The 144,179-nt window shown below is 40.4% G+C and overlaps 7 protein-coding genes, 2 long non-coding RNA genes and 2 pseudogenes across 10 annotated transcripts; 8 read left to right on the plus strand and 3 right to left on the minus strand.

Moving 5' to 3' along the window:
- Window positions 1-5,846: 5,846 nt before the first annotated feature.
- LOC134220075 (sorting nexin-32) lies at window positions 5,847-33,084 on the minus strand. The gene is made up of 6 exons (XM_062699034.1): window positions 32,794-33,084; window positions 32,538-32,720; window positions 7,586-8,323; window positions 7,311-7,493; window positions 6,805-6,914; window positions 5,847-6,710 (listed from the first exon to the last, which is right to left on the minus strand). Exons 1-6 carry the CDS (start codon window positions 32,797-32,799, stop codon window positions 6,617-6,619), a joined length of 1,314 nt encoding a protein of 437 aa, XP_062555018.1. The 5' UTR covers window positions 32,800-33,084; the 3' UTR covers window positions 5,847-6,616.
- LOC134212100 (uncharacterized) lies at window positions 19,089-31,118 on the plus strand. The gene is made up of 2 exons (XM_062689644.1): window positions 19,089-19,584; window positions 30,817-31,118. The coding sequence occupies exons 1-2, from the start codon at window positions 19,377-19,379 to the stop codon at window positions 31,116-31,118; spliced, it is 510 nt and encodes a 169-aa protein (XP_062545628.1). The 5' UTR covers window positions 19,089-19,376.
- Window positions 33,085-37,141: 4,057 nt separating the features above from the next.
- LOC134205931 (ER membrane protein complex subunit 3-like) lies at window positions 37,142-37,862 on the plus strand (annotated as a pseudogene).
- A 2,888-nt stretch (window positions 37,863-40,750) lies between these two features.
- Window positions 40,751-41,696, plus strand: LOC134205932 (putative nuclease HARBI1; annotated as a pseudogene).
- A 3,467-nt stretch (window positions 41,697-45,163) lies between these two features.
- Window positions 45,164-47,268, plus strand: LOC134208032 (uncharacterized). Its single transcript, XR_009978465.1, has 3 exons — window positions 45,164-45,300; window positions 45,361-45,733; window positions 46,321-47,268. It is a non-coding gene; the product is annotated as an uncharacterized LOC134208032 (long non-coding RNA).
- Window positions 47,269-47,833: 565 nt separating this feature from the next.
- On the plus strand, window positions 47,834-83,650 carry LOC134220083 (cell division cycle protein 16 homolog). Its single transcript, XM_062699047.1, has 3 exons — window positions 47,834-48,227; window positions 48,932-50,001; window positions 82,485-83,650. Exons 1-3 carry the CDS (start codon window positions 48,042-48,044, stop codon window positions 83,548-83,550), a joined length of 2,322 nt encoding a protein of 773 aa, XP_062555031.1. The 5' UTR covers window positions 47,834-48,041; the 3' UTR covers window positions 83,551-83,650.
- On the plus strand, window positions 58,956-59,869 carry LOC134208033 (uncharacterized). The gene is made up of 3 exons (XR_009978466.1): window positions 58,956-59,166; window positions 59,445-59,506; window positions 59,568-59,869. It is a non-coding gene; the product is annotated as an uncharacterized LOC134208033 (long non-coding RNA).
- LOC134208034 (angiopoietin-4-like) lies at window positions 68,346-69,808 on the minus strand. The gene is made up of 2 exons (XM_062684135.1): window positions 68,948-69,808; window positions 68,346-68,882 (listed from the first exon to the last, which is right to left on the minus strand). The coding sequence occupies exons 1-2, from the start codon at window positions 69,676-69,678 to the stop codon at window positions 68,756-68,758; spliced, it is 858 nt and encodes a 285-aa protein (XP_062540119.1). The 5' UTR covers window positions 69,679-69,808; the 3' UTR covers window positions 68,346-68,755.
- A 36-nt stretch (window positions 83,651-83,686) lies between the features above and the next one.
- On the minus strand, window positions 83,687-85,515 carry LOC134220090 (glutamate dehydrogenase, mitochondrial). The gene has a single exon (XM_062699059.1). The coding sequence runs from the start codon at window positions 85,421-85,423 to the stop codon at window positions 83,837-83,839; it is 1,587 nt and encodes a 528-aa protein (XP_062555043.1). The 5' UTR covers window positions 85,424-85,515; the 3' UTR covers window positions 83,687-83,836.
- A 20,067-nt stretch (window positions 85,516-105,582) lies between these two features.
- On the plus strand, window positions 105,583-132,045 carry LOC134220094 (zinc metalloproteinase nas-4). Of its 2 annotated transcripts, none has more exons than XM_062699073.1 (3): window positions 105,583-106,011; window positions 130,707-131,143; window positions 131,624-132,045. In XM_062699073.1, exons 1-3 carry the CDS (start codon window positions 105,675-105,677, stop codon window positions 131,909-131,911), a joined length of 1,062 nt encoding a protein of 353 aa, XP_062555057.1. In that variant the 5' UTR covers window positions 105,583-105,674; the 3' UTR covers window positions 131,912-132,045. The 2 variants fall into 2 exon arrangements, with proteins under 2 accessions (XP_062555057.1, XP_062555065.1); XM_062699081.1 differs by lacking the exon at window positions 131,624-132,045 and adding an exon at window positions 131,259-131,596.
- Window positions 132,046-132,970: 925 nt separating this feature from the next.
- On the plus strand, window positions 132,971-135,756 carry LOC134212139 (uncharacterized). Its single transcript, XM_062689734.1, has 2 exons — window positions 132,971-134,875; window positions 134,956-135,756. The coding sequence occupies exons 1-2, from the start codon at window positions 133,373-133,375 to the stop codon at window positions 135,361-135,363; spliced, it is 1,911 nt and encodes a 636-aa protein (XP_062545718.1). The 5' UTR covers window positions 132,971-133,372; the 3' UTR covers window positions 135,364-135,756.
- Window positions 135,757-144,179: the final 8,423 nt, after the last annotated feature.

Below are 144,179 nucleotides of genomic sequence, written 5' to 3' on the forward strand. Positions count from 1 at the left end.
AAACGAACTAATGATAAAACTCGCGTGCGGCGTAAGGGGCTGTTGGCCCATAATAGTGACGACGACAACAGAGGGCAGTACGTCCACTCATTTAGTGGAAACTACCGAAAGTGAGGAATACTTACAAGTGCCAATGGAACAATTTAACATCAATGAAAACGTTATGTACTTAGCAATAATCGCCACGTTAGCGATAGCGGTGATAGTGCTTACAATCATCATTGCGCTATACAAACACAAACAACAAAAGAAGAAAAGTGAACAAGCAAAACTGATCAAAATAATCATAGCGACAGCGCAAGCCAGCGCGGTGAAGGATAGTGAAATGCAATAAGTCAGCCGTAGTTAGCAACATCCAATCATCACAACAAGGCGAACGGTCGAAGCCAGACCACCCTACGAGACGCTACAACGAGTGCGGAGACATCACACATTGTCAGGGGCGAACGGTCAAACCTGACCACCCTGAAGACTGCCGGTGCCAGCAACCGTGGTAGCAGTAATACCGTTATACGAAGTAGTGAAAAAACATACAGGTATGAAAAAAAAAAAGTGCTAGAATATATTTATAATTCATATGATAAGCAATGATGGACTAGTGTGATGTGGAAAAACAATACTAAAATTCTTTCAACGACAATTAAAAAATTTGTTATAAATGTAAAATCCTTTTATTTGAAACTAAATGAATAGACTGAGAACGATCGATGAGTACGTTAGAAGGGAACATACAAATTTGTTGAAGAATATAAAACGTCCTCGGTCTCTACAGGGAATACTAGAAAAGGGCGAAATACTCAAAGATTTTTAAATGAATATAAATCGGTCTTAAACAAAAACAGGCGTTGTCTTTCGGATACACAGTGGAACGACGAAGTGAAAATTTACCAAGCGTTAAAGGCTCGATACATGGAATGTACTAAAATCTTAGAAAATACACAAATTTTGAAAAATACGCAAATTTCCACCCGTCCAAACCTACTCTAAAGTCTGTAGCAAACTCGATAATTTTTGTAAAGGTTATGGAAACTTCAGAACGTGGGAAAATTCCCCACCGTTTCCATCACGTCTAATCCAACCCCAATTAGCAAGCAGAACCCTACCACCATTTCAATCATGCTCTTCCGAGACACCTAACGAAATCTTTTGACATCAAAACTGCTACAGCACTCGTGCAGCCGTACGACGACTCTGCCGAGGGCTGGACGCATTTTGGATGCCACTAGCTTGTTAGAGGAGATAACAGCAAACAATATGGTACCCAGGGCCATAAAATTCTTGAAAACACGTCTTACTGGCAAAGCCAGGCTGGGATTACCAGAAAACCTCAACACAATTGACGAACTAGCGCAAAACGTCAAACAACGATGCGCTAGCAAAATCACACCAGACAATGTGGTGGCAAAACTGAGAGCGGTTAAGCAGAAAGGATCTGTAGAAAATTTTTGCGACGAAGTAGACACGCTTACAAACAAACTGAAGGCGGTCTACATCGAGCAGGGTATTCCCGTGCAATTAGCAAACAGCATGGTAACAAAACGGGCGTTGAAACCCTAATTAATGGTACCAACTCCCAGGATAATAAAATTATATTGAAAGCAGGGACTTTCAATGACATAAAAGATGCGACACAAAAAATGTTGGAAAATTCAAACAATAACAACCAACATGCTCAGGTACTCTCGTTCAACACACGCGATGCCAATACACATAGTAATCAAGGACAACACTCTAGGAACTACTGCGGAAACTACAGAAACCAAAGTTCCAGCAATAGAGATTCAAATTACTACCCTAGAAATTATTCGAACAACCGTTTCAGAGGCGGTCGGCCGCAACAACACCGCTCACAATTTAATCAATCACAATTCAATCAACCGCCACAACGACGGTATTACGGGTATAATAATAACCGTTTCCAGCGCGGAAGATCAAATTTCAATACGAGAAACATTTTCACAGCGAGCGCGCAGGAGCAAGCAATGCAAGTGCCAATGCCATTCAATACTCCGATGGCAGTGGTAGGAAACCAACAACAAGGAATGTTGACGATGCCACCGGGAGGCCCGGTTATGCAACCAGGTGGCTCGATGCAAAATAACGCTTTTTAGGGCACCTGGGTCAGTTCATGACCCCACAAAATTAGTATACACAATCAACACCAGTGCAGCCAATTTTGTGACACTGTATGTCCAATCGTCCAAATGTACATTTATAGTAGACTCAGGGCAGAAATTTCCATCATTAAACAAAGAAAATTAAGCCCCACGCAACCATTTGATTTTTGCAAAATATTTAAAGTGACAGGCATTACAGAAGGTTTTACCAATACAGTGGGCGAGGCTCAAACCTGTATAACCTTCGCTAATGGTTTAACGTTAGAACATACACTTCAGATAGTCGGGAACGACTTTCCGATATTAACCGACGGTATATTAGGTCGGGATTTTTCGTTAAATATAGATGCACCCTAGACTACGAGAACTGGTTGCTCAACTTTAGTTTCAATAATTGTTTGGTATCAGTACCAATCGAAGATAAATTTAACAACAGCATCATCATTCCAGCGAGATGCGAAGTGGTCAGAAAATTTCCAAATCTTAATGTTACAGCCGAATCAGTAGTATTATCACAGGAAATCCTCCTGGAGTGTTCTGTGCAAACACTATTGTTTCACAAAGTGCTCCATATGTAAAAAATTGTAAATACCACCTTCAAACAAGTGGCTATTACACACTTTGAACCAAAATCGACTTGTTAGATGATTACATTAAACCTAAAAACGGGAGCAATGTTCCTCAGAAGGACCGGGACACACGATTGAGTAAAATCTTTTCAGAAATTAACATGGACCAAGTCTTACCCAGCGTAAAACCAAAACTTAAAAACTTAATTAATGAATTCTCTGATGTATTTTGCTTACCTGGAGAAAAGTTGACGACCAACAATTTTTATTCACAGCATATCCCATTACAGGATACTTCACCCGTGTACATACCAAATTATAAATCCATACATTCGCAACAAGAAGAAATTCAAAGTCAGGTGAAAAACTTCTGGATGAAGACATTATTGAACCTTCAGTGTCTTCTTACAATTCCCCAATTCTCCTAGTACCGAAAAAAGTCTGATGATAGTTCAAAAAATGGAGACTTGTAGTGGACTTCAGGCAATTAAACAAAAGGTATTAGCAGATAAATTTCCACTACCACGCATAGACACAATTTTGGACCAATTGGGAAGAGCAAAGTACTTCAGTACTCTTGATCTTATGTCAGGATTCCATCAAATCCCACTAGACCAAGAATCCAGGAAGTACACCGCATTCTCTACTTCCTCGGGTCATTTCCAGTTTAAACGATTACCTTTTGGTTTAAATATCAGTCCCAACAGTTTTCAGAGAATGATGAACATAGCAATGGCTGGACTTACTCCAGAATGTGCGTTCATCTACATTGATGATATTGTAGTTACAGGATGTTCTGCTGATCATCACCTTGATAACTTACGAAAAACATTTGAGCGTTTAAGGCATTACAATTTAAAACTTAATGCCAGCAAATGTAAATTTTTCGGACTGAGGTTACCTATCTCGGTCATAAAATTACCGATAAAGGAATACTTCCAGATGACTCCAAATTCGATGTATTGAAAAATTTTCCTAGACCCACGAATGCTGAAGAGGCACGCAGATTTGTAGCATTCTGCAATTACTACAGGAAGTTTGTGCCAAACTTCGCGCACATTGCCAAACCATTAAACGAATTACAAAAGAAAGGTTCAACATTTCAATGGACCAAGGCCCATGAAGAAGGTTTCCAGAAACTCAAACAATATCTAATGTCACCCCAAATTTTACGCTACCCAGATTTTTCAAAGAAATTTATTGTCACTACAGACGCGTCAGATATAGCATGTGGTGCAGTACTCTCCCAAATGTACGAAGATGGAGATTTCCCAGTTGCTTTTGCAAGCAAAAGTTTCACACCCAGTGAACGTAATAAACCAATAATCGAAAAAGAGTTAACAGCAATCCATTGGGCAGTTAACTATTTCACACCATATTTGTACGGAAGAAGGTTCTTGGTTAGAACAGACCATAGGCCTCTGGTATACCTATTCAATATGAAAAATCCTACGTCAAAACTCACTAGGATGAGAGTTGATTTAGAAGATTTTAATTTCGATATCGAGTTCGTAGCGGGAAAAGCAAACGTTTGTGCGGACGCGCTCTCACGTATTGTAATTCCTACTACTTCAGAACAACTTAAAAGTCTAAGTGTTCTTGTGGTTAACACAAGAGCCATGACAAAGAAGAAAGAAACATTAAAATACCCACGGATTCACAGGAAGCTAACAGTGAGACTGATCACCTCACAGCTTGGCAAACTGAGAACCCTTCTCAGACTAATAAACTCCTTAAACTCGATGGTAGCGTGCACAACAATCGGTTAAGGATGTCCATTTTAATCATAATTATAGAAAGATGCTAGGAACAGTTAACGTAACATTCACGCGCGAAAATGGAAGTCAAGCTTTAGAGTTTGCTCTTCTAGAAATATCGAAATATATGAAGCATTACAAGAGAGATAAGCTAGCACTCTCAACGGAAAACGAAATATTTAATTTTATCTCGCTCCATACACTCAAGGAAATCGCAAACAATGCCATTTCCACGTACGAGATAATACTTTATAAACCCCAGACGTTTATAGAAAATGAAGAGGATATCAATGAAATACTAACACATTATCACATGACACCTACGGGAGGTCATATAGGCCAACATCGGCTATATTTAAAATTGAGAGAAATATATAAGTTCAAAAACATGAAAAATTTAATATCAAACTTTGTCAGAAATTGTGAAAATGTAAGGTGAATAAAGTAACCAGACATACTAAGCAGCCAGAAGTAGTCACTACGACTCCTTCTAGACCATTTGAAGTCCTTTCAGTAGACACTGCAGGTCCACTGACAAGAACTGATAAAGGGAACAGGTATATTTTGACAATACAATGTAATTTAACTAAATATGTGGTACTTGTACCAGTACCTACAAAGGAAGCTGCAATATTAGCCAGAGCACTAGTATACAATTTTATCCTGATCTATGGATCATTCTTGGAAATTAGAACTGACCAAGGATCAGAGTATAATAATGAGGTTATGGAACGAATTTGTAAACTATTGGAAATAAAACAAAATTTTTCGACAGCATACCACCCACAGTCAATTGGAGCACTGGAGAGAAATCACAGATGTTTAAACGAATATCTGAGATGTTTCACCAATGCTCATCAAACAGATTGGGATGATTGGGTAAAATTTTATGAATTCACATTCAATACTACACCACACACCGAACATGGCTACACTCCTTATGAGTTAGTATTCGGCAAGAAAGCTAGGCTACCGCAAGATTCTAAAAATTTAAACTCAACAATTGAACCAATTTATAATCTTGATCAGTATGATGCCGAACTAAAATTTAGACTCCAAAACTCCAACCAAATAGCTAGAGATAGCTTGATTCAGAGTAAACAAAACCGACAAATTGCAGCAAATACAAATACAAACCCTATTTTATTAAGCGTAGGAGATAAAGTTTATATCACAAACGAAAATAGGAAGAAATTAGACCCTTTTTACATCGGCCCATACGTAATAATTAAATCAGAAGAACCAAACTGTACAATCAAACATACGGTCACAAATAAACAGTCCAAAGTTCACAAAATAGATTGATTAAAGCGTAAAAAGTTAGGAGCGTACATCACTTCATATTGAAATTATATATATTTTTTATTCTTTTCGAATGGTTACACCATTCTCCTAAAGGGGAGGTGTAGCATACTAGCATATCATGTCAGGAAAATCCAACAATCAGCAATAAGGATAAACCCATTAGCATAAATTATCGAATACCTAATTAGCTACCATTATCTTGTCATTGTCATTTGTCTACGAAAAGTACTCTTTACGGTTTTACCTAAAACAAACCCACTAACGGGTTTTGCCCAAAACATCACATTATAAACATCAACAATAAACGCCTTAACCTTAAGCACACTTCCAATGTCAGACACCACACCGTTATATTATTATTTTACCTACTCACGTGTTTGGGTCACGTACCTGAACGCAAGAAGACAATTGTAAACTAGTATTTAAGAAAGATACAATAAAGATACGACGTTCATTCTTACTCAAGTCAAATCCAGACGGACATGCTGTCCGATGTGTTGTGAATCTGTTCAAGTTATCACCACCCGTGCAGGAGCACGCCTAAAAGCCACTGATTGTTGTCCTTACTTAATCGAATCGCCCTTCTTTTCAGTTTCAAGTTATTGTTATCACCGGACGATTATGGTTCTTTTCATTCACTACGCGGAATCTGGGCACATGCAGTAAATATATGTTTGCGTGTGTCTGTGGTTTTGCACCAAAAGGTTCGCACGCGCACACACATACGAATTTTAAATTCTAACCGACCATGTGAAAGTAATGCATTTTTACTCACGCTCATTAGGGCCCACCATGTATTGTTTCTGGTTTAAAGTGCCGCATCATGTTGTTAACACATTATCATTATACCATTCCGGCTGATGCAGGTTTAGGCAATCTCTTGCAGAGCAAGTAAAGACTGCCGTAGGTATTCATACTGCGTTTTGGCATGTTTCATCTCCAGTTCGGCCAGTTCGATAAGGCTGTGAATAGAAGTGATAATGAGAAGAAAAGCATGATAGGTAACAGTTTTGTGCAGGCAAACGTTTCTACTTCATATCAGATATTGTCACTCACCTCTTCTTAAATGCAGCAACCCGGCGTAGTCGGAAACTGACCAATTCCTCTTTGCCACGTGCAGACATTGATTCGAATTTCTCGCATGCTTGCGTCTGTGCAGCTTCCGCCTGTGAAAAATAATGAAGAACAAAATTACACTCTATTCGTGGTGTGGAACGCAGAGCAAGGCTGCACTTAAACCAAACGCGTAAAATAATAGTAGAATCTACTTGAACAAAGGAGCTATATAAATCAAGCTTTTGAACATAAATAGCCAACTAGAATTTGGAACTGTATGCCGAAGGCGAGACATTATTCAACGCAGTACCTCTTGCACCTCCAATGGCTGCAGACATGGATATGGATGGAAACGATGAAGAAAGAGAGACAGGAGTGAGTTCGATTTGCAAGTGTGACCATCATACGAACGATGACTTTGTATCCTGACACATTCAGTGCAACACGTATTTGGTAAAAATTAAAACCAAAGAGCGGCATTAAGTAAATCTTAAAACAATACCCACCGCGTGGACATCCTTGTTCTTGGCTCGGGCCTTTTCGAGATTCCGATTGGCGGCTTCGTACGCCGTCAAACAGCGAAGGCGTCGGATTAGCAAGGCCTTGGCTGCGTTGCTGTCCCGCTGGTAGTACCGCAAAGTGTCGCCCAATTTTAGGTCCTGGTCACTAGACACGCGACCCTCCATGTTCTGCAAAACAAAATTTGAGATTGATAAACGACAGTCGAGTCAAATTCAGACAATTTCACATCATTTTTGAACACTTTAACTTCTTAACTCACCCTGATCTTTTCGAAAATATCGGCCGACTTGGCCAGAAACCGCTCCATTGAACCGTGATCCGCCGTCGAAAGAGCCATAAGTGCTCCTGAGATTCGAATATGTGAATCGGCTACTTCCTTGTGTTTGTGGGTCATCTTCTCCGTTCGGGTAGCGGCCTCCTTCAGGTGCGCATGATATTCTCCCAGAAACTGCAGTTCGTGTTCGAAGAAATCATTCACATCCTTCACCGTCGCACCCATGTAGATTTCCTCCGTGGTTTTGCCTATGCTTCGCATCAGCCCACCGAAGACGTCAATCTTTTTCTTCAGTTTTGCGCACAGATCTTGGTCAAACTCGAGAAACACTTTCAGATGGGCATCATTCCGAAAAACCGGATGCGATGCCAAGCGGGTAAGAAATACTTCATGCATGGCCACCGTCTTTTTGAAGGTGGCCAAGTATTCCGCCTCTAGTTCTTGTTTCATTTTCTTGAATTCCTCCTTTGTCATGTTTCCCTCCCCTTCCCCTAGGCGCTGTAGCTTTTCCCTGGAAGCGTCAAAATCCGGTCGCGGTGGACACGGCGGAATGATGTACCCGGCATATTCTTCGTTCTCCTCGAACCGATCGTGCAGCCAGACGAATTCCTCATGCTGTCGCACCACCAGAAAGTCAGATTTGGCGAATCCAGGCAGGTTAGTCCGCGTGTGGACGGTGAATTTGACGCGCTCTTTCTCGCTCAAGGCGTCCGATATGTCCACCTGGAAAAAGTAGAAGGTTGTAGAAGTAAGTATGAGCATATTTGTTTATTACGACAGCCTATCAGTTTTTTACTACCGTGAAGTCTTCAATGAACTAAGGAGCCCAGCCCAGTCCGTAAGTGGCACGATTTTGATGTCTGTGCTTGCGATGAACTTACGGGAGGCTAACTGATTTTTAACAGAGCCTGGCGAAATTTTTGTTTTCAATAGTTTAGTATGTTTAATCCATTGTTTTTATGAGTTAAGCAAAATCTTAAAGAGTTCTTCGATCCATTGATATCAAAATCTCCAAAATCGGATGAGCTCATACTTCCTGACCGCTTTTCGTGACGGTCTCAAATTTGGATTCTCCCTCTTTTCCTGAAGGACGTAATCCTACGTCAGAGTGTACTATTCTTGTTGAAAACCTCACTTTCGACTAGAAATTGTAGAATAAAAGATCGGGGAAGACGCCACCGAACCTCCGCCAATCTCTGGTTATAGAGTAGCTACTTTTGACGTGATTGCCACCAGTTAAAACAGCTGATGCGCCAGGAAAAGAAAAGTGATCATCCCCCGAAAGGTAGTGAGGAAAGCGAACCCAAGGCCAAACAAACTACCGAGTCTGATGTTACCGTTTGCTTCGTGGCAACCAAAACAACAGAGGTTGGCTTGTTGACATTGGATGTCCAACCTACATGACAAACAGAAGGGCTGTCTTCAGCAAGGTGAACAAAGACGTTAAGATCAAAGTCAAGAGTGCTGTCCAATGAGAGCTTGAAGTAGCTCGAAGTTTCTTCTTGTCCTACTCATGCCCATTTGTTGACAAAGAAGAACGAGCAGGACGAGAACAACTTCGAGCTACTTCGAGCTGCTCATTGGACAGCACTAAGATGAACATTGAACACACTACTACGTGTTCCAATCTGCCAAATTTATGAAAGAGGAGAAGGCGGGGGTGAAAAATTCATTTTCAATGCAAAACGTAAACAAACCCGCTGGCTTTCTCATTAGAGTTCTCCTACAGACAAGGGAGAGGTTTGTAAGTACCTTTAGGATGAAGACTTGTGAGGGGGAGAAGGAGAGCGTGTGTGAAATCGGGAAGTGTGGAAATAAACGTGTGTAATTAAATCGGTGATAATAAATACGAAGAGTCTTAATCAATGAGTAACCTGAACAACCTATTACACAATACAAGATGACAGTGTCATAAGATAAGAGATAAGAGATATGAAAAACGGCTCTCCATGAAGTTGGATAAAATTTTCAGCATTCCGTGAAAAATTCCAATTCAAAGTAAATCATCATTATACATCAAGCTTGCGGGCAGCAGGGACTATGTCCAAGGGCTTGACGATCCCTCCCCAGGCCATCTGCGAGTTGTGGGGCTTGCCTAGGATGTGGTGGGGTTTGACAGTGGGCCCTGTTATATTCCTATAAAAAGCTGCATGTATCCGCAAGTAGGCTCCACCAAAGCGACCGTGTGCCGCTCAAAGCGCACAAGCCCAAGTCCTGGTGTTAGGTGGGACGCTAAACAGCCCTGACACGACGGCCCTCCGACGAGACAGGAGGTTTGCGCAGGCCCAATAAGCCGCCTGTAAAACCAATAATTACGAACAATATAAGAGATAATGCGACTCGATATAATCGGCAAAGACCTAGGCGACGAATAAAGGATCACGATTGGAAGCTTGGAACATGGAACTGCAAGTCGCTAGGTTTCGCAGGTTGCGACAGGATGATCTACGATGAATTACATCCCCGCAACTTCGACGTCGTGGCGCTGCAGGAGATTTGCTGGACAGGACAGAAAGTGTGGAAAGCGGGCATCGAGCGGCTACCTTCTACCAAAGCTGTGGCACCACCAACGAGCTGGGAACCGGCTTCATAGTGCTGGGTAAGATGCGCCAACGTGTGATTGGGTGGCAGCCAAACATCGCAAGGATGTGCAGGCTGAGGATAAAAGGCCGTTTCTTCAACTATAGCATCTTCAACGTGCACTGCCCACACAAAGGGAGACCCGACGACGAGAAAGAAGCGTTCTACGCACAGCTGGAGCAGACATACGATGGATGCCCACTGCGGGACGTCAAAATCGTCATCGGCGCAATGAACGCACAGGTAGGAAGGGAGGAAGTGTATAGACCGGTCATCGGACCGGATAGTCTGCACACCGTATCGAATGACAACGGCCAACGATGCATAAACTTCGCAGCCTCCTGTAGAATAGTACATAGTCCGAAACACCTTCTTTCCCCGCAAAATATCCAAAAATAGCCACATGGAGATCAACCAAACCAAGGAATGGAAAACCAATCGACCACGTTCTAATCGACGGCAAATTCTTCTCCGACATCACGAACGTCCGCAATTACTGCAGTGCGAATATTGAATCCGACCACTACCTCGTTGCAGTATGCCTGCGCTCAAAACTATCGACGGTGTACAACACGCGTCGAAGTCGGACGCCGCGGCTTAATATTGGGCGGCTACAAGACGGTAGACTAGCCCAAGAATACGCGCAGCAGCTGGAAGTGGCACTCCCAACGGAAGAGCAGCTAGGCGCAGCGACTCTTAAAGATGGCTGGAGAGATATTCGATCCGGCATTGGTAGCACCGCAACCGCTGCACTTGGCACGGTGCCCCCGGATCAGAGAAACGACTGGTATGACGGCGAATGTGAGCAGTTAGTAGAAGAGAAGAATGCAGCATGGGCGAGATTGCTGCAACACCGCACGAGGGCAAACGAGGCACGATATGAACGGGCGCGGAACAGAAAAACTCGATTTTCCGAATGAAAAAGCGTCAGCAGGAAGATCGAGACCGTGAAAAGATGGAGCAACTGTACCGCGCTAATAACACACGAAAGTTCTATGAGAAGTTGAACCGTTCACGTAAGGGTCACGTGCCACAGTCTGATATGTGTAAGGACATAAACGGGAACCTTCTTACGAACGAGTGTGAGGTGATCCAAAGGTGGCGGCAGCACTATTCAGGTGCTCGAATGGCGATGTGGCAGACGAAGATGGCGGTATGGTGATGGACCTGGGAGAACGCGCGCAGGACATAATTTTACCGGCTCCGGATCTCCAGGAAATACAGGAGGAGATTGGCCGGCTGAAGAACAACAAAGCCCCTGGGGTTGACTAGGAGATCTATTTAAACACGGTGGTGAGGCACTGGCTAGAGCGCTGCACTGAATCATTACCAAGATTTGGGAGGAGCAAGTTTTGCCGCAGGAGTGGATGGAAGGTGTCGTGTGTCCCATCTACAAAAAGGGCGATAAGCTGGATTGTAGCAACTATCGCGCAATCACACGCCGCCTACAAGGTACTCTCCAATGGTACTCTCTACAATGTGAGCCACCCACCGCGAGTCTGTATCGGTGCTGACGAAATCGAGGTGGTAGAAGAATTTGTGTACTTGGGCTCACTGGTGACTGCCGAAAATGATACCAGCAGAGAAATTCGGAGACGCATAGTGGCTGGAAATCGTACATGCTTTGGACTCCGCAAGACGCTCCGATCGAATAGAGTTCGCCGCCGTACCAAACTGACAATCTACAAAACGCTCATTAGACCGGTAGTCCTCTACGGACACGAGACCTGGACGATGCTCGTGGAGGACCAACGCGCACTTGGAGTTTTCGAAAGGAAAGTGCTGCGTACCATCTATGGTGGGGTGCAGATGGCGGACGGTACGTGGAGGAGGCGAATGAACCACGAATTGCATCAGCTGTTGGGAGAACCATCCATCGTTCACACCGCGAAAATCGGACGACTGCGATGGGCCGGGCACGTAGCCAGAATGTCGGACAGTAACCCGGTGAAAATGGTTCTCGACAACGATCCGACGGGCACAAGAAGGCGAGGTGCGCAGCGGGCAAGGTGGATCGATCAGGTGGAAGATGACTTGCGGACCCTTCGTAGACTGCGTGGTTGGCGACGTGTAGCCATGGACCGAGCCGAATGGAGAAGACTCTTATATACCGCACAGGCCACTTCGGCCTTAGTCTGAATAAATGAAAATGAACATCAAGCTTCCTACAGAACTGTTTTGACTATTAGAGGCTTTTGAGCCTCTTGAAAGAAACTTGCCAAGCCTATTATTGGGAGGCTTTTTTTGAAGGGAGGCTTCCAAGCCTATCAAAAGACTGCTTTTGAGTCACTTTAAAGGAGGCTTCTGAGTTTTTTGAAAGTATGCTTCCAAGCCTCTTGAAAGAAGAATTCCGAGCTTCTGCAAGTAAAACTTCCAGGCCTCTTGAAAGGCAGCTTTCGAGCCCTTGAAAGGAAGCTTCAGAGACATTTGATAGGAGGTTTCCGATCCTCTTGAAAGGAGGCTTTCGAGTATCTTGAAGGGAGGCTTCAGAGCCCCATGATGCTTTGATGCAACTTAAAAAGAGCGCTCTGAGCCTCTTGAAAGTACGCCTCCAAGCCTTTTAAAAAAAGAACTTCGGGTCTCTTGAAAGGAGGCTTCCGACCCTCTTGAAAGGAGACTTACGAGCCTTTTCAAAGGAGACTTCCATATCCAGAAAAAAACCCTGATTGATCCACCTAGCGGTGTTTGTGCCTTTCTCATACATAAGATATACTAAAAAAAATGAGTGAGAATTTCTTAGCGTGTTTTTTTTTTTGTATATAAATCGTATTTTGGCCATAAGTTTTGATTCCATAGTTCGATCTGGCCAATTTTCAATAGGAAACAATGAGAATGCATTTCCCGTCGTATGCAAACGCAAACAAATCGGATCAAGATAAGTACCTAAGATGAATGAGTTTTGTTTTGCGCACATACATACACACACGCACACACATACACACAGACATACATCATCTCAATCCGTCGAGCTGAGTCGATTGGTATATAACACTATGGGTCTCCGGATCTTCTATCACAAAATCATCTTGGAAGTGAATATATAGCCTTTTCGTTACACCTTGGTGTACGAGAAAGGCGAAAAAGGGGAAGTTCCATGGCTCTTGAAGAGAGGCTTCCGGGCCTCTTTGGGAGGCTTCAGTGCCTCTTGAATGCGGCTTTCGAGTCACTTAAAAGGAGGCTTCTGAACATCCTGAAAGTACGCTTCAAAGAAGGCTTCCAAACCTCTTGAAGGAGGCCTCCGAGCCTCTTGAAAGGAGGCTTCTAGCACTCTAGCAGCTTGGATGAAGGCTTCCGAGAAGATTAGAAGGATGCTTCCAATTTTCTTGCAACGAACCAACTTGTCTCTCAAATGGAGGCTTTCGTACCTTCAGCCTCTAGATTTTCGAATCTTTCGATAGGTGTGTTTGCGGGAATGAAGCTGAATTGAAATGCGGATGCCACTTTCTGATAATGTTGTTGATGATTGATCTGTGAGCAGAGTTCTCGTTGCTTCCTGCCCACACCTTTGAAGTTTGGTGGCGACTGGTGACAGGCGTTTGGTGACAGACCAAGGCGACTGGTTTACCACGGTGCGCAACGAACCGTTTCGATGCAGCACTGAAGGTGTCAGCGCTGAGGTCACATACAAGCTGACAGATGCACGGCCTTGGAGTCCATGCAGACGAAAGCAGAGACGTATGCTCGAACCGGTGAAGCTCTTCGTACTGGAAACCAAACAGGGCTGCAGAAATCGACACCGGTGTTAAGGAAGGCCCATCAAGTGATTTTCCGACTGGGACCGGACTCGATAGCAGTGCAACCAAGAGTTGACATTCCTCCGTGCCAGGTTACGGAGGTGTAAAAGCCAGAACTGCTCACGAATGAGTGCGATTATCGCACGAGGACCAGCATGGAGGAGTTGTTTGTACACCGCGTCGATGAGTAGTGTCGTCAATGGATGCACTTCAGGTAGAAGTATCGGATGCTTGCGGGTGAACGAGTAGGAGGAATGGTTCAACCGCCCACCGACACGGAGTAGTCCATCGGGCATGACCGGATACAAAGTTTTCATGGATGATTTTCTTAGATCTGCTTCAGTTCCAACCTGGACTATAGCAATTTCGTAGCTGAAGCAATCTTCTTGTACGACCTTCGCGAGGCCGATCAACGCCTGTTGCAATTCATCTGCGGTGAGAAACGGTGTAACTTGTAGACCTTTTCCAGCGATCTTGGAACGACGATGCCATACAAAACGGCGGCAATAGGCGGCGATGCGAATAAGTCTCGCCAGCGACGAGTAGATACTTAACAGAGTGCGATTGGGTGTCTCGACCGAACGTGCGACTGCTACAAGCGTAGTTGGCTTTACTTCGATCAATGCATCGTGAGATGAGATCTGCCGGATTTTCCAATTCGGCGACGTGATTCCAGGTGCCTCCTTCAGTCATTCGTTGAACTTCCGCAACTCGATTAGTCACGAACGTGTTGTAGTTTGCCGGTCAGACCAAAAGTAGGCCTCAGGTGTCATGTTGAGACTGCACACTACGTTTTGGTACAACTGGGACATGAGTACCTGTTTTGACAGGGTTTAAATAGGAGCTAAGTGGGATTTGGCGGTTATTAGACGGCAAGCGATAGCACCATCCATGCATGCTGAGACGCATCGTAGAATCCGTGCAATTGTAGCTTGCTTCTGCGCCTGGAGCTTTTACCAAGCGAGGGCGTGGGCTTCGTGGCCGTGCGGTTAGCGACGTCAGTCGTCTAGACGCATGTACTTGTACTATGGAGCGTGGGTTCGATTCCCGCCCCGGTAAGGAGGAAGCTTTTCGTGATCGAAAAATTCTCCACCGGTCAACTGAGTGTTATGTGTTCTGTCCAATGTCTAGGTGTTAAGTGTTCAGTTGTTCGTCGAAAACTTTTGCCCGGATTACCACTGGACCAAGAATCACCAATGGATCGAACAGCTTGGACATCTCGGAGACCACGGTCCGCTTGGTGATTGGTGGATTCCTGGATAACTCAGGAACTTTAAATCGGAACGTGTCTGACTTAGGATGCCACAGAACTCCGAGTGTGCTGACAGAACCCTAGATGGCGTCCACTTCCACAATCGACCGTTTGTCCTGCAATTCATCCGGAATGTTGGACAGCACTTCATAGGAATGGGAGGACCTTTTTCTGAGCTCGAATCCTGCGGACCCAAAAATATTATGAACCCCGGAGCAAACTGTATTGCACCCTCTACTGTGTCGGAGCCGCAGAGGAAATCGTCCAGGAGGAATCAACGGAACCAGGGACATACCAAGCAGACGACTGTCAGCCCATGCTTTTATCATTTTCTCTCCGTACAATTATTGTTTTCGTACAATAATTTCACAACGTATAACCGTTTTTTGGTGGCTGACAGCACAGCACCGACGGCACAAGACTCTCACGCAGCAGCAAGAAACAGTTTTCCGATGAAGAAAAAAAGTAAAAACTTTCGCGTACATTATTTTGGCAAACTGTTTTGGTTTATTCGGTGCATGAAATTTGACTGGATAACTGACGTTTTACTGTGAATTTCCCAATACTGAACGGAACAGAATGTTGCAACGTTACATTGGTGACTATTCACAGTGGATCTATCCATTCCGGCGATAACTGCAATTTGATTCTGCCGCTGTAGACCCAGAAGCTGAATGATTCTTTCGGTGATAAAATTTGACTCGGAATCCAGCAGGATTCTAACAAATGTGGACTTTCCGGAGGGGCCAAGGACCCTGTCACCATGGTAGAGCAGTAGAGCCGGTATCACGAACTCGTCATCAGTACTGGAGGTGTATTGCTGGGTCCGAATTGGTGGTTCTGCTTGGGGTTTGGTGGCACGATCGATGGGGGAGGCCGGGTGCAACAGAATGTTGTGCTTCTCGTTGCAACTCCGGCAGGATTTTGAGAAACACTCACGACTAAGGTGGTTGGAAGACAAACAATTCCAGCAAAGCTTCGGCTTCCGCACTATATCTTGCTTTTGGTCAAGTTGCATCCGTTTGAACACTTCGCAGTCGTAAATACGATGGGATTGATTGCACACAATGCAACTGGTGGATTTAGGTGGAGACGGTTTAGAAACGGATGATATGTGGGCAACAGAGAAACTAGGTTTGTCCCTGGCCGGGGAAGGAGTCACTGTTCAGTGAAAGCAGGATCCGTGCTTGATCTTTCAGAAAGATAATCAACTCGCTATACTTCGGGATTTCTTGCCTATCGTTGCTTGTCAACCTCTCCCATTCCCTCAACATGCTCTGACCTCTGACCATTTCTCACGGGCTCAAAATGAAAGAGCGAGCTGATATTTTTGATCAACAGGCGCTTGTTGTCGGGCTGACTAACCAGAAGATCCCACGCAATCTTATAGTTGCCCCCGGTTATGCTCGAGGTATTTAGCAGACGCTTGACTGGATCCTTAAGCGCCGCCAGCAAATAGTGGAACTTGTTAACAGCTGCCAAATCCTTATTATTATGGATCAAACTACAATAGGCGTCGTGAATGGGAATCCAATTATCCATATTACAATCGAATGTGGGCAGATCTATCTTCGGTAGTCGAACGATAGAGGAAGAAACGTGAGAGGCTTGGGCAGAAGGCGTACTATTCTGCTTATTCATCGTGAAGAAATCCCGGAGCTTGTAATACAACTCCTCCATTTAACTGCGCTTCTTAACAAACGTTGCTTTCGTTTCAGCCTTCTTCTCCATAAGCAATTCCACTTCAATCGACACATTTACAAAACGATAATTGATCCAACCTCATTAATCATGAGTCGATCTTATTCTGATCGACCTTGGCATCATAATCCTTGACGGATGTTTTCGATAGTTTTGATGGCGTCCACAGTGACACTCATCAATTTTGCTTCCTCAGAACGCTACGAACTATCTATACCATACCACTATTGCTATTGTGTGTCTTTTGTAGGCTACTTGTGCAGCGTGAGAATGGTAAAAAGCTGAGAGTAAAAAGTGCGCTATGGAATGACGATTTAGTTTACTTCAACAATTTCCTAATTCAGTTGCGGTAGACGCAACAAAATCCTTAAGGACGAATAATTCCACAAAAATCCATCGTGAATTCCGCCTGGAAGAATATAGGGTTTCTTACCCCATTCCCGGCCTAACATGCGTACGACTGCATTATTCAATTGATATTTATGACAGGAAGCAACTTTTCCTGAATTTTGTGGGCTGTATAATACTGCATTGGGGTTCACTTCTGCTTAAAAAATAGCTATTCGTGCTAAATATCGTTCAAAAAAGCTTTTATTTGATTTAAATTAACGAGGTGCAGCACTCATTTCAGTCATAGCGATTTCCATTCGGCATATCATAAAACCAGTTCCCGGCCTAAGCAAAATTTCACTCAATCTCTCAACATTTCTCTCTCATTCTCTCTCGGGACGGTAGAAAATGCGACGTAAACAAAAATATGCACGTTCCACGACAACAAGATGCCAGATGGTATCATTCATAATCATTTTTATTTGGTTGAGAAGATATATTTACTCATCCAATTTTTTTCCAAATACTTAAAAACAATATTTTTTCACCTTTTGAAATCGAGAAAATTATAAATAACATGATAGCGTCAACATATTAAACAGTTTTCCTATCAACGATGAAGGATCATTTTCATTCTCCTGGCCTTTTGGCAGCACGGTGCGGCTAGAAATTTTTGGGCCGAGGTGATTTTTTGTTCGGTTTGAGAATACATTTTAAATGTATTCTAATTATGTTTATATAAGTTCTAGTGATACGTTCTAGTGATTAGATTGAAGTGCGTGTGTGGAGCATTATGGTGTGGTGATTAAAAGCTTGAAGCAATGATTGTAACGAGCACTAGGACGATTTTCAGGTAGGTGTTTATTTGATGATACCGTTTTGTAAAAGTGGAAAGAATCACTCCGGCTCAGTGGTGTGGCATCGGAGAGTGAGATTTTTAAATCTACATTTTTATTTTCTACAATTGGATCAATTAGGAGTAAAACAAGTGATTGAAAGATATTGAATATTGTGAAAAATAAATGGGAGACTTTTTAAAAATTATCAATAATAAACCTACGGCTTCCAAACAGTATAAATCATTAGTTTCCTGTGTAGTGAGCCGGGAACCGGGTCCATAGGCCCAAGTAGTGATTTACCCTACCGGAGCAGTTTCTGGAGGATTTTTCGGAGTATACCTTAAGGAAGTTCTGGAAAATTAAAAAAAAAAACGATGTAATTTATTGGAGAACCTATATAGGAAATTCTACCACAAATACTCCTGCTTTCTCTTCATCGAGTTTCTTCACGAGTTTTCGTAGAAATATTTAAAGAATGCTTCTATAAATCCTGGGGAACTTCCGGACGATTTCCTGGAGGATCTTCCGGAAGAATTCCTGGAGATACTTCCGAAGTAATATCAGGAGGAATGTCCAGAAGAATTTCTTGATGAACTTCCCATCGAACTCGTGGAAAAAAAACATTTACAAATTCTCAAACTCAATGGCGGTTTAACCCGCCCGCTGCTCCTTATATGGGGAGTTGCTGGGAAATAGACCAGTGCATGATGACGTAGGTTGACAGTTCACAGAGCTTTTTCACCGGGACTTAGCCTCTGGCGAAGCTTCCGATTAAATTGTTTCGTCATTTTATTCGCATGTAGATGTCCTTTGCAATTGATTTCATGCTGAATGCAAAGAATATCATTGAAATATTTGGATCACAGCAATTTTAAACTAAAAATATGAATTTTAATTTTCTCATAATTGATTTTTCTTCTAACACCTTGTAAACAAGCTCTGTGAACTGTCAAAATAAGTGAGGTTAAGTTAGAGTTTGCATTGGTCTATAATTGTCCGCGCAGTGAAGTCGGCACTGGGTGTGGGAGATGACGACGTTCGACGTAGCATTCCATGAAAATTTGAAATTTGTTATTTAGTTACCATGACTACGTACAGTAATGCGTATAGCAATTAGTTTATTGAAATATACTTTTTCCTTTTCCCGTTGTAGTTCATAGAAAACACACGTGTTTTATTCTTCTGTCCGATCTACGACCATACCAACAGGTTATGGGCCTTCCGGAAAAATAATTTCGTTTTTTTTTTGTTCGGTAACTGTCGCGAGTGAAGTACCGGAAACAGAAGTTTTTTTTTGTTCGACGACGCGCAGCAATTGGATTTGCCGCTAATCAACAAAAATGGAAAAGTTCAGCATGGAACGGTTAGGCAGTGATAACTACGAAAGCTGGAGCTTTCAGCTGAAAAGTTTGCTTATGCGGGAGGAATTGTGGAAGTACGTCACCAGCATCGCGCCAGAACCTGTAACCGATGCCTGGACGAACGGAGACACCAAGACTCAAGGAACGATTTCGTTGTTCGTCGGTGTCACTCAGCAGTCTTTGATTCGTAAGTGTAAAACATCCAAGCAGATTTGGGATACGCTTAAGGACCACCATCACAAGACATCCCTGACATCGAAAGTGTCAATCTTGAAGCGCATCTGTAACCTGACATATTCGGATGGCGAGGACATTCACCGTCATTTGCACGAAATGGAGGAATTATTTCAACGCTGACCACACCCTGACGGTTGTGCTCATTCTGCGAAGCCTGCCGGCATGATTCGAAGCGCTAACCACCGCATTGGAAAGTCGTCCCGAAGCCGAATTAACGATGGAGATGGTGAAAAGAAAATTACTGGATGAAGCTCTGAAACGAAGTGAGAGAACTGGTCGGGGTGAATCCATTTTGCGCGTCGAAGCCGTTTCCAAAATTATCATTTGTCACCAAGCAGCCAGGGCACATCAAGAAAAATTGCCCATTTTCCAGAAGAAGCGACGCGAAGCAGCAAAAGGACGTTGCCAAGCAACCAAAACCGAAAGCGCGGGTTGCTAAGGGAAACGGCGTGGTGTCAGTGTCGGTATCGCCTTTTGCGTTCGCAGTTCATCCAAAGCCTACTACATCGAAGCCTTTCAAAAATTGGATCATCGATTCTGGAGCATCGAGTCACATGTGCAGTGACGAAGCTTTCTTCAATCAATTGAAGCCAATCACGGGAATGTCCGTCATCTTGCCGACGGTCGCGTTACCGATGTCGCTGGAAAAGGATCCGGCATTCTGTTCTGCAAAGACGACAAAGGTAAGAAACAGGAGTTAATCTTATCAGATGTTCTACTCGTTCCAGAGCTCGCTGCAAATCTCGTCTCTGTGGGACAATTGACTGACAAAGGCGCGTTAGTCAAGTTCGACACTAGCAAATGCGTAATCAAGTACGACATCCGAGTTGCTGCAATCGCAGCCAAGAGTGGTGGTATATATCACCTAAACGTATGCAGCCATGATTCAAGAAACGTAGCAGCATCCCACACAAAAAATTGCTTGCACGAATGGCACCGCAAGCTTGGACACCGAGACACTGAATCAATTCAACGGCTGGTACGCGAGGGACTCGCGGGAGGCGTTTGCGTACGTGATTGTGGAAACAACGTCACTTGCGAATGTTATTTGGAAGGAAAAATGGCAAGGCTTCCGTTTCCAAAGCAATCTGGTCCACAGTCAATGAAGGTGCTTGATTTATGATGGTGCTTGATGAATTCACACCGACATTTGCGGTCCGATGAACACCGTGACGCCAGGAGGAGCTCGCTACTTTATGACGCTGATTGATGACCACAGTCGGTATACGACTGTGTATTTTCTTAACCGCAAGTCGGAAGCTGCCGATAGATTCGAAGAATATGTTGAAATGGTGCACACCCGTTTCGGCAAGTATCCAACTGCTATTAGGTCAGATCAAGGAGGGGAGTATAAGTCAAAACGACTCGGTCGATTCTATCGATCAAAAGGGATAACTCCTCAATTCACGGCCGCCTATACGCCACAGCAAAATGGCGTGGCGGAAAGGAAAAATCGAAGCTTGGTAGAAATGGGACGTTGCATGCTGTTGGACAGTGGCATGGGGTATCGATACTGGGCTGAAGCGATTAACACCGCTGCATATTTGCAGAATCTTCTGCCAACAAGGTCAACTAAGAGGACACCATGGGAAGCGTGGTATGGTAAGAAACCCAATCTCAATCACCTCAAGATGTTCGGCACTCCAGCATATGCGCACATTCCATCCGAAAAAAGGACAAAACTGGAGCCGAAGGCTGTGAAGATGACGTTTGTGGGATACTCTAATTACCATAAAGCATATCGTTTCATTGATCTGGTCAGTGACAAAGTTGTATACAGCAGAGATGCGCGTTTTTTGGAAAACGAGAAGCCAATCAAACTGTAGGAGTAGTATACATTGATAGCTCTTCATTAGTATGTAAATTTGCCTACGCTCACGGTAAACATCATTATTACTGTAGTTGATAACGGGTTAACGGGAGAGAGTTGTATTATCTATTCTAGAGATCAATATGTGTGGGTTGTGACTGTTCAGAAGAGTCATCTATCGTGTTGCTGTACAAGTCGAATTTAGTATGGTTTGTTCTATCGAAAGGCAATAAAGACAACAACTCGAGCGCGTTGTTGAAGCAATCTTCCGTATAAACTCCGTGTTATCTCTAACTACACTTTGTGACCAAATGTGCCATCACTATCCGCTTTTGAATACCACACAGTGGCCAAGAAACCTCCTTCAATACCGATAATATTACGGCTACGGCCTCAACATTTAATGGTCCTCCGAACCGAATTGAAGGACACTCCGATCAAGAGCAAGTTAGTGTGGTGGTAATCCAGATCGACATTCTGTGCGGGAAAAGATAAGTTCGCCATCATAGAGTTACCCGTTTTGTTTGCCAGTGCTATAATCGCCATCTCTGTGATACCGATTCTGTTGGGCGCCGAAAAAGAAAGAAGAAGTGTGATAGATTGGCTTGGTGGTGAATATTTTTCGCAAATTTGAGCGCAAAACGATGCAGAAGAGTTTGTGTAGCTTTGGTGGTTCTAGTTTCTAGTACCTCTTAACATTTGAGGAAATTTGTACTAAGAAAGCTCTTGTGTGGTTGTGGACAGTGACGATCAGTTTCGCACCGATTCGCGCGTTCCGGGAAGTATTTCGTCCGCGTCGGGAAGGATTTTCACGTTTGCGTCCGCGACGGGAAGGAGAACCTCGTATTCGTTTTTTCGCGTTCGTTCACTAAATCGGTTGCAAAATGCCACTAGAGAAAAAGGCAGAAAAGAAACTGTTGGAGCTGTTGGTGGCAAGAAAAGCTCTGTTTGTGCACCGTGATTCCGCAGAGCGATTTGTCGGTCAATTCGATGAAGAACGAGATCAGTGCCAAATTCCCATTCGAATTGAGTCGTTGGATAGGACATACCAGGAATTTTTGGATGTACAGGGCGATATTGAGAAGCTGGATGATCCTGAAAACTTAGACAATCATTTGAAAGTGAGAGCTGATTTCGAGTCCAGATTCTGTGCTACTAAAGGCTTTTTGCTGTCACGACGAGCAACAGATCCAAACCAAAACGTACTCAACACTTCGCTGAACGCCACGCAATATCACCCGAGCCATAATTTCCATTTAAGATTGCCCAAAATCGATCTGCCAAAGTTTAATGGCGAGTTTTCCAAATGGCTGTCTTTTCGCGATACATTCCAGTCGATGGTTCATTCGAATGGAGATATCCCAATTGTAGCTAAGCTCCAGTATCTCGTCCAATCACTTGAAGGTGAGGCTCGAAAACCTTTCGAGAGTGTGAACATGGAGGCAGACAACTATGCTACGGTTTGGGATGCGCTGCTCAAGCGCTATGATAACCGGAGATTACTGAAGAAGCAGCTGTTTCGCCCAATCTATGACCTGCCAGGGATTAAGAAAGAGTCGGCACAAGAACTACACGAGCTTGTTGATGAGTTCCAACGACATGTAAGAGCATTAGGTAAATTGGATGAACCCATCGAGTACTGGGATACCCCACTCGTCAACTTACTGTCCTATAAGCTTGACTCACTGACTCTACGTGCCTGGGAAGAAAAGGTCAGCCATAAAGAGGAAGTCAAATATGAAGAATTGACTGAGTTCCTGTTTCAACGTGTGCGTATACTGAAGTCAGTGGCGTCCGATGTCCATCAACCCCAATCGACCCTATCAAAGGTGACCAGCATAAGCTCAAAGAAGCAGTTTCCACTGAGATTAGCAGTCAATGCAGCTGTATCCGAAAGCAATTCCAGCAAGCCGTCCTGTTATGCGTGCTCCGAGAAACATTTCCTGTTCCAGTGTGAAACATTTTCCAATATGCCAGTTAACCAACGCCGTGAACTGGTATCTCGAAAGAGATTGTGCTGGAACTGTTTTCGCAACGGTCACAATGCTCGCCGTTGTAATTCTAAATTCAGCTGCCGGACGTGCCATAGCCGTCACCATACGTTGTTGCACGATCCATCCCAATCAACGCCAAGTTCGTCAACTCAAGCCATCGCATCGAATTTCCAAGAACCGCCGTCAAGACCACCTGCGGTGACGACCGCAGTTCCCCATGGGCCATCAACGTCTTCCCACCTGGTTAGTTTGTCGGCCCAAACGCAAGTAAGCACGGTGCTTCTCGAGACAGTAGCTCTTAATGTCGTCGATGATGATGGAAAGGTTTTCCAGGCTCGGGCCTTGTTAGACTCAGGGTCCATGACAAATTTTATGTCCACGAATTTTGCCAAGCTCCTCGCCAATCCTCAAGCCAAAGTGAACGTTGATGTTGCTGGTATCGGTCAGCCCCTCAAGAAGTTGAGGCGAACCGTCACTGCTACCCTTCGGTCCAGAACGCGATCGAACTCCACGAAACTCCAGTTCATGATCATCGATAATCTCACAGTCGATTTGTCTATCACGAGGACAAGCTTGGCCCCATCGTTATTACTAGACATTCCGTTGGCTGATCCGCAGTTTCTAGAACCCATGAAAATTTATTTGGTGATCGGAGCCGACACGTTTTGGGAATTCTATACGGGAAATAAGATGTCACTCGGTGAAGGTTAGCCACAATTCGTCGAAACGTGTTTCGGTTGGACAGTTACCGGTCCGACACCCCACGATCTTGCCTCCACTCCCAGAACTTGTTTGATATCCACCGCCGATGACCGCTTAGAAGCTTCACTTCAAAGGTTTTGGGAAATGGAGACTAACCCAAACGAAATCGTCATGTCTGACACCGAAAAGCGTTGCGAAGAAGTCTACAACACTACTACTGAACGGAACAATACTGGACGTTATGTGGTTCGTCTTCCCAGAACAAACGATCCAGATGTTGTGCTCGGAGAATCCCGATCCATAGCTGAGCGCCGATTTTTCAGTCTTGAACGCAGACTGGAACGGAATCCGGAGACAAAGGCAGCCTACCACCAGTTCATGACCGACTACGAACGGCTTGGGCACATGAAGCGTCTCAGTGAACCTGTAGACAATACGAAGACCCACTGTTTCCTTCCACATCATCCCGTCTTTAAGCTTTCCAGCACCACGACAAGTACGAGGGTGGTATTCGACGCGTCCTGCAAGACGACATCAGGCTACTCCTTAAATGACGCCCTTTTGGTGGGTCCGGTCGTCCAATCAGATTTGTTGTCGCTTGTCATACGTTTTCGCAGCCACCCAATCGCCTTGGTGGCTGACATTGAGAAAATGTACAGGCAAATAGAGCTCCATCCAGACGACCGTCCACTTCAGCGGATCTTATGGCGTTTTCATCCATCACAACCCGTGGTAACATACGAGCTTCAGACGGTAACATACGGTACGGCATCCGCGCCCTATTTGGCCACTAAAACCCTACAACAGTTGGCCAAAGATGCTGCTCATATCTATCCCGCCGCCACAAACCCTGTGGCCAATAATTTTTACGTGGATGATTTGTTGTCTGGAGCCCCTGACGTCGAAAAAGCCAAACGAATCCGCAGATAAGTCTCGGCCATGCTTCATTCGGCCGGCTTTGCATTAAGAAAATGGGCCTCAAATGCATCCGAAGTTATAGCTGATGTTTCAGTAGAAGACCGAGCAATTCAACCGTGGTTTGATCTTCAGGATGGGCAGGCGGTCAGCACCCTTGGATTGATATGCCAACCATCATCCGACCCTCTCTCACTCACAGTTCAGTTACCGTTGCCTGCCGCCCATCTCACCCCGCGGATTATAATGTCCTACATTGCCCGAATCTATGATCCACTAGAAATTGTGTGTCCAGCCGTCACGAAAGCTAAAATGTTCATGCAGTTCCTTTGGACGCTGAAATCCATTACTGGAAAATCTTATGCATGGGACGATCCTCTGCCACCAAAACTGCAGTCCGAATGGAAGGAATTCCACAGAACCATTGACCGCCTCTGTCAAATCAAGATTCCACGCTTTCAATTACTCGTTAATCCAATCAATATTCAGCTGTACTACTTAGCTGTTGCCTCCGAAAAGGCGTATGGTATATGCTGTTTCGGTCGTACTCACTCCAAAAAATATGTATCCAACCATTTGCTGGCATCAAATTCAAAGGTGACTCCGCTCGCTCCTCGGCACACCATTGCGCGCCTGGAGCTATGTGCTGCACGACTTGCTGTAGTTTTGCACAAAAAGGTGAATTTTGCTCTCAAACTATCCGCTGCGGTATATTTTTGGTCCGACTCCACGACAGTTCTCCAATGGCTACAATCGCAACCCGGCCGCTGGAAGACCTTTGTCGCCAACCGTGTTTCCCGAATCCAAGAAGATGCTCCGAAAGGTATTTGGAAGCATATCGCTGGCGTCGACAATCCGGCGGATGATATATCAAGAGGATTAACATCACTAGAACTTTTAAACTGTCAGAGATGGTGGACTGGACCTGCTTGGCTGCAATTTGAACCTGAAACGTGGCCTATCGGGGCACTTCCCGAAGAAGATACACCAGAAGCATCACAAGAAGTTCGGAAGCTTCCTCTAGTAGCCATGACATCCACACAACTTACGTTCCACGATCATTTGTTTTCGAGCTGCTCGCAATTCTCCAAATTTCGACGTTACATCGCATTCTGGTTGCGGTATCTCCAAAGGTTGCGAGATCTTTCAATAAATCGACGCGTCAATCCGTCAACTACAAGGCATGTGGAATTAAGGTCCACCGTAGAGAATGTTCCTCCACTAAGCACCGATGAACTTCAATCAGCCGATCAAATATTGTGTCGATTGGCTCAACGTGAAAGTTTTCCTCAAGAATACAACGATCTTGTATGCGGTGAACCGGTTTTCAAATCAAATACATTGAAGTATTTGACACCACACCTAGACGAATTTGGACTAATTCGCGTCGGAGGGCGTCTGAATAACGCCGATCTCACTGATTCAATGAAGCACCCCATCGTTCTCAGTGCGAAACATCCGTTTTCTAGTATGCTAGCAAACCACTACCACCGTACATTGCTGCATGCTGGTCCGCAATTAATGCTTGCTACCCTCCGTCAAAAATATTGGATCATTGGTGGAAGAAACTTGCTCAGGCGAACGTACCATCAATGCATCACATGTTTCCGCAGCAAGCCATCCTTGATTCATCAAATTACCGCCGACTTGCCAACATCGAGAGTTACACCGACGCGTCCATTCTCTGTATGCGGAATTGATTATTGTGGACCTTTTTTGCTAAATCACCCGTTCGGAGTCGCGGCCCAACAAAAGTTTACGTGGCTATTTTTGTGTGTTTTTCAACACGTGCGGTGCACATCGATTTGGTGAGTGACCTTTCGACCGCTGCATTTCTTACCACCCTTCGGCGCATGGTTGCTCGCCGAGGAAAGCCACAAGAAATCCATTCAGATAACGCAACTGCGTTCAAGGGTGCATCACATGTACTTCATCGTGTGTTCCAGATGCTGAAGGTAGAAGAAACAGAACGTAACAAAATCTTCAACTGGTGCGCCAACAACAACATACGTTGGAAGTTCATCCCACCTCGCGCACCGCATTTCGGCGGGCTATGGGAGGCGGCGGTGAAGTCTGCCAAACTGCACCTACTGAAGGAAATTGGTGGCACCAACCTACCATACGAGGACATGCTCACTTTGTTAGTTGAGGTAGAAATGTGCCTCAATTCTCGTCCACTAGTACCGATGTCATCCGACCCGTCTGATCTAGAGGCGCTAACTCCCGGCCACTTTTTGGTCGGAACCAATATGCAAGCTGTTCCTGCGTTGCCGTTGAATGAAGTTCCAGACAATCGGCTTAAGCCACTGGGAGCAAACACAGAAACACTTCCAACGGCTTACGGATCTGGGCTCGTTGGTATCCAGAATGTCTACAACGACTACAACCGCGTGCCAACAAAAACTGCAAGCCATCAACCAACATGAAACCCGGACGACTTGTTAAAGATGACGCCCTTCCGCCGGCGAAATGGCCTCTGGCCAGAATCACGAATACCCATCCCGGAAAAGACGGTATCGTTCGAGTCGTGATGCTGAAGACAGCCTTTGTCGAAAACGTAGTCAGACCAGTAGCAAGAACCGTCTTGTTGCCGATACCCGATGATGACCCAGAACAACCTGTCGCGGCACCCCACACTCATTAGAGAAGTGCAATATTTGCTCGAGGCGTAGTTTGTCATTGAAAAGGTAATTATCTTTCCAATATCACCTTTTGTCTCGAGTGATCACTTTGGTTTTTGTTTTGCATGCGCGGCTGACGACGGGGACTCTACTCTGCACTGCTCAAACTAGTTGCGTGCATCTGCACTTACTAATCTTCTTTTGACTGCCACAACTTAGCTGATCGATTTTTTTTTTTTTTTTTTTTTAATCTTTATTTCTGTGTTTTTTTAATCTACAGATTAAGTTCAACACCAATTAGCTGATCGATGTTTACCAAATGCAACAATCAATCGAAACAACGAGATGCTATCCAGAATCACACAAGCAACGATCGAGTTCACAATACACCGACTCATCGAACGAAGGAAGTGTAGAACAGTTTAAAAACAAATCGAATACAAAGTACCTAGTAAATTTGAGAATCTATAAATTGTAAATAATAGCTATACGTTGAAATCCTACTATTTCAAAGGTGGCCGGTATGTAGGAGTAGTATACATTGATAGCTCTTCATTAGTATGTAAATTTGCCTACGCTCACGGTAAACATCATTATTACTGTAGTTGATAACGGGTTAACGGGAGAGAGTTGTATTATCTATTCTAGAGATCAATATGTGTGGGTTGTGACTGTTCAGAAGAGTCATCTATCGTGTTGCTGTACAAGTCGAATTTAGTATGGTTTGTTCTATCGAAAGGCAATAAAGACAACAACTCGAGCGCGTTGTTGAAGCAATCTTCCGTATAAACTGCGTGTTATCTCTAACTACACTTTGTGACCAAATGTACCATCACTATCCGCTTTTGAATACCACACAGTGGCCAAGAAACCTCCTTCAATACCGATAATATTACGGCTACGGCCTCAATACAAACTTTCGACCAGTCCAGCTGATGTTATTGAGATCAAGTCACATCTACCGCGTGACATTCATGCCGATGTCAATCAAATCGATCCACGAAGGGAATCCTACCAGATCGTTACCGAGAGACAAGCAGCCTGGTCCACAATCTTCCATCTGAGCCGAGAACATACAATGAAGCCATCAACGGTCCGGAAAGTGTACAGTGGAAAGCTGCCATTGAGGAGGAGCTTGATTCGCTCCGTACAAACGGCACGTGGGAGCTTACTGATCTTCCAGCTGATCGAAAAGCCATTGGGTCAAAATGGATATTCAAGCGCAAGCAGGATGAGTATGGTAATGTCGTTCGCTATAAAGCTCGGTTGGTGGCGCAGGGGTTCACCCAAAAGTATGGAACCGACTTCGACGAAGTGTTTGCTCCGGTGGTCAAGCAGGTCACATTCCGTGTTCTGCTGTCGGTCGCCAATCAGAAAAAGATGATAGTCAAACACGCAGATGTGAAGACTGCATACCTGCACGGGGTGCTTGATGAAACTGTGTATATGCGTATGCCAACTGGTTCAACCACGACAATGGCAAGGTGTGCCTATTAAAACAAGGACAATGGCAATGTGTGCCCGAAAAAGCCTGTATGGTCTCAAACAATCCGCACGCGTTTGGAACCAAACATTTGATGCTGTTTTGAAGAAGATGATGTTCGTGCAGTCCAAAAATGACTCGTGCCTATACGTTCGCCGCACTGGTCAAAATTGAACATACTTGGTCGTGTACGTGGATGACTTGTTGATCGCCTGTGAAGAAGAAGAAAAGTCGAGTCAAGTACAAGACACTGAAGACGGCCTTACTGTTGAGGTCGAAATACGTATCTGTCAGGATACAATTAAGTGGTGGAATTCAATGGGATTGTTTAAACTCGTCTTATGACAGGTGAAGAAGAATAATTTGAGCAGATCATCCGAGAGCTAAATCAACATTTTGAAGTAACATCGCTGGAAGATATCAAGTACTTTCTTGGTATCGAGGTGAACCGATCTCCAGATGGTGTCAGCTTGAATCAAACGACGTACATTCAGAAATTATTGGATCGGTTCGGAATGACAGACGCCAAACCTTCAAAATTTCCAATCAGTCCAGGCCACACAGAATCAAAGGAAGAGACTGATGATAATAAATTGGCAAATAATAAACAATTTGCAAGCCTTATTGGCGGTTTATTGTACGTGGCCGTGAATACTCGTCCCGATATTGCAGCCGCTGTATCCATACTGGGAAGGAAGACCAGTTGTCCGACCCAAGCTGATTGGCTGGAAGCGAAACGAATATTGCGATACCTGATTGAAGCACACGATGCGCGACGAGTTGCTACTTGGCGTCGATCAATCTGCTCTGCAAATATACGTCGACGCCGATTGGGTTGGTGACACCAATGACCGGAAATCAACGTCTGGATTCCTATTCCGTTTCCTAGGAGGTTCGATCAGTTGGAGTTCCAAGAAGCAAAACTATGTCACACTGAGCAGCACTGAAGCAGAGTACGTGGCGTTTGCTGAGTGCCTCCAAGAATTTCGTTGGGTTTATCGCATTCTAGGCGATTTTGATGTGAAACTGTCTTGCCCAGTAGATGTGTTCGAAGACAACCAAGGAGTCATCAAGCAAACCAATTCCCCTACCATAAGTCGCCGTTCGAAGCACATCGAGACAAAATACCACTTTGTTCGTGACTTGCTACATAATGGAGAAATCAACCTACGCTACTGCCCGACTGATTCTATGGTTGCCGACATGATGACAAAGCCGTTGAAGTCCGGCAAATTAGAGGGTTTCCATAAAGCAGCTGGTGTTCTTCCGTCGAGGAGGAGTGTGGGAGATGACGACGTTCGACGTAGCATTCCATGAAAATTTGAAATTTGTTGGGAAAAATATATTAAGCTCGTTTAGTGGAATGTATTAAACCGTCTAAGACGAATTAAGTACTGTCCATTTAATTCCACCAGTTAATTTTCGTTATCTTTGCAGATACGACTCGAGTCAAGTACAAGACACTGAAGACGACCACACAGTTGTGGTCGAAATACGTATCTGCAAAGATAACGAAAATTAACTGGTGGAATTAAATGGACAGTACTTAATTCGTCTTAGACGGTTTGAAATTTGTTATTTAGTTACCATGACTACGTACAGTAATGCGTATAGCAATTAGTTTATTGAAATATACTTTTTCCTTTTCCCGTTGTAGTTCATAGAACACACACGTGTTTTATTCTTCTGTCCGATCTACGACCATACCAACACTGGGGTCTATTCCGGAAAGAGCGAAAATTATGTGACGAGTCGTTAGCAACGGTACTAGCAGAGAAACAAAGCATGGTCAACTCTTGGCCGCTGGCCTTCATTCCAGTAGGAACAGCCAGTCAGGAATCTTTGACACCTAACCACTTTTTGTTTTTGTTTGTTCTAATGGCGTGCATGAATCGGAGAAGCTATCGACGGAACGGCGTTGAGGTGCAGTTGGATTGGAACATGGTCAAACATAAATAAGACAATTTTGGCGTTGGGTGTTGGAATATCTACCAACCATTATTAGACGGACAAAGTGGTTCCGAGATGTGCAGCCGGTCAAAGAGGAATCGTTGGATACGTCGACGAATGGTTCAAACGATTCCTGGATAGGTTGGTGTACCTCGTCGAGCGGAAGCGATGACAATAGGAGGGACTATGAAGAGGCCTGTTACCAAGTTGGCTGTGCAGGCCGTGGTAGAATCTGATGACGATCAATAAAAAGTTAAGGCGACACGGGGGGAAGATGTTCGCTGCAATAGCCCTGTGGTGAACAGCCCTACGCCCAATAATGCGTTTGACATCGGTCATGTATCAAGACTTAATGACGGAAAGCAAATGAACGACAGCAAAAATTATATAAAGTATATTATTGAATTAATCAATTAATTAAATTAAACCTTAATAACTATTTAAAAGCTAAAATTTGAGCCTAGAATTTTGAATGTTGTGGTAGTAGAAAAGTTTTAAGGAGACTGAATATCGAATTTTTGAGGTTTGTCATGTCTTGCAATAAAAATGCTCCTTTTCTAGCTTCAAGCTGATCAAACTAACAATTATGTTCACTGGTCATCGCTGAAAGAACTCCTACGTATTTCTAACGCAACAGCCGGCGACTACGACAAGGTGATGGACTTTTGAGCCTGTTCAATATTGTGCTAAAAGGTGTTATGCCCGGTGCAACAGCCGGGATACGATTTCTAATTTGTTTGTTTCGTGGACGAAATGAACATATTTTCGGCAGAACATTTGAGAATGTGTTATTCGCGAAATCCAAAGGCGCATTACGGTTCTGAAGAGTTTTCGAAGATGAAGGAACAAAACCCAATATTTAGGTACAATCAAAGAGAGGGAGTCTTACAACCGCATTCAAAACGATGTGGAAAACAGGACAACATGAACTATGAAACCAAAATCATATTATTTCCAAGGTCAGACTATTCCATCTTATGTTAACTATTCGTGATGACATTTTCTTTTACAAGTTACAATTTAACCCTCATATTAAAAGCATACTTTAAAAAATCAAATAAAAAGTCAAATCCAAAACTATTTCCAGAAAAATATATTAAGCTCTTTTAGTGGAATGTATTAAACCGTCTAAGACGAATTAAGTACTGTCCATTTAATTCCACCAGTTAATTTTCGTTATCTTTGCAGATACGTATTTCGACCACAACTGTGTGGTCGTCTTCAGTGTCTTGTACTTGACTCGACTTACAAGTACAAGACACTAAAGACGACCACACAGTTGTGGTCGAAATACGTATCTGCAAAGATAACGAAAATTAACTGGTGGAATTGAATGGACAGTACTTAATTCGTCTTAGACGGTTTTATAAAACTATTTGTTACTTTTCCTATGCCCCAAGTAAGTACGAAACTAATTGGATGACTCACCAGCAGCGAATTGGGTGGGAGTGCCGCGGCATCTGGTTTATTGTTGTTGCCCTGCGACTGTTGCGTCGTAGTCGTCGTCGTTTGTTCCGTAGGACCATTCTTCTGCGGGGGCGGTGTCGTCAACGCATCGTCCGGGCTTCCGGTCAGCGGAGTTCCGTTCCCGTTTTCTTCAATCGTACCGTCCTGAACAACGAATACAAAAGACAAATCGTCCCTTATCAGCGTTTTCCGCTTTTATCAACAATAATTGACTCACCATCATGTTGCTGCGTTTTCCGTGCGGAGGTTCAAGCTCTCGGGATTTTTTTTGTTTTGAGACCAGTCCTTCAACTGCACTAACTATAAAACAAAACAACTGGGGGGATGTTATTCCGATTTTTGTTGCAATAAAAATTTCACTTCCAATACGGAGAATCACTTCACAAAGAAGGGAAAAAAACGTCTTCGTCAGCAGAAATTATCGGTCCAGAATAATGCACAAAACAGAAAAGAGGCTGCTGCTTTTACTTCGGTCTGTAATCACTCTCTTTTGATTAGTGCTGAGGGAAACTTCGTTTTATTCTTGATGTTGTTTCTTGTTTACGTCGCGACGCCATCAGTTGACGTTTTCATCCATGTGTGGAACCTGTGTGGAACATATGTTGTGGAACCCTAACGTCAGTTTGTCCGAACCCCTCTATTTAAGGTGAAACATGAACCACAGAGAACAGACGTTCATCTTATGTCGCGAAGTTTGCGTGGTGTTATTGCGAGAAAAGAGAAAAATTCATATTTTGCGGAGCAAAGAAGAAGAAGCAGACTGAGTGTCGGAAACTTCAAAATGGCATGCACTGTACGAAAAGTGTTGATATTTCTTGATATTAAGAATATTCGAGAAATCTAAAATGTTTCTAAATCACATAAATATTACACTCACAAAAAACTGAGTTCACACATGAATTTTTGCAATGGGGGTAGCGAAATGGATTCCATATTTTCGACACATATATTCCATGCGCCCACATGCATTTCATGAGTGTTCACACATACTATCCATGTGGGTCATAGTATTCATATGTGAATTTGTATGCAAATAAGTATGTGCCGACCCATGATATGCATATTTCAAAATACATGGATTTTTGCCATAAAGTATGTGTCGATTTTCCTGAGTGTATCAATTTCCACCTTATCGAACGCGACGATTTGAAATCGTCGCAAAACAAATCATCGCCAGCAAAAATGGCCATAAGATCTGTCAGATCAACTGTGAACAAAATTGTTTGATTTCAATAATCACATTATTTCCCAAAATTTAGTACTATTTTTCATGCATATTTTCATAATTTGGCTTTGAACTACCACAGATTGAAAATAATGATATTGGCGACGATTTAAAAGGTACTTAAAAAGTGATCGGCGCGTTTTGTTACTAGCGAAACTGACAATATATTACAAAATACCTTCAAAGTATCATAAAACTTGTTTAAAAAATATAGCGGCATGTAACACTCGTTTAAAGTTGCATATTCCCGTTGATTTTAATAATCAACATTCACACCGAAAAAAGAAACCAAAAATTTTTACCGTGCAACAAGTGATTTGACGTTTGCGGAACAGCTTTCCGACAGTCGACCGTCGGAACCCGGTACGAATTTTTCAATCTTCTCGCAATAATGTGCTAAGAATGTCGGTGAAAATGTGCCGTATTTTACTTTTAGCACTAGTGTTCATTCACAATGAATCGCCTGCTTTGAGCGTAATTACAGCGGCACACTAGGAGTTAATTTTCTGAAATCAGTATGGCGAAAAGCATCTAAGGTTCGATTACTCAAAATTAAGCACCTTCATCGAAAAAATATTTGGTAGGAGTAGTAGCGGACACCTTTCTACATAACCGGTACCAAATAGTTTTTCATGAAAAGTTCCTAATTTTGAGAAAACCCGCGTTAGATGTCTTTCGCCATACAAATTTCTGGCGGTTAACTCATGCTGGCTATTTGCGCATATACGATAGCGCCTGGATGTGGAAGCGGCGAGTAGAAAATCAGCCACTGCCAATAATTCATTGTAACTAGATGGCAGTATCACCTTTTTTACGTAGTGTAAGCCAACGCCATCACTTGGTGATAGTGAGTTTGTATGTCGGGCAGTCTGCGTTAATGGCGCTGAGGAGCTTTACACATGTTTTTAACATAATTTAGTATGAGCCTCCATGTCTGTTTTCTGTGCTTGAACTCGACATTGTTGTCGCATACACACTTAATTTTTTTCGCCGAGGCCGGCAAAATAAATTGCCGAGAATCCAACAGCTGATATATCGGTAAAAATCTCGGTAAAAGTTTAAAAAGCCGAATGGTCGTAAAATCATCCATACCACCCAGCTGTCAAAATTTACCATACCGTTCGGTAATGCATTGCCGACTTGATCGGTAAAGTGCTTTACCGAGATTCAGTGAAGGACTATTTTTATTTATTTTCGAATGAATCAAAATAGAAAATTAAAAGCGTAAATCAACATAAATATAGAATATATTTGTATTGTAGGCGTTTATTATTGCATAATCAACACCTAAAACAAAAACATATGTGCTAACACGCCTATGCCTACGAAAACGATTATTATTATACAAATCGGCAGCCATATTCCACGATTCCAGATACATATTTGTGAGCCTATTCCCATACGATTTCATCATCGATATTTAGTTTGGCCCCTTCGCACGGCCGCACGGGGAATGCTGTTTCCATCGACAATGCTTTGCCTGAAAAAAATATCAAATCCGCTGCAATTAAAAATGTTTAATAAATAGTTTAAATACTTTCTATGATCATCAGCATAAAATGTAGTAATTTAGAACAGATTAAGCGAAACAAATGGTATAGAATACTTACAAAAAAGTAGAGGTAAAGTTTTTTTTTAATTTTTTTGGTGCTCACGTGTTTGTTTCGACAGCGATATATCACGACAGAAGTTATCACGTTTGACAGATGGGTTTGCCGAAATTCGGGTAAATTCCAAACTACCGATAACGGTGGCAAACTTAATCGCCGAGTTTCAGTAACATGTATAAACGTCATATTTATTAACGAGATATCAGTTAAAATATACTTTAACGATTAACGATCATGTTCGTCAATTAATTTAACCGGGAAGAAAATTGTCGATTAAGTGTGTAAGGCTATTCGACGTTTATCATCTTTCTCTTGCACGCGCACAGACGGGATAGGGTTTGTTTTCATACGGAAACGCTTCCGAAGCGTTCTTATACTGTGTACTGTGTATTAAGTCAAGACAAAATTTTCAAAACGACTTATCTGCTTTTGTAAACAAAGATTCAAACGACGATTTGACGAATCTGGTAGCTCTCCCACGCAAACCAATACCATCAACAGGTAGCGGAAACCTTCACCTACCTATTGGTGGTGTTGGTTTGCGTGGGAGAGCTATCAGATTCGATTTTTCTCGATTTTTTCGATTATCATTTATCTGCTTCTTTTTCTTCATGCAAAATCAAAGTGCCAATAGCTTCATGGTTACTTGGGCTCTAAATATTATCACAAATAACAGACATTCAGGCTAGAACAAATTTTACTCAAAAAGGAGAATATTTGAAATATCATGAATATTTGAAATATCATGAATATTTGAAATATCATGAATATTTGAAATATCATGAATATATTTGCACACCAAAATCTGAATTCTAGTTACAGCAACATGAATTGCTGAAGTATACGTCCAGCAATCTAATAGTTTACTGTGATTTCTGTATCAGCTTTTTTCTCCTGGTTGATTGCAATTTCTATGAGACGTAAAATATTTTCTATCGATGTCATTAGTAGCAATGAAAAAGTAGAAAATTAATTGTGAAGCTGCTTTTAATGAAATTTCAATGCTGTCTGATTTCCAGCGAAATAAACTTAAAGTGTGAGCACAAATTATGGCCTGTTCATCCTTTTAGTGCTTCGCTGCTGGCTGTGATGATGCCTGTGGCTAATGTAAAGGGAAAAGATATTTTAGTTACAAGATAAAGATTGTCGCTTCGGTTTCCTTTGTTCTGTTGTCCGAAACATGTGTGGAACCAAACTGTCAAATCGTATGTATTTTTCCTTCATTGACATTTAGCACCTTATCCTCGCCAGCAAAAGATGTTCCAGACAGCGACGACAGCGACAATCTTTATCTTGTAACTAAAATATCTTTTGGAAAGGGTCACAAAACAAACCATGCGCTCCATGATGGCAGAGAAATCGCTTGCGTTAGTGTGAGAAAGAAACATCACATATGGAATCAAAACCAGAGTGAGGAGGACCCACACAGCTACTTTATTTTACCGGAGTCGGTAAAATTTTACTGAGTTTTTGGACTACGGATAACCCAGTAATTTCAACAGCAATATTTAACATTACCGAGTTGTCAGCATAAACGAGAAATGTCAAATAAACATTAAAGTCGGTAATAAAAATAGTTTGTTTATGTGAACATAACTGAGTTAGTCAGTAAATGAGAATTTATGTTTTGGAAAATATTTTACTGATTGTACAGTATATCTAATCAATGCGATTTCGCATGAATAATAATTAAGTACTATGAAGAAATTTCAGGGGTTTTGTGATAAATTATGCTAGATTTTGTAAGTGGAATTGTATAATCTTGATCCAAAATTATACATGATGTAAAAAAAATATGGCAGAGTTGGTTGTTTCTGCAGATTCTGGTAATCACCTTTCTGGTCGGAATCATCCGCCAATACTTTTCAATGTTGATTTCATGCTACAAAAAACGAATTGACACACATTGAAGGTTTCTCCGTGAAAACGGCAAATACCTCACCCCGCAATCGTTCACATTACTTCAACAATGAGGAAACGAGTTATTTCACGACAAGGATACTGGCTCCATCCAGTCCCATTTAATCCGCAATGTTGTCCGATATGGTCAAGGGTTACTTCATCAACGTTTTACCGTTGATAGTAATCGATGGCTGCATCAATTGGATGTTCTCCGCGTTCTTGACGATGAATGTTCCATTGCCGTTGACGTTGCGCTTCAAGCCGATGCTGCAGCGGGGTATCGAATTGGTCTCGTGTTCGGTCTGAGAAGCATCTACATACCTACTGGTTCTGGGAGAAAACAATGCCGCTGATCAGACGCAAACCATGCAAGACCAAATGTCCGGAACAGCGGTAGCCATAGGATCCCAAAGCCGCATTCAAAGCAAAGTGAGAAGCGCTCGAAAGTACCAGAATGCTCTGACGAACATTGTAACAGAGATGCTGATGGCGGCCAGTGGCGTATCTCCGTCGGATGCTGTCTACCACAGCCGAGGAGGCTGCTCTTAAAAACTAGAATCGAGCCTGAATATGGCAATTAGTTGTTGTTTTTAATTTGTTGTCGATTATTTTGCATAAATTGTAAATGCAAACTTGAGACTTTAGAGACTTGTGTCCGACAAAATAATTTTCAAATTGGTAAATAACTAAGTAAACAACAGCAAAGGGCTCTACAATTGCGTTCAGTATTTTTCTAATAACTAGGTAGTCGGTAAATTTTCGTTTTTCATCGGTTGATATGTACCGACTTTTTGGGCAGTTCAGCAATTTACGAATTTAATGATTTGTTCAGTAAAAATAAGTAAACGTCAGAGCGATAAACATATTTTTTTACCGAAACTCGGGAATTTATTACTGACAATCATTGGAGGTCTATTAAAAAACTTGAATTTCAGTAAAAAGAAATTTTACAGTTGAAACTCAGCAAACAAAATACCGAACATTGAAATGCTAGTTAAGTGTGCAAGTACCATCAATCATTACATTATTGCACATAAATGAATCACTAATCGGCATACTAAATGCAAATTGCATTAGATCAGTTTAACGATTTGTAGCTGCATTTATTCATCAACACTGTCAAACAACGATACAGTGAACGTTCGCTAATTGGGGGTTTTCTAGTTGGGGCGCTTTTTAGTTGGGGGTTCGCTAATTGGGGCGAAACCCAATTAAAAAGCAGATAAACGTCAGAATGTGATGTCAAAAAAGAGTTGACGTTTTGTTTCCGTGTTTGACGGGATCGATATTTTCTGGCGCGTAAAATTTTCCTTTGCTTAATGCAAAAAGTAAACAACATTGATGCTTGTCAGAACGCCCCAATTAACGAACGGCATTCGCTAGTTGGGGTGAGGTTGTGCCCCAATTAGCGAACGATCACTGTACTCTAAATCAGCATTACGAATGCACCGATGCATTACTGATGCTTTATTTCAACATGTCATAGTAATGAACCATTAATTCGGTCTTATAATTGCCCTTTTCCACTTTAAGTCAACTTTTAGGGCTGTGTTTTTTACAAGCATATATAGCTTCATGGTTACTTGGGAGGATCTGTTTTTTATGTTTGGTGGCGCCTTAAATTTTGACAGCTTCTTGATGAGAGAAATTATGCGATGCCAATGCCTCCACGAGATTGCCACTTGTGTTGCGTTTCAAAACATCCGTTAAATTCCTTACACACGATTGAAAACGGACTTGTATGTCTGTTCACTGTGCTATTTTTAAAATCGAAAATGTTATAGTTGTTACTACGAACATATATCAATTACAAATCGGCATACTAAATGCTAATTACTTTAGATCAGTTTTAACGATGTGAAGTTGCATTTATTTATGAAATGTCAGACAACGATACTCTAAATCTGGGTGGCGCGAAAAGAATCGAATTGGTTGTCAAACTGAAACCAAACTTTTCTATTGTGCCGGAGCCAAACATTGAAGATTGTGGTTATATTCGTTTCAGATCTTATATTGAGAAGTATTGTTATTATTTGGGAAAAAATAAAAATAAACTTCGTTTGATTTTTGTATTCTTTGTAACACATATTTTCACATCATATTTCGAGTGGAAAATTATTGTGCTTTTTGCACTTTTTGCACAAGAGTTTTGCTAGAATTTTTTTCTCACGGTCATCTTTTTCTCACACTCAATACACTCAAAAAAGTTGGATTTTCCGTGCATAATATTTGTGTGTGAGTGCTAAATCTGAAAACAAATAGACGTCAAATCATGGCGGGAATCAATTTAGTGTACACGCTTACATGTGACTAATGAGTAATGGGTTATAATTGGGTAAATTTCAGTAACAAAAATCGATCAACTCGAAATGAGAGTGAGTGTGAGAAAAAGAAGCGGGCAAATCACAATCTACACATAACTCTTCAAATTGGTGAAATCGGCAATAGTAGGAATGCAATTAAAAAGCACTCGTTGCAAAATTTCACGAGATTCATGTAAATCATCGTAAAGTCGTGTAGAGTCTAGCGCATTTGTGCGCCCTCATGCAGCATGGAAAGAGAAATTCGAAGAGCGGGAAGTTTTTGACACTTAAGTAACTGCAAAATAATTTTGCTCATGGGAATGATTTCAAAATATCCCTCTACTCGCTTGAGAGCAGAAAAGCGGCTCTATTCGCAGCACCCCCCAAGCAACCAAAAGTTCAGATTTGACTTAAATTTGTTCCTAACCAAACCAATTGGTTCACTCTTGGTTTACATCGAGTTCCAAGCACCTTAACGGAACTTCAAAGTGCACTTTTGCGCTCCCACCATACAAAAAATTACTTAAAATGCGAGCTGATTAAGCCAAAACATCCCATCTTATCCGTACTTCTGGTTGCTTGGGCCAGCTCTAAATCAGCATTAAGAATGCAGCGATGCATTATTGTTGCTTTATTGCAACATGCCAAAGTAATGAACCATCGGTATTGTAAGTGCCTTTTTCCACTTTAAGGGCCAATTTCTTCACCTGCACTTATAAATTAAACGAGGTTTAAACAATTTGCGAAATTAGTATTTTTTCGATTTCTTCACCCTCACTCAACTACTAAACGTGGCTTATCAAACGTCACGTTTAAGATAAGCGAGGTTCAATTTAAACGATGGTTTGACATCGCTTAAGAGCGCTAAGCGCAGAAGATTGTAGAATTTGACAATTATATTTTAAAAATTCTGGAAGGTATCAAAAAGTACAAATTTAAAAATGAACTCACGACGCCAGCACATTTGGGATCGCCCTCGTTGGAGATATTTCGAAAGTGATAGTGAAGATGAGGAGGATATTATTGGCTTACAATTAGCACGTCGTCAGTATAAAATGCGCACTCGTATAAGTATTGATACCTGGGATGATCAGGATTTTTTATGAGATTCCGCCTTCAAAAAGTACCGTCGCAATGGTCTTGGAAATAATTCGTCCTAGCTTAGAAGTTGATGAAACAAGGTGAGTTTCCGTGTTATATGACCACAGATTTCATAATATTTACTTTACTCTGATTGAATTTCTAACATATAGATCACGGCACCTTCACCCGATGGTGCAACTATTGATCACACTTCGGTTTTATGCACTGGGATATATGCAGCTCGCTATTGCCGATTTTGCTGGAGTATGTGTTTCGTCCGTTTGCCGCATTATTCAGCGTGTTTCGTGGGCATTAGCTGAACAACGTCAGCGCTTCATTCAGATGCCAAACACCCAAAGTCAATTACTCGCTGCAAGTCGCGATTTTTACAGCATTGCTAAATTTCCTCGAACTATTGGTGCGATTGATTGTCAAGATACAATCACCCGGAGGTGATCATGCTGAGAATTATCGAAATCGCAAATCATGGTTCTCACTAAATGTACAAACAGTGAGTTCAGCAAATCTAAAAGTTTTGAATATAGTTGCAAGATGGCCAGGAGCATCGCACGACCAGCACATTTTTAATAACTCAACTTTAAAAATGCAACTTGAACGAGGTGATTATGGACATTTCATACTTGTCGGTGATTCCGGATATCGTAACACCAAATACTTGGCCACACCTTTCCTTCGATGTGAATCGCCAACTGAAGCTCTGTACAACGAAAGTCAAATTCGTACCCGAAATGTCGTGGAACGGTCATATGGCGTGCTGAAGCGTAGATTTCCAGTTTTATCTTTGGGTATGCGTGTTAGAATATCTACAGTTCAACTAATTATTGTAGCTTGTGCGGTATTGCATAACATAGCAATTGATGCAAAGGAATCTGAACCACCTGAAGAAATCGAAGGTTTTGAGGAAATGTTGACCGCGACTATTGTTCCGGATTGCCCAAACATGGAGAGGCAACAGGTTGTGTTCGTGAACATTTAGTTCGACAATATTTTTCTCAACTTTAAACCCATTATGACATACCTAAATTCCTCAGTTGCTTTAAAGACCAAGAGCTACAGTAAAACAAAATTTATGTACACTTCCTAAATTTCATCAGTAGAGTATACGATAACCTCAACGATAACATCGCTAACGTGTTTTATGAATTGTCGGTTCTGAGTTAGTCTTAAATGTGTCGTACGATAACTCTTTTTGCATGGTACGAATAAACTTCTAATGAATCTTCACTGGCCATTTGACTAGACTTATTTCTCGACATTTATAGAAAATCATCACCTTACAAAATAACGAATTTCGGGGTTTCGGGAGTGGCCCTGGTCAATGAGTTCTACCGGCATTTACATAATTATCAGAATTTATTCGTAAGAAATCGTGGAGAGCAGTTGCATGACACGTTTTGAAAACACATGATTTTCCCTTTCCCGTTAGTGCAGGTAGCGCGTGAATTAGGTACCTACTCGTCAAAACCTTATTTGTTATTAAATAACACAAATTTTGTGATATTTTGTTGATAAAAGTAAAACGGAAATCATTTCATATCAATGAATTATTAGCAGTGGCTGGTTTCCTATCCGCCGCTGCCAGCATCCAGGCGCTATCGTATATGCGTAAATAGCCAGCATTAGTTAACCGCCAAAAAATTGTACGGCGAAAGACATTTAACGCGGATTTTCTTGAAAGTGGGAACTTTTTCGAGAAAAATATTTGGTACCAGTTATGTAGGAAGGTATCTGCTACTACGCTTAACAAAAATACTTTTTCGATAAATACTGATTTCAAAAAGTTAACTTATAGTGTGCCGCTGTTAACACTCTCAATATGGGTGATTCATTCATACATACATTTGTTGAAGGATATCCTAATGAGATTAATGAAATCTGCAAAACGAAAGCATGGACTGAATAGTAGGTAATTTTTTGAAGGCGCTTGGTGCGATTTGGCAGAACCCCGGCCATTTGTAGAAAATCATTGAAGCCATTCAAAACCAATTTTTCAACCCTAAGGCTGCCTCACACCTCGGGAAAATTTTCCAGCGGATTTTGAGCCCCGTGTATTTTAAATGGGGCCGGGATTTTGATTTTCCGTGTCCAAATTCCGAAAACATCGCATATGCAAAAATGCATGGGGAAATCCGCGAACCAAATTCCCGAGGTGTGAGGCTACCTCTAAACCGATTTTCTTCGACATTCGACAGCTTTCCCAGTTGATGACTCGATTGATGACTACCAAATTTCCATACAAGTGATCATTACGTTCAAAAGTTATTAAGAAAATAATGGTTCAAACCATAAAGGTTGATGTATTAGCTTATTGAGAGAAAGGCAATATCCCTAGGAAACAAAAAAGGCGAGTGTGTAACATTCTCGTCTCCCTGGGCATAGTGTACCCATTATATCCGCCGCACAAGATATATACTTTACTTATGCAATGGCGGCATAGAAACGGTTTCAATTAATAGCTGTAAAATTTGCTTTTAGAACATAAAGTTGAGAAGCTGCTTAAGTTCCAGTGGGATTGTAGAGTCATTGAAGAAGAAAAATGATGCCCTGAAGCATCTGATGCTCGAAAATTTCATCAGTTTTTTTGCTATTCAGAAGTAAAGTGAACAAATCATAAAAATGCAGTAAAATACAGTGAATTTCAGAATAATAATCTATTGTAACTCTTTAACTTCATTTATATATTCAACATGTGGAATAATATACATATAATAGTTTTAGTCATTCTCTGATCCAGAACTATTATTCTGGTTTCCTGGGTTCTGATAATTTGTGACTCCCAGAAGCTTCATACGCACAGCATGTTCTTCCCGCATATGCTGGTAACGCAACTGCTGTGTTTGAAGTTTCATTTTGTTGGTCTTGAATCCAATATGCGCCGTTTCAAGCTCTACTTTTTCTCTGAACTTCGAGACGATGGAGCTCTTCCATCATCTCCTGGTCACGCTCCAACTACTTCTTTTTAAGTTCCGACTCAACCGTCGTCACCTGTCGTGAGGCTTGACGCTTCTTGCGTGTTTTTAATGCTTCGCTCGTGGGCTTTCTCAACATCGCAGGGCTGTAGTTTTCCCACTTTTCTCGTCCATTCAAAATTTGGCTCGGTCCGGGGATTGCGCCTTGGTCATCACCAGATGGAATAACGAGCGACTTCTCAGGGGATTCGTGAGATACGGCTTCCTGTTCTCCACTGATATGCTCGTCTTCCAAATATTCCACCACAAATGCATCGCTCGTATTCACTTCGGGCACCAGTATGTTTTCAATGTGCTTATCAGCGTCCACATTTAGAGCTTCGCCACCGTCGTCATCGTCATCGCACAAGGAAGGAAGTCCATCTACAGACAGCGCAATCACATTGCGAAGCTCTGCCATCGCCTCTGATTTTGGACACCATTCATCAGGACCTCTACCACCTCCGGTGGCCTTACGTGACATTTTTTCTTTCGAAGCATTTTGGCGGATATATTTTTTAATATTCTCATATTTTTTCCGAAGTACCGCTGCAGTACGAACCTAAAAAAATATTTTTGAACTGATTTGCATGCCTTCATTTACGGTACCCTAAAAAACCGCAACAACTCACAAAGTTTTAAAATTCAACTATTTCACTCACCGTGTTAAGGCAGTTAGCATTAAACTCGGAACAAATATCGTTCCATGCTTTAGATTTATCTTCGTTTCTTTGTGCGTCACTAGCCTTGCACTCGATTATGTACTTCCGGCTCAATGCGAGCCGTACCAGTAGTTCTTCCTCCGCTTCTGAAAAATTTGCCGAACGGATTCGCTTTTTCTGTTCAGAATTCGCTGCCATTTTTTTCACTTTTAAAATTTCAACGCAAGATTGAATGCACCAACAACAACAAAACAAAAGGCTGAGATTGACGTTTCAATTGGAAAGTAATGGAAAGATATTGGAAAATTAGTTAAACGCAACTTACGTTAAGCGACCGCCTCCAACCATTAAGCGCGCGTGAAGAAATCAAAATTTTAGGCTCGGCTTAAAAGTGACGTTTAAATATAAGCAAAGCTTACGATAGACCAGGTTTATGACGCTAAGCGGGGCTGGTGAAGAAATCGGCCCTAAATCAACTTTAAGGACTTGTTTTTAGCATATAAAGCATCATGATAACTTGGGTAGTCCTCTGTTTTTTATGGTTGTTTCCCGCTGAACATTCCAAGGGGTCGCATCATTAATTTTACCTGTTTCATTTTTCGCTTACTACCATTATTCATACCATTTCATTCTAAGCATAAAATTCTGAAGGAAACATGCATAAAAAGAAAAACGTTACAAACATTATTTTGTCTATGGATCTGTCGGAATGTTCACGCAGAATCAAACAAAAACAAAACTTCAAATTCAAATATACAGGATGTTGCAAAACGTCTCATCCCAGAAGCACTTTTTGTGAGGCGTTAGACTCTGGTTAGATAATGTTAGGTATGCTCTCTTCAAGAAGCATAAAAAGAATGCTATGTTTTCTTTCGTTTTTTTTTTTTTCGCGCTGTGGTAAAGAGCGGTGACAGATCAGAACACAAAGAAAACACGTTTAGTATCTGAATGGCGACAGTAATCATGAAAAGTAATTCATAATTTTGATTCAAGTTGAGCCTTAAAATCAATTGATTTTCTTTTGTATTAGATAGCGCATCTGAACTTGTGGATTCTCCAGGAGTGGACAACAATGGTCGCTGTGCATCAGAAGCCAGCGATGGATGGAGAACCACATTTGATTGAAATGCGTTGCCGAAGAGGAGGAGCGGAACGACGATGACCAGCGGCAGTGCAATGAAGCAGAAAAAAACTACGGCTGGCTGAGGATGGGGAATAAAACTGTCCCTATGGATCAAAAGCCGGCGATGGATGGAGGACCGTATTTGATTTCAATGCGTTGCCGAAGAGCAGGAGCGGAAGCGACGATGATGAACAGCGGCAGTGCACCGAAGCGGAAAAACTACGGCTGGCTGAGGAAGGGGAATAAAACCGCTGCGGACACAGAGTTCAAATCCGGTCCGGTAAGTGGTAGCTTCAATTGTGTGAATAAGGTGGTATTGTAATCTTATCGACACTGCCTGTAATTGCATATCTGTCCCATCTTTGATATGTTTTCTATTCAGATGAGACAGATTTGCGATAACAGGTAACACTAATCAAATTTGATGTATCGCCTACACTCCTTTTAATCCTTTATATTCAATTAATTTGTCGATTTATTGACGCATAAGGTATTTCTCTACAAATAGCTCCAGGAGTGTAGGGAATTCCTTCAAAAAATCTCCTTTAAGGAAATCCTAAATTGTTGTATCAATACTGCAAATTCCAGCCATTTGCTTCAAAAAATTTTTCACGAATTCTCGAAATTACTCTGGCAAGTATTTATCCGGGAATTCTTCTGAAAAGTTTAAGAGGAATTTTGAAATTTCCACTAAAAAATCTTTTCGGATGTACTACTTTAGACATTTCTCTGGGATTTGTTCAATGAAGTCATATAATTTATTCCTTGGCATGCTCCGTGAGTTCTGTCCTGGGTAATAGTAGTTTTGGTGTGCTTTTATCATATGGTATGATTTCTCAAACTGGAATTGTTTTCTTTTTTTTCTAGATTACGCTGGTTGAATTCAAGAAAACACGATTCTGGCAACGGGCGGTCAGACTGACCAAAAATACCGGAAGTTGGATACAACCAAGATACGATGGATAGTTTTGGTTCAGTCAGGAGTTTTGTTGTTGTATACGGAGGATCTCAGGTCGTTGGACAGAGGTCTTTCCACACGTCTCAACATGGGCACAATTTCAGTTATAATTGTGCAAAACAGTTGTTCGCATTATTTTGAAGTTATTTATATCAATTATTAATTTTATTTTAATTTTATATAAATTTAGCTTTAATTTAGATTTAATTTAGTTTTATTTGAGTTTTAATTGAGTTTTAATTTAGTTTTAATTAAGTTTTAATTTACGTTTAATTCACTTTTAATTATCTTTTAATTTAGTTTTAATTTAGTTTTAATTTAGTTTTAATTTACCGTCGTCGGGGGTGAGAATGGGTCACGGTTTCAACTACTTAGAATGCTTGTAGAATGGATTGAATGTATCTTAGGGTAAGAAGACTTAATTATAAGAGACCTTTTTGAACGTTTTTTCTCTACGACCTCCGGGCTGCCGGTGAGAGCATTCTCACCCCTCCGACTCATTGTCACCCCCGATGGCGCTAGTTTTAATTTAGTTTAAATTTAGTTGCAATTTAGTTTTATTTTAGTTTTTAATTTCAATTAAGTTTTAATTTAGCTTTAATTTACTTTTAATTTAGTTTTAATTTAGTTTCAATTTAGTTTTAATTAAGTTTTTAGTTTAGTTTCAATTTATTTTCAATTTGCTTTTAATTTACCTAGTTTTAATTTAATTTTAATTTACTTAAAATTTAGTTTAAATTTGGTTTCAATTTAGTTTTATTTTATTTTTAATTTACTTTTAATTTAGTTTTATTTTAGTTTTAGTTAACTTTTAATTTAGTTTTAATTTAATTTTAATTAAGCTTTAATTTAGTATTGATTTACTTTTATTTTAGTTTTAATTTACTTTCAAATATATTGCCGATTTCACGAATTTGAAGAGTTATGTGTAGATTGTGATTTGCCTGCTTCTTTTTCTCACACTCACTCTCATTTCGGGTTGATCGATTTTTGTTACTGAAATTTACCCAATTATAACCCATTACTTGTTAGTCACATGTAAGCGTGTACATTAAATCGATTCCCGCCATGATTTGACGTCTATTTGTTTTCAGATTGAGCACTCACACACAAATATTATACACGGAAAATCAAACTTTTTTGAGTGTATTGAGTGTGAGAAAAAGATGACTGTGAGAAAAAAATCTCGCAAAACTCTTATAAAGTGCAAAAAGCGCAATACCCTACAAATATTTAACTTATTTGAAAAAGTATTTGACGAATGGTTGGCCGGGATAAATTATTTATATATGTAGTCGCATGGTATGTGAAATTCGATCCCTCTACGGTAAAAGGATTTGGCAATGAACATGATCCACACTGAACCAGATCTAAAAAATAATTTAAAAACAATCTAATTCCGACGCCCCGCGCGACGCGCGCCCGCCTCAACTGATTTCGATCTGTCAAACTAACGCCGCATTCTTTGAACCAAAACAAAACACACCGCGAATTATTTCAAATTGCGTGAAAAAGTTTATTTTGTTGTTGCTCTCGTTGAGATTTTGTGTTCTCCACTAAATTATTGAATATTCAGCATCCATAGATCTGCTCCCAATCGTGTGCGGTTCAGTGAAAATCGTTCCAGGTTATGCCCAAGCAAACCACTGCCGCGAATGCCAGTTGCAGCGGAAATATGCGCACCGATCCAGCCTCAGTCAGCAGTTCCAACTTAACCGGCAGTTCCGGATCGACCATGGAACAGCACCCAGAAGCAGCGACCGGGCTGATAGACATCGACGGTTACCGGCGATTGATGAAAAGCTTTATGGATATGGTAAGCGGGTTTTTGTTTCGCTAGAATATGCACAGGGCTGGTATTGATCCGTTATAATATAAATAAGACGAAATAAAAGTAAATCCGTTAAAATGTCTCAGATAGGGTAAAATTCCCAATAGTGGACCCCCTAGTAGAGAAATTTTGCTCTTCCTGGCATAAGGAGTAGAAATTTTCAACATATAAAGTCTGCAGGATATCTAATAACAAGTTCCGCATCTCCTCTTCACGATACATACATAAAACTATTAAATACACGACCTTATTCGTTAAAATAACATTTTAAAGTCAGACAGAATTTGCCCTATAGTAGACCCCTGGGGTCCATAATAGGAAATCGCTTCCCTATACTCGACACTTCATTTGATTTTCATGTTCCATTTCGTGACGTTCTTCTTCCCTATTATAGACCCCCCAAAATATTCCAATAATGGACACTCTCGTGTTTATTTTTTATAGAATTGTAAAAAATCATCTAATTTTACTTTCCATAGCATTTCTAGTGCATCTAATCAAATCATAGGAATGTAAGGAAGGTTCTCCAGAAGGAATTTCATAGCGAAATGTTCACATTGTGCTGCAATAATACAAAAATGGTTGGAGTGTCCACTACTGATTGGGGGTCCACTATTGAGTACTTTACCCTATTTATAAATTATGTAATTTTATTCAAAATAGTAACAGCGACATGTTTTTCTTTGCAGCGTCGATACCAGACAGCCCTCTTCTGGGCGGAGAAAGTGACTGTTTTGAGCAACTACGACCCGCGGGATGTGTACTGGCAGGCTCAGTGCATGTTCCTGCTGCGGGAATACCATCGAGCCGCGTACATAATCCGTAGCCGAGGATTGGACAAGCGGAATCTGCTGTGTCACTATTTGGCGGCGGAGTGTCTTTCGGAAGCCAAGGAATACCAGGAGGCGCTGGACATTTTGAATTCGGTCGATTGCGAAGTGCTAGCGAATAATTTGGGAGCGGGTAGGAAGGATGAATCCACCGTTGGGGAGGATCCGGTGTTCGATGAACCCAACAAAAGCGACGTATTAGCATCGATATACTTCTTGAAAGGAAAGATCCTGGAAGCCATGGACAATCGGATCCTTGCGATGGATTGCTACGTGCAAGCCCTGCATCGATCGGTGTACTGTTCGGAAGCATTGGACGCTTTGGTCCAGCATGAGATGCTCATGGCATGGGAGGAGAAAGAACTTATGCAGCACATCCCCATGGACCAGCAGTGTTCTGAAGCTGAGAGAAAAATCCTAAAACGACTATATGAAAGTAAGCTTAAAAAGTATTACGAGTCGATAGCCCCTCGAACCAACATCGAGCAAACCCCGATCGGAACGATGAGCACAGATTTGTTGCATGAACTAACCGAAAAGATGAAAAATAGCAAAAACATCGAAAGTAATAAATCGGCTGCGCCATCCATACCAAAGTGTTTCACGACCCCGCTTCCGAACAAGATCATGTCACCAGCGAATAAAATTCTGGACGAAATCAAAAATTCTCCCTCCTACTTGATACAGTCGTCGCTGTCGAGGGCGTCTTCCGTTCTCGGGTCAGGTGGTGGTGGAGGCGGAGGAGGAAGCACAGCCAGGCAGGAAACGCCCTATCGAATCAATCGGCCGATCAGCATGAAGAGCCCATCGGCGATCAATCTCCAGAGCTGCGTCGATCGATTAGACAATTGTGTGGATCTTGTAGTGTCCAAGGCGGAAAAGTACTTCTACAATTGTGACTACAAAAAATGCATGAAGATCATCGATGAGTAAGTACCTATTTGAAATATTTTTTTATATGAAGAAATAGCTTCCTTTTGGCGTTCATTAAATCAGCGGTTCTGAACCAGGGGTACGTTGGTCTCAGAGGGCACCTTTGGTCTTTGGCAGACATGCGTGATGGCGGATGTTGTATTTATTTGGTGTGTTTTGTGTGGTGTGGTGTGTTTTCCTAACTTTTGGAGAGAGGGGACAAGCCAATCACCTTTATTTGATGTTTTGATAGTAACAATATGACTGTGGAAGTTGTTCAATGGGTAGAATTTTTAAAATGAAAACTCAAGCGTGATTGTTCCATTAACGTAATCTATTTGAGTTTTAGTTTTCCTAAAAATTCCGAAGCTAATATGCAATCAAAATAATTATGAAAGTGGGGCACATGAAATGTAAGAGGTTTACACAATCCATTAAAAAAGTCGATTTTACCTTTTTCGCTAAAGTTTGAACGTTTTGCCTTTCTCGTACTCCAAAATCGAACTTTTTATAGAAGTCTCGGAGACCCATGATGTTATAATCCAATCGACTCAGCTCGTCGAGCTGAACAAATGTCCGTCTGTCCGTGTGTATGTGTGTTTGTGTGCACACGAAAATTGAAAAACATTAGCCACTTTTTCATTCTTAACCGATTTTCTCGCAGTAAGTTGCATTCGACTGGGGACAAAGCTTTGTTGATCACTATTGAATTTGATAACGATCGACCATTGCGTTTAAAAGTTATTAAGAAAATAGAATCTAACTATATAAGCGCCATATGAGGTTGGTGTCTTGGCTAAATGCGAGAAAAGCAGTATCACCACTCGGTGAATTAATTTATTAATTAATTAATTGGTTTTTTTTATGGGTGTATCTGAAATTTTTAGGGTTTCATCTAAGATTTCGGGGAGATAGGGGACCAGGGGGCATTATGATGAACACCCGGGGCAGATTGGACACCTCCTATATTCTTGTTAATTCAATCATTTTTCTACTTTCAATGCAGCGAACTCTATAATCCTTTCATAAACAACTAATTTTTTGCGTAGAAGTCATTGTTTTATTTTCTAAGCGCATAAATTTGACAAAAAAAATTAGAATGTCTTCCAAATGATTAAAAATTATAAGTTTCACCTCCCATAAAATAAGCTTTACTTTACTATAGAAGATAATTTCTCAATTATTGGTCATCCCATAGCAAAATTCTGTTATTTACAGTGCTCTGGCATGCATTTGTGAAATGATTTTTTTTGATTTTTACAAAATTTTCAACAGTTTTAAAATATGTTTACCTGTTGGGGCAAACTGAGCACTCTATATGGGGGTAGAATTGACACCTTAAAAATTAAAAAAAAACATAACCTCAAACTCATCGAACTAGGCTTTCATATCGTGTTATTTTCGTGTTATCATGGTGCGAAATTATAAATCGCTATAAAAGTTCCAGTACATGATATATATACCATAGAAGTCGCTGAAAGTGCATCAAAAAAGGAAGCGTTTTGTATAGATTTGGCAATCACGTTGGCAAGTTGATAGGTACAACCCATTGGAAGGATTGGCGATGCCAGTAGGGTGGATAAGAGCATCAATAGATTATGCAATGCTTAGAGGAGAGACGATTGGGAAGGGGTCTTGCAAAAAGTGTGAGGATCCATACAGTGGCGTAGCCAGAAAATGGGTCGGGGGGGGGGGGGGTTTACTGAACTTTTTTTTTTTCGAAAAAAAAATTCTTCCCAAAATTTTGTCTCTGGGGGGGGGGGGGTTGCACCCAAAACCACCCCCGTGGCTACGCCACTGGATCCATATAAAAATCATATGCTTCATACAAAAAGTTCGACATACATGTATGAGGCCGGCTGAAAGTGGCAAATTTTTGCGTTACGTAATCAATCTTCTTTTATTCACCAAGGCAATTAAAATAGAAAACGACCATATAAGACCTCGCTTAAGAAGAGGGAAATAGATTTTCGGATGTTGATTATCCAAACACAATTTTAGGTGTCTCATACAAAAACATGACAGGAAGATGAACAATGAATTATTGGCAGTGGCTGATTTTCTACCCGCCGCTGTCACATCCAGGCGCTCTAGTATATGCGCAAAATAGCCAGCAAGAGTTAACCGCCAGAAATTTTTATGGTGAAAAACATCTAACGCGGCTTTTCTCAAAATTAGGATCTTTTCATGAGCATGAGCATGAGCATGATTGACCGCCCACGGTTGCTACTCCGTTATTGCCAGGTCAGCTGTAATTACACAGAGAACCAACAGATGAAGTTTGGGACTAACATCATCTTCAATGTGTAAGAACTGGTGACCCAAATATAAGCAATACCAGCGCCGGCCGTGTCCGAATGCAGGTCAATTAGGGAATAGGTAGGAAATTGTTGACGTGATACTCGCTTTGATAGAAGCCGACGAGTCATCTGCACTTCCACGAGAAATCACTGGGATGTTGGATATATGGGGTAGGGAGTGTGGCAGGGTTCGTTTTGGTAAACGGTATGCCGTGTATAGCGTGTAGTTTGATCGATGAAAATGAAACTTATTTTTTTATTGAAGCCCGCACAAAGCAGAACAAAATTTCGGTGATTGGCTGATCGTTCTGCTTTCCGCACAAAGCAGAACAAAACTTTGATGACCGGCCGATCGTTCTGCTTACTGAAGAAACATGTCTAGACGCGATTTAAACTTTTACTTTCTAATTAATTTATTCACGCGCACCAAGCAGAACAAAATTTCGGTTACCGGCCGATCGTTCTGCTTACCGCACAAAGCAGAACAAAATTTCGATGACCGGCCGATCATTCTGCTTACTGAAAAAACACGTCTGGACGCGATATCCGTTCTACCTCCAATACAAAACACGAACAAATCTGTACTGAACGGATTGTTTCACTATTCACTATCACTATCACTTACAACCAATAACAAAAAATCCAAGTTTGGGTCGTTTAATAATGACGCCACATGTTTTATGGGGAGAGGAGGGCTACTATTTTGTGACAGTACATATTCTAGGCATACAAGAAAGCATTAAGGGGGTTAGAAATCTCAAAAAGTAGCGGACGGCATATTTGAATCGCCCCTGACGTTCGGACCTGTCTTTATCTATTTGTTGATATTTATATATCCGTAGATGAAAACATGTTTAGCCCTGGAGATAGAAGGTGATAGCTCTACTGTGCATCCAAAGACCCTACAACAAGAAGCTACAGACCACAACTTGAGGTAATTTTCAGCACAGTAAACCCCGCATAAATATACTCAGACATCAAATGGACATTTGTAGTGTATTTAAACCTCCAGGATGAAGATTTATATCAATGATACACATCATTAATACATATCTGTGATCCTAGCGCGTATTTAGTAAAATCAATTTTATATATTACAAGTATGGAACGGACTCACCAAATTTGAATTTGATTGAACTTCATTTCAGTTTGATGTTATGTAAATATTCTTGAAATACACTGGATTTCTAGCCTCGTTTCATCCTCCAGTAACTAGTATGTGTGCCTGACTTCCGTGGAAGTGGAAAACATCCTCGACCTTCTTGGAATCTCACGTACTTCGAATTATTTTCAAAATTCAATTTTCTGTGGAAATATTTAAAGGAACATATGAGCATAAAACTGATATACTATTATGATTAACACCAATTTCAATATATTCACTTTATTTACTTAAATACGTTCAAATGTTTAAATAGCAAGATCGCTGTCTTTTCAAAATAATCGTGTTTTCCATGCGAAATACAAATTCATGTAATTACCGTCAAAACAATCTTAAGCAAATAACTTACAAAATTAGTATTTTGAATGATTGAATGTTGAATGATTGGTGAATATCTTGAATGTAATTAATATGAACAGATGAACAAATATCGTAATATTACAATGAATATCGTGTATATGAAGCACTCTGTTTTTTTCTGCGTGCAGTCACTGATCCATCCGTAGTATTTCTGGTACGCTTCGTACAATTATAAACATAGTGGACTTAACATAATGTGTTTCGGCCTCAACTTTAAATGTTCATGATACAAGAAAATTATGAGAAATATATAGATAAACAATTGAAAAATTTAAATTTTGATCTCTGGCTAAAACGGTAACATGTTTAACCTTCGTATATAATTGTCATTCTTTATACCCTCAATAAAGATCCAAGGTTTACTAGAATTTTGATTAAAGCACCTACTGTGGAAATACATTTTTCTTTGTCAATTCTTTGTCAGTAATTTTGGATTTCCTAAAGTTTATAAAAGGTACATTAAAAAACAATAAAATATGCATCAAACTGCATTTCGTAATTTGAAATCTTGAAGCGAAACTTCTATGAATCATCAGGGACCGTTCAAAATTGACTTCCACAGTTTGAGGGAGACTGTTCTCACTCTCGGTATACAGAAAAGCTAAGCGGATATAGAGGGGTGATGCGGGAAGGTCTAAAGATCTAGAAAAGTAGTAGATGTCATTTTTGAATCAGCACTCAAAAGAACTTAAAAAATAAAATAAGATTGAGATGTCATTCCAGAGTTTCAAAATTAGGTTTTTCCTAATAGATTCAAAGATTACGAAATTATTATTTAGATTAATTTAGATTTGTAAATTTCGAAGAGATTGTTAAAATGTTATAATATATCGTTACTAACATTTTTGCATTATAAAAATAATTCTTAAATTGTCATTTGCTGTGAGTTTGCACAAACTTTTTAATGTCTCATAATTCTGGGTTGATTTCATTTTTTTCTAATGTAAAATATTTGGAAGAGATTATTAAAGCAATTAATGAAGGATACATGAGTTTCAGGTACTTCAAAAAGTAGATTCTGCAAAAAAATGTGGACAGTTGTTGTCAAAGTTAATTTTTTTTTCAATACTCTAGTGGGAAAGATTCTCCGAACTGAGCTTTGAGGTCGAAAAATGAATAAGTGTTTAGGAACAATAGATGGGATTATATTGATACGAATACGAATACGAATTTGATCAATATGTTCTGTGGCATACTATTCCTGGTCTGGGATGGCCATGCGGTAGATGCTGAGTATTTTAGCACCACTCAAATACTCGATGTGCTGAAATCCATTGGAAATGATTCTACAATATACAATGATTTCAGTTTTAAATATATTTGGACAGATGAGAAAAATATTTTAAATACATTTGAAGTATATTTCAAATCATCAATATAATCTAACTATTTATGTTGAATAGCAACTTGCAAGTATTTTGTAGATGCTGATTGTTTCATTTTAGAGCGGTGAGCAGCTACTGCCCAATTATATCTAATGAATGTCAAATTAGGCATTATGCTTCGCACATTATAAATTATTTTAGGTTCTCTGATGCCTTTTGTACATTTTACAAATTTTGGAAATTTTGCAAATGAGTAAGATCCCTAAAATTTAAGATATGTCTTAATTCCAAAAGGTATATTAAAAAAAATCATCAGAGAAATCCTCGCTGCATGAAACAGATAAAATCTAAAAAAACACAGGGACGTCCAGGAAATGTTTTTATAGCCAACTTTATCTGATTCTGAAAGACCAACTGATTTCAGTTAATCTTAAAACTACAAAATTTGCTTTAAAAAAAATCACGTTGAAACTAATTAAATTATACAAATAATATTTAAAAAAAATAGCACCAGCGGTGCAGATACGTTATACTTACCCCTTTGGAATGCGAAGAACAGTAGGGAAAAGATCTATTTGTATTGCCGTACAAATATTCACTTCTCTGTCAGCAAATCAGTATATATTTAGTGATTATGCATTAAAAACTATTTGGCTGAAATTTGACTGGTTGATCTTGACCAGGTGTGGGAACAGAAGGAGTTGCTCAAACAGATCTTCTCCCTAGAGTTACCTCACCAAATTTTAACATTTCCCACCGCACTCCAAGCAACTGAATCGCTGATCATGAACAGGACAGCACAAAAGAGTCCCCAGGAACGAGTGTTTTCCAGGTCGTCGCGAATTGGTTGTCGGTGTCCAATCAGGTTGAAAGTTGGCGTAATTAGTTCAATCCTCTTGATAATGATGAAAAAGCGAGCCGGGCAACGAAGATTTTCAGGTAAGCTTGAAAAATCGGATCAAATATTTGTCCGAAAAAATGACGGACGTAAATTTTTTGCGTCCACTTTGAAGCGCAACCTACTTCGATCAACGCGGGTTTTCTCAAAATAAGAAACTTTTCATGAAAAACTATTTGGTACCAATTATGGAGGAAGGTGTCCGCTACCATGCCTACCAAATATTTTTTGATGAAAGTGCTTAATTTTGAGACATCGAACCTTAGAATCTTAGATGCCTTTCGCCATACTGATTTCAGAAAGTTAACTCCTAGTGTGCCGCTGTAAGCACGCTCAAAGCAGGCGATTCATTGGGTAATATTTCTGTTGGATGATCCATAAAATAAGTTACGATGGTATATCATCACGAGTAAGATAATTTTCTTCATATTTTATAAGGGTGTCCTTAGGGTGGCTCAAGTTAATATGGGAAAAACTTTTTTCAATTTAATTTTTTTGATGGGCCGCCCTCTTATTTTCTTCTATTTGATGCCCTGATGCTCTAGACAAAATTTCAGCCAAATCGGTCAACGATTGGGCGGTGCTAAACTCGTTGGAAGTTTATATGGAAAAATGTCTGCAGAAACATCGAAAAACAGTGATTTGCAGTTAGACGGCACAACTTACGATCAAGAGCCATGATACTCATTCAGATCTTGAAGAATTTAATACAGAATGGGGTCGTGGGATCAAACCCCACCGAAGGGGCGGTTACCCTCCAATACCTTTTCCGAACTAAATCTATCACATGTTGTACATATGCATAATCAAGTTTCAGACATAGTAATTAATTTCCACACCGGGTGGCTTAATACTCGGCATATAGGCAATTAACTTTGAATGTGCTAATACAGAATGTTATGCAGAAAACCGCGAGAAGATTACAGTTTCCCCGGCTAAGTTATTAGCATTTCTCTGAAGTGGGGTTTAAGCAAATTTCGTTTCTTTTACCTTTGAAAAGAAATAAATTCACCCCTACAACACTCCAGTAAAATGCTAATATCTTTGTCTAATAAACTCTAATCTTCTCGCGGTTTTCAGCATAACATTCTGTATTAAATTCTTCAAGTTCTGAATGAGTATCATGATACTTGATCGTAAATTGTGCCGTCCAGCTGCAAATCACTGTTTTTGGATGTTTCTGCATACATTTTTGCATATAAACTTCCAACGAGTTTAGCACCGCCCAAATGTTGACCGATTTGGCTGAATTCTGTCCAGAGCATCAGGGCATCAAATAGAACCGAATTGAGCCATCTTTTTGTGCCACCCTAGTGTCCATACTGCACCATGGGGGTGTCCGATCTGCCCCGCTACCATCCCGAGAGTAGTGAAAAATTAACTATTACAAAATCGTCCTATTTGATTGAAATTGCCTTTTTTTTATCTATTGCGTTTATTTGACAGGCTCAGGCGTGTATAACACTTAACGGAGCTGAGACTTTATGATATTTACAATCGATATCATCTTATTATCAAGGTTAGATTGCGTAATTTCAGGACGGATTAGGTTGGGATTTAGGTTTGAGGTTTTACAGCTGCTTATCCGGGTATTTGACGTCATTAACGGTATGGCGTAGCGTCGGGCTCGAGTTGTGGTTCGTCAGGGAGCATCTTCCGGATGGCCATAGCTTCGTATTACACAGAAAAATAAGACAAAAACAAAACGAAAACGAGAAAGAAAAAAAATAGGGGAATTAGACTTTTATGCCAGACGAACAAAGAAAGGCATAGATGGCCTGCATATAAACCACATCGCGATCCCCCAAAACACCTCTTACTTCTCTGTAGGGTTGTTTACCTCGGGCCACAAGGGTATCCAATAGCTGCTCTCTAGAGGCGTCATTTTCCGAGCAATACCAAACAATAACCTGCTCCACACCTACATACACTCACAAAAAACTTCGCATTATATTCATGAGTTCACACATGGATTTTTCTAATGGGGGTAGCGAAATGGATTTCATATTTTCGACACATATATTCCATGCGCCCACATTGTATGAATGTTCACACATACTATTCATGTGGTCATAGTATTCATGTGTGAATTTGTATGCAATTAAGTATGTGCCGACGCATGATATTCATATTTCAAAATACATGGATTTTTGCCATAAAATATGTGTCAATTTTCCTGAGTGTAGATCATTTTTTGTGCGATCTCATTAGGTTTTCTCCTCACTCGCCCTAATATTTAATTTTGGCAATTTTTCATCTTTGCAAACTTTTTGTTCATATAAACATAGCTGAACTCAAGACAAGTTGATTATTGAAAAAATCTTGCAAATCTGTTCGTGAGCTATATTGCCGTAAAAGAAATGTGAACTCATGTTTATATATAGAAGATAACAGACCATAGTAGGCTGGTTACGTAATGAAATGAAAAAGTTAATTATCCCGTGAATATATGTCTTTTTTTTGTGGTGGTTACAATGGCAGCTGTCCCTTGCTATTAATCTACACTGTACCCCACCCATATTGGCTTCTATGAGCCTCCCGTTTTTCATCACCACACAGACGTTCCTAAGCGATGTTGCTCATGTGGTCACTGTTGTGGGCCGTGTTGATGAAAACAAGGATTTGTTTAACAGCCCACCCCCATCATTATAAGCACTTAGTATTGTCAAACTACTATCACTAACATCAACATCACTCTTTTCTTCTCTTTTACCTTTAAAAAATATATAAGTTTTTCTGACACTACTAATCACCTCCTCAGTCACTTCACTCAGTATAAGCAATGAAATCATTCATCCTATTAACCTACCATCATTACGTTAATCTTGGCACAGTCATCGTGATCACCAACAATATTGCGGTCACTATCACCGTATCGTTCTTTCTTCCCTTTACAACTCCTCCACTATCATAACTCTTTTACACTATAAAAAAATACACGAGAGGACCGTGTGTTCTACACATGAATTTGCGCATGTTGTCAAAGCAAATCAATATCACGTGTAAAACATATGACATCGCTCATTCGAAACTCTGCATTTGTTTATAAACAAACCACACGGTATTAACGTGTAAAACAAATAGAATTCTGTTGCTTGACTTGTCAGAGTCACTTGTTTGATATGTGATATCGAAAGGTATTCGTGTTGAATTTCGTTTGTTATAACAAGTGAATTTCGTGTTTTCTTTCATATTCAAATGATAATGATGATTGCCTATCCGTCCGGAATCCGATTTCCGTCAGCGGATCGAAATCCATTTCGAAAAACAGTTTTCATAACTTCAACTATACTTGATTAGAAAAACCGTCTCTCGTTGGTTTTCGAAACTATGACGGAAATCGCATTCCGAACAGATAGAATAAAATTCGAACGAGTTTGATTAAAATGTAGGTGCTTGTATTCATTATTTTTAGAAATGCTGAACCACACCAACCAGCATTAACGAACTGAGGCCGAAGAGTTTATTCTAGGACAGGTAAGTGCTTTCATCTTCCGAAATCTGCAACCAATAAATAAGATTCTCATCATCTACACAGATCGCCAGGAAATTCAAAGGATTGCTGCCGGAAAACGTGATCGGTTCGGTGCTGATGCCTACCAATAATAGGAAGCCGCCATGAAGTACGTACGTCGCAAAGGATATTCCGAGGGACCGATACTGAGGATTCGTCGTTGTTTTTATGAAAAACAAATGCCGCAGCAGTGGGAAGAAAACATGCAATAAATAAGAAAATGCACCAAGTTAGTATGCTCCGATTAGCTTCAACACCAACGAGGAGCCACAGCAGGTCAGGTCAGTTTTCCCAGAGCAAAAAATTCAATTTTGAAATATTTATATAAGTATATAAAAAAAAATAAAATATTCAACTAACTTCTGTATTGTTATTGGTTTTCAACCGTATAATAGAAATCGCATTCCGAATGAATCAAATGAAATAAAAACAAATTATTCAAAGAAAAAAAAACAAGATATCTACATTTTTTACAGTTTTAAATTTGTATATAGAATAAAAAGATTTCGAGAGCTTCTTTGTACATAGATTTGTAGGCATTAACTTATGTTTACCTAAGACAGCAGTTTAGTTTAAATTTGGTAAACTTCTCTTTTTTCGTCTATTTATGTGCAAAGTTGCTTGTTCCACACATGCCGCAATGTCTTCTGCCCTTTGGGTCACTGAACAGTGAAATGCCTCTTCCTTCCACCAACGCTTTATAACCATTATAGAAACACGAACGAACACGAATATATTTCTTCATAAATAATATTCAAACATAGTATTTTTCTTCTTTATTGAAGTGGAATTTAATATAAAACTATAGTTCACTATCGCTGATAGCTGAAAATTGTTACAACCTTTTCAGAAACATGCATGAACATGTGCGATTTTGTTGGAATGATGACAATTGGAGTCTCATCAGAATCCTTACCTAAATTCGTTTCAATTGATTCATAACATATTTAAGATAAACATATGACATCGTGGTGTATCAAGTATGAAATTTTATATAAACATTGTCATTTGAACTGAGTTTGTAAAGAACATCGCAGTGATGTGAAATACATTAGACTTGATGGTGTAACTTGGAATGAAATATCAACATTTTGAAACATATGAGTCGAACGTGTATTTGTTATGGGTATTCATGTATATGCATATCATATCGTGGTGTATCAATAATGAATTCAGATACTAACTTTGTCATTTGAAATAAGAATGTCAAGAACATCATAGCGATGTGGATTACACTAGACTTCATTGTGTCAGCTGATTGAAAATATCCATATTCCGAAAAACATGAATCGAACGTGTATTTTTTTATCAGTGTAGGCAGGAAAACCATCCCCAGAAACGGGTCACCGAAAAATCACCAAACGGTCAAAATCAAATTACTAAGGGTCTGTCTCAATTGGATAATTAAACTGAAATTAAACTTAAAAGTGACATTTCAATAATTATCAAATAACCCTGCTCGCAGAGCAAGATTACTTTTGACAGATATCGAATCATTTTCCATCGATGTCCTATTGGAATTGCTGGGTAGCACCAGCCATTCTTATAACGGGGTGATTTTTTAATTCTCGAACTGTCACTTTTAAGTTTAATTCTCCAAATGAGACAGACCCTAAATCTTCAGAACCATCCTTGTTCAAAATCCCGTACAACATTTCCAAATTCACGTCACTTCTTAATAAGTATATAAGTCACTGTTTTCTATTTTGTTGAACATATATTGCAGTCGTGTGTTTAATGATGAGTTGATTCACTTAACCTTCTGTCTGTGCTCAAAAAAACTTACGTTGTCTGTGCTCTGGGGTCAAATTGACCCCAAATTGAAGTTGCTATAACTTTTTAAATGTTTGGCCAATTTTGGATTTTTGGGGCTGTTTCGAAAGATAATTTAATCATCTTTCAGGTCGTTACCAAAGATTGACTATTGGTGGGCGGGTACATCTCGGGGAGGGGTTTTAGTGAACAAGGGTACAAAAACAGTAATTTTTCATGATTATTTTACTTATATCCGAAAATCCTACCCATTTTGAACTGCACCTTTTTTAAAAAGGTTATGCAGGAAGGCATGTGCTTTGGCATGAGGCGTTGATAAGTTTAGAACTCGGTCGCCAAGTGGTGGAATATTTGAATTCATTGTTTTAGACTACTCAAGGTATTCCGATATATAGAATTCTTCTCAGTGTAAATATTCTTATCGCATAAATTTGAAAATTGGAAGAAGTGCTCATTATATTGAGCACCGCTTTGTAGTGCTAGACATCCTGAACAGTGTTGCCGAATACAACTTGGGTGTAGGTATGAGGGATCTCAAGCTAAAGCAATATTTCATATATGCAAGAATATTGCAAGTACACTAGCGCCGCCTATTTGTAAATTTTCTAATTATTTATTCCGTCACATGACAATCCATTCCTACCAGACTAACATTATTAAAGACGTCATCTTTACAAATTTTAAATTTGTGCGATAAGAATATTTACAATGAGGAAAATTCCAAATACATATCGGAATTACTTGAGTAGTCTAAAATAATGAATTCAAATATTCTGACACCTAGCGACCAAGCTCGAAACTAATCAATGCCTCATGTCAAAGCACATGCCTTCCTGCATAACCTTTTTAAAAAGGTGCAGTTCAAAATGGGTAGGATTTTCAGATATAAATAAAATAAGCATAAAAAATCACTGTTTTGTACCCTTTTTTACGAAAACCCCTCCCCGCGATGTACCCGCCCACCTATAGTCAATTTTTGATAACGACCTGAAAGATGATAAAATTATCTTTCGAAACAGCCCCAAAAATCCAAAATTGGCTAAACATTAAAAAAGTTATAGGGGAATTGTGGGTAAAACCGACACTGCGGGTAAAACCGACACCACTTCAAATCTCTGATTTCAAGTGATTATCGGACAGAATTTCAACACACTTTGAATAAACGTTTGATTTCTTGTATTCAAGTCATTTTGTAACTGGTGGAAATGTGTAAGAGTCATAATAAACAGACAATTAGCATTGATCACCATTGAGGAGATAAGTAATGTAAAATTTTGGCATCGGTGTTTAAGCTTGTTCGGCAACAGTTTGTTGATTTTCAGTATTTAATTCATCTCTGATCCATAATTGAACATCATTTTGTGTATGTTCTAGAAAAATAGTTAACTTTTCTATTTATAAACATCCACATGTATCTCATCATTATTATGTTATCAGTTGGGGTAAATTCGACACCTGCCATCGAATCACGAAATACCTCTGTTTTATTAGACTTATCATTCGCATAATATCATTCAAGTATTGAAAAACGAGTCGCCGAGAAGTATAACTTAATCATAGACTGATTACATACCATATCATCATTGGACGTGACAATAGGTCTAGTGGGTGATATTGGGTCATCAAGGAAAGCCTGCAGGTCGGATAACAATAGCGCTCAAAGAAGAACCGTATTTTTAGGCTTATTTTGCTCTTAGATATATTCAACCCACTCTCTAGTGTTATTCTTTCGTGATCCAAAACATCAAAAACATGTAGCTTGTCACGGAACTGGTCATTTTCATTTCTTGTCATAACTGCATCATATGCATTTATTTTAAATCGCCGTTATAAACACCTTTTTAAAATAAGTGAAATTTAAATGTAGGTCAATATTTACAGTAGTTAGTAAATTTGTTACTAACATTCTTATACTCTATATGTTTTTCACTCGACCAACTAAAGAAACTAAATAAAATATGATATGTGGTGATTATTTTAAATATATAAAATTTTGTTCAACCATCGTTTATGAGTGATCCCTAAACATGAATTTCATACACAAATATTAAAATGAATGTTGTTAAACATTTTCTATTATGTTGTAACATCATTTAGAATTGTTATGATGTTCAATTCCATAAAGACTTGATGTGTCGGTTTTACCCTCATGTGGTGTCGATCTTACCCGCACCCCAGCTGTTTGGGCTGGAAGATGGACTAATCGCGTTTTGATCATAAATCAAATTCTATCAAGAAATATTGTCCTGATGCATGAAGAGCCAAAGTATGTTTGTATGAAATTTCTAGACCGGAAAATTGCTTCATAGATTGGGGAACTGTAAAGTTGCTTAAGGTGTCGGTTTTACCCACTTTTCCCTAACAATTTCAATTTGGGGTCAATTTGACCCCAGAGCACTGAATTTCAACGTAAGTTTTTTGAAAAAAGTACACTGTAGCGCATATTTTCAAGATTTTTCAAGCGAATTTGCACCTAGGAGACAGATCTCGGCGAGTTTTACCAAACTACCAAAAATTAGGAGAATCGATTGAAAACTAAAAAAATGGCAGCCACTCAAAGTGGCCTGGGGTCATATTGACCCCAGAGCACAGACAAAAGGTTAATGTAGAACCATGACTGCGAACACCATCTAACATCGCTTCATCAATTTTTACATTATTTATATTTTGCACTTCTCATTCATCACTCAAAACACTTCAGCATAATTTTCCACTCATTTCCTAAATCAAATGGTATGCTATTGTTCTTGAAGCAGATCCAAATATTTGAGAACACAATTAAAAAATGATAACTAGCTTGATGAGCGTATTAAACGTTCAGTTCTTCATAGTGTGATTCACAGATTAAACACACTCTTCAGATGATGATATATACACACACTCACAAAAACATACATACATTCTCTCACATATTTTGATGCGGTTAAAGAAGTAGTTTGGAAAATTGTGCCTATCTTTATGTCTTCTACCAATTGCAGTGATGTCTGGTATTACAAGTTTTAATAGTCAAACAGTAAGTTTACTTCTAATTTTGTCAAGTATTTCGTAAGATGTCATTTGTTTTATCTTTTTGACCCTTCCTTCGGAAGTGTATATAATTTCGCTTTGTATGCGTTACGCAGGTGTGTTACCTATTAATATATCAATAAATCTCTTGAATTATGAAGTAAAATGTATGGTAGTTGGAACAAATTCACTTTAATATTGAAAATATAATTATGACAAATGATCAAATGATATGATATGGAAATATACATATTTTTCTGGTTTGTTTCAAAGAAACGATTGATTTTAATTGAGCAACATATAGAAGCATGTACCAAACAATCTTCTCAGAAAAGCAAAAACGTAAAAATTTAAAGGGATTTCAAAAATTTCTTCAGTGGAAGCTAGATAGCAAATGTGAGCATGTTTTGAGATGCTAATAGACCACTTATATGCATGTATGTGTGCGGATGTGTGCAAATTCTGAAATTTACTTACATAAAATCTCACTCATTTTAAGGTATTTACCATGAGTAGTATTACAAAATAAGACATCCATCAGGCGAAATATATGTTATTATTGAACGCTATTAAGTTTCGTTCAGATCAATGACTACTTTAGTTAGTTCTGGATTAATAATTATCGAGGTCTCTGGAAATTACGAATATATGTATATGCTACCAGCGTTACGCTAGTTACTAACCATGTCACAATCGCTATTCAATCCGACGAGCGCCTAATAGATAGGCAGAATGACGTACAGTGCGTTTTCGTTCATTTTGTTGTCACTCAACCCATGAAATCCGCCTTTTGGTAGGCAATTAATTTGTCACTTTATATGTTCAATCGCCGTGGGAAGCTCAGTTGTTTTATCTCGTTTTAAATATTGGAGTCTGACAATATTTCCTTATGACTAAGGAAGGGCCAAAATCTCACTGTAGGTGGATTAATCTGGGTTTTAATTCACCTATCACATTGTCTTTCTTAGTTTTTTGTTTGTTTTCTACGTAATTCAGCTTAAGTCGATACTCATTGTAGATTATGTTGCGTCGTTCCTTCATTTTATTTGTCTAATACTAATCTCCCAGGGTCGTTTCTGCATAGATGGAAAACCTAGTTTTAAAGTTTGAAAGAGCATCGCTTTAAAGTTGAGCGAAGATAATGAAATTTGCCCTACCGTATCTAATCGTCTTAAATCCTTACAAGTAAAATAACTATCATTATCTAAGTCGTGGTCAGCTATAGGATTCACTTTTCGGTGGCAAAATAAAGCTTCATCACGCCTATTCCCTATCTGTTAATAAAATATATCGAGAATAAGGCATTATTAGAATGTTTGTATACCATAGTTGTCATGTGTGTTATTTTATATTATGGCTCTTTAGTTTCAGACATAACAAAATTAATTAGTTTTGAAAAAACTTCTACTCAGTGAATCCTATTAATGTCGATACAGTTGATTACATTTTCTCTATATATACCTATCTAGCTAGATTTAAGCGTACACTTAATCTTTTTTACCGGGCTCGGTTGTCAGATTACCGATTTCTAAAAGGAGGAGATCTCACTTCATTATTATTGAGGAAAGAAGCCCACCTCAGTGAAAAGATCAAATAATTACCGAGGTCTCGCTTCTTAGTTCTCGAGGGCAAAATGTCAGTTATTACTGAGCACTCGGTGAGGTGGGCTTCTTTCCTCAATAATAATGAAGTGAGATCTCCTCCTTTTGCAATACTTTTCTGACGTGTTGCCTGAAGATGATGAGTCGTAGATGTTACACCTAATTGAGAAACATTTTGATTGATGTGCAGGGCACATGAAACTAACAAAACACTTACATGCCACATCTATATACATAAAAATGTATTTCTGTCTGTCTGAACCTTACTCGGAGACCACTGAACCGATCGGCTTGAAAATTTGTATGCAAAGGTTTTAAGGGGAAGGTTCTTAAGATGGTACGACATTCCTCAACGCTTTGGAAAGGGGGGCTCCCATACAAATGAAAGAGGAATTTCTGCATAGTTCGAATCAGAGAATAAATCAATTTTAGGCGAAATGAAGTTTGTCGGGTCCACTATTAGTAAATAACTTACAAAACAACTGTAAATAATAAATAAAATGCCGCTTTGTATTAAGAATTAACTTGTTGTTTTAGACATATGTTATTTAACTTCTATTACACTGTCATCTATATACAAATAAAAAAACCCAGAATAATACACCTAGCGGTGATGGTGCCTTTCTCGAGTATTATAAAACAAGAAAACCCATAAGAGTTACAAGAAAACACATAAGGGAGGTCAAAATTGCACTTCAAGTAGATAGATTCAGTTATTTCCATCAATTTTCATTTATTTGCGTTCATTTGCAGCATAGCAATGCATTGCAGCAGCTTAAAAAAAATCAGTTTTGCAAAAAAAAATTCCAAGGGGGGACCCTTGGGAAAAATGTGGAAAAAACAATATTTTTTTAAATAATTCCGGAGCAAATCTGATAAGGCTAAGTACAAAAAAGTGTGTCTCACTTTTTCTTGTACACACACACACATACAGACATCATCTCAATTCGTCGAGCTGAGTCGATTAGTATATAACACTATGGGTCTATCAAAAGTTCGGTTTTGGAGTGATCCTATAGCCTTTACGTATGCTTAGTATACGTGAAAGACAAAAAGGTTTTGGAATAGAAGATATGTTTCTGTGGTGGTTCGAAACCCCTCTCCCTTCTGGAAAGAGGGGCTTCCATACAAATGTAGCATAAATTTCTGCATAACTCGAGAACTAATCAGAAAATAAATAAATTTTAGGCAAAACGAAGTTCGTCGGGTCAGCTAGTTATATAATAAAAATAAGGCAAGTAATGATTTTTTTGTAATTGTTTTAACATAGTTTCGAAGTGCGTCAAATTAAGATCAACTTTCCGTCAAATAAGGAGCACGGTGAGAAGAAAGTATCTAATTTTAGGTACTTTTTTTCTCTTGCATCTTGCATTATAAAATGAAGAGCAAAGCCACTCAACAAGGGCAGTAAAGTGTGGTAACTAAACGTTGAGTAATCCCATGTTTACAAAACAAAAGTAAAATTTACCTAACTTTTGGTTAGTTTTTATTTAAAAATTTAGTACATTTTACTTAATTTCAAGAAAAAAATACTTAATTTTGGGTTCCCACACTCAAAATAATTGTCACTTTAATTCCACTATAAAAAGTCATGTAGACTTTAAAAATCGAAACTTTCATCGGCCTTACTGGAATCAAATAAATCTTACTCAAATCACAAGTGAATCTTAATAAGAAATGTAGTGGAATTCATTAGAAAATATAGAAAATAATATTCATATACTCTTCTAGTGAATTCTACTCAAAATTAATGTATGAAAAATATATGAGTGGGGTTCTCAGAGCGAAATGTATGTTTATCAACTATCGCTAATGAAACATTTTGCAAAAGCATTATGAGAACGATTTGCGAAGCAAAATGTTTGAGTATGAAATAGTTTTCTACTCTTATTTTTGCTCTCGTCCGTTTCTAGTGGACAGGATACACAACACTAATAGGGATACTATAGAAAAAAATTATCAAAGTTTCACTTAAAATTTAGGTACATGGCCTAACAAAAATTCACTTAAATTTTATTTTATTTTCTAGTGAATTGAGAATAATGAGTGCCATCACTAATAAATCATTTAACTTTTACACACGAAACTACATGGAAAATATCTGCATATGTTTTCAAGTAGCTTCTAAGTGAAAATTATTTTGAGTGCACACTAAAGCCCAGATTTGAGTGAAAAGTATTAGGGTGAAGCCAGAGTAAACGCGACGAGCAATGCGACGCGACGCGACTCACGTAAAAGAATAACAATCATTATCAGCAGGCTGTCAAATTGCACTGTAGCGTCGCGTCGCATCGCACGTCGCGTTTACTCTGGCGGGCACCTTAGGTACTTTTTTCTAACCGTGAACATGGTAAAATTAGTGCGTCAAGTTGGGCACCTCAAGCATCATATAAAAACAGATTAAAAAAACTAAGAAATAATCTTATATTTCGAAGTTTCATTATTTGTACACATTCTATACTAATGGAAAGCTCGTTATGCAAAATATTAAGCGAATCCATTTTGCAATTATTTTTGAAATAATGTTCCATTTTAAAATTTTATAAACTGCGTCAAATATGGTGCCTCCACGGTACTTGAAGGGATTATTTTATAGAAAACTATTTGGATCAGGCCAGTGACCATTTGAGCAACGTAGCTTAGGAACGTCTGTTATTGATCTAAACTGTTATTGATCTAAAAATTGAATTACCATGGGGAATAACAGGGATGAACCCGGAGTAGAGTTTGAGTCGAGAGACTGCCAACAAGTTACATAAAAAAGCGATATTGTCATTAATCTATTTCTAAAAACGACTTTTGATATTTTTTCGCATCGCATTCAATTGTGTCCTAAAGTTCCCTCATCAGTATTCGACTCTCTTCTAAGCACGGATCTGCCATGTAGAAAAACCCTTTGTATGCATGATTCCGCTTGCTACATAATGATGAGGGTTGCACCGTTTGTCTGGAGTTGGAACTGAAATCAAAGACAAATGGAAATATATGAATTTAATGAAGTCGTTGTAAATTCAATTATCTTACGGTAAATTATCGCAATCGCTAAACCACCACCCGCTTCGCAACTGCTGCGCACATTCTTTCCCCGTGTCATCGTTGTTCCGGTCCGGCGTAGAAAACTTGGCCTTATTGCTGAACTCCATTGTGTGTCCCGCACTTCCGAACGCATAACTTCCCAGCTCCAGCGCATACCCATCCTTCTCGCTTCCAATCGAAATCGAAGCATATCGAGCCGCTTCCATCTTACCATTCTTTCTTCGCATCATTACCAGCAGTTCGTATTTGGTGTCGTTTCTTGTCAGCTGGTAAATCTTCTCCAGCCCGATCCAAAACTCGTCGCGTGGGTCACCAAACCCATCTCGATACTCGATCCAATCTCGATCGAAGCTTAGTTGCCCATTTTCCTTCCGGTTCTGCACGACAATCCACCCATGGCTGCCGATGAAGCTCTCCTGATCACAATACACCGGATAAGGATAAACCGTTTCCGATGGTTGAAATAGATACACTCCACTGGCGTCCAAGGGAACCTTCTTACACGAATCAATCACAGTGATTTGCAGCGAACCCGTTCCAATCGGAGGTAGCGACGTCTTCGACGGGGTCATCCAGCTATGCCAACTAACTAACGATTCGCAAGTTTTGTTCAGGTTCGAGATCAGGTCACTGAGGTATTTGACCCCGTGGACAGATCTGTTCATCACTGCTAAGAGGCACCAGATCACTAACAAACTTTTGGACGCACGATAGATCATTTTGGGGATAGCGTCTCATAGCTTTCACAAGTCGAACTGAAAGCGTGGCATATGATTGAAAGTTAATTTATAGGTGCATCGCGGTTCATTCAATCGAACAATTAGCTATACATGTTTCTCCCTATAAGAATTAAGGTAACGGTAATTCTTTATCGATGAGAAACATATCTTCTGATCGGAGATACTTTGAAACTACTTTTAGATCGTCTGTTCGGTTCATAGACGAACAGAGCACGAAGGGAATGATGAAGGTAGAAAGCCGGTTTCCGTCAATCATATTTCTTTAATTTGGTGGATGCTGAGCTACACATTCATCTATTCTTTCTATGGCTTAAAATAATTACAGCATAATGCGTAGCATGTCTATCATGTTAAGTATTAACATGGAAACATAAAGGCTCTTTGAATCGCATCAGTAAAAAATGATCCAAATTTAAAAACCGGATGGCAAACACACTTTAATGAATCCGTATGGTACAGCATACCACAATCACTTGAAAACTTTTTTTAACTGATTTTATTTACTAATGATCTATTACATGCATTCATCTCTTAGACTAGATGTTCCGTGTTCACCTGGTGAAACTGATTAATAAAAGCGAGAATTAAAAAATGTGCTCAATAAAGGGTGAGTTTTTGGAGATCATTATATTCTTCGGTGTAAAAATCCAATAGCAATCTGTGGATAATTTGTCAGAAAGAAATACTGGATGAATTAGCAGCTACAGTGGTTTTTCGGGTCGGGGAAGGTTCTTAAGATGGTTCAAGACCCAACCCACCTCTGGAAAGGGCGGGTTTCCATACAAATGAAACACAAATTTCCACATTACTCGAGAATAATCAAGCAAATGGATCCAAATTTGGCATGTGAAGGTTTTTGAAGGCAAGACATATTTCTGAGGTAATTCGAGACCCCTCGCTGCTCTGGAAGGGGCGGGGGAGCTAATATAGAAATTAAACACAGATTTCCGCAGAGCTCGAAAACTAATCAAGAATTTCGTACAATACAATGAAAGTAAATTGGATTGTATGATACTTATCTATTATGTAATATTTTTTTCTCACAGAATCCTCGAAACCAGCTTAGAAAAACTTTTAAAATACCAAATCCCGTGTAAGAAATGCGTGAAAAAACGCATCAACATCGAAAACTTTAAAACTACATAATAGCAATCCTTGATATTCCTAGTTATTGTTAATATTAGAAAATAAATTAGTTTCTTTTTAACCACTACCAAAGACAGACGTCTCTAGCTACTCTCTAAAGGTTATGGGCCTGTCACTTTTTGAAAAAGTAAAAAAAGGTCTAGTTCTGTTCCTCAAGATGGTAAATTCAGCGAAAAATCCCCAGCAGTGGCGGCGAAGGAGATGCTACACGAAATCAACTATCAAGTTCCGGCGGATCTTCCAGCCTTCCACCCATCGAACGACTGGCAGGACGTGAAAAATAGTCGTCGTGTAAATTTGCAACGAAAACTTACCTTCAGCTGAAAGGACTCTGGGATGCCGTGAAGCCTAAACTGAAATCAGACGGAAGCTAATCCTACTTCTGACCCGGCAATTGTCAAGAATGAGCTAACCAATCGTAGTAGCTTCAGTCAATATTTAGATCGTAGTAGCCATGAGCTTTGACTAGATAAATAAAATCAGTTTGAATTATACCGTCACCAGAAGCAGTCGTCTTTTCATTACTCTGCTATTCACAACAGGTTATTGACCCAGCATAGCTGTAACCTTGGAAACGGAGTTTGTTAGTTTAAAAAAAATTTCACACCGGAGAAAAATGCAAGCGGAGCTGAAGCCTTATCTTTTCGACGGCAAGAACTTCCCGCACTAGAGTATTCGGATGGAGACGTTGTTGGAGGAGCGGCAGCTGATCGATTGCATCCGAAAGGAAGTGGAAGAAATTCCGGAGTTCCAAGTGGCTGCTACGGATACGGTTGCAGAGAAGGCGCAGAAGGAGACGAAACTGGCGGAGCGGAAACTTCTGGAAGCACGTTACAAGTCGTTGCTGGTGCAGAAGATCGCTGATTCGCAGCTGGAGTACGTCAAGGGTAAGTCCACTCCGAAGGCGATCTGGGCAACGTTGCAGAATGTGTTCGCGTAGAAGCTAATTTCCGGTCAGTTTTACCTACTGAAGCAACTGGCCGTGATGAAGTGCAGCGAAGCGGAACCGATGGAAGAGCATCTGCTGCGGTTTGAGCGGATCATCCGCTTGCCTCAGCGGACATCGTGATGCACGAGCGGCTGGTGGTGTTCAATTTGCTGCAAACCATGCCGAAATCGTTTCAACAGCTGGTGACGGTTCTTGAAACCCTACCGGCAGAACAGTGCACACTCGACTTCGTGAAGGCCAGGCTGCTGAGCGAGAACGCGAAGCGGAGGAACAATTGCGACATGGAGAGCACGTTGGGCGTTCTTCGGCGAGCGGTCCAACATCAAGTGTTTTTCCTGCGGGAAAGTGGGCCACAAGAAGTCAAACTGCCCCATGAAGAAGGACACGGACCAACGAAAATAGTCCGGCAAGTTGTACGTGCTGAACGCAATCGTGGAGCGTGGACCGGTCGACGAAGCGCTGGTCACCCTTTCGGCAAACGAGTACGAGCTGTGGCATCGAAGATTCGGCCACATAGGTAAGAGTGGTCTGAAGACTTTGGTGCGCGACGAAATGGTCAACGGCATGGCACTGAAGAAGGAAGCGTTCCGGGAGAACGAAGTGTGTGAACCTTGCGTGCTCGAAAAGCATGCGAGACAGTGCTTTGGAGATGTTCCGGTTCCGAGATCCCACAAACCGTTGGAGCTGGTGCACAGCGACGTGTGCGGTTACCTAACACCGACAGCCTGGAATGGAAAAAGGTGTTTTGTTACATTCACGGACGACTTTACTCATTTTAGCGCCGTATACATCCTTGCGGCGAAAGATGAGGTCCTGGATGCTTTCAAGCAGTACGCGAACATGGCCGAGGGACATTTTGACCGAAAAATTAGTCGCCTCCGGTGCGACAACGGCGGAGAATATGTCAGCAAAGAGTTCCAGCAGCACTGCGGAGACCGTGGAATGCTGGTGGACTACACCGTTCCATACACGCCCCAGCAGAACAGCGTGAGCAAGCGCCTAAATAGGACAATCCTGGACAAAGCGAGAGTGATGGTGGAAGATTCCGGCCTGCCAAAGAAGCTTTGGTGCGAGGCGGTTCAAGCGGCGGTGTACATCGTCAATCGGAGTCCGACGGTGGCGTTGAACAAGAAGACGCCATACGAGATGTGGTACGGGCACAAGCCAGACGTGTCCAAACTCCTCAGCTGGGGAAGCAAGGCCTACAGTTTCGTTCCCAAGGAGAAGCGATCCAAGCTGGATGCTCGTAGCCAGGTATGTTACTTCGTGGGCTACGGGGTAAACGGATATCGGCTGTGGAATAGCCGGAAGCAGAAGGTGTACCTTGCACGTGACGTTGTGGTACATGAATCAAGATATGCATCGGCCCACGCTGAGCCAGTGAAGAACGATGATGTCGAAGCGCAACCGATTTGGATTTGACCGGAATCACGGGCGGTGGTCCCGGATGACCCAGTAGCTGAAATCGAACAGGACGATGATGAGGCGGTTGATCTACCGATCGACAACCAGGACGACGACGAAAATGATGGATTCGTATCGCTGGAAGATGAAGATGATGAAGAAGAAGAGGTTAGTACAAGAAGAAGCGCACGTGTACGGAGACCGCCGGCCAAATTGAGCGACTACTCTTGCGTGGCGTACGCGTTGAATGCCGAAAATTATGTGCAGAACCTACCGGATACCGTTGAAGAAATGAAGTCAAGAGAGGACTGGCCTCGGTGGCGTGAAGCCATCGAAGACGAGCTGACATCGCTAGCGGATAACAACACCTGGGAGCTAGTGGATCTACCGGAAGGACGAAAACCGGTGGACTGCAAATGGGTGTTCAAGCTCAAGATGAAGCCGGATGGCACGGTCGACAAGTACAAAGCGAGACTGGTAGCCAAAGGATTCACGCAGCGGTATGGATATGACTACACGGAAACCTACGCTCCGGTAGTGAAAATGTCGACGGTTCGCATGGTGCTGGGATTAGCAAACCAGGAGAATTTGCTGATTCGCCAGATGGACGTCAGGACGGCGTTCCTAAACGGAAATCTCTCGGAAGAAATCTTCATGCGCCAACCTCGAGGCCACAGTTAGTTGGAGCACTAGGAAGCAGAGCACCGTATCCTTGTCGTCGACCGAAGCGGAGTGCTTCGCTCTAGCAGATGCCAGTGTTGGTAAAATCACTAATAAATATCAATCAACGAGCGCTCCCGTGCGAACGAAATCGTCTGCGATTTTAAAGGAATGCATCACGCTTGAATTTTTCATGCCAAAACGCATCATTTCACTCATTTACCAAAAAAATCATTTTGGTTTAAAAACGCATTTGAAATCAATTTGGGGGCAATTTATTGCTTATACATAAAAAAGTGTCTAATATTTTATGCGACAAACGTCAATTCATTGTTTTTAACGAAGGAGAACAAAAGAAAACCTACGATGATTCAAATGGATGATTCAACTCATCCATGAGTTTTTAGGTGCTGAGTTGGGTGCGTTTCAACTCACGCTTGATTTGAATCATCCATGAGTTTTGAGATTTTGAGTTTTTACCAACACTGGCAGATGCAGCGTGTGAGGCCATTTGGATCCAAAAGGTCTTAGGTGAGTTAGGAGTGCAAGAAGGGCGATCGCCACTATTGTACGAGGACAACCAATCAACCATCGCGATTATGGAGTCGGCTGGACCTTCGAAGCGACTGAAGCACACCGACGTCAAGCTGCATTTTGTGCGTGAGTGTGTAGCCATGAAGAAGCTTGGAGTTCGCTACATTTCAACGAGTGAGCAGCAAGCAGATTTGTTGACGAAAGGATTGCCCGTGATGACGTTCCGGAATCACTGTTCGAGCATTGGAGTTTTCCCACGATCAGTTTGAGGAGGGGTGTCAAGAATGAGCAAACCAATCGTAGTAGCTTTAGTCAATATTTAGATCGTAGTAGCCATGAGCTTTGACTAGAATAAATAAAATCAGTTTGAATTATACCGTCACCAGAAGCAGTCGTCTTTTCATTACTCTGCTATTCACAACAGCAATCTACGTTCACATTGAAGATGCGGAATTTTTACCACGGGCCAATTAACAAACAAAAGAAAATTTCAAACCGAAAAACAAGCCTACCGCATCCAAGGGCCCGAAACTCCTAGAAAGGTGAGACCTTTTGCGGACGACTGGATTTTCGACTCGGCGTCGTATACGCACATGACCAGTAACAAGCAGCTTCTGAAAAACCTCGAAATCGCAAACGGAAAAGTTGTAGCGGCGAATGGTGTTATGATGGACATTGTTGCCTATTGTTCGGCATATCTCCAGCCGATGTGTAGAGGTGATCAAATCGGCGTTACGGTCAGTGAAGTGCAATTGATTCTCGGATTAACGGCAAATCTTCTTTTGGTAAGTAGAATCGTGCAGAAGGGTTGCTCCATCAAGTTTGACAACAATGGCTGCGAAGTCCACAATCCAAAGAGTGAGTTGGTGGCGACTGGTAACAACAAAACTCCAACAATCCAAAAGGCTTTGTCATGTAATGCTACAGGAAGTTTTGAGCTTTGGCACAAACGGATGGATCATCTCGGTGTTGAAAATCTCAAGAAACTTGCTGGTAGCTTGGCGATTGGCATCACAACTCAACAACAAAAAGGGTGCAGATTATCGGATCTGTCCAATGGGAAAACAGTTGAAGCTACCTTTTCCGACTCGTGCGGCGTGCATCAGCATGCTGATGGAGACGAACTCGATTGGGGGAGACCCAAATTTTATATCACGTTCATCGATGACATGACTAGTCGTAGATTCATGTACTTCCTAAAAACGAAATCATAAAATGAGGTGTTTGCAGTTTTCAAGAGATTCCACACGATGGCGGAGCGTCAAGGCGCAAGAAGCTCAAGGCGATTCGAACTGATAACGGTAAGGAATACCTTAACAAAAGTTTTCAAGGTTAGGAGGGCATCCAACACGAAACAACCACAGCAGAACGGGTTAGTGGAGCGCGTTAACTGGACCATCGTGGAATGTCTATTATTTGAAAGTAATCTTTTTTTTTGTCTTTATTAGCGTGACTTTCAGCCCTGGGCTGGCTCGTCTCGAACAAAGTAATCTTAAAAGGAAGCCATATACACCGTGGTTTATCTCATCAACCGATCTCCTACTCGTGGGTTTGAAATGACCCCTGAGGAAGTGTGGAGTGGGAGGAAACCCAACCTTTCACATCTGCGCGTGTTCGGAACAAAACTATGGTTCAAGTCCCAAAGCAGAAGCGGCGCAAGTGGGATCCTAAATTCCATGAAAGCGTATTGACGGGCTACGACGATGAAAAAACCAGAAGAAGAAAACTACAATCGTGAGTCGGGAAATCATTTTGCTGAATGAAAGTGTTTCGCATCTCGCGCCTTCTTTAGCAAAAAAAAAATCAAGCGACCAACTACGTTCGTCAAGTTAAGCATTGACGATCTGGTTGTATACCCCGAACCGGCAGTTTGTCAACCGGACGGTGCGTCAGTTGGCGATGATTGGATACCAACGACGACTTCAATCAAACTTCTTCAAGCTCAAATTCAAGCGATGAAGGTGATACCAGTACTTCAACTTTGACTGACTTTGTGCTCGTTTTCGCGACAAACTTCAGAACCACCTCGGTCAAGGGTGTTGAAGCGCAACGGACGGGAGCATGTTCTTCCCGGCAAGTATAAAGATTACCTTTAATTTTATTGGCATATCGGTCTTGATGCTGCTCGTATAGAGGAAGGGAGCAGCGTGTGTGAGAAAGCAGATGGGAAAGAAACGGAGTCTGAATGTTATCGCTAGGCAGCGACAAGTGTGAAAATGGTTTGAAAGGTGTTGAAGTATGCGAGGGCCATTTGAGAATAATTAAATTATCGAAGCGTCCGTCTTTGCCGTACATCCTTTCTGGGGATCTGCTTTCTCACACACGCTGCTCCCTTCCTCTATACGAGCAGCATCAAGACCGATATGCCAATAAAATTAAATTTAAACTGATCACGGTCGTACAGCTTCTGTCTAATAAGAAATGATTTGGCGCGTAAATAAGAATTGTGGTTCCAATAGCATCATATGGTGGCATCGGGAGAGACTCGGTGCAATGTGTACAAACCATACACGACCATCGATGATTCTCCAAATGATGAACATCGATCGCTAGAACTAATTAAGTATTAGCCGAATAAATAAATATGCGAATCGTTGCCTCCGTTTTTGCCAGTCTCGGTAACAGTGACTCCCAATCATTGCTCGAGCCATCCCAAACGGGATGTATGGACGCTTCGAAAGTTATTATTCTCAAATGGCCCTCGCATACTTCAGCACCTTTCAAAACATTTTCATACTTGTCGCCGCTGCCTAGCGATAACATTCAGACTCCGTTTCTTTCCCACCTGCTTTCTCACACACGCTGCTCCCTTCCTCTATACGAGCAGCATCAAGACCGATATGCCAATAAAATTAAATTTAAACTGATCACGGTCGTACAGCTTCTGTCTAATAAAGATTACCATGTAAATAGCACTGGACTACCCGGTTTACCACTTTCACAGCCAACCTCCAACGACAATTCAACGGACTTCCACGGATTTTCCGATGACGAATGCACTGGCAGACGCAACGATAACGACGGTTTTGTGGCAATAGTATCTGGAATAAAAGGCGGATCTGAAAACGACCCTGCTTCGCATCAAGAAGCGCTGACGAGGGACGATAGCGACGCATGGAAATGTGCCATGCAGGAGGAGTTTGATGCGCTGGTGGACAACAGCACCTGGACTCTGATCCCGCTCCCGAAGGGTCGATCAAGTGCAAATGGGTGTACAAAGCAAAGTGTGGTGCTGCAGGGAATCCACATCGTTACAAGGCACGGTTAGTCGTCAAAGGCTATTCCCAGCGAAAGGGGATAGACTACGACGAAACGAACGCTCCCGTTGTGCGATACAGTTTGCTGCGATACCTTTTCGCCCTAGCTGTCAAGCATGACCTCGCCATCGATCAAATGGATGCAGTAATGGCCTTTTTGCAGGGGAATCTCAACGAGATTTATATGGAGCAGCGACCATAAAGCGTTTTGTAGATAGTCAGTTTGGTACGGCGGCGAACTCTATTCGATCGAAGCGTTTAACGGAGTCCAAAGTTCCTATGATTTCCTGCCATGATGCGTCCCCGAATTTCTCTGCTGGTATCGTTATCGGAGGTCACCAGTTTAGCTTCGCTTTTCAGTCTGATGTAGGCTTCCTCCATCTTCTCAAAGATACGTGCCATAGCATGAATGTCGTCGGCGAAACAAAATAACAAAATAACGGTGTCAATCCCTGCCCTTCGTATTACTCCCTCCAAAGCAATGTTGAATAGCAGACCCGAGAGACCATCACCTTAGCGGGCGCGTTTCGAAGGGACTCGAGAATGCCCCTGAAACACGAACTACGCACACTACCCATCGTCGCCTTCTTCTTCTTCTTATTGGCATTACATCCCCACACTGGGACAGAGCCGCCTCGCAGCTTAGTGTTCATTCAGCACTTCCACAGTTATTAACTGCGAGGTTTCTAAGCCAAGTTACCATTTTGCATTCGTATATCATGAGGCTAACACGATGATACTTTTATGCCCAGGGAAGTCGAGACAATTTCCAATCCGAAAATTGCCTAGACCGGCACCGGGAATCGAACCCAGCCACCCTCAGCATGGTCTTGCTTTGTAGCCGCGCGTCTTACCGCACGGCTAAGGAGGGCCCCCATCGTCGCCTTGGTCAACCTTATCAGTTTATCCGGAAATCCGTTTTCGCGCATATAGCTGCCATAGCTGGTCCCGATCGATTGTATCATATGCGGCTTTGAAGTCGAAAAATAGATGATGTGTGGGCACGTTGTATTCGCGGCATTTCTGCAGTACCTGACGTACGGCGAACACCTTTGGTAGAGCGTTCACCCATAAATCCCGGTTGGTACTGCCCCACGAACTATCTTGCTATTGGTGTTAGTCATCGGCATAAAATTTGGGAGAATACCTTGTAGGCGGCGTTCAGCAATGTGATTGCGCGGTAGTTGCTATAATCCAGCTTATCGCCCTTTTTGTCGATAGAACACATGAAACCTTCCATCCACTCCTGCGGCAAAACCTCATCCTCCCATACGTTGGTAATTACCCTGTGTAGCGCTGTAGCCAGTGCCTCACCATCGTGTTTAAATAGCTCTCCAGGGACTTTGTTGTTTTTCAGCCAGCCGATCTTCTCCTGGATTTCCTGGAGATTCGGAGCCGGAAGTCGTATGTCCTGCGCGCGTGCCATACCGCCACCGTTGTCTGCCACATCACCTTTCAGGTGCTCTTCGGAATGCTGTCGGCACCTTAGGATCACCTCACGCTCGTCTGTAAGAAGGTTCCCGTTTAGGGGCCGTACACTAATCACGTAAGCATTTTTTCTGGGTTTTTAAACCCCCCCATCCCCATGTAAGATTTTTGCCATACAAATTATTTTTTATTTATATGGAACGTAAGAAAATTGCCATGTTCCAAGCTTCCAATCGTGCTCCTTTATTCGTCGCCTAGGTCGTTGCCGGTTGCAGGGTGGCCACTCACCCGGGAATCCGGGAAAACCGGGAAAAACACGGGAATTTTAAATCACCGGGAAAAAGCCGGAAAAACCAGGGAATATGATTAAGCTACCGGGAATTTCTCCAAATTTATATTTTTTCAAATTTATATTTATATTCAAATTTATATTAAATTTATTATTAATTTTTTTTTATTTCAAAAGTATATGTTATTCTTTAATCATTTATGTAAAAATAGCAGATTTGCTAATAACGTTAAAACACTTGAAATTGAGGCTGCATTTTGGAAGGTCGTAGGAACTTTGAATACTTTTTTCTTAAATTTTATCAGCAATCCTAATTGCTTTTATAATATTCTGACATAATTTCGAAAATTCCTACAAACTTAATTTTTTTACCGGGGTCTCAGAAAAATGTTAAACTATTCTGTCAAGATTGCTGAAAGTCAGCACATAATCGGCCGAAATCAGCGAACAAACGCCATTTTTGTTGGAATATCAATTATTTATTTTGCTGGCACACGACGGTGCGGATTTTTTTCCGAGATGCAGAAATTAAAACTAAGTGTGTACAGACTGCTTTCTGTATGTGTGTATGTATGTATGTTTTTGTGTGCACAAACATGTGAGACACACTTTTTGGAATTAAGCATTATCCGATTTGCTCTCAACAAGTTGCATTCTACGCGGAACACGGTTTAGCTTTTCGCTTCCGGAGATATTGAAAAATATTGTTTTTTTTTGCCAAGGGTTCCCCTCTAACAAATTTAGAAACGTCGAATTTTTTCTACATAAATTGCTGCAATGCATTCAAATGAACCCAAATAGATGTGAATTGATGGAAATAGTGAAATTGATCCTCCTAAATTGATATTTTTGCCTTTCTGATGCTTTTTTTTATTTTTTTTATGTGCTAGAAAGGCACCACCAATGCCCAGGTGGATTAATCTACCTGGGCTTAGAAGATAGGTTTTCTGAAAACAAAGTTTTGACTTGGTAGTCATATGGCTATAGCTTCTGCCTCATATGGGGGAGTGGGTTCAATCCCAGGCTCGTCTCATTCCTACTTTGTATTCCTTTTCCATAAATTTCTCATGTTCTAGCAATCGCTAAAACAGGACATGGACTTCCATACCGTTTCCACTTCTATCCTACATCTTCAAATTGACTATTCTAGCAGTAAGTGCTAGAATTGAAAATGAACGGAAAGCTAGTTTCCTATATCCGATAAGAATTCCATCAATTGCTTTCTCCTACCACACTGGTAACTCGTGAACCAAGACGAAACTCTGCCCGTCAACCTCGTCCAAAAAAAATCTATAAAATTCCGCATGAACTAGTGGCAAGTGCAGAGGTATATTCGGCTTGCAGTGGGCGAGTGAATGCATCATCAATTCCTACCCTTCCCTTCATTGACTTGCATTCTGACGTGGTAGGCGCCAGTGTGACCTAACAAATGAGATCACCAGTACTTCTACATTGAAGATGAGTGCTAGTTCCAACATCTGTTGATTTATGTGCAAGAACAGCTGATCTGGTCATAATGGAGTAGCAACTACGATCAGTTAATCAAGCTCAAGAAGCTCAAGCTCAAGGTTTACTTAAAATGAAGTCCTAGCTTGCAAAGGCAAAAGTGACAGCAAAAGACTGTTAGAGCGAACAGGCTGTTGGTACTGTTTGACTATCAATGCGAGAAGGTAGAGAAACCATTAGACATATAAATATTATTTACACGGTTAGAAAAAAGTACTTTATATTAGGTACTTTTCACTCAAATCGGGAGTTCAGTGTGGGAACCCAAAATTAAGTAATTTTTTCTTGAAATTAAATAAAATTCACTTAATATTAAGTAAAATATACTAAAATATAATAGAAACTAACCAAAAGTTAGGTAAATTTCACTCAACTTTTGTAAACATGAGATTACTCAACGTTGGGTTCCCACACTTTAATGCCCTTGTTGAGTGGTTTTGCTCTTCATTTTATGACAACAAAAGGAAGAGTGAGGGAGATGCAAGAGAAAAAAAGTACCTAAAATTAGGTACTTTTTTCTAACCGTGTAGATAAAAATAGTTAAATGACTCATCAATAGGGTGGCTCAAAAAACACTTTTTCAAATTTTTTGATGGGCCACCCTCTTATTCGGTTCCATTTGATGCCCTGATGCTCTGGACAAAATTTCAGCCAAATCGGTCAAGTCTTTTGCAGCAGTCTGTTAGAGTGTTAGAACGCAATTCTTATTATAAAATAACAATTGATACTTACAAATCTCGCTTAACTTTTCAAAAGGACTTAAGTAACATTTTTTCATGAATTAATTTAAATAGCGCAATAAACATGAAAACATGAAAGCAATTGATTGCAGTACTCAAATTGATTCATGAAAAATGTTATATCCTTTTGAAAAGTTAACGAGAAATGTTGAACATTGTATATACCAAGAAATTATTCTCTTTGTTCAAATAAAATACATTATTTCACATAATATGGACAAAAGTGCTCAAAACATTATCAGATACTTTTAAGTGTTTCCGGGAAAATACCGGGAAAACCGGGAAAAAACCCGGGAATTTATTTTGTCGACAAGAGTGGTCAGGGTCACCCTGCGATTGTATCGAGTCATATTATCTTCTATGTCGTTCGTAATGGTTATTTTAAATGCAAACCTCCTGTCTCGTCGGAGGGCCGTCGCGTCAGGTCTGTTTAGCGTTCCACCTAACACCAAGACATGGGCTTGTGCGATTTGAGCCGCACACGGTCGTTTTGGTGGAGCCTACCTGCGGATACATGCAGCTTTTTTATAGAGGTTTAACAGAGCCTACTGTCAAACCCCACCACATTCTAGGCAGACACCACAACTCGCAGATGACCTGGGGAGGGATCGTCAAGCCCTTGGACGTAGTCCCTGCTGCCCCCGAAATAAACCTTGATTCTTTGATATATTTTGGCGAAAATAAGTTTTATGAAACATTTGATATGGAAGTGTGCCATGTTTGGACCTGCGTCTAATATGGTGCTTCCACTTTACTAGGAGTTTAAATTTGCACCTCTTTTTCGTAAATGGGAGTGTTTCTAAAACTATCAATGAGTTTGAGTTTACATTAAGTTTGTTTATACTCATCTATTCTTTTATTGTCCTTTCCAGAATTCTCAAACGAGACCCTTACCACAAGCGCAGCCTGACCGTCCAGATCGGCTGTCTCATGGAGCTCAAGGACTTCAACAAGCTCTTCTACGTAGCCCATAAGCTGGTGGATTTCTATCCGGATGATGCGATATCATGGTACGCCGTCGGGTGCTATTACGACCTCATAGGGAAAAGCGATCCGGCCCGGAGGTATCTCTCCAAGGCTACGACGTTGGATCGTCTCTACGGACCGGCATGGTTGGCCTATGGGCACTCCTTCGCTAAAGAAAACGAACATGACCAAGCCATGGCTGCGTACTTCAAGGCGACCCAGCTGATGCGCGGATGTCACTTACCGTTGCTGTACATCGGCGTAGAATGTGGACTTACCAAGAATTTGGAGATGGCAGAGAAATTTTTCTATCAGGCTATGGCCATAGCTCCGTTGGATGTTTACGTACTGCATGAGCTGGGTGTGCTAAAGTTCGAGTACGAGCTGTACGAAAGTGCCGAAGAAGTGTTCCGAACCACGCTGGACATGGTGCAGAGTATGGCCAAGGCGAATCGGGAACCGATCTCCATTCGATGGGAGCCGTTGCTGAACAACTTGGGGCATTGTTGTAGGAAGAACAAAAAGTATGAGGAAGCGCTGGAGTTTCATAGGCGGGCTTTGTTTTTGAAGCCGTTGAGTGCGTCGACATACACGGCTATTGGATTTGTTCAATCGTTGATGGGCAATCTGGATGAGGCGGTCGAATCATTCCACAAAAGTTTATCGCTGCGAAGGGACGATGTTTTCACGACGACAATTCTGAAGTATGTGATAGAAGATCTCGCCGAAGAGGCACCATTGCCGTTCTACGGGGAAGGGGAGGAAGGCGAATTTGAGGATAAAGAAGATGGTGGCAATGATACGCGAGGAGATGATGATATGGATGAGGACGGAAAACCAGTGGTTCCTGGTGGAGACAGCAACGAGGCAGATGCAGTTCCTGTGCGGCTGAAGTTGAAGTTCGACGAATATGACTCGAACGCTTCGCCTGCTAGTGATACCAGCGTGGATGACATGAGTATGGATCTGTAAGGTGTTGTCTGGGGTACGAGCTTGGAAGGGTGAGTATAGTGAGATTCAATTGCCGCATATTTATTCTAGAAAAGTTCAATATAACTCATTAAAATACAAATTGTTCTATAATAAGTTTACTTATATTAAGAGAACGCCATATTTTTTATTCGAGACAATCCCATCTCATTACACTATGGAGCGGTGTTATTAAAAAATATTCTTTCAACAGAAATTTACTTACATTTTACAACAAAACAAATTCATCAATTTATTACGAAAATTATTCTAACTCGAATTGGAACATTCACATCGACAATCCCGCTCCCTCGTAAGCTTTGAAAATCTTCTCTACGGACCAAATATACGCCGCCGTTCGCACATCCAAACACAGCTGATATTGATTGGCAATGGTCATGATACCGTGGCCTGCCGTTTCCAGCACAAACTTCAGTCCGGAGGCCACCACATCCGCTTCACTTGCACTGTCCAGATAGTGCTTCAGTGTTTCAGTAGGTTTTAAGTTGATGCAGACTCCCGCTTCCTTAAGCGATTCCTCGACCGACCGTAGAACTTCTTTCAAATTCTGCGACTCTTGGCGGAACGAGAGTTTTCCGAACGAGATGTGATTTATGTTTTTGAGATATTCGAAATACGAAGCTGTGACACCACCGGCGTTGCAGTATAAATCCGGAATGACGAGAATTTTGCGACTTTGCAGAATCTTGTCCGCAGCCGGCGTTGTTGGTCCGTTGGCTCCTTCAGCAATAATTTTAGCTTGAATTTTGGAAGCATTGTCTGAATTGATAGATTTTTCAACCGCTGCTGGAATAAGAATATCACAGGGATGCAGCAGAAGATCATCTTTGGTTTCAGTAGCTCCCTTGAATCCCTTGATCGTGTTATTTAGTCTCTTGTGAATTGCCAGCTCACCCACGTCGATTCCCTCCTCATTCAGTAGAGAAACTTCCGACTCCAAAATGCCAATAATTTTACAACCGGCCTTCTTAAAAAAGTGTCCTGCATACATTCCAACATTACCATAGCCTTGGATGATGACCGTTTTTCCCTCCATGCCCGGTTCCAAACCAACCGCTTTCATCCATTCCTTTTCTCTGACAAAGCAATTCGTTGCGATGAAAACTCCACGTCCGGTCGCCTCCGTCCTTCCACGAATCCCGCCTTGATGCAACGGTTTTCCGGTCACCGTAGCCAGTGCATTGATGTCCTTATGCCCAAAAGTTTTACTGTACTGATCGGCCATCCATGACATCTCTCGGTCACTCGTGCCCATATCCGGTGCCGGAACGTCAATTCCTGGCCCGATGAAATTCTTCTTGGCCAATTCCGCCGTGTACCTTCGCGTGATGCTTTGCAATTCCTTATCGCTGTAGCTTTTCGGGTTCAGCTTGATTCCACCTTTGGCTCCACCGAAAGGCACATGCACGCACGAGCACTTGAAGGTCATCAGCGACGACAGTGCTTTCACCTCGTCCCGGCTCACATCCATCGAGTATCGGATGCCACCCTTCACAGGCAACCGGTGGACGCAGTGGTGGGATCGGTATCCGGTCAGAATTTCGTACTGTCCGTTGTCCCGCATAACCGGAAAGCGGACTTCGATGGTGTTGGCTGCTCCCTCGACAAGGTGAATGATCGTAGAGATGCGTTTCTTCCGGTTCTCTTCGCTTAGATTTGGATACTTTTTCAGATATTCAAGCAGCCGGGGTTCCAGCTTGACACACGCCTTGTGGAAGAAGTACTGCACCATTTTTGAAAACTTGGGATCCTTCTCACTTGCAACTTTTTCCAGTTCCTTGGGGATAGTGTGTTGATATCGGCTCATCGGATAAGGAAAAGCTTTCGGGAACCGATTTCGGACGAGGGGCAACATTTTTACAGTTTTCGTGCTTTTTCGTGTGGCGTGAAATTCCTTTATGTCAAACGCAGTTGGTAGACGACGATTACTTGGATCCGTTTTGCGATACTTCTTAAGGTTCCCCCAAAAACACGCGACGCGACAGTCGCGACGCGATTCTATCGCTTGGCGACAGCGATTCTATCGTCATTGGTATGGAAGCGTAAATAGAACATTGCCTGCAGCGACCCAACGATAGAATCGCGGCGACTAGTTGTCGCCGTCGCGACGATCAAATCGCTTAGGTCTGGGGGAGCCTTTACACGGCGTGTGATTCTCATTACTCGACCGGTGGGCGGATCAGAACTAAACGGCCTCTCTATTTTCTCTTTACTGAAGGAAGCTTTTAATACTAACCATAGCTATTTTAATCTCATAACTACTTCCCAGTTCTATTTGTAGGTACCTACTGATAAATTTAGTAAGATCCCGTTACGATCTTTGCTTGGACTCGTGCCTTCGTTTTACGTTGGACTCGTTTGCGGAAGTCAAATTCCGACAAGCGGTGGTAATCCTGCAAGGACACCATTCTGAAAAAAAATACTTAGAAGGTTACGTTCAGCAACGTACGCTCAGCAATGAGCATTAACAAAAACTTCTTCTAAGAAACAGGGTTTCAAGACCGTCCTGCCAAAGCGCGGAAAAAATAGAAGGAATCAACGAACACATGTTGCTCATACTTCTCACCTTCTCACTGAGAAGCGAACAGTTCGTCGAATCAAAATTCTTCAAACGTACCTACCTATGCTAGCTTCGCTGCAGGCAATCAGAATTTCGTTTCTGAAAACTTATCGACGGTGAATGATTTTCACACCCAATCTCCACCGAAAAATAACGTTCGGTCTGACTATTCAAGCAGCATGTCTGCTTCCGATTTGATTTTCTAACTGAACAATTGCATCACATGATTGATGCAATGTTCAAAGCAAATACCAAAACTGAAGCTGTTCAGCTTTGTGTCAAATTTAATCAAAAAATTGTTATTGGACTTCGTTTTTATTTATCCAAAATTTTTTTTTTAAATTTTTCAATTGGAATTCCCGCTCTGTCGAGGGTAAGGAAGATGAATTATTCAACTTCCTAATCGTTCATAATGTGCACATTGCCATTATAACTGAAACTTATTTAAAACCTGGACTCTACACCAAAAGACATCCAATTTATTTTATCTACAGAAATGATCGATGATAAATAGTCGTATCAAACATAAATTATATGCTTCTTTCGAAACCAAAGTTTTCGAAACCTTGGGAGTTTCTGTTGAAGCAATTTATGGACAATTCTCTTTTATTTCTGCCTACTTGCCTTTCCTGCAATGGGCAGTAAAGGACTTTGTTGAGAGCTGATCTTCAAATTCTAACTCGCAACAAATCTATTTTTTATAATTGGTGACTTCAATGCCAATTATCGTTCATGGACTAATGCTCAAAGCAATTCCAATGGTAAAATTTTATTTGAAGATTGTTCTGCGGGATATTGTACAATATCCCAATCATCCCAATGGACCGATGGCGGAATCCTTCTACAATTGATTTAGTTTTAACGGATTCAAGTTAGCTGTGTGGCCAATTAAAAACTCATGCTGACTTTGACTCTGATCACCTTCCTTCTTCTTCTTCTTATTGGCATTACATCCCCACACTGGGACAGAGCCACCTCGCAGCTTAGTGTTCATTGAGCACTTCCACAGTTATTAACTGCGAGGTTTCTAAGCCAGGTTACCATTTTTGCATTCGTATATCATGAGGCTGGGTTAGGGACAAAAGGTCGAAAGACATAAGGTCGAAAGGACAAAAAGTCGAAAGACAAAACGTCGAAAGACAAAAGGTCGAATGGACAAATGGTCGAAAAGGACAAAAGGTCGAAAGGGACAAAAGGTCGAAAGACAAAAGGTCGAAAGGACAAAAGGTCGAAAGGGACAAAAGGTCGAAAATGAAAAAGGTCGAAAGAAACAAAAGATTAATTAGATCAAAATTACACAAATTAAACAATTAATTAAAATTCATTCAGTGAGTACAACTAATAGATGGATGTTTGGGTTTTCTAAATATCACATCGATCTGTCAAAATGGCGCACGCCGCACACCAAATACATCAATGCGGGCGCCTGCGGCGTGCCCTGTTTTGACAGATCGAAGTGACATTTAAAAAACCTTGATATCCATCTATTATTAGCACTCATTGAATGCATTTTATTTAATTGTTGAAAATAGTGAGAAATGAAAAGGCATTTTTTTGCCAACTGTATAGGACAACTCTGTCTCGCACAATACAGGTTTTATTCATTTCCAAAATCAACAATCTGCTTTATCTCTAACAAAACTATCTAGACATTCATAATATTGTTTCATAGTAATTTCTCCTTCTTTGAATATGGCTCATTCTTCAACTTTGATTAATGAGATGAGTGTGTTGTTATTTCTACTTGAAGTTAAATGCATAGCACAAACACCCAACTTGTTATCAACTTGTTCTTGATAGAAATTTTGTCCATTTCGACGTTTTGTCCTTTTCGACCTTTTGTCCCTTTCGACCTTTTGTATTTTTCGACCTTTTGTCCTTTTCAATATTTTGTACCTTTCGACCTTTTGTCCTTTCGACCTTTTGTCCCTTTCGGCGTTTTGTCTTTTCGACCTTTTGTCCTTTCGACCTTTTGTCTTTCGACCTTTTGTCTTTCGACCTTTTGTCTTTCGACCTTTTGTCCTTTCGACCTTATGTCTTTCGACCTTTTGTCATAGATTCCATGAGGCTAACACGATGATACTTTTATGCCCAGGGAAGTCGAGACCATTTCCAATCCGAAAATTGCCTAGATCGGCACTTGGAATCGAACCCAGCCACCCTCAGCATGGTCTTGCTTTGAAGCCGCGCGTCTTACCGCACGGCTAAGGAGGGCCGGCTCACCTTCCTATGACGTTCGAAATCTCACAAGAAGCCATTCCACAGGGGCGTCTCGTGAACTTTTGGTACACCTGTTCTACCAGCCTGCTAAAAAAATATACATCAAGCTGAGGTTTCGAATGAAAGTTGTGTATTTGATCTAATATTATAACCTTTTCTTGTACAACGTAACCAAACATTAGAAAAAAAAACAATTTAAACAGAAAGGATTTATAAAACAATAAACAGCTTCTTAATCTCCCTACTAAATTAATCTCTTTTGTTCTAAAAATGTTTCAAATTAAGATGCATTTAAAATTTAAAACTCTCCCAATTCGTCCGAAATCTAACTTGGTAACAGTTGACGATAACTGCATATTGCTCAGAATAGAGATCTTTCAAATCGGCTCTTTCCACCATTCGGTTGCGCAGGACCCATCGCCCCTAGCATTTAAAAACTCTCACATATTTTGTTGTTATGAAGGAAATGTAATTAACCATTATTAGTATCATCATTTGATGCGACCCCAGATTGAGTCTACTGCAATGTTTTAGAGTTATTTAGTTTTTCAAATTTAGTGAAAACTATGCCTTTTTTTCTATGTTGATTGATTTTGATTATTTTGAAAAAAAAAACATTATTAAATAATTCAATTTTATAATATTTTATAATAATCAAATTTTGATGTCTTTTTAAAAACTCAAACATTAATTTAATATTGTTCTTGATACTGAATTGTTTATGATGCATAATCATCAGGAGAAAAAAAAACAAACCGTTCCCAATCATCGAAGTATAAACGAAAGCGTGTGCGGTCGCGGTGCGCCTTTCAGCAAAGCACAGCCCGACACTCCGACCGAGTCTAACCGAAGATATTGCGAGAAAAGAGAAAACTTCTAATTTTGCGGAGCAAAGAAGAAGAAGCAGACTGAGTGTCGGAAACTTCAAAATGGCATGCACTATACGAAAAGCGTTGATATTTCTTAAAATCAAGAATATTCGAGAAATCTTAAATGTTTCAAAATCACATAAATATATGACAAAATGCCTTGAAAGTACCATAAAACTTATTTGAAAAATATAGCGGCATATAACACTCGTTTAAAGTAACATATTCGCGCTGATTTTAATAATCTACATTCACACCGAAAAAATCAACCAACATTTTTTGCCGTGCATTAAGTGATTTGACGTTTGCGGAACAGCTTTCCGACAGTCGACTGTCGGACCCCGGTTCGAATTTTTGAATCTTCTCGCAATACGTCGCGTCGTTGGTTGTTCTCGCAGCGCGTCGAATGGCGCTTTGATGTTGCATGAAGAAGAAGAAGCAGAAAGATGATAATCGAAAAATTCTCCACGGGAAACCATACAGAGAAGTTTTAAAAACTCTTCTCAAAAATTCTAAAGGCAATTTAATTGAAAACGGTAAGCAGTACGGGGTTGGACTTTTCTTATACTGTGTTTTAAGTGTAATATTAGAAACTAAAATTTCGAATATAAATATTGTGTTTATTATGCAGTAGAAGAAAAGTCCAACCCCGTACTGCTTACCGTTTTTAATTAAATTGCTTTTAGAATTTTCGAGAAAAGTTTTAAAAACTTCTCCGTATGGTTTCCCGTGGAGATTTTTTCGATTATCATCTTTCTGCTTCTTCTTCTTCATGCAACATCAAAGCGCCAAACGGGTTGGACTCCTGCGCACATAGCACGCACAACATTCATCTAAACGTGCCTGCGTTGCATGCGAAAGAGGATGATGTGACGAAACGAAGAAAGCTGGCAACGCTCACGCTGGTTCTACGCGCGCGGAGAACGAGTGCGCATACCAAGGAGGAAATTATTTCAAAACTTTCGTCATGGCGCAGGCTTTAAATTTTACTTCTACCAGCGCTGCTGTTGGTTCTTCGTACGACTGGCAAAAGCTTTCTATGTGATGTGGTGTGCTGTTATTCGTCGGAGAAACACATATTTAACTGATCTTGTCTGAGTTGATCTGTCTACGCAATATTTTGTTTCGTTAGATATTAAACCATCATTGGAAACATTACGTGAAACTTTGTTTAAAAATTTCACTGAGTAATTATTTGCCCTAATAAATAATTGCAAAGAAATTAATTGTAAGGACTTTAACTTTCCTACTTCTGAACTAAAAATGGTTACCTGTTCCATGAACAGGTAGAACTAGAGGCCTTGATAAGAGAAACGCGGATAGCAAATGTAGCTCTGCCAACACTGCAGCCAATCTTCTTCATCAAAGAACAACATATGAAAAGGAAGAAATGATTTATCCAGGTAAAATTTTACATATTGCTATTTAATGTGCACACATCAAATGACAATCGAATCCAACAAATAAAACAATTGCATTTCATAATCTATCATTGATTTGCAAAACAAATTAAAAATGCATTCAAAATTGGTTCATTCATAAACGGTGTCAAATCGAATTTAGCCGTTTTCAGTATTTGAGCCGATGTTTTGGCTGCTTGACAGGTCTCTTGCTCGATTGGCTGCTGTTTTTTGACGGTTCGATTGGCGGCACATGTCAATCCGCGTTTCTCTTATCAAGGCCTCTAGGTAGAACATATGGACGAGTCGCCTCTGCCATTCCAATCAGCTCTACTTTTAATTATCATAGAGCTGATTGGGATTGGGAACTAGCATCGTTAAATTTTTCAACAGAAAGATCAACAACATTCAAAAAGTACTTTTACGAATTTTTGGCAACACAGGCCACCAACAAAATTCACCTAATCGAAATATTGCATTCTACACTGATAAAAAATAAATGGTAGAACGAACCACACAGATCTGCTTAAGTTTACCATGCATGATAATGGTACACTGAACCTCAATACTTTTCCACGTTTCCACGTTACTATGTGGATTGACATTCTTGTATAGTAATATCTCCATAGTAAATTCAACTGCAAATTTTACAACCGCAAGTACAACAAATGTCAAAGTTTTTCACGCCGCCATTATCACCACCTACCGGGACGAAAAGGACATAAATTTTACTATTGTCCTAATTCAAATATTTATGCTGAAAATTTAATCGTTTTTGGTAAGTACATTCATATTTGAGAAAGTGAAAAATCTGATAAAATGATTCATCATTTCAGAAAACAAATCGAAGCCGGTGTCTCAATGGTATTACCGCTCTCTCCGATTCAAATTCCTAATTGTAATCAGGTTTATTATCACTGCGACATCGGCGACAACAGAATTTGGATGGCACCAGAACTATCATAAGTCTGCAGAATTCATTAGACGGCATTCTATTGAAAATTAGTGAACTACAAATCCAATATTTATGCCTCGATTTATGCGGCATGGGAAGAACACAATTTGGAAGGTATGAAAGAATCAAACAGCTATATAAAAGCGCAGAATCCTACGGAATATAAACTAGAACTTCCTGGTGCAACCGCTTTTTTGCGGTACATTCTTGTCTTGAAAATTTTGATTCTTCCTTGCCGATAAGAATGTTGTTTTGGGCAGTTCGCAAAGTCTTGGACTCTGATAGTGCTGCTCCGTCCAGATTAAAAATTGGATCATTTAAATATCTTTATGTATTGTGGGGATGTTTGTCGCGAATAAAATGATTGTTTCTAGATACATGCGTTTTTATTTTTGTTTACAATTAAATCAAAATGAAAGCAGTGGAAAGTACTATGCCCCAATCATAACATAGTTACAACGAACTGTGCTACATGTTAAATTTTACTATGTTTGAAATGCGTGCGCATAGTAGCATTGACAAGAAAATGGTCAAATCTTCTACATCTATATGCTCAAGAATGCATAGTAAAATTGACTGCATTTTGTAGTAATTTCAAGTTCGTTTTGCGTTCTACGAAAGTCAAGTGGTAAAATATATTTAATTTTACCTTTGATATAGTAGTCATTATCATGCCGTTTTTCTCAGTGTAGGCACAATACATCTAATCCACGCGGCATTGTACCTAGATATTTTATGTCACCGTATCATTCGATTTCACTACACTCAGATACAAGAAGCATTGCAATTGCATATTTTCGGTAAATTCAACTATTGCAATCAAGAAGAAAATTCTGAAAACAACAACATTGAACATAACACATAGTTTTGAAAATGGAACTTGTAAAAAGTAATGAATGGAACAACTCTATCTCATAAGTAAATTTCAAATTTTCATTCATCTTACTGAAAATCATTCATATAGGGGAAACCGCCAAATGTTGAACGGCTAATTATGTCGCCTATTGTTGAACTCCCATAAGAAATGCACGTGCGTTCAACAATAGGCGAACGGCTAATTGTTCAACATTTGGCGAATTACCCTACTTTTTCAACGGTGCATTCAATTTTATCAATAATTTTATTGTGTGTGTATTGTGAACACTCCCAGAAATCGATTTTAAAGGAACATAGATTCTTAGGCCAATTTTTGGCCTGATCTCTTGCCTTTCGAAGGGTTATTTTGGAAATGCTCATTAATTTGCGTAGCAATAATCCCAATAGAATGTAACCATTGTCCATTTCCATGGATCAACACAATTCCTGATTATTTCACGGTCCGGTGTCCCTCCGGAAGACCCGGAACATCCGTAGAAGTGGTCAATTCATAGATCTCATCCTAGAAGAGCGCGGTTTTTTCCAAAGCTTTTCGTTATCGAATGCTGAGTAACAAATGATTATAGTCACCCATTTTGGTGGACCTGGGTGGCCACCGGAGGTCCTCCGGAAGATCTGGAACGTCCGTAAAAATGGTCATTTCATGAAACTTATTATAGAAGAGCGCGGTTTTTTCCAAAGCTTTTCATTATCGAACTACGAGTAACAAATGATTGTGGTGACCCATTTTGATGGACCTGTGTGGCCACCGAAGGTCCTCCAGAAGATCCGGAACGTCCGTAAAAGTGGTAAATTTTTTAAAACTTATCACAAAAGGGCGCGGTTTTTTCCAAAGTTTTTCATCATCGAACGCTGAGTAACAAATGATTATGGTGACCCATTGTGATAGACCTGAGTGGCCACCGGAGTTCCTCCAGAAGATCCGGAACGTCCGTAAAAGTGGTCAATTAATGAAACACATCATAGAAGAGCGCGGTTTTTTTTCCAAAGCTTTTCGTTATAGTACTTTGAGTAACAAATGATTGTGGGGAACTATTTTGGTGGACCTGGGTAGCCACCGGAGGTGCTCCAGAAGATCCGGAACGTCCGTAAAAATGATCAATTTATGAAACTTATCATAGAAGAGCGCGGTTTTTTTTCCAAAGCTTTTTATTATCGAACTACGAGTAACAAATGATTTTGGTGACCCATTTTGATGCACCTGGGTGGCCACCGGAAGTCCTCCAGAAGATCCGGAACGTCCATAAAAATGGCCATTTCATGAAAGTTATCATAAAAGGGTGCGGTTTTTTCCAAAGCTTTTGATTATCGAACACTGAGTAACAAATGATTTTGGTGACCCATTGTGATGGATCTGAGTGGCCACCGGAGTTCCTCCAGAAGATCCAGAACATCCGTAAAAGTGGTCAATTCATAAAACTCACCATAGAATAGCTGAATCACCGAACGCTGAGTAATACATGACTATGATGACCCTTTTCGAAGGACCTGGGTGGCTCATCATGGAAGAGTGCAGTTTATACAAAGATGCTCTGAGTAACAAAAGAACGTGGTGACCCATTTAAATGTACTTGAGTGGCCACCAGAGGTCCTTTCTAAGATCCGGAACATCCGTAGAAATGTTCATTCCATGCAACTCACCATAGAAGAACGCGACTTTTCCAAAGCTTTTCATTCTCTGAGTTATAGAAAATTATCGTTACCCATTCTTATGGAACTGAGCGGCCACTCCTTTATGAATTATGCCCGTAATATTCCTAAAAGCTGCAAACTAACGAATCTCGAATCATAGGAGCATGGTTATTCAAAAAATCTATTATCGCAATCTGAGCAAGACATTTTTGTCGTGACCCTCAGTTATGGACTTGAATAGCCAGTGAAGGCCCTCTCGTGATCCATACACATGACTTAAGTGATCACTGGATGTCCTCCTAAAGTTCTTACGGATTGGTTAACACTTGATACTTATCCTACTAGAACACGATCTTTTGAAAGTGTTTGTTATTCTTGATCATCTCATGAAGGTTTATGTGATTCTTTCTGCGTGGGCCATCTTTCCCGTACGGTAAGATTCGCGACTACAAAGCAAGATCATGCTGAGGGTGGCGGGGTTCGATTCCCGGTCCGGTCTAGGAAATTTTTAAGTTTGAAATTTTTAAGTTGGAAATTTTCTCGACTTCTCTGGGCATAAAAGTTTCATCATGTTAGCCTAATAATACAGTATCGACCCGGTTTTGTCACTTCGCGATTTTGTCTACCCTCGATTTTCTCTCGTTTTCGACCCGATTTTATCACATTTTCGACCTGATATTGTCACCCTAAAAAAAATAAGAAAATTTCAGGTGCTCTTTTTATCATAGTTGAACCTTTTTGCTGCCATTATAGACCCCCTGTTAATAAAAATTTAAAATTATAAGATAGGTTTTTTATGATCCATCATCTTGCAAGAAATGTTTGACCAAACGTTGTCAAAAGATTCAACCAAAGTAAATTTTTATTTTAAGTCAAACTTTCATGAGTCGATGATTTATGACTGAATATTGACTCATGGAGGCAAATTTTGCCATACTTGAAAATATTTTCTGGGTCGATGTGATTTTCCTTTAAAAAACAAAATAGTGTCATCATAATTTTTATGAATTGACTATAATTACAGATTTTTTGATCTTGCGGAGTTTCATTGGTGACTGCACACGTTCCTAAGAATGGGTTACAACGATCATTCATTACTCAGGATACGAAAATAGGAAAACTATGACAAGTTTCATGAATTGACCGATTTTACGGATGATCTGAATGTACTTGAAGAATACACTGGGCGATCCATGCGAATTGGTTACGATCATTTGTTTCTAAAATTAGGAAAAGGTTTAGAAGAATCGTGTGCTTCATCATCTCTTATATGGCGTGTTTTTCTAAGGTGGGTTTTATGAATTGATCACTTTTACGTGTGATACGGATCTTCCGGAGGGCCTTTGGTTGCTACTCACATCCGTGAGAAAAGGTTACGGCAATAATTTCATGTTCAGAGTACGACAAGGAAATTAAAAAAATAGGCTCTTCTAGTATGTATTACATCAATTAACCACTTTAACCGATGTTCCGTATCTTCCGTAAGACCTCCGATAGTCACTTTGGTAAATAAGAACGGGTCACGACATTCCTTCGTGTCTAGCTCAGAGTTCGATAATAGAAAGATTTTTTTTACATACTCTTTTCTGGGATGATTTTTTTTTAAATTGATAACTTTTGTGGATGCTCCGAATCTTCTGGAAGACCCCGCTGACTGTTCAAAAATTGACCACTTTATGGGATATTTTATTATTCAGAGTACGACAATGAAGAGCTAGGAAGGAACTGTGCTCTTTTATGATGAGTTTCATGAATTGACCTCTTTTACGGATCTACTGGAGGACCTCCGGTGGCAGCTCAGGTCTATCACACGGGGTCACCATAACCATTTGTGGGATTGATTCGCACTCTATACAATCCGCCCAGTCCGTTGTTGGGGGCATATAGTGCGATCATCTCGTTTAATAAACTACGTGCACTCGCTTGACTGTTGATATACTACAGTAAAGCACATGTGGAGATTGGACAAATCAAGCATCCGAAAGATATTCAATTTGCAGAAAAAGAGCTAACCGCGGTGGAGGTTTGTACTCGGATTCTGATGGTTTTTACGCAAACGTGACCTTTAAGTGGTCTTGTTGTGTAGGGGTTATCACGCCTATCTAAAGAGTAGGAGGTTGAGGGTTCGAGTCCCTCCAAGACACGTGGATTCTTTTTCGCAAATTTCATATCAATTTGTCCATTTCGAAACATGTGCTATGCATATGCACAGCCAAGATATTTAACAAAAAATTGGTTATCGTACGACCGAGTTGCCGAATAATATGCCTTTAATCATAATCATTTGTTACTCACCATCTGAAAATGAAAAGATTTGAAAAATTTGAATTTCATGAATTAACCACTTCTACGGACGTTCCGGATCTTCTGGAGCACCTCCGGTGGCCACCCAGGCCCACCAAAATGGGTCACCACAATCATTTGTTACTCAAAGTACTATAAGGAAGGAAAAGCTTTGGAAAAAAACCGCGCTCTTCTATGATAAGTTTCATAAATTGACCACTTTTACGGACGTTCCGGATCTTCTGGAGGACCTTCGGTGGCCACCCAGTTCCACCAAAATGGGTCACCACAATCATTTGTTACTCAAAGTTCGATAATGAAAAGCTTTGGAAAAAACCGCGCTCTTCTATGATAAGTTTCATGAAATGACCATTTTTACGGACGTTCCGGATCTTCTGGAGGACCTCCGGTGGCCACCCAGTTCCACCAAAATGGGTCACCATAATCATTTGTTACTCAAAGTACAATAAAGTAAAGCTATGGAAAAAACCGTGCTCTTCTATGATGTGTTTGATTAAGGTACCCCGGGGCAAGTGAAAATACGGGGTAAGTGGGTACTATGGCTGCCGATTAATCGGTGAACGTTTTTAATGGTAACAATGTTCTAGAAAGATGAAGCAGAACTATCAACGAATTCACCTGACACAAAAATATTTGGAATCAAAACCATTTGCGGCACCATACTAATGGTATTGCTTAATCATGACTTTAAACTACCGCCAAAAGCTATTACCTTTATTTTAATTCAATTGATTTCCAACATGATGCTCCTCTCCGGAGGTGCAAATCTTATTGAGCGTCTGTTCTCCATGTCAGGATCGGCTCACAACAGCGTCTGTTCTCCATGTTAGGGGTGGCTGATCATCGTCCGAGTGCCAGCGAGGGACTCTTAAGTGAAACTGTGCACCATGGTCCACCGGAAATAAGGAGGAATGGTCCTCCGGAAATTTAGGGGGTTTGGTGTCAGGCCCTGCAAGCCAGCCTTTAAAAAATCATAAGCAACGAACAATCAACAAGAGAGTACGGACCGGAACCATCGGCGAAGACCACTGCGACGAAAAGGGACTAGCGATTGGAAACTCGGTTCGTGGAACTGCAAATCTCTCAACTTCATCGGGAGCACACGCATACTCGCCGATGTGCTCAAAGACCGTGGATTAGGCATCGTAGCGCTGCAGAAGGTTTGTTGGAAGGGATCAATGGTGCGAACGTTTAGAGGTAATCATACCATCTACCAGAGCTGCGGCAACACACACGAGCTGGGAACAGCTTTCATAGTGATGGGCGATATGCAAAAGCGCGTGATCGGGTGGTGGCCGATCAATGAAAGAATGTGCAGGTTGAGGATCAAAGGCCGGTTCTTCAACTTCAGCATAATCAACGTCCATAGCCCACACTCCGGAAGCACTGATGATGATAAGGACGCATTCTACGCGCAGCTGGAACGTGAGTACGACAGCTGCCCAAGCCACGACGTCAAAATCATCATAGGAGATTTGAACGCTCAGGTTGGCCAAGAGGAGGAGTTTAGACCGACTATTGGAAAGTTCAGCGCTCACCGGCTGACGAACGAAAACGGCCTACGACTAATTGATTTCGCCGCCTCCAAGAATATGGCCATTCGTAGCACCTACTTCCAACACAGCCTCCCGTATCGGTACACCTGGAGATCACCACTGCAGACAGAATCACAAATCGACCACGTTCTGATTGATGGACGGCACTTCTCCGACATTATCGACGTCAGGACATATCGTGGCGCTAACATCGACTCGGACCACTATCTGGTGATGGTTAAACTGCGCCCAAAACTATCCGTCATCAACAATGTTCGGTACCGACGACCGCCGCGGTACGACCTAGAGCGACTGAAGCAACCTGATGTCGCCACTGCATACGCGCAGCATCTCGAGGCAGCGTTGCCGGAAGAGGTGAGCTCGATGGGGCCCCTCTTGAGGACTGCTGGAGTACAGTTAAAGCAGCCATTAACGACGCAGCGGAGAACAACGTCGGGTATATGGGTCGAAGTCGACGGAACGATTGGTTCGACGAAGAGTGCAGACAGATTCTGGAGGAGAAGGACGCAGCGCGGGCGGTCGCGCTGCAGCAAGGTACCCGGCAGAACGTGGAACGTTATAGACGGAAGCGGAGACAGCAGACCCGCCTTTTCAGGAGAAGAAACGCCGCCTGGAAGCAGCGGAGTGCGAGGAGATGGAACAGCTGTGCCGTTCTCAAGATACACGCAAGTTCTATCAGAAGCTCAACGCATCCCGCAAAGGCTTCGTGCCGCGAGCCGAAATGTGCCGGGATAAGGATGGGAGCATCTTGACGGACGAACGTGTGGTGATCGAAAGGTGGAAGCAGCACTACGAGGAACATCTGAATGGCGCTGAGAGTACAGGCAGTGAAAGTCAAGGCAGCGGAGGAGATGACTACGTCAGTTCAGCGGACGATGGAAGCCAACCAGCCCCCACCTTGAGGGAAGTTAAGGATGCCATTCAACAGCTAAAGACCAATAAAGCAGCTGGTAAGGATGGTATCGGAGCTGAGCTCATCAAGATGGGCCCGGAAAAGCTGGCCACTTGCCTGCACAAACTGATAGTCAGAATCTGGGAAACCGAACAGCTACCGGAGGAGTGGAAGGAAGGGGTTATATGCCCCATCTACAAGAAAGGTGACAAACTGGAGTGTGAGAACTTTCGAGCGATCACCATCCTTAATGCCGCCTACAAAGTGATATCCCAGATCATCTTCCGTCGTCTGTCACCATTAGTGAACGAGTTCGTGGGAAGTTATCAAGCCGGCTTCGTTGACGGCCGCTCGACAACGGACCAGATCTTTACTGTACGGCAAATCCTTCAAAAATGCCGTGAATACCAGATCCCAACGCACCATCTGTTCGTTGATATCAAGGCGGCATACGACAGTATAGACCGCGTAGAGCTATGGAAAATTATGGACGAGAACAGCTTTCCTGGGAAGCTTACCAGACTGATCAAAGCAACGGTGGATGGTGTGCAAAACTGTGTGAAGAATCGCACCGGGGACTAAGACAAGGCGATGGACTTTCGTGCCTGTTGTTCAACATTGCGCTAGAAGGTGTCATGCGGAGAGCCGGGTGTAACAGCCGGGGTACGATTTTCAACAGATCCAGCCAATTTATTTGCTTCGCGGATGACATGGACATTGTCGGCCGAACATTTGCAAAGGTGGCAGAACTGTACACCCGCCTGAAACGTGAAGCAACAAAAGTTGGACTGGTGGTGAATGCGTCAAAGACAAAGTACATGCTTGTGGGCGGAACCGAGCGCGACAGGGCCCGCCTGGGAAGCAGTGTTACGATAGACGGGATACCTTCGAGGTGGTTGAGGAATTCGTCTACCTCGGATCCTTGCTAACGGCTGACAACAACGTTAGTCGTGAAATACGAAGGCGTATCATCTGTGGAAGTCGGGCCTACTACGGGCCCCAGAAGAAACTGCGGTCGAAAAAGATTCGCCACCGCACCAAATGTGTCATGTACAAGACGTTAATAAGACCGGTAGTCCTCTACGGACATGAAACATGGACAATGCTCGAGGAGGACTTGCAAGCACTCGGAGTATTCGAGAGACGGGTGCTTAGGACCATCTTTGGCGGTGTGCAAGAAGACGGTGTGTGGCGGCGAAGAATGAACCATGAGCTCGCCCAACTCTACGGCGAACCCAGTATCCAGAAGGTAGCTAAAGCCGGAAGGGTACGATGGGCAGGACATGTTGCAAGAATGCCGGACAGCAACCCTGCAAAGATGGTGTTCGCTTCCGATCCGGCAGGTACGAGACGGCGTGGAGCGCAGCGAGCGAGATGGGCAGACCAGGTGCAGAACGACTTGGCGAGCGTGGGGCGTATCCGAGGATGGAGAGATGCGGCCTCGAACCGTGCATTGTGGCGTCAAATTGTTGATTCAGTGTTATCTGTTTAGATGTTAACTAAATTAATGAAATGAATGATTTCCAACAAAATATTCGTTTCTAAATTCATCATTGATGTAGAAAGTGAATATTTTGAGCAATTAAATAATTGTGCGACATTGTAAATTATTTAAAAGTTTTGATTTAAGCCAAAATCTGCAATTATCACTTGCCTTTAAGTTTTAACATACATGGGGCAAGTGGGACATATTTGAACAACATTTTCGATAGAGCCATTTTACCTGTTTTTAGATTGTTGTCTAGTGAAAAATAACATCGACACTCATATATCGTTTGGACTGAATCAAATGCAGTTGATATTTCGATGTTAAGAAGTAATATACAGTTGATTTACCAAATGCGAATTTTATTTTCTGAAACTTATCTCCCGCATGGAAAGAGCAATGGCGAAAATTTCCGTTTACAGTGCATCAGATTATAAATAGACTATTTATTCTACAATAGATCAACAGGGCTTGTCTTCTGTTTTGTTATTTTCTAACTTCGTATCAGATTTACAGGTTTTCAGATAAATAAAGTGCTCAACACATGAATTGGCTATTTCGTTCTAAATTTACAACACTGCGCATCGCCTGGATAAAAACTTTCCTTTTGAAGTTCTAATTTATTTAATAATTTGTGTTCTATACAGAGAAAAGACAAACATTCATTCGGAAAGTGAACAAAGCTTTGCTTATCCTTCCCATCTAACACATTTGGTAAGAAAGGAAGCTAATAGAAAGCCAGGCAACAGCCGTAATTAAACAGTAAACCGGCTGTTGTCTTGTTTTTATATCCGCTATTTGTAATCCCTTTCTTGTTGCAAAAACAAAAGTCCAACAAGCAATAAACCTCCATCCTTGATCTACAATACTACGACTCAGAAATGACATGAACATTATATCTAAATTCTTCAAATTAGTTTCGTTCGGCAATATAGAGCAGAATAGGTCCCACTTGCCCCGTTTTAAGGGGTGAGTGGGTCCCACAGGTAAATTTATTTATGTCACTACCAATATTTTTGTAACTGAATAAATGGCTTACAACACGTCTACACTTCAACAACGGAAGCATATAATGATGTATCCGTGGTAAATGTCCTGAAATACCCTGTTTTCTAAGTATGCGTTAACAATTTTGCTAAACTAACGTTTTTTTAGGTCCCACTTGCCCCGGGGTACCTTAATTGACTTTTACGGACGTTCCGGATCTACTGGAAGACCGCCGGTGGCCACTTAGATCCATCAAGATGGGTAACCACAATCATTTGTTGCTCAAAGATCGATAATGAAAAGCTTTGAAAAAAAACCGCGCTCTTTTATGATAAGTTTCATGAATTGACCATTTTTACGGACGTTCCGGATCTTCCGGAGGACCTCCGGTGGCCACCCAGTTCCACCAAAATGGGTCACTACATTCATTTGTTACTCAAATTATGGTAATCAAATGCTTTGTAAAAACTGCACTCTTCTAGGATGAATTCTATGAATTGACCACTTCTACGGATGTTCCGGGTCTTCCGGAGGGACACCGGACCGTCAAATAATCAGGAATTGTGTTCATCCATTGAAATGGACAATGGTTACATTCTATTAAGATTATTGCAATGCAAACTCATGAATGTTTCCAAAATCACCCTTCGAAAGGCAAGAAATCACGCCAAAAATTGGCCTAAGAATCTATGTTTCTTCAACATCGATTCCTGGGAACCAGAATGGCCAAAGTGCAAAAATCAGTCCGTACGACATCCGTGGAATCCATACCTTCAATTTGGTCCCAAAAGATTGAGAATCGGTTTCAAAATGAACTTTTAAGAGCGAATTCAATTTGGGGTCATTTTTGACCCGCTAATGCACAATGTGTAACTTTTTTTAATGCACTAGGAAGGTTAAAAAGCTTTACTAAAACCGATTAATATATCGCGTTGCTCCGAAGTTAATCATATTTCACCCATCGCACACTTGGAATAATCCATCAACAAACAAATCCTACTCTACTGTTCTACTACCAAGTCTACTACTCTATTTAACTAATCTAAAGAAAGCCTTACGAAAGTTACTCGGTAGCAATCAAAGAGTATGAACCATAAAATGTCAGCATATAAACGTCCCAAACATCCGATGTTTTTCAAATGTCCGAGAACAGCACTCAAAGGCAGGGTCGGTGGATAAAATCAAAATATCAAAAATCATTGTCAGAAAATCTCCATAATAAGCTGTAAATTTTTATATTTTATTATTTCATTATCATTGTTTACAAAGCATTTATTTGTTTTCTGTTAGAAATGACCGTCATGCCTGTTTGCTGCTAGATTATTCATGTCATTACATTCTAGGCATTAAATGCTGAAGAAAACATTAATAAAAAGTAAAACGTTACAAACATCATTTTGTGTTCGGATCTACCGAAATGTTCAAGCAGAATCATATCAAAACAAAAACTTAAATGTAAATAATCGGGCTGCCGCTGTACGGCTCATAAAATATCTTATAGCGAACTACCAACAAAACTCAATAAGTGAACGGAATGAATTAATTTTACATTCGGCGCAATCACTTATGCAATGCGGCAAATCGAAGAAATAGTTGAAACTAATTAAAAAACGCAATGACAATTCCACGTGAAAAAATCGCAATGTGTGCACTGAGAGGAGAGTTGCGGGTCTGTAGCAAAACATTTTGAAAATTAGAATCTCTCGAGTCCGCGGCTCCCAGCCCGAGAGCGGCATCCACACAAATATAACGAAACCATTACTCCTTACCTATGCAAAAAAAAGCTTCGCCGCTCCAACCTCTTTTCGGCTTCCCGTGAAGTTCGTTCAAAACTGCTAAGCACAAATCTTTACACAACATGATGGGTGATTCCACAAGCAACGCCAGCACACACTCCTGGCAGGATCGCCAAATGTGCAATTCAACATCGCACATACGAATCACCCATCATGTTTACATTGCTTGCACTCGCGACTGACCTCGTGATGAAGGAAGAATTGACTGACCGCGAATGTGTCTCTTGCATGCGATGGCTGCTACGATCTGTCATGTGACTGAAGAACAGTATATTAGACTTGTTCATGTTTATAGGCCTGTCCAACGCCACACACCTTTGTTCTGCTGTCCGGAACATGTTGGGTATCAAGCTGTCAAATCGTATGGATTTTCCTTCTTTGACATTTACCTCCCCTATCTTTGCCAGCAAAAGATGTTCCGGACAGCGACGACAGCAACTATCTTTATCTGGTTACTAAAATATCTTTTACTTTAACACAGTCGTCTCCAGAAATTGGTAAATACTTTAACATAATAATTTCCCGGGAAATTCGGGAAACTAAAGTGCGCATCCCGGGAATCTAGAATCCCGGGAAAATTGATTTCCCGGGAAATCGTTTCCGGGAATGGAACCCCTACCTTTGAGTAATACTACTTAGAAAAAATTGGGCCTGAAAGGGTTAAGAAATTTACTACAATTTCAAAAAAAAATCATAAAGGAATTTACGAAAGAATTTCTACAGGAATTTTTGTAGGAATATAAGGAAACATTCCTGAGGGTGTTTTATAAAGTTTTCGTAAGTAAATTTCCGAATGAATTCCTAAAACATTTCAAGGAATGAAGCATTTTCCGAATGTATTTCCAATAGGGGCCCTCCTTAGCCGTGCGGTATGTGGACTATGGAGGTTGATTATGCTAAAGTTGAACAGCGATGCAAATGTTTAATGTGGAGAATGTATCGTTTTGTTTTGACTACAAAAATTGAAATCACCAGAGTAAGCAAAATATCTTGTATATGGAAAAACTTGGAGCAAACCATATTGCTAATAATGTTCATTCGCAAAAAATCACTACTTCGCCATTTCTACTACGGCAACCAATCAGCACTAATTAATTCAATTACTTAGCCCTACCCTCCTGCACGATAGTAGTAATAATCACCAACAAGTGTTTTTTTGCCAATTACCATATTCCATCTGAATGCAGTATACCCTAACACAGTCATGCATGATGGGTGTCAGTTTTGTGTATTTTTGGAAATTTATTACTGCCGTTTTATTGGCTTTGATTTTCTTCAAGCATGCTTGAATTCGATTCAAAGGCCTACATATTGAGTTTGCAGCCGGAAAAGGAGGGTTGTAAAACCGATAATTTGTTACGAGTTCTTGTTTAATCCTTCCGCTACTATGAACTGGTTTCTGGCGGGAATTCTAGATCTAAGTCAAGGCTTCATCGGAGCGTGAATTCGTAAAAATGGGCATTTATGTTTTATATTCATTATAGGGGAGGCTAATTAGGGCCAGAACCATTTGTTTTCGATAAAAAACCCGTTTTTTTTCGAAAATTTGGATGTCGACTAGATTTTTTTAATTTGAGTCCGAAAAAAAACTAGAACATTCGCTTACACTATGGAAGGTGAGATCACTAAATGAGGCTCAACCGAAACTATGGTCTACTTTCTGGTTTCTAAAGAAAGTGTTAACCATTTGTGTACAACAGGTTAACACTCAATCATAAAGCCATAAAAAAGATAAGGCGGTCGCAAACAGAATCGAATGGCAATTTTCATTACTACCGTTTTACAACCGGTCGGGTTCAAGTTTAAGCATTTCGACGAATTTTGGTAGCAACCTAGAACTCAAAGTCTTTTCCAAAGTTCTAACAATAAAGGATGGATACGATAACATTTGGTACATAGTTTCCACGGGATTGGGAATATAAATTGAAAATCGATTTGGATCAAGATTCTTGCACCATTATTCGAATTTGCATTGGTAATACTTTAACAAACTTTCGGAAATAATCAGTCACAAATTCAATTTCAAGGAAAAATTCATCCTTATACAAATGAGTAAAAATGATTAGAATGTAAGTATGCAAAAAATGCTTTTCAATATGTAATACAGATTTTCATCGTATACCGACGGTTAGAACTCGAAACAAGTCGCGATCGCGGATTCTTATCGGTCAATGAAAATGTTCGACGTCGTAAACACAGAGTAGGCATTCGCTTGGCATGCTATGACGCGACGGGGACGATCCTCACCCACTGCGGTAGCGCAGAACGAACGACGTTCTTGAATGAAAGACGGTAGGTACCGCCGCCAGTTAGTGGCTGGGTCAGGGGGTCTGGGTTGGGAAGAATATTCAAAACACGGTTGAAGGGAAACCAAAGGTGCGTTTTGCCATTTTTCATATGGAGAAATAGAACTAAGAGTCCGTTTCATTATCACTTTCATATAAATAAAAGCCGGGTGGCTTAATTGGCAATCAGTTTCAACTTGGTGTTCACTCGGTAACGATCAAGTTTCTTTTACTTAGTCATAAATTCAATTATAATTTTCGAGGAACAGAAAACATAAATTCCGAGTGATGTCGCGGAAAGTACTGCTAATTACTATTGCAGCGTGGCTGTTTGTGAACGTGCGATCCGGTGTGATCCTTCGGGATGAAAACGAAGTTGAGGGAAGTGAAGACGAGATTGATTTGTCTGAACTGGGACTGGATTTGTATGGCGAGCCGGATCCAGAGATTGGAAAGCTGGTGGAGAACTATGATCCGGAGACACATGACGTCAATCCAGAGGAGCTGGGATCGTACGTGGGTGGAGATATGTTGATCAACAGACCCGCTGGCAGGAACGGGATGGTGGACAAGAGCACTCGATGGCCGGGTGGTGTGGTTCCGTATGAAATCAACGGAAACTTCCGTAAGTACATTGATGTTTAAATATAGCAGCAATTAGTCAAGACTCTTAACCCTCTCTTTCCCACGACTTTTTTCAAAGATTTCAATAGGAAGGAATCATCTATGGAAAAAATGCTAGAACAAAAGTTATTTGGCATAGCTAAAATTAGTGGAAAACAAAAAAAAAGTTTTCGATTGTAAATCAATAGTTATTGATTTACAATGTTATGAAAAACTCATATGTGAATATGTACGTTATGTGGAAGATATTGATTTGAAAATGTATTGAGGTAACCACTTTCCTTCGATGGGACTCGAACCCATGACCCTACTGTAGGGTCATGGGTTCTGAGTCCCATCGAAGGAAAAGTGGTTACCTAAATACATTTTTCAAATCAATATCTTCCACATAACGTACATATTCACATATGAGTTTTCATAACATTGTAAATTAACGTCCAAGTCGGGTGGTTTAATCCCCGGAAATAGGCAATTACCTTTGATTGAACTGAGTTACTTGATTGTTTTCAATAGTTTCATTATTTTTACTCAAAATTGATTATATTTGCAGTCTAATGAAATCATAAAGTTGTGCCAAATACTGCTTTTTGTTGTTGGAATAATTTGATGAATGTTGGAAGGTGCAAAATTTGATGGAGCTCTACAGCTACCATGGGAAGGAAAGGGTTAAACCCTGTAGCAGCAATTTGGATTTTTATACACTACTTGAAAATTATTAATATATTTAATCCAATGACCAAAGATTAAAAATATAAAAAAGTGGTTGCCGCTTATTCTTTTATGCACATTAATATTCAGCTATGCACTATCGATTTTCGATTAAATATAAACCAGACAAATAAGGCGCACATTGAAAAAAACTGATTTTTTATAGTAAAAATGATCAAATTTTCAAATAATTAAGCATTGGATCCAGTAGTATTTAGAGCTAAACTGCGAGCTGTTTTATGGAGCCATGATTTTCGCAAACAGTAATTAAATATTCTTAATGTCAATGAAATTATCATCAAATTAATTATGAAATCAAATTATGCTGAAAACAAATCAACGATCAAGGTTCAGTCATTTACTAGTTTGTGAATAACCCATTCCAGAGGCTGAATCCCAAAACGTATTAAGCGCATTTTACACCTCCCGTGAACGTGAACGTGAATAAACTGTTTTTCGATAATAATTTCTTGATACATACTCAAATCGTGAGGGAATCATGTTCAAATGAAAGGCAGATGCTGCAATTAGTAGTGAGATGCATAAAAACATGAAAAACATCAATAATATCAGATTTATGAGCATTCCACGGTCATGCCTGTGAAATCATCGTGAAATCGTATCTGCGATGAACTCATCGCAAGTGTAAACGCGACGGTGAACATGAACGTGGAGCTGTGGTGAATTCAAAAATACAAGGAGAATAGATTGATTTGGATTGGGAGTTCACACCGACCGAGAGTGTTTACTGTTCTCGTTGAATCGGTTTCGGTGGGTTCCTGCTTTGTGTGTCGCTGTCGCTCATTTTAACACTCGTATCGGTTTGGTCGGAAGGAAACTAACTCAGTAGTTTCTCATAAATGAATTGTGTTTCTTTTTATTATTTGGTAATATTATTTTTTCTCTTTAAATATGTTTTATTTTAATACTTCAATCATTCGTATATTCAATCGAAAAATTTATATTTTCATAGATAAATTACTTCATTCATAAAAAAAATTAATTCATTATTTTTCTTCTTCTTCTACCTCTTCAATGGCTCTATATTACCACTGAATCCTGGCCTGCTTCTTTACTCAATATTTCATTAACATTTCCACAGTTATTATTTGATGTTTCTATTCTGTACCCGTCCATTGCATGGATATGTGTCTTATGTTGCAAGTACAAAGATACGCTATGGCCAGTGAGTCGAGATTGCTGAAAACCCGAAAAAAATCTTTTAGACCGCAACGAAAATCGAGAATACTCCGCCTTTGCTGACAAGGCTAACTAGAAACCATTGTATTTATTCATATTTTTTTTATTTTATGATTTATATTTGATGTAATAGTTAATTTATATACAAAAGAAATACGACTGGAAGATTTGGTTTTTTTGGTGTTTTATTTTTATTAAATTATATTAATTTATACGGGCCTCCAGTTAGCCTTGCGAGCAAAGGCGTAGGATTCCCAACACAAATGGCGAGTTCGATTCTCGGTCCGGCCTAGAATGTTTGCGGGTTGGAAACATTATCGGCTTCCTTCCAGTGTATAGTGTATCCATTTTACTTGCCACACATACATACTTATGCGATTGACAGCTTTCAAATTATTACTCTAGAAGGTAAGCCAAGTTTCAGTGGAATGTAAGGCCAATGCACAATGGGAAAATTCGATTTCGAAGGAGGAAATTTTTTTTAACTTTCTTTACGAGCGATTTACAGAAGAATTCAAGGGCTTATTCAAAAGAGAATTTTCCAAGAAAATTCATTGGACGTGGAACACTTCTGTATGTAGATATTGAGCATGTTTTGCCCCAATGTTCCATATTATCACGAGTTTTCATATTTTTTCTAGATTTTATCTTTAGGAAATTTCTCTAAAATTGTGTTCATCTCTTCACTGTGGATCCATAGAGGTGTGAATTTTCCATGTATTCTGTAAAAATAAAAAATATTTACAGATGATTGTTGATATTATTGTCCAAACATGTTGTACAGACATTGATAAATGTTTGTGAAACAATAACTAATGAAGTAAATCATTTCGCAAATGTTTTGTTTCGTGATTTATTGGTTAAACACGATTTTTAAATACTTCTCGATAGAGCCGATGCCGAACATTTCCAAACCATACCCGATCGCACAACTAGACAAGAGTTATCATATTATTTGAGAGTCGATGTGACAATAGATAGGATGAGATCGGAAATATTCTATTCTCATGCCTTTTCGCCCAAATTCCACTATGCAATTATATAGCTCAATAATTGTGAGCTAATAGATGATGGAGTAATATAAATTTAATGATAATTTGTCAATTATATGAAAATAACAAATACTCGTATATTGTATTGAAAAAATTGATTCGAGGGGTTTTTGAGGTCAACAAGCTTAGAAGTTTATTTTATATTAAAAATAAATCCACAAAAATGCGCTTTGATGATTATTTTACCCCAAAAACACTTCAATTTTCAATTATTGCCAACAAAATATGTATAGTGCTTTTTGAGGATCCACAATGAAAAGGAAAACACAATTTTAGTACAATATTTTAAAGATAAAAGGATATGAAAAAAATTGATTTATGGGACATTGGAGTAAAACGAGCTCAATAACTACATACAGTAGTATCCCGCGTCTATAAAAAATCACTCACTGAATTTCTTTGAAAATTTTCTTTTGAATAAGCTCTCATTTGTAGTGAATACGATTGAGCATCTGATAAATTAAAATAAATTTAGGGCATTTACAATTCCTTCAGTGTATAGATGTCAACGAAAAGCTTTATGCATCTTTACTCAGCCTTCAACTTAGAGCTTTCAATTTTCTACAGCGCAAGAATGAAAGCACAAACGTCGATGAGCGGATTGACGAATGTAACATGCAAGTATAGGAATGAAAGATTGGGTGAATATGAGTGTGAAAGAGATAGATGGTGTCTGAGGTTTGGGTGGACGGAAACTTGAGCGAAAGCGCGGTAAGAGTGTTCAGTCTATTGACTAAGTTATAAGCGAACGGTTGTGCGTCTCATTAAATATTCGTAGTCGCGACGTTTTTGTCCTCAATTTGGCTGATCGCGGGGTGAATACGACATCATTCTCCTCGGTCGTCCGTGAAAAAATTTATGCTATTTTGTAAATATATATATATATATATATTTTTAATGTGCTTTTAGACTTGTATGACCCCAAAGTTCCCTATAATTCAATACATTCAATGAAATATATATTTATTTGTTATTTTCATTATATTATTGGCAAATATCATTTAAATCAATAGTATTTTCAGTTTCGCTGGTAACAAATCGCGTCGATCACTTTTTATGCACCTTTAAAATCGTCGCCAATATCTTTAATTTAAATCTGTGTTAATGCAAAGCCAAATCATTAAAACATTCAAAAAACAGTACTCATCTTCTGGAAATAATCTGATTATTGAAATCAAACCATTTTTTTCGTAGTTGATCTGACAGATCTTATGGCCATGTTTGCTGGCGACAATTTGCTTTGCGACGATTTCAAATTGACGCGGCCGGAAAATTCAAATAAAATGCATTTTGACGCTTATTAAACACCAAAATCCCTGAAATTTTCAACTTTTTCCAGCAAAATATATGTAGTGCCCTTCTGTCGATCCACAGTGAAGAGATGACCACAATTTTAGAGCAATGTCCTAAAGATAAAATGACAAAAAATATGTAAACTCGTGATGTATGGGACATTGGGGCAAAACGAGCCTCATAACTACATACAGAAGTGTTCCACGTCCTTGATTCTTAAATTCTTTGGAAAATTCCTTTTTGAATAAGCCTTTAATCTCTTCTGTAAGTTGTCCGTAAAGAAAGTTATTATTTTTTCCTCTTTTGAAAGCGGATTACCTAGTGTGCAATGAAGGAAAAAATATATTTTTTTTGTGTATTTTTTACAACACCATCATCATTGTTCATTAATTAAAATTTGTTCATTCGTTTATTTATTGAGTCACTGATTTACTAAGTTTCAAAATAAATTTATTGATTTATCATTTTTTGTTGTTGATATATTAGATTTTTGAGTGATAAGTTTATTAATTTCTTTTTAATTTATTAGTTTACTGTTAATAAAAGCAAAACTTTTCCATATAGATAGCAAATCATGAAAATATTAGACAGTTATGCTTGCAGCGGCAGTTTAGTAATTTATTAATTATTAATTGATTAATTTATCAATTTTTTTATTCATCAATTTAATAATTTATTATTTCATTGATTTATAAATTTATAAATTTGTTTATTTATCAATTTGGTAATTTAATAATTTATTACCATACCTCTATAAACTTATTATGAAATATTCTTTTTATTTTACTATTTTATTTTTGATTATTTTATTATATTTTTTTTTATTCAATAATTTATAAATTCATTCATTTCTGAATTTATTAATCTAAAAAATTATCCATTTATTACCTAGTCTTTCAAATCAATAATTTTGTAATTTAATCGATTGTTCATTTTTTAATTTATCAACCCATTAATTTTAAGTCATTCATTTATTTATTTATTAATTGTTTTGTTTATTCAAAGTCTTAGCTATATTAGTTATAAATGCTTGGCATACTTTTTCTGCTTTGCTACTACTGAATCATTTGATATGCTTCCGATATGCTTGTGCATCGCCTCTGTCGTTCACGGTGAATAGATTTTCAGAATGCTTTTGCCATTCGAACGTGAACGAGCTCCGTGGAATTGTTTTCCTTGATGTTCCAGAGAAAGCTTCTCTCCTCTCTGATATATACACCATATTCGCCATATATCCACCACAGCAATACAGGGAGAATGAAGAATCTAACAAGATGTGTAGATTGCCTCTCTGTCGTTTTCATCCTGCCTGTCTGTCTGCCCTTGTTTTTTGGTACACATGCTTGTATGCTCTTTGCGTTATGACCATCCACGAGGTACAGATATTAATAATAATTATCATTCAGAATGTTTGTGATTAGGTATACCTATATGAGTTTATTCAATAAAGTTGTTTATTTGAAACAGTTTATGTGAGTAATTTACATAATTTGGATAATGACTATCAACAAAATCTTAGCACAGCAAAAATTATTGAATACATATTAAGACTTTCAATAGTACGATATACGATACGTGATCAATTGAATTTTATACACGAAAACTTGAGCTAAAATTGGGATTTTTAATTGGCGAACTGGTAAAATATTCAAACATTAATTAACACTATTCGAACAAATGAATAATAAATTTAAAAAAAAAATGAGATGAAGAAAAGTATAAAACAAATGTAAGCCAAAAAAGAAAGTCAAAAATTATATCTAGCAAAAGTAAAAAAAAAAAAAATAACTCCTCATCAAATTAAACTTGTTACTACATGTCAAAATCAATCGTTCAAATGGGATAGAAGTCACTAGATAGAAAATTAGAAGAAATTACTTCTCTTTTTGTAAATTCGCATTTTCTTAACTATAATTGCATAATTGAACATTATTGTATTAATGTGTGGAACACAATGAATCGTGTGAATTACATGCTTCGTGGGTAGTTTTGCCAGAGCTCCTTTGATGCGAACCAGTCGAAAGATAATATTTGGATTCAGGTCAATTGATCACCGGAACTTGTTAATTCAGCTTTGAACGGTGCAAAATGTATACATTTGGTAGCACAGTTGAAAATTTGCCATTCAGAAATCATTACGTATCATAAATAAGTATAATAAGTTAATCATAAGTATGTACCTACTGGATTTTCTTAACAAAATTCCCGAACATTTAAACGAAAAGATGTTTAAAATTAAACAACTTGTTCAACATCGTTCCGAAGATTACCCACTCAAATAATTCATTTACATATATGCGACAATATGTTTCATTTTTATTTTCCTCGTTTACTACTGCACACTTACTTGCTGCCTGCATTCGTGGGCAACAATTCAACACTTCCAACTAGACTCGATTGTCCACGACGATGTTCACTGTGAAATTATCGCTCTTTCTCACCTCTTGTTCATGTTCATGTTCACGGGAGGTGTACAGAGGGCTTTATATGGCAGACTTCAGGTTTTTGTACAACTCTTCCAGGCAAAGGCAGGTCGCACAGACTGAATACTTAACACCGTTGTGCTTCAATAAAGGTGTGGGCCATAGTCCTTTATATCTGTATTAGTCGAAAAAAAAACTGCCTTCTATTCTCAGGAAGGATTTCCCGGGAAATGGAACTTCGCGGAAATCAGGATTCCTGGGATATGATCATTAGTTTCCCGAATTTACCGGGAAATGTGTTTACAGTTTTTTTCATTCGATATGAATGTCTTATTAACTATATATATGGTACAGATTTATTATATGTTTACTAATATTTGCTCTCTGTTCTCTTAATAAAACTTTATTTTTTAAATTGAGAGGGGAAATGTCCTTTTCCCATAAACAAATCAAAATACTTTTCTTTTCTTTGGTTTTGGTGGGATGAACATGAGAGCATTGAGATGAAGAACCGGAACAGTTACCCTATATCAACCATATTGATAAGAAATGAAGTTATGCATAAGTAGAGTTGCTACTGATTTTTGCGATGCAATCAGGATGCTTTTGGGTAGAGTCGGAATAAAGCAATAATTATCTTTGAGAGCGCTGCAGAATGACATGTTTCCAATATTTCGGGTCTGAGTATACTATATCGATTAGGAATACGCCATACCTCAGAAGGCGACATTGGGCCTAAGAGTTGCTCTTATCAGGACACTGAAATCTCTAAATTTTCTGATGTAAAGGAGATAAAGCTTTTGGAGATGGATGGCAAACTTTATCGATTCTATGTTTAAATGAGGCCATATTTACTGAAAGTGAACGCTTATTTTCATTCTCAGCAGTTATATTCTATGGAAGTCGTTCAGATCTAAGTTTCGTATTTTTCTCGACAAACCTATGTAATTTCACTCGCGTTTTAAAGGGCACCCCATTCAATACGGAAGCAATGCACAACTGTCATTATTGAATATTATTCCAGTTTTGCTGCGTCGCAGCATGCGTGAAATAATAAATATAAATGTCAGTTGTGTCTTGCTTCCGTATCGATTTGTGTGTTGCGTATCGTATCGAAAACTCCAGTGAAATCAATTTTGGATTCTGGGAGGCTTGTCCAAGTCATAAGGAGTTTTCATTTCAAAGCTTTCATTGTTATTGACGTAGGTATTTATGATTTCGAGAAGTATCTGCGATTCAACGGGTCAGCTCATAATCGCTTTCGCATGATGAGATATGCTTTGATATGCTGTCTTCTCAAACTTCTAAAAGAATCTTGCGAAGAATAGAAATATTTAAATTTAATGCTCCAACACAGAGATAAAGCATATGACACACTTTAATAATTTTGTTATTCAGCTTCAATAAAACCACACGAGCTATTTTTGTGCCTGTGTAACTGTCGCTCATCTACACTGTTAGATGACTTTACCCATTAATGGGTACTGTGTTATTGTTGATATTATTCACCGTGAAAAATTCACCCATTTTCTTGTAAAAGTGCCACTACCCATTTTAATGAGTAGTGGCGCTTTTGAAGAAAATGGGTGAATTTTCACGGTGGAATAATATCAACAATAACACAGTACCCATTAATGGGTAAAGTCATCTAACCGTGTATAGGTGTTGTTCTGGGTGCGGCCAGAGTAGACGCGAAATGCGAAGCGAAGCGAAGCGTCCATACGATTTGACAGCTCCTTATTATTGATTGTTATTCCTTTGCGTGCAATTTTCGCGCGGCGTCGCGTAGACGCGTCTACTCTGGCAGGCACCTTAGGTCCGTTTTGTGTGAGGCGTGTGAGGCAAACACATCTCTGTGTTATTGATTTTGTGTAATCCAAATGAGAATGTGAAAATCTCTCACTTATCATGGCTGTATACATTCTCGATAGGTAGCATACCATGAGAGACGTTTTTCGGTAGCTGTTACGATAATGAACAGATTCGGGGGGCTACAACCCATGATAATTTTCTAGCCCCAATTGCGGGGGGCACCGGTTCTGATGATGCATTTCAACTTGTTTTACACAACTGTGCGAAAAAATATGATCCCCAACAAAAAATGAGCGAGAACAAGCACATCGACTTAACACCTAGCATTAGACAACGGACAGTACACTACAGTGACTACACGGAGATTTGTGAATACACTTTTTATGTCTTAAAATCACCCACCTTCAGAAGCTATATGAAGCTGTCAAAAAGGTGGGTGATTTCAAATTTTGCTAAATGAGTGGAAAATACCCACCTTTAGACAGCTCTGTTTTGTTCGGAACATGTGTATTTTTCACTCGTTTATGGATGAAAAAATACTTAGCACTATTTTTACAAAACAAGTGTCGTCTGAATTCAGAATTCCGTCCGTAATTAATAGGACAAATTATTTTATTGGAATGTTTAAGTCTGTGTTTATTTATAACATAATGTTAGTCTGGATCTGCCGATTTTGCTTGAAGGTAAGTGTTTCTGGATCTTAATCAAATGACTATAACCAAATATCCCTAAGCTAATACATCAATTGTATGTTTTTCCTAGATTATGTTTGTTCCTGACATCTCGCTTGACATATGTTTTCACCCTCGTTTTCACCGACAATATGATGTTTCATCCGATGGCATGGATATATTGACGGGCTTCAAACTAAATTACCAGAGAGATTGCTAGCACCCAGAATGATTTGAAGGGCAGCGGTTTTCAGTTTTTTTTAAATGGCTAGTTGAACCTGTATTATGTATATGCTACTAAACATAAAGAGGCAATAAATAAACTACGTGTTGTATTATGCAATTAATTTCAGTTTAATATCATGTTTATCACCAAATCCTCAGAACCGCAAAAAATGTTTATCAAAATGGGTATTTTTCACCCATCTAGCCACATTTTTGTTTCGAAGAAGATGGGTGAAAAGTATACATCACTTTTGACGTACAGACTCCCTACTCACTTATGGGTAAACGTCCTTTACCCACCTTATGGGTTAGTCCACTTATCTCCAAGATGGGTGAAAAAACACCCACTTTAGGGTTTTCCCATTTCTCCGTGTATAATAACAGTGTCGTCAAGTGTCAGAATTGAAACAGAATCATCGGTCAGTTCCATACAAATGTACGTTCCAAACGAGCAGGAGAACAGTCAAAAGTGGTAAAAGTGGTATTCTTCTTCTTTTTCTTCTTCTTATTGACATTACATCCTCCACTGGGGCATTGAAGACTCGTAGCTTAGTGCTTATTAAGCACTTTCACAGTTGTTAACTGCGAGGTTTATAAAAGCCGAGTTAAACATTATGCATTCGTATATCATGAGGCAAACACGATGATACCTTTATGCCCAGTGGAGCTTTCTATTGGGAGTGCGCTAAAGGAACGTCTGGGTCGGTAAAAGTGAAGCATTTTATTTTCAAATTCCATCTAGCCTACTATGTATGATTTATTGGTACAAGCACAGCTTACTGCTCTTCAACACTCCTCCATAAGCTGGACAATCTCACGGCGTTTCGGTCTCGTTCAAGCTTGTTTCGTTAAAGCGGCTTCGTCGAACCATCTGCAACTTGAACCTCAGTCTTGACGTAGTTTAGTTCGATGATCTTCCGATCCAACGCAATACGGATGTAATGGTGCCGAATATCAATGAGTTTTTCCGGGGTGTGTATCCGCCGTTTTGCGCGATACATATAATACTTTGGTTGTCACATCGCAACTCGATTGGTTTTCGTTCGCTGAATTGCGACACCGGTCCTTGCCACCATGACGCCTCTTACACCGCACCAGACAGGGCCATGTATTCCGACTCACACGCTGAGAGAGATACGGTGGTCTGTCGCTTACAGCACCAGGATACTGCTTCTCCTTGCAGCAGGAATACGTACCCGCTCGTTGACTCCCTTTCGAAGAGATCAGATGCCCAGTCCGCATCAGAATAACCAACGAGCTTCGAGCAGCCGGTCGCAGAATAGTTTAATGACATTTTCGTTGTCCCATTCAGGTATCAGAGAAGATACTTCACTGCTTCCCAGTGCTTCGGCGAAGAGTATGTCTGGTCGCGTGCATTGTGCCAGATCCGATCCAGATCCAGGCATCCGACAGCTTCCCGGTATGGAACTTGGTTCATCTGCTCGATCTCTTCTGCGGTCTTCGGGGACATTTCCTTCGAAAGCTTCTCGCCGGTGTTCATCGGTGTCGCAACCACTATCGCATCCTGCATATTAAATCGACGAAAGATGGACGCGATATATGCCGTCTGGTCCAACGACACCGTCATCGTTCCAATAGTACAGGCATATATCGTACTCGGATTGGATCAGTCCAAGCTTCTTCAATGCGGCGGCGTCTAGCTTGATATTCCACACCCGACTAGATTGCTCGAGACAGCAAAGTTCCTTGTTTGAGCGGCACACCAGCTGATGTTCTCCGGGTTCCACAAAACATGGTGGTTGTTCCATGAATATTTCGTCTTCCAGATCTCCTTGTAGGAACGCGATGATGCCATCGCAAATAGGTACCGCAGTGAACTGTAACGAATGAGCGGGAGTAGGTCTTATCGTAGTCCACCCCTTTCGCTGCCAGTACACCTTGATTACTAAAACCGCCCTGTAGCGGTTAACGTTGCCACTAGCATCGTGCTTTGTTTTGAAGACCCATTTGCACTTGATGGCCGTTCTGCCTTTCGGTAGCTCTGTCAGCGTCCAGGTCCCGTTGTTGTTATGCGCGTTATACTCGTCCTTCATCGCCGTCTTCCAGCGTTCGAAATTGTTCCCAGACAATGCATCCTGGTGCCTCACCGTGCTGGTGGACGGCCCGTCGGCTTCGGGTTTGGTATCACGGGTGATTCTGTGTGGAGAATTGATATGCGACAGACCGTTGTGCCTCAACACCGGTGACTGAGGTGGATTTGAAGATTTTCGCGGAGAGAACACATTAGTCACGTTGATCACGGAATCTGTGTACACGTCGCTCTCATTGCTACTGACTTCATTCGTTTCAGTGGTTTCACAGTCAGTAAAAAAACCATCATCTTCTTCCGTGTTGCGCTATATTGAAATGTATCGCTAGGCGCATACACGAATCCACCCCTGTGAAGAGAAACAAATCAATATGTATTCAATGACGTTTGTTATGTTGTTCGATCTGCTATAGTAATAAAAACACGTTGAAAAGTTCGCGTCGTGAGTTCTTTATTATTCGTTTCCGGATTGTCCGTAATTCAGACGGTTCTGTTCCCGTTGGTCGTTTGTCCGCCCACAGGTTATGGGCACAGTATAAATTAGCGATTTTGCTAATAGTTTCGTGCGCGTGAGGTCTCGGAACGGTTCGTTTGTTTCGGTCGGTTGTGAAGTTGAGCAGCAACCGGAAAATTTCTGCAAACGGCAAAATGGCGGATTCACAGAGGTTTGCATTGCAAAAATTAAACAACCACAACTACCAGTCGTGGAGGTTTAAGATGGAGATGCTGCTGATCCGGGAGGATACGTGGGACGTAATCTCCAAGCCGGCTCCGAACCCAGTGACCGATGAGTGGTCAAAGGCAGACGCGAAAGCTCGTGCGACAATCGGGCTGTGCATTGAGGATGACCAGACCAGTATTGTACGGAATTGTGCGACTGCGAGCGAGGCATGGGATGCCTTGAAGACGTACCACGACAAGGGTTCGGAGGTGTATCTTTTAAAGAAGTTGACGCACTTGGAACTTAAAGAGGGCGATGACATGGAGCAGCACCTTCAAATGTTTTCCGATTTGCTGCAGCGAATTGCAGATGTTGGCGACGAGATCCCGGATAAATTGCAAGTGGCTATGTTGCTGTGTTCGCTGCCGGACTCTTATGATTATCTAGCGACGGCATTGGAGCAGCGGCCACGGGACGAATTGACACTTCAACTGGTGAAGTCCAAATTATTGGCGGAAGCGGAAAAGCGTCGAGAACGCAGCGGAGGTGCAACTTCGGGTAGCGGGCAAGCTCTGCGGGTGGAACATCGCCGGCGACGTGCAGGTGGTGGAAGTAAATCTGCTGGTGGTGGAAGTAGGCATAACGAAACGAGAACTTGCTTCCAGTGTAATCAACCGGGGCATTTCAAGAGAAATTGTCCGAATATAGTAGCTGCTGAATCATCATTGAAATCGTCGAGGAAGAAGCCGGAAGAACCGAAAGCCAAGCAAGCTCAGATAGTTTCGGAGGGGCCGCTGGCGTGGATGGTGGAACAAGCTGGTCCATCGAGCTGGTTCATAGACATTGGTGCTTCTCGTCACATGGCGAAAGTTTTTCACTGTGCTGGAAACGACCGGTGGGACGAGTATGATGTTGGCTGACGGCGAGCGAGCTGAAGTAGGTGGTGTTGACCGTGGTATCATTATTGATGTGACCGATGCTGGAGAACCGGCAGACATTGAGCCGAATGAGGTATTATATGTACATGAACTTACTAGTGGACTAGTGTCGGTGAGTGTACTTGCCAAGAAAAGCTTTGATGTGGTGTTCAGTGGGAATCGGTGTGAGGTTCGCAAGCGAAGTGGAGAGGTATGTGCGGTAGGTGAACGACACGGTAGTTTATACCGAATGTGTGTTCCAGAGCAGGCGATGATCAGCGTCCAAACTTCGCACACATCGCAATGCTTGCATACATGGCACCGACGTTTAGGACACCGGGATCCTGATGTGGTTCGGTCGATACACGAAAACAAGCAAGCAGATGGCATGAAGCTCGTTGATTGTGGTGTACGCACAGTGTGTCAATGTTGCATTGAAGGCAAAATGGTACGAGCGCCGTTCCCGAAAAGCGTCGATAGAGGTTCGAAGGAAAAACTGGATATCGTACATGCCGATCTCAGTGGACCGATGAAGTGTACGCCAAGTGGAAATCGATACTTCCTTTGTTTGGTTGATGACCATACACGGATGGCGTTCGTGTATCTTCTGAAGAAGAAGTCGGAAGCCGCAGCAAAAATCAAAGACTTCATCAGCTTCTGCCGGACGCAGACTGGAAAAACTCTCAAGGTGCTGCAGTCAGACGGTGGCGGAGAATTTATCAGCAAGGATTTGCAGGACTACTTGCGGACAGAAGGCATTGTGAGCCAGTTCAGCGCACCCTACTCGCCACAACAGAATGGCGTAGTAGAGAGGCGAAACCGATACCTGAAGGAGATGGCACTCTGTATGCTGTTGGAGGCGAAATTTTGGAAAATTGGATCAAAAGTACTGGGGAGAGGCGATTCTGACGGCAACCTATATTCAGAATCGGGTTGTTTCAAGGTCCGTTGGAATGAGTCCCTTCGAGAAGTGGTACGGAAAACTTCCATCGTACGAGCACTTTCGGATTTTTGGTTCCGAAGCTTGGGTACGTACTCCAGCCGAGATACGCAAGAAAATGGAGCCTAAAGCGCGTAAGTTGGTGTTTGTAGGTTACTCCAACGAGCACAAGGCCTATCGGCTGTTGGATGTGGTGTCGGGACGGATCACCATCAGCCGGGATGTGAAGTTTCTCGAGGATTGGCGTATGGATAGTGAACGTAAAACCGAGCGGAAGCTGGAAGCGAGTGAATCGACAGTCGAGTTGGAACCGTCGCCGGTCCCGGTAGCACCACGTGAGGCGGCATCTGCAGCTGAACCCGAGGAAGGACCTGAAGAAGAAGAAGAAGATATGAACGGGTATGAATCGGCTGAAGAATTGTACTACGGTGAAGAGAATGTCGCTGCTCTGGGAGAGGGAATTCAGCGTGAGAATCCACGTCGTTCTACCAGAGGAGTATTGCCAGTCCGTTTCGATGATTATTTTGTTGGCATGGCAACGGTGGATGATGAGCCCACTTCGTACGAGCAAGCGGTCAGCTGTGCGGAGAAAGATGAATGGATAGCAGCCATGGATGAAGAGTACGATTCGTTGATGTCAAACGAAACATGGGAGCTTGTGGACCCTCCACCTGCTAGCAACATTGTCGGTAGCAAGTGGGTGTACAAAAGGAAAATTGACGCGGACGGCACAGTCGAGCGGATGAAGGCCAGACTCGTGGCGCAAGGCTACAGCCAACGATTCGGGTCGGATTTTGAAGAGGTATTTGCTCCTGTAGCAATGTGCTCAACATTTCGAGTGCTGCTGACTGTAGCAGGCCATCGTCGGATGCACGTGAAACACTTGGACATAAAGTCGGCGTATTTGTATGGGAAGCTGGACGAGGTGGTGTATATGCGTCAGCCGCCGGGATACGCAGTGCTGGGGAATGAGAAGAAAGTGTGCAAGTTAAAGCGTAGTATCTACGGATTGAAGCAAGCTGCGAGGGTTTGGCATAAGACGCTGACGGATATACTCAAGCAACTTGGGTTCGAGCAGTGTCATTCGGATTCATGTTTGTACCGTAAACGTTGTAGCAAGAACGGGTGGATATATTTGCTAATATATGTGGATGATTTGCTGCTGGTATGCGCACAGGAGGAGGAAATTGAAAAGGTAGAGCAAGCTTTGCAGGAACGGCTGAAGATAACCAGACTAGGTGGCATAAGAAGTTTCTTAGGAATCCGTGTGCGAAGGAATTCGGATGGTTTCTTTGTGATTTCTCAGAAGGCATTCATCGAGAAGTTGGTGAAAAGGTTTCGTCTGGATAACGCTAAGGGTTCAAAGTACCCGATGGATCCGGGGTACTACAAAGTGACAGAAAGTAGCCCAAAGATGGAAAGTAATGAAGACTATCACAAGCTAATCGGTTGTCTTTTATACCTATCCGTCAATAGTCGTCCGGATATCGCGGCGGCGGTCGGGATCCTGAGTCGAAAAGTCAGTTGCCCATCAGTTACTGACTGGACCGAGGCAAAACGTATAGTACGATACCTTATACACACAGTTGACTATGGATTGACGCTTGGAAACATTGATCGTGAGTTGCTGTTGTCAGGTTTTTGTGATGCTGACTGGGCGGGCGATAGTACTGACCGGAAATCGTGTACTGGATACGTGTTCCGCCTAGGAGGAGCAATCGTTACTTGGGTTAGCAGGAAGCAAAGCTGTGTTGCCGTGTCGACCATGGAGGCTGAATATGTGGCCCTCTCGGAGGCTACACAGGAGGCCATTTGGCTGCGCAGGTTGCTAGAGGAATTGAACGAAAATCAACAGAGACCAACCATCATCTACGAGGATAATATGAGCTGCCTGGATTTCGTTGCATTGGATCAGCAGAAGAAGAGGTCTAAGCATATTGACACGCGGTTTCACTACACTAAAAGCTGTTGCACATCTGGTGATATCGAACTGCAGTACTGTGCTTCGGAGTTCATGCTTGCGGACATCTTGACCAAGCCGCTTGGGTCAATTAAGGTCAAGAAGTTTGCAACGGATATGGGATTGGCAACAAAACCGGTAAGGATACACTCGCGGGATTTCATTTCTTGTGTTTTGGATTCTCAGTGAACACCATCGTTTTGGCTCCGAACACTATAACAGGTACCAAATTTGGTTTCTTCCCGTTCCAGGCATCCTCGGGAGTGACATCGTGGCCGTGCGTTGATTCATCAAATATACGGCCGTCGAGACAGCTTTCGCCCAAAAAGCCTTTGACAGTCCTTCTTCGAACAGCATGCATCGAGCTTGTTCTACAATCAACCGGTTTGCTCGCTCCGATGCCAAACATTCTGACTCTCGGCTGACAAACAAGCAAGTACGCTTTTCGTGTCGTTCCGCCGTTGTTTAAATTTGAAGAAATTGTTCTCCCGAATACCGGTCGCAATATCGCCGTCCATATCGACCATGCTGCACCCGTTGTTGGTGAGAATCACTGTGTGTCCGTTCTTTACAATCTGGCGCACCGACAGCAGAGTTGCACTGAGCTCCGAGAACAGCTGTACTTCTTTCACCGTAATAGTCTCTTGCTGACACTGTGGCTTGGAACCGTTGAGCCTTCACCTTCATCCTGCCGCCATTTGCTGCTAGCACTGTCCGAGCGCTTCATGTTCGCCAGCATATTTTGGTTCCGGGTCATGTGCACGCTTGCACGAGACTCGAAAAACCATTCGTCCTCGTTGTTGGAACCAAATGTCGAAAGAACTGTGCAAAATGCGTTGCTTTTTGGTGCACTTTTGCATTCCTTCGCGATGTAACCAAACTTGTGATATTTCCGACACTTTGACTTTTGTTGGGCTCGGATTTCTTCACAAGCTTATCCCCGCTGCGATTCGCTCCCTTGCTCGCAGCTAGCGCCGAATCAGTGGATGGAATCTTCACCTCTTGAAGCAGCTTCGTTTTGATCGCGTCTCCGGTAATGGGTGTTTCGGAGTTCTCGAGGGCCATGATCATGGGACGATACTCTTCTGGGAGCCCAGCCAGCAATAAGGTGCCAACCCCAACGAAATTGCAAATCCAATCCCATCCAGCTGGTGCGCCGTCGACACATAGTCGGCCATGGAATCACACGATGACAGCTCCGTCTTGATTAGCTTGTGGAGAAGCCCGACTCGCCTGGTTAGGCCCGTGTCCTCGAAAGCTTTTTCCAGCTTTGCCCAAACTTGCTGTGCCGTTGTTGCTTCCCGGACGGGGATGTAATTCATCGGGTCCAGCAGCAGAATGACCGTCGCACGCGCTTTACGATGCTTTCCAGCTTCCAGCTCCACAAGTCCTCGAGCTCCAGGTATGTTCGCACTGCGAACCTCATACATGGCCCAATTTTCGCGACCGATGAGGCGTTCAATTCCGGGAAGGCTTGAAATTTGCTGGACCGGCGCCGCTTGACCAGCTTCCGCTTGAAGTCACTTCAATGCTTTACTTGACAAGACACTTTATCGGTGCAAAAAAAAGTCCGCGAAATTCTAGAAACTTTCTAACAGAACGTTCTTGCGATGGCCCATAACCTATTGGGAGTGCGCAAAACGAACGTCTGGTTTGGTTGACAATTCAAGCAAAAGTGAAGCATCTTATTTTCAAATTCAATCTAGCCTACTATGTATGATTTTTTGATAGAGCCACAGCTTACTGCTCTTCAACACTTTCAACTCGAAAATTTCCTAGCCCGGACCGGGAATCGAACCCAACTACCTTCAGCATGGACTTGCATCTTACCACGCGGCTAAGGAAGGCTCTTAAGAAGGTATAAAAAGGTACTCTTCTTCTAATTTGTACAACTCCCAGTAGACCGTAGTTCTCTCCTGACTGGGCACAATTGGCGCTTTGATGTTGCATAAAGAAGAAGAAGCAGAAAGATGATAATCGAAAAAATCTCCACGGGAAACCGAACGAAGTTTTTAAAACTCTCCTCAAAAATTCTAGAAGTAATTTAATTAAAAACGATAAGCATTACGGGGTTGGACTTTTCTTATACTGTGTATTAAGTGTAATATCACAAAATAAAATTTCGAATAGAAATATCGTGATTATTATACATTATAAGAATAGTCCAACCCCGTACTGCTTACCGTTTTTAATTAAATTGCTTCTAGAATTTTTGAGAAGAGTTTTAAAAACTTCTTCGTATGGTTTCCCGTGAAGATTTTTTCGAATTATAAATTTATTTATTTATTTACGCCAAGGTGTAACGAAAAGGCTATATCTTCACCCCAAGGACAATTTTGTTATAGAAGGCCCGGAGACCCATAGTGGTGTATACCAATCGACTCAGCTCGAAGAATTGAGATGATGTCTTTCTGTGTGTGTATGTGCGCAAAATAAAACTTACTAAAATTTTAGGAACTTATCTTCAGCAGACTTGCTTGCAATAAGTTGCATTTGATGGGGACTCGTTTCTCATTGTTTCCTATAGAAAATTGGCCAGATTGGTCTATGGGATCAAAAGTTAGAGCCAAAATACAATTTTCATACAATAAACACGCTTCGAAAATCTCACTCAATTTTTTTAGTATATCTAATGCACGGGAAAGGCACAAATACCGCAAGATCAGTTTTTGGCAGCTTTGACATATTTTCATCTCAAAAGTATCAAGTGGTGTTTCCCTAACCTCAATATACCTGTGCACCGAGTTTAAATTTAAGGCATTTAATGCGGAACTGCAAAGAATAACTATATATTGATACGGTCTGATAATTTTATTTTCTATTTAGGCTGTAAAAATATCCAAACTTTTTTTTGCATCAGTGCACAGATGGAAAGTGAGGTTACGCGACGCCACTGAAAGTATCATCTTTATATATCGTTAAAAGCTCCTAAAAAGATCCACGCAATAGGCTTGATAACGTATTAATAGCTAAAAGAATATTTTACGCAACATTTAACCAACAAAACAGTTTGGTACTCCGCTGTAAACCATCAGCACTACACTTGATTTTTGCAATCGACGCGGAATGCGGTCTAGTTGTTTCCTATTGAAAATTGGCCCGATCAGCCATTGCTCTCTAGAGTTATTGACAAAACATTATTTTTTTGCCACTTAAAAATAGAAATCGAATCTATCCCCAATCCCCCTAAAGTGCTATTATGACCTCTCTAATGTGTTTTTCTCATTTTAATAATGCGCGAGAAAGACACCACCAACGCACCAACCACATGTTGCTTACTATAGAGAGCTTCTACAAGTTTTTCTATTATGTTCAGGTTAACTTTTACCTTAAGTAACTCCTTCCGGCGCTTATTGACGCGCTTGGTTGGCAGATGACATTTGAAGGTAAGAGTGGGTGGGGTATGTTACATTCAGAAGTAGTGTTCAATGCATTGGAGTTTGAAACACTCGATTTCTCAATCAAAGTTGAATAACATTTAAACCTTTCAATTTAAAGGTTCGGCCTCTTCAGAGTTTTTAGGCAAGAAGAGACGCATCTATTGAAATTAGTTTGGTTATTAATCCTCCTAGAAGTGAGTTGAAAATTTCCTTTCGCCAAAAAATTAAATACAATGTTGGTGTTTTCAGTAAAAAGTTGTAGAAAATTCTATTATGGAAAACTTTGCAGAGTATAGCGAAGCTCTATCTGATCAAAGTGTTGAGTTATGAAGCGTTCTTATGGATTCTTACTTTGAAAACAGTCGTTTGAATAAAACTTTTAAGAATTTTTACAGTTTCATGATCTTCTCCAAAGTTGTTTAATATTTTGAAATAACAATAACATTTTTGCTGAAGATAGTAAGTAAGATTAGTAGGTTCGAAACAGGTTGTCCTGTTTCTTTTGTAGTCGGCTTAGGCGATACGATCCAGTTTTAGTAAGGATTTTTTTTTAAATAAAAGTGTGATTATCAATACTGTTTGGAAAAAAATCAGAAGGGTTATATACAAGACACAACCGTCCAACGTAAACTACGTAAGGCAGTTTTGTTCATTGAGGATTGTAGTGCCATCATGCATGAATATTTAAAAAAAATTCATTTGATTACTTATTTTTCGAACAAAACTAGCGTATCTTAAGATATGAAAATTGTTGGGTACGACAATTGTTTAAAAAATATTTACTATGAAAACCCAAATTTTTTCCTCAGTGGTAATGATGCCTTTCTTGGATCCGAATGGTTTTGAAGCATTTGATGAAATATTTCAATAGAAGAAGCCCTAGGGGAGCATCCTTTTTTCTGTTTGCAACATTTATTATTCAGAAACATTCCAATCATAGGCATATCTTGTTTTTCGTGCATCACTAGATATCATAAAACGTCAATCATGTACCAAAACCCGATTAATTTGTGATGCGCGCAAGTAGTAAACGTTGCGGACGGGAAAAGAGGGTGTGTGTTATTACAATCTAACTCCCACTGGCTGGCTCACCAGTGTTGGTAAAATCTCAAAATCTCAAATCTCATCGGCGATTCAAACCATGCGTGAGTCAAATCCCATCAGAATCATGGCCCAGAGATTTGCTCATGATTCGAATCGCAATTTCCATCATTGCATGATATTTACGTGTTCTTCATTGTTGAATGCATTGAATTAACTGTTTTTCGTCTAAAACAATGGCTAATAATTGCATATATAAACAAAACATACGCCTCGATTGCGTTTTGACGCTTTTTAGAACGAAATCATTTTTCGGTGAGTGAGCGAAGCGATGCGATTCTGGCCGAGAAACCCAAGCGCGATGCTCCTCCTACAGAATCGCAGGCGAGTTAGCTCGTGCATGAAACCTCGATGATTCAGATTTGAGTATGATTTTACCAACACTGAGTGTCACTATGGATGAAATATCCGTGAAATATCATTTTATCAATATAATTGCAAGACTTTTGAATCAGGGATCAAGAAGGTGATAACTCTATTGTAACTCATATAGCCCGTTTCAAGAACGTATGCGTTCCGAAGCTTTTGTCGTGTACAATAAGTACCGCATGATTGCACCCACGTATTATAAAAATATCTTAAGTGCATTCACACTTCCTGAATCAAACTTAAATCCTTCTGACTCAGGTGCGCATTTGATTGGACAAAATATTATAAGGCCGATATAAATATCTTTTAAAATAAGTCTCCCCCTTCTGATTGTTTTGCTGAAAAACAACAATTTTAGGGGCAACAAAAAAAAATTCAGGTGAATTTTGAGATTTTTAAAAACATTCTTCAACAAACCCGAGGAATTTTTTTTCAGTTTTTTTTTAACATTTTAATATTTATTTTTTACTAGCAGACCCGACGAACTTTATTTCGTCTAAAATTGATTTATTCTCTGATTAGTTCTCGAGTTATGCAGAAATTTTTGGTTCATTTGTATGGGAGCCCCTCTTTCCAGAAGGGGGAGGCGTTGCAAACCATCATAGAAACATATCTTCCCTTCCAAAACCTCCACACGCCAGATTTGGTTTCATTTGCTTGATCTCGAGTTATGATGAAATTGGTGTTTCATTTGTATAGGAGCCAGGTTTCAAAGAGGAGAGGGGTCTCGAACCATCTTAAGAACCTTCCCAGGCCCCAAAAACCTCTGCATTCAAATTTTCCCGCCACTCGATTCAGAAGAAGAAGAAGAAGAAGAAGAAGACTACCCCCTCCCACTTGACTTTGCGGAGACCATATCTTAATCTTCTATATATGTACATAAAAATGAATTTCTGTCTGTCTGAACCCTATAGACTCGGAGACTACTGAACTGATTGGCGTGAAAATTTGTATGCAGAGGTTTTTGGGGCCGGGTAAGATGATTCGAGGCCCATCCCTTCTTTGGAACAAATGAAACAGAAAATTCGACCTAACTCGATAACTAATATGAGTATAAATCGCTTTCAGGCGAAACGAAGTTCGTCGGGTCTACTAGTCTTCTATTTAATAAACATGAGTTGAGATTTCCTTCCTGACGATTTAACTCGCGAACGGCTTGATCGATTTGCAAGATTTTTCCCCTAATCGATTCGTTTTGAGATCCGCAAGGTTTGTATGTACAAAAAGTTGGTGAATTTAACAGGGAAATGTAAAAAATCATTAGAATACTATTTTGGGTCAGCTGTTGAGGAAAACAAAACAAACGGACGAAAATTGATCTAGAGTGCGGTGCTGCAAATAGTTCATTGTGACATTTTCAACATCCGGGCAAAGCTGGATTTGTTTCGCTAGTTTTTAATAAATATGTGTATAACGGCCTTATTAGTTTTCAGTTTGCAAAAAAATGCTCAACATTTTTCCAAAGTCGTTTTTAAATATAAACATGTTTGTGCAATTACATTGCGATGATTGCATTACTAGCAAGGGCATTGGCATTGATAACAATTGATCGTCTCATGCCTGCACAAACATGTCCCTATCTGCATCACTTTTTACACACCATGCACTACATTACGCATTTTTGTTACATTTGTTTCGACCGCGGTCACTGGTCCGGCTCCATTGTTCTACTTTTTGTGCGAAACACCGCACAAAAAGCAGAGTCCAAAAGCCAACCGCACTGAACGACGACGACCGAAACGTGACTCTTGCGGACAAGAAAAGAGGGTGTTGCCAAAATGATCCGATACCCTATTTCAAGACAAAATTTTCAAAACGACCTATCTGCTTTTGTAAACAAAGATTCAAACGACGATTTGACGAATCTGATAGCTCTCCCACGCAAACCAACACCACCAATAGCTAGCTGAAGGTTTCCGCTACCTGTTGATGGTGTTGGTTTGCGTGGGAGAGCTATCAGATTCGTCAAATCTTCGTTTGAATCTTTGTTTACAAAAGCAGATAAGTCGTTTTGAAAATTTTGTCTTGATTTTAACGTTCATGACCCAAAGTTTCAATATAATTGACAAATTGGTAGAGAATTTCCGAGTCGATTGATATATAAATCTCAAAAATCCATCGGAAGATAAAGACGCTATTAAAGTTCAAAATCTTACATGATTTCGTGACGGTCTCGAATTCGGAAATTTTCATTTGTCACCCTGTATCCGAGTCTTCCCCTTAGACGTAGTTTACGTCAAAAACTAAGATAAACAATATTTTTCAAGATTGGCCTAACATTTGCCCGACTTTGAACGGAAATCGGGTAAATTTTTCAGTCCAGTTCACACACTTTTTCGGTTTATGTATTCGATTTTCAATATAGTTAAAGGCCTGAAAAATATGATAAGATAAAGAATAGAAAAACAATAAAACGAGATACAATTTTGACGGGAAAGGTCAATTCTGCGCAGTGGGATGCCCGCATTTTAGAAATTCTTCCTCTGCATTGGTGGGACGCCGGAAAGAAAAATTGTGTTATTTTGGATCTAAACGATCACAATTTTACGTAGTGAAACGTCCGCATTCAATAGATTATTCTTCTGCGTTGGTCGGACGCTTATAAGTGTTATTGTGGATCGTAATGATCACAATTCTGCGTGATGGGACGCCCGCATTCAAGAGTTTCTTCCTTTGATGTTATTGTAGATTGGAAGGGTACAATTTCGCGTGGTAGGACACTCGAGTGCAGGCGTTTATCGATAAGAATATTACGGTTTCCAATTTTTGTTACTGATTGTTTGACATTTACAGTTACACAGTGCAATAGACGTAGGGTAACGGTACCAATAGTGGAGGTATTAGTAGATCGGCAAAAAAAAATTTGTTTTTCTAATTGGTTATTATGGAAAATTTACAGCTTTAATATCTTAATCAATAGATAAACTAATAAATTTGCTAACAAAAATGAGATAGATGTCACTTAACATCAACAATTACCAAATATTGCTTGCACCACTATGGGTACACGGTTCCTTTAGTGGCGGTAAAAATTATTTTTGGTTCCCATAGTGGTGCTATCCATTGGTTTCTTATGAGACTCCCCACTATTGGTACAGTTGCACCACTATAGGTGCAAGGGAGTCAATTTTGTTAAGGAAAATCATTGTTTTCAATAGTTTTTCAAGCGAAATCTTAAGATAAGTTACATTTAACAGGATATTCAAAGCACGACGCATCAACTGAAACCATCGTAAAGTGTATAAATATGATAAATCTCATTAAAACCCCACTACCTCCACTATTGGGGCTACCTGTGTACTTATCTGAGTAGAAGTGCTTGCATGGGTTGATTCTCCAGCATTTTATAGCTTGTTTTGACTTAATAACTATTTCATAACTATTTTATTAACTAAAATTGTTTGGTATGCGCAATCGTGATGGAATTCAAAAGTGATCAACTACTACTGTCGAATGCAGCTTGTCGCGAGAGATTCAGTTGTGAAAAATTGGCTTATTGACGGACAGACAAACCTTTGCTCAGTTCGTCGATTGGTATCACACCATGAGTCTCTGAGCCAGCATTCATGGTGTGATCAGCATCGTGTATCGCTTGTAGGCAACAAAGGCAACAAAAAAAATGTCCTGGCGTTGGTTACGACCTTCCAATCAGATGGGTCACTTGGCATTTGCGTCAGCGGACGGGAGTTCATGATCATTTCGACAGAGTCTCGAAAAATCAGAGAGCAAAAATCATCTACCGCACATCAGTATATGTAGTTAAATTAAATGTTTTTTCAGAGAATCTGTGTTTAAACCTCGTAAATTTATTTATTTTGGTCTGTGATACATCGGACTTGAAAAAAAGAGGATCAAGTCTTCCCAGTCTCCTCTATTTGATTGCTAGCGTTAATAAATGACACCCAATCCTAACGAGGTTGACTATCTTTCATAGGGGCCAGCGAAATGCAGATGATCGAGGACGCGATCAACCAGTACCACAAGAACACGTGCATCAAGTTCGTGCCCCACATGGGCGAACGGGACTACATCTCCATCGAGAGCAGCAGCAGCGGCTGCTGGTCCAGTGTGGGACGGGTCGGTGGCAAACAGGAGGTCAACCTGCAGATGCCCGGTTGCACCACCAAGGTCGGCACTATTGTTCACGAGCTGATGCACGCCCTTGGGTTCCTGCACGAGCAGAACCGCTACGAGCGGGACGATTGGGTGCGCATTCAAACGCAAAACATCCAGCGAGGAACGGAGAACAACTTCTCCAAGGCCAAGGTCGGAACCACGGACGGATTCGGAGTCGCTTATGACTATGGCAGCGTGATGCACTACTCAGCGAAGGCGTTCTCGTCGAACGGACAGGACACGATCGTGGCTAAGGTGAGAAGTTTGTTGCGTGGTTTGAGGCTTAGTTTGGAGAAGGTTTTCTGTTAACTAATCTTGTGTTTAATGTGATCATTCGGTTTTTGGTGTTACTTCTTTTTCGTACCTGCAGAAAAAGTTCGACGGTGTTATGGGACAACGGGATGGATTCAGTAGCCTTGATCTGCGGAAGATTAACCTCATGTACAACTGCAAATAGATGCGACGGTTGTTGGGACACGTAAAGACACACTCTGCTTGGTGATTTGAATAGTGTAAACATTTAGCAAGAAACAACTAAACTACCTCTCATTATAATATTTTAATCATTACCTCGTTCTATGAGATACTATTTTTTAAGCTCAAATTTCGTAATAAATGTTCGGTGAGAAGATTGCAACACACAATCTGGGTAGCGTACTGTCATCAATGCTCTTTGGGCTTTAACTCCCCCGTGTTTGTGTTTATGTGTGAATTGGCCACGATTCTTCTCCACAGAAATCCGGTGGCAACAAAATGGGTCAGCGGAATGGGTTCTCCCGGGGGGACATCGACAAGCTTAACGGAATGTACGGCTGCAAAGGCGGTAGCAGCTCCAGTAGCAGTGGGAGTACGTCCAGTGGATCAGTTGCGTCGAAGCCACAGCGACCGGCACGCCCCGTCAAGCCGAACAGACGTCCCGGAAGCGGTCCCACTGGGGCTCAGGTTGTTGGATTTATCGGAAACCTCATTGGTGCCGCCTTTGGAGACAACGAAAACAATAGCACGACCAGCACTGTTGAATAAATGTAGATCACTTTATGTTTCGAAGCCTAGTTACGAACAAAACATGACTCATTCCTAACTCATCTCATGCCACTCTGTTTCTGTGTAGCACCTGTGAAAATAATCGAACAAATAAAAATACTGCCGTTGGTTAAGGAAGCTACATTCCGGTGTATCTGTTTTATTCCACACGCCTCTTGCAGCGTCCCACGAACGGTGCCACCATGGGTCAACGCGAGGGTTTCTCCCGCAGCGATATCGAGAAAATCAATCGGATGTACGGATGCGCGGAAGGCGGGTCCACCAGTCCTCCAATCACGTTGCCGTTCCCGATACCATCTTTCGGAGGGGCAGGTGGAATGCCGGGGGCTCCATCCAATTATCCAGGTGGACCGGGACTACCGGCAGGATATCCGGGATATGGATTCGGTGGTCCGAACCCGTATCCGGGGGTGTATCCTTATGGGCCAGCTGGGGGCGGCTACCCTGGACCAGGTTATGGAGGACCATATGGCTATGGACTGGATGAAAATGAATATGGCGATGAATGAATAAAGTGGGGATGTTACAAATATTTTTCGATTTTATTTTACCACGGTTCATTTTTAGATCATGTATGAAATGGTTGTGAGTGAGCAAAATTGTTTTTTTTTTTTGAAAATATGCAATCCAAAACGCATCACATTTGAATAATTCAATTGACAGTGTCGGATATGGGAATATAAGTGTGGGAATATATGCAGAGGATAGTTTTTGAGATTATAATTTTAAGTTAAATTCGGAGTTTGGATTCCAAAGCTGGATTTGGAAAGCTGATTTTGAAGATTGGGGCCTTATATTAGTTTTGAAATTTACAGAATTTTGGGCTTTTGAGTTAGAATCAAGTGAGGTACATAATCTATAATTCTTAAAATCTTGAAATCTAGAGATTAATGTGTGGTCTCGAATAGGAATTTATGTATGGATTCGGTTGGATATGTTTGAGTTATCAAATTGAAAAAAAAAATGTTTGTCCAAACGTAGCATGCAAGAGATGGCGTTGTTGATTCCACTCAAGTGGTACCGTGCACGCACCCAACTTTGCGCAGCTCCTAACTTTGCGCGTTTTGAAATGTTTTGTATAATAAATCATTGATCACGAAATTTCCAAATATTTCAATGATGACACGACTTTTGTTTAAGTATCAATAATATTTGGTACAACTTTTTTCCTCAAAAAGTTCTGTCAGATGGAAGAAAAAAAATAAACAACGCTGAGTGGAGACGTGAAAACGTCAAATTTGCATAACCTTAACACATTTGCTAAGAGTAGTATACACAAAAACCTGATTATTTTCGAATAAAAACTTATCTTTTTTGAAAAAATTACCGGTGAATTGACAGTGCAGGTAATGTTTAAGGATTATTTCTCATATTCGGAATGAAATTCTCGATTAAATACGAGAAAAGTGATGCGCAAAGTTCGGAATCATTGTTTACGTTATGTTCTTAATATTTGCGCATTTGCAGAAAATCGGAATGGCGCGTAAGTACATGGCTTATCCTGCTGCTCAAGTAGCGAAAGCTGTAAATCTCGTCAGGAATGGGCATCCCATTCGCCGGGCTGCTGCAACCTGCAAGGTTCCGGAGAGTACAATTCGAGTCAGGCTAAAGAAACCGTGTCAAAATCCCGGAAGACCTCCTGTACTGTCGAAGGAAGAAGAAATGCATATTGTCAATTGGATAATTAGCAGTGCGAATGTTGGACTTCCGGTGGATGGACAGAGGCTGAAGACATCCGTGGCACATTTGTTCAAGTTATCTGGCAAAAAGAATCCATTCATGAAAGGAATTCCCGGTCGAAAGTGGTTTGCAGGATTTCTCAAGCGGCATCAACAAATCTCTCGGCGTATACCTAGTGCTCTCTCAAAACAACGTGTAACTGTGACAGAAACGAAAATACGCGCATGGTTTGGTCACATTCAGTCGTATTTCGATAAAAATCAGCTACACCATGTTGCAGCTGATCCATCCCGTGTATTTAACATGGATGAATCGGCCATCCGTTTAGTACCAACAAGGGAGCAAGTACTGGCGAAGACCGGTGAAAAATACGTACACACAAAATGCGCCAATTCTGATAAAGAAGCCTACACCACTTTGTTTGCTTCAAACGCAGATGGTATTCTCGCACCCCCTCTGGTACTTTTTCCCTACAAACAAAGATTGCCGGCCGAAATAGTACGTGAGGCACCGCCCGGTTGGTCAGTCGGAAAGACTGAATCAGGATGGATGAACCGAGAGACGTTTTATTATTATTTGAAGAATGTTTTTCATCCTTGGCTTTTGGCGACCAAAATTCAACTTCCCATCATCGTATTTGTAGATGGACACTCGTCCCACGTCTCTTACCAAACGACAGAGTTCTGCAGAGAAAATGGAATTGAGCTGATTTGCCTGTTCCCAAATGCCACTCATATCCTACAGCCACTGGATGTCGGATTTTTCAGAGCACTTAAATCCAGTTGGAATAAGCGACTAATCGAGTGGAGAACTCTACATGCCGGAGATGCCATCACGAAGCACGAGTTTACACCACTACTTAAAAAAGCTGTCGATGACATGCTCAACATAAAAACAACATTGCGAAATGCTTTCAGAAAATGTGGTCTTGTTCCATGGGATCCGAACGCCGTGAATTTCTCGATGGTTCTTCAACCTCAGCATTCGGAACAAGGCAATGATGGAGCATGTATTGAATCTTCACAGGAAGGCAGTACTCACACCAACTTACTAACAGATCTCGAGAACTACCTCAATGTTGGACAGTTAAAGCTATTCATCAAACACAAAGCAGATCTTGAATGGCCAGGACCGGTAGAAGACAAAAACTTATTCCATGTCTGGCAGCGAATAATAAAAAAAAATGCGAGGTCACAAATTCAACAGACGAATCTCACTAGCCAAATGATGCATTCCATGGATTTGATGAATCGTTTCTTGAAGGTAATGAAACTGTTTTGAATATGATACTAATCAAATGCTCTCAAAACATTATATACTTTAGGGATGTTCTTTAGTAACAAAAAACTTTACTGCTTATGCTTGCAGACGAGCGTCAGAAAACAGCGACCTTCTTAAATTTTGATTTGCCACGACCATCTCAAACGACCTTTCTTGAAGAGACGACAAATACATCAAAGAGTTCGTTACAGCCGGTGTGTACGCAGGATAGAGAAGATTTTATGGAGAGAGCATTCCGTATACCGACTGTATTCGCAAAACCACCGAAGTGCCAGAAGTTACTACGACCACGTCCACCAACAGTAGCCACCAGTGACGAGTTCAGAGAGTGGTTAATAACGACGGAACTGAATAAGGAAAATAAGGAACGGGAACGCGTAGAGAAAAAAGCTGCCCGAGTGAAGAAAAGTGAACAGAAGAAGAAAGCTAAAACTGGAGGAAAAGCAAAAACTACAAAACCTCGTATGTAATCCGAATTCAGGATTGTAAATAGACAAAACATTATTTGCAATCACTTGTATTAATCAAAATCATAATAAAGAATTCTGCATATTTTTGAGCTCTTCTCTGTGATGTAATATAATTGATAAATAAGGTTGTAATATTCAATACTATTTCAAGTGCGCAAAGTTGGGAACAATTTGCGCAAAGTTAGGAACAAATCAAATTTTGTGCGCAAAGTTTGGTACAAGACAGTGAATCTTTTTTTCGTATTTTTTTCCGTTTATATCGCTCGTTTCTAAAAATTCAAAAAATGTATTAAACATAGACGAGACCCAGCTACCACGTACAACAGATTTGGCGCAGAAATGTTTATTTTTCAATTTTTTACATCAAAATACATTTTAAAATTCCTTAACTGCGCAAAGTATGGTGCGTACACGGTATGGGTTTATAAAAAGTTATGATGTGAATTATTCTTCTAAGAAAAGTTTTAGACAAATTATGTAAGGGTCATTCCGCGCCAAGTGACCGAGAAAAAGTGAAAACTTGCAGTTGAATACTATGAATTCCAACCAAAATATGTGTATCTACTTACTTTGGGCGTACATTTTGAAAAAGTATTTGATCCGACCGTTTAAGTCGCCCCTCCGGCCAAACACTCCTCCTCGTTTTTGAAGATTTTTAAAAACATGTCATTTTCAATAATCGATATCTCCGATATCTATAAAGCTACAAAAAACGTTAGTACCAGTTTTCCGCTTGAAATTTTGTGAAAACAAAAAATATTTCAGATGCAAAGCAGTGTTGCCAACTACATTATTTTTATAAAAAAAATAAAAAAATGCATTTTTCTCAAAATACGTATAATTTTTTTTCAGATTTCTCAGCGGATTTGAGTTTATCAGGCAATTTCCTGTCAGAAACACTTATCGTTACTAAGTAAAATGAGCAGTTGCTGAGTTATGACGGTTTTAGTTTGGTATAATCGAAGGTTTTCATTCAGCATATCGTTCAATTCGTTCTGTAAAGGTAAACAACTATGATAATGTAGTTTTTTTTAGTTTTATTCGAATAATTTACAAAAAAAAGACATATTTTTGTAGCACATAATGCTTTTGGGGCCAGTGTTGCCAGATTTCCACTGAATATGTTTTAATGGTTTAAAGTTATTTTTGCAATTCCTGATCATAATACCTGGTTTACAGTTCGTCTTTGATTGATAAAACGGCCTACTTTTCCATCCCAACGAAATGGGTGATGTAATGACCATTATGCAACTCAAATGGGTTGCATAAATTTCATTATAGCACTCATTTGGGTACTGTAATGAAAAACCAACATTAGGACAGTAGTTACATGACTGCATACTGCTCAATTAGCTCTGCTGGTGGGCTACAAAGGTTCAGTTTCAGAAGATCTTTAAACGAGGGAAATGCTTTGATTCCATTAACTTCAATAAGATCAAGTTTTGCTCCCGTAAACATCAGTTTGAAGTACTCGTGGATTAAGGTTCCCCCAAACACACGCGATGCGACAGTCGCGACGCGATTCTATCGCTTGACGACAGCGATTCTGTCGTCGTTGGTATGGAAGCGTAAATAGAACATTGCCTGCAGCGACCCAACGATAGAATCGCGGCGACTAGTTGTCGCCGTCGCGGCGATGAAATCGCTTAGGTCTGGGGGAGCCTTTACACATACACATACTGTATGAGTGCCTGCTGCTCCTGCTAAACGCATTCGGGCGGCCGATGTTCGGCGAATTTGATAAATCCAATTTGTTAAAAAAAACATTTTTTCCTTGAAGAGGGCATATATTTCAGACAGATTCGCTAGAACCAAACGCTTCTGTTTCTGCACCCGTTTTCATCCTTCACGCATGCTTTTGTACTCTTTTTCCCTGCCAGTTCCTTGCTTACATCGGCCTCGCGATAGAAATCCTGAACTTTTTGTACGATTTCTTGTTGGAGGGGATTACCCCTCTTAAGATTGGGGCAGCACAATAGTAGTTTGTGCAACTAGTTGCAAAAAGATTGTGTCGTCTAATGTCCAATCACTACACTTTGAATGCACATCTTTTCAGAGTGGGGCTCTCGGAAGGAAATCTCTGTGTTTGCGGCGAGGATTATCAGGATATCGATCATGTCGTGTGGGCGTGCGAGGAGCATCGTGGCCTCAGATCTGCGCTAACTGAACATCTCCGGGTCCGAGGAAAACAACCAAAGCCTATTAGGGAAGTGAATCATTTGTTTAAGAAACTGCATAAGTCCATTTTACACTATTTCGAGAAAACAACAAAAAACTGTTTTCTGAAAAAATTTGCACCGAATCTTTCTATTTCTTCGATACAGATCAATAGTTTTTGGCAAAACTCAACACCCTGGGGCATTTTCAGTGCAAATAATCTAAGCAGTACTCTACAATTGCTCTTCAAAGTACGTGGACAAAAGATATTTTAGTTACTAGATAAAGATTGTCGCTACTGTTCCCTTTGTTCTGCTGTCCGAAACATGTGTGGTACATACCTGTCAAATCGTATGGATTTTCCTTCTTTGACATTTAGCTCCCCTATCCTCGCCAGCAAAAGATGTTCCGGACAGCGACGACAGCGACAATCTTTATCTAGTAACTAAAATATCTTTTACGTGGACATATGTAGTTTCTCAAACAAACGAAAAAAATTTCATACATTCCTGAACAAAAATTTTTTTTTCGTGTTTTTTGCCAGAATACGTATTTTTGGACGAGGATTCAGAATATATAAAAATCTCATTTTGGCCAAAAATGTTACATATGCAGTTTCTCAAACAAACGGTTCAAGTGTTGTCGGGCCTTGATCTCGAGTACATGTCCCTGGTCCACCAATTTTTGAAAGTTGCTGATGTAAGACTGTAATCATTCCCCTGTCTGTCGTACCCCAATACGAATGTCTTCCTCTTGTTGTACATTTCAATGTCTGTCGTTAATCCCTTCCGTATGTCTTCCTCTCGTCGTTGTCTCCCAAAAAAAAGTTTGTTTGTCCCGTTACAAATGCGAAAATGCGAGGAATGTCAACTTTGTGAACATCAGCATCTTAATTACTTAAGCACCCTAAAATCCTTTCCTTTCCTACTGTATTATTGTATTCCTTAACCTCGACCAAACCGCGAGTCTTTCGGTTCCCCAAAACTAACACTATGTATAAGAATCGATAAATGTATTGTTAAACTTGATATCGGCTCCGTAACGCTTCACAGCAAATGAGCCTTCCAAATAAACGAAAGATTTAAAAAAAAAGTTGCAAAAAGATGATTTTTTCAGCACGAGTTGTACGTTTATCAAACGAGGCTTGCCGAGGATTGGTTTTAGATTGGATTTGGATTGAATTTCAAACGATTTGGATTAGTTTTGTATTGGATTGAATTTGGATAGGATTTGGATCAGCTTTGGATTGGATTAGATTTACATCTGAATTGGATCAGATTTTGATTGAATTTAGATTGGATTAGATTTAGATTGAATTTGGATCTGACTTGAATTGGATTTGTATATGATTTGACTGGATTCTGATTTGCTTTGGTTTGAATTTGGTTTAGATACGGGTTGGATTTCGAATAGATTTTTCAATTGAATTTATATTGTTTTTGGATTGGACATGGATTTTGACGACCAGCACAGTTCAGCATTCATATTTTCACCTGTTTTGGATACCTAAAGAAAGCTATTCACTTCTTAAAATTTGTTTTTCGTGTTGTTATTCCAAATCTAATCATTACTCATAAGATTCAAATCTAAAAGCTGGTATACATTTTTAGGCCAAAAAAGGGACTCAAGTATGAATCAAGAGTTGTCTTTCGCGGCACATCAATGATTATCCCGCGATTGCCCTGGGGGTCGATAAGTGTTTTTGACAATCCGCTGAGAAATTAAAAAAAAATATACGTATTTTGAGAAAAATGCTTTTTTATTATTTTGTGGGAAAAATAATATAGTTGGCAACACTGCTTTGCATCTGACCTATTTTTTATCAAAGCATCGCAAACTTTCCAGCGGAAAACTGGGGCTGACGTTGTTTGTAGCTTTATGAGTGGCGCAGATGTCGTTTATTGAAAATGGCATGTTTTTTAAATCTTCAAAAACGGGGGGGAGTGTTTGGCCGGAGGGGCGGCTCAAACGGTCGGATAAAATGCTTTTTCGAAATGTGGGCGCAAAGTAAGTAGATACACATATTTTGGTTGGAATTCATAGTATTCACCTGCAACTTTTTCTCGGTCCCTTGGCGCGGAATGACCCAAATAAGATTTACTAAAGCTGCCATATCTCAGCAACGGCGCATTTTACTTTGTATCGATAAGTGTTTCGGACTGGAAAAAGTCTGCTAAGCTCGAATCCGTTGAGAAATCGAAGAAAAAAATATACGTATTTTGAGAAAAATGCTTTTTTATTATTTTGTGGGAAAAATAATATAGTTGGCAACACTGCTTAGCATTCAAAGTATTTTTTCTAAAAACTTCATTAAATTTCAAGCGGAAAACTGGTACTAAAGTTTCTTGTAGCTTTATCGGGGGCTGAGATATCGATATTTGAAAATATCATGTTTTTAAAAATCTCCAAAAACAGGGAGGGGTTTCTGGTCGAAGGGGCGGTTCAATCACCATGGTCATATGGTTATTCAAAATAATGGACCAAAATTAATATGTGCTAGGTATTTTTCATTATTTTTAAATAGGTTAATTGCACGTGCTCGGTCACTTGGCGCGGAATGACCCGTAATCAAATGACATGCTGATGTTGACATTTTACAACACTACTCATGCTTTAGTTGATTAGTGAAGGGGCGATGTACACGTAGCGGGTTTTTTACACAAATAGAAAAATCCACTGAGCATCAAATGGAATAATGCACACATATACTGCCGTGAATCGCATATTTGTCCCATATGAATAGGAAACCCAGCAAAGACGGGACAGATATGCGATTCATGGCAGTATACGTACCTTGCGTGGACGCGGCGGCATGAAACAAAAACGCTACGTGTACGTAGACCCCAAAGATCACAAGTTGGAGTCCACCTTCGAAACTTCATTTCGAACGGTTATCTTTTTTGTGGCTCGCGGGAATCACGCAGAAGGTGAGTAGTTTAATCTACAATTCCACCTTCGCGCTCTTTTCTGGGAGATTTGAATACACACCATGCCTCGGGACGTCGCTTTATTAGAAGCTTAGCTTATGTGGTAGTACTCAACAACGGAAAATCAACCTTCTTGAATGGCCACTGTGCCACCGCTAGTCATATCGTCCTTCTGATCCTGAAGTGGAAGGTTGTTTCCGATCTCTACGGAAGCACCCACTAGACGGTTTTGATAACGCATGATACGCATGCGGATGTCTTGATGGCGTTACGACGGTGCTGATAAGAAGACCCTAGAAAGTTATTTACGAAACAAAGCACAAAAAGGGCCTTATCCTACATCACCCAGATCCTAAACGCCGCTTTTCTTTTCTTTTCTTCTCTTCTATTCATCTTTCCTCTTATTGTCTTCCTTCTCTTCTTTTATCTCACTTTGTTACTTCAATTCTCTTCCTTTCTTCTTTACCTCCCTTTTCATCTTTCTTTTTGTTACTTTAGATATTTCTTTCTCTTCCTTTCAGTCTTTATTTCTACTCCTTTTGATTACTATTTCTTTTACTTTCTTAGAGAAATCGAAAGAAATAGGAAGAGAAATCGATAAGAAGACAAAGAGAGATCGAAAGGGTAGAAAAACAGTTATCAAAAGGAGGAGAAAGTGGGATAGCAAGATAAAGAAAGAGAGATCGGTAGGAAGAGAAAGAGAGATCGATGGGAAGAGAAAGAGAGACCTAAAGAAGGAGAAAGAATGATAGATAAGAAGAGAAAGGGAGAGAATGATAGATAAGAAGAGAATGATAGATAAGAAGAGAATGATAGATAAGAAGAGAATGATAGATAAGAAGAGAATGATAGATAAGAAGAGAATGATAGATAAGAAGAGAATGATAGATAAGAAGAGAATGATAGATAAGAAGAGAATGATAGATAAGAAGAGAATGATAGATAAGAAGAGAATGATAGATAAGAAGAGAATGATAGATAAGAAGAGAATGATAGATAAGAAGAGAATGATAGATAAGAAGAGAATGATAGATAAGAAGAGAATGATAGATAAGAAGAGAATGATAGATAAGAAGAGAATGATAGATAAGAAGAGAATGATAGATAAGAAGAGAATGATAGATAAGAAGAGAATGATAGATAAGAAGAGAATGATAGATAAGAAGAGAATGATAGATAAGAAGAGAATGATAGATAAGAAGAGAATGATAGATAAGAAGAGAATGATAGATAAGAAGAGAATGATAGATAAGAAAAGAATGATAGATAAGAAGAGAATGATAGATAAGAAGAGAATGATAGATAAGAAGAGAATGATAGATAAGAAGAGAATGATAGATAAGAAGAGAATGATAGATAAGAAGAGAATGATAGATAAGAAGAGAATGATAGATAAGAAGAGAATGATAGATAAGAAGAGAATGATAGATAAGAAGAGAATGATAGATAAGAAGAGAATGATAGATAAGAAGAGAATGATAGATAAGAAGAGAATGATAGATAAGAACAGAATGATGAATAAGAAGAGAATGATAGATAAGAAGAGAATGATGGATAAGAAGAGAATGATAGATAAGAAGAGAATGATAGATAAGAAGAGAATGATAGATAAGAGCAGAATGATGGATAAGAAGAGAATGATGAAAAAGAAGAGAATGATAGATAAGAAGAGAATGATAGATAAGAAGAGAATGATAGATAAGAAGAGAATGATAGATAAGAAGAGAATGATAGATAAGAAGAGAATGATAGATAAGAAGAGAATGATAGATAAGAAGAGAATGATAGATAAGAAGAGAATGATAGATAAGAAGAGAATGATAGATAAGAAGAGAATGATAGATAAGAAGAGAATGATAGATAAGAACAGAATGATAGATAAGAAGAGAATGATAGATAAGAAGAGAATGATGGATAAGAAGAGAATGATAGATAAGAAGAGAATGATAGATAAGAAGAGAATGATAGATAAGAGCAGAATGATGGATAAGAAGAGAATGATGAAAAAGAAGAGAATGATAGATTAGAAGAGAACGGTAGATCAGAAGAGAACGATAGATAAGAAGAGAGAGAGAGGTAGAGAGAGAGAGAGAGAGAGAGAGATTAAAAGGGAGAGAGAGAGAGATTAAAAGGGAGAGAGAGAGAGATTAAAAGGGAGAGAGAGAGAGATTAAAAGGGAGAGAAAGAGAGATTAAAAGGGAGAGAAAGAGAGATTAAAAGGGAGAGAAAGAGAGATTAAAAGGGAGAGAAAGAGAGATTAAAAGGGAGAGAAAGAGAGATTAAAAGGGAGAGAAAGAGAGATTAAAAGGGAGAGAAAGAGAGATTAAAAGGGAGAGAAAGAGAGATTAAAAGGGAGAGAAAGAGAGATCTAAAGGGAGAGAAAGAGAGAGAAGAAAGGAAGAGAAAGAGAGATCAGAAGGAAGACAAAGAGAGATCGAAAGGACTAGAAAGAGAGGCCGAAAGTAAAAGAAAGAGAGATCTAAAGGAAAAGAAAGAGAGATCAAAAGAAAGAGAAAGAAATATGTAAAGAAAAAGAAAGAGATCGAAAGAAAAAGAAAGAGAGTTCGAAAGGAAGAAAAAGAAAAATCAAAAGAAAGAGAAAGAGAGATCGAAAGGAAAAGAAAGAGAGATCGAAAGAAAGAGAAAGAGAGATCGAAAGAAAAAGAAAGAGAGATCGAAAGGAAGCGAAAGAGAAGAGAAAGAGAGATCGAAAGGAAGAGAAAGAGAGATCGAAAGGAAGAGAAAGAGAGATCGAAAGGAAGAGAAAGAGAGATCGAAAGGAAGAGAAAGATAGATCGAAAGGAAGAGAAAGAGAGATCGAAAGGAAGAGAAAGAGAGATCGAAAGAAAGAAAAAGAAAAATCGAAAAAAGAGAGATCAAAAGAAAGAGAAAGAGAGATCTAAAGAAAGAAAGATCTAAAGACAAAGAAAGAGAGAAGTACAAGATCTTTGGATTCAATGGCTGATGTATGATATGGCGGAAAAGGAATACTGAGCAGTCGCAGACATTCTTTTCAGCCGTAAATAGGCTCCGTCATGATCTGGGAGGTGCATGAGCGCAACCGGCGTGGGAAATTTCATATTTATTTATTTATTTTGTTCCAGGTCAACAGACTCAATTAGTCCCAATGACCGTATTACTTAATATTATTAATAACAAATTCAACTATGAAACATAAAGCTTTTTAAGAAACGGTACAATTAAGAATTTAACATTAATAAAAATAAACCGGAAACAACATTAATTGTGAATACAATCTATGAACGAATGCACGAAATGAAAAAATATAAACGTTGATAATAAGTTCTTAGAATTTAGCATTAATACAACAAACGCCACCGAGCATACATTTTGATAACAATCATTTTAAGGCTCCCAGTATAACGACTCGCGTTGAATGAATTCTCTATAGAACAGTCCAGTTGGCCACGTTGATTCCTCTAGCGCTTTCTTTTTATAGCACTGATCGACACCGACTTTGAAAGAAATGTAGCGTAGGTCTTCGTGATTACTCCAGAGTGGGACTATTTTGGTAACGTCCGGTGGATCAACAAGATTGAGCGAATTAGATACCATCGTTTTCATTGCATCAACAGATACATGTTTAGCCACTTTTGTGAAGTAAATCCAAAACTTGCCTGTCGCATTCATAGACGTAGTTCGATTATTGCTTCCTACCAGTAATTGTGACGTATTAGTTCGGTTGTTCTTCACTGTATGATTTCGTTCCAC

This window comes from Armigeres subalbatus, chromosome 1 (assembly GCF_024139115.2).
Source record: "Armigeres subalbatus isolate Guangzhou_Male chromosome 1, GZ_Asu_2, whole genome shotgun sequence".
Lineage (NCBI taxonomy): Eukaryota > Metazoa > Arthropoda > Insecta > Diptera > Culicidae > Armigeres > Armigeres subalbatus.

Excerpts from the sequence above, each read along its gene's own strand:
- LOC134220083 (XM_062699047.1), top strand. The coding sequence starts at position 48,042 with ATGCCCAAGCAAACCACTGCCGCGAATGCCAGTTGCAGCGGAAATATG. Across the intron at positions 48,228-48,931 it reads TGAAAAGCTTTATGGATATG|CGTCGATACCAGACAGCCCT; the intron begins GTAAGCGGGTTT and ends TTTTCTTTGCAG. Across the intron at positions 50,002-82,484 it reads TGCATGAAGATCATCGATGA|AATTCTCAAACGAGACCCTT; the intron begins GTAAGTACCTAT and ends TGTCCTTTCCAG.
- LOC134220094 (XM_062699073.1), top strand. The coding sequence starts at position 105,675 with ATGTCGCGGAAAGTACTGCTAATTACTATTGCAGCGTGGCTGTTTGTG. Across the intron at positions 106,012-130,706 it reads TGAAATCAACGGAAACTTCC|GGGCCAGCGAAATGCAGATG; the intron begins GTAAGTACATTG and ends TATCTTTCATAG. Across the intron at positions 131,144-131,623 it reads AGGACACGATCGTGGCTAAG|AAATCCGGTGGCAACAAAAT; the intron begins GTGAGAAGTTTG and ends TCTTCTCCACAG.
- LOC134212139 (XM_062689734.1), top strand. The coding sequence starts at position 133,373 with ATGTTCTTAATATTTGCGCATTTGCAGAAAATCGGAATGGCGCGTAAG. Across the intron at positions 134,876-134,955 it reads TGATGAATCGTTTCTTGAAG|AAAACTTTACTGCTTATGCT; the intron begins GTAATGAAACTG and ends CTTTAGTAACAA.
- LOC134220075 (XM_062699034.1), bottom strand. Across the intron at positions 7,494-7,585 it reads ATATTTTCGAAAAGATCAGG|AACATGGAGGGTCGCGTGTC; the intron begins GTGAGTTAAGAA and ends TTTGTTTTGCAG. Across the intron at positions 6,711-6,804 it reads GTTGCTGCATTTAAGAAGAG|CCTTATCGAACTGGCCGAAC; the intron begins GTGAGTGACAAT and ends TTCTATTCACAG.
- LOC134212100 (XM_062689644.1), top strand. The coding sequence starts at position 19,377 with ATGGAAAAGTTCAGCATGGAACGGTTAGGCAGTGATAACTACGAAAGC. Across the intron at positions 19,585-30,816 it reads CACTCAGCAGTCTTTGATTC|TTCATAGAACACACACGTGT; the intron begins GTAAGTGTAAAA and ends TTCCCGTTGTAG.
- LOC134220090 (XM_062699059.1), bottom strand. The coding sequence starts at position 85,423 with ATGTTGCCCCTCGTCCGAAATCGGTTCCCGAAAGCTTTTCCTTATCCG.
- LOC134208034 (XM_062684135.1), bottom strand. The coding sequence starts at position 69,678 with ATGATCTATCGTGCGTCCAAAAGTTTGTTAGTGATCTGGTGCCTCTTA. Across the intron at positions 68,883-68,947 it reads AGCGATTGCGATAATTTACC|TTCCAACTCCAGACAAACGG; the intron begins GTAAGATAATTG and ends CTTTGATTTCAG.